This window comes from Adiantum capillus-veneris, chromosome 2 (genome assembly GCF_014529385.1).
Source record: "Adiantum capillus-veneris isolate H3 chromosome 2, ASM1452938v2, whole genome shotgun sequence".
In the NCBI taxonomy this organism is placed as follows: Eukaryota; Viridiplantae; Streptophyta; class Polypodiopsida; order Polypodiales; family Pteridaceae; genus Adiantum; species Adiantum capillus-veneris.
This window is the reverse complement of record NC_140932.1, coordinates 156037593-156181771: the sequence shown is the minus strand read 5'-3', so window position 1 is coordinate 156181771 and position 144179 is coordinate 156037593. Positions and strand designations below refer to the sequence as shown.

General features: G+C 40.5%; 2 protein-coding genes and 1 pseudogene across 2 annotated transcripts; 1 reads left to right on the top strand and 2 right to left on the bottom strand.

Moving 5' to 3' along the window:
* Positions 1-14990: 14990 nt before the first annotated feature.
* LOC147463914 (uncharacterized) lies at positions 14991-16232 on the bottom strand. Its single transcript, XM_086491914.1, has one exon. It carries the CDS (start codon positions 16156-16158, stop codon positions 15394-15396), a length of 765 nt encoding a protein of 254 aa, XP_086348040.1. The 5' UTR covers positions 16159-16232; the 3' UTR covers positions 14991-15393.
* Positions 16233-28537: 12305 nt separating this feature from the next.
* LOC147463913 (uncharacterized) lies at positions 28538-88796 on the bottom strand (annotated as a pseudogene).
* A 30426-nt stretch (positions 88797-119222) lies between these two features.
* Positions 119223-119972, top strand: LOC147463912 (small ribosomal subunit protein eS4-like). Its single transcript, XM_086529740.1, has 3 exons — positions 119223-119384; positions 119562-119844; positions 119914-119972. Exons 1-3 carry the CDS (start codon positions 119223-119225, stop codon positions 119952-119954), a joined length of 486 nt encoding a protein of 161 aa, XP_086385866.1. The 3' UTR covers positions 119955-119972.
* The last annotated feature ends 24207 nt before the right edge of the window (positions 119973-144179 follow it).

Sequence of the window (144179 nt, the reverse complement as noted above, 5' to 3'; positions counted from 1 at the left end):
GAAAAAACTGTTGGTTAAATACACTAGACGAACATGCCTGAAAAGCAGGGCCTAGGTTCTGGTTCATGAGTAGTCTGTGAGGCGGTGGGTTGGAGTACCACCATGCGTTTTCATGAGAGGTAGACGTTGGAGGGAGAAGCAGTGGTACCCCCCCCCCCCCCCCCCCCCTAGATTAGGGGAGGTGATGGGAGGGCACGACATGACAATTAGGTCAGCATGGACTCATCTTGAGTTCACTGGAGCTCTCGTTCATTTTACTTCACATTGGTTTTTATTGCACCTTTTCCCTTGCTATTACACTTTTTTGAGGTCAGTACCAAGCGAATAAGGGAAGGTAAACTTTGTTTGATGCACCTGTTCGCTTGGTATTGACCATCGTCTTTATTAATGATATTTGCTATTACAGTTTTCTGAGGTCAGTACCAAGCGAATAAGGGAAGGCAAACTTTGTTTGATGCACCTGTTTGCTTGGTACTGACCTTAGAAAATATAAATGATGTTTGCTATTACACTTTTCTGAGGTCAGTACCAAGCGAATAAGGGAAGGAAAACTTTTTTCAATGCACCTGTTTGCTTGGTACTGACCTCAGAAAATATAAATGATGTTTGCTATTACACTTTTCTGAGGTCAGTACCAAGCAAATAAGGGAAGGAAAACTCTGTTTGATGCACCTGTTTTCTTGGTACTGACCTCATAAAATATAAATGATGTTTTCTATTACACTTTTCTAAGGTTAGTACCAAGCGAATAAGGGAAGGCAAACTCTGTTCGATGCACCTGGTCACTTGGTAAACTGACCTCAGAAAATATAAATGATGTTTGCTATTACACTTTTTTGAGGTCAGTACCAAGCGAATAAGGGAAGGCAAACTTTGTTCGATGCACCTGTTCGCTTGGTACTGACCTTTTCTAAAATCTTAAGTCCATTGTGCTAACAAATGACATGTTGTTTTCTGTTTGTAGAGATGCCTCGTGAAAAGGCCATGCCTAGAAGGGCAACATGTGACTCTTTGAATGCTCAAGCAAGAAGACACCAATATGAGGCGCACAGAGGTGTACTGCAAGAGCTACGAAGGATCGAACGACACGTTCAATCGGCTATTCCATGTCTTCCTTCCCTACAAGTAGTGCGAGAGATTTGCGAGCAGTGGAGAGTTGGCATGCGATGGACCAGCATTGCACTTCTCTGCCTTCAAGAAATTGCAAAAGACTACCTCGTTGAATTCTTCAGCGATGGATATATACTGACTGCCCATGCACACCATGTAACTATCATGCCGTGGGATTTTGACACTCTTCGGAGGCTGCACTTCCGCTATGATGGGCTGCTTCAGCCAGTACCTATCCGAGATATGAGAACAATGGATATTCTGAACATCCTCCCTCTCCATCCTTGTGTACGACAGACAGATCCTTCTAGGGCTGAATTAAATAGCAGAAGGTCACAATCACGAGTCGAGAGAAATGACACAGATGGGCAAGCTGAGCCAGCCGCAGAGGGGGCATGAGCAAGCCAGGGTGGACCCGGAGACACTCATGGAAGAAAAAGAGATAGTTATGGAGGAGTGAGCTAGAGCCCAAAATGAGTAAGGCATGGAGAATCTGGAGCCAGTAAGGGAGGATCCTGTGCCTATAAGGGAGGATCCTGTGCCTGTAAGGGAGGATCCTGTGCCTGTTAGGGAGGACCCTGTGCCTGTTAGGGAGGATCCTGAGGCAACCATGGATGAAGCTCAAGAAAGTCAAGGAAAAGGATCTGCTTCACAAGGGCCATCCAACGAGGAGCCTTTATCAGATGAGTCGATTATTTTAGAGAAAATCAACGAAGAGAACGAAGAGGAGTTGCAAGTTATAATTAGTGCAGCGTCTTTGCATGCACAAATACTATTGCCTAGAAGGTTAGAGGAGGCCTGCATTTTCAACCTCAATCAACAAGACTTCCTCTGCATGCACAGTTTCATCAACTCCAATGCAATGGATGGGGTCGTCAACATTGCTTTGTGGTACTTCTCAATCTCTTTATAAGTCACACTTGGTTCATTAGATGGCTCACTACCGCTAAGACATGGGTCAATACCAAGCGAGTCAGTGGCTTATGGAATTTGATAGTTGCCCCAGTCACTCAGTATTGACTCCTGAAGTTTGTGGTAGTGACAACCTGCTGAAATATCTTAAGTCTAATCTCTGCCATTGATTCATGTTAGGCACGCTATCTCGCTTCTGACCCTTGAGGCTCAAAACAAAATATGTAATAGATTCGCAAAATATCGCCTATGCTGTAGAACAACGGAGTTTCCTTTTTGGCTCTGATGGGCTGGTCTAGCAGAGTCAATTTTGATCTAGCACGCTTTCTGGTCATTGCATACAATCAACCGTGAGTTTCTTCTTGCCTTGTAAAAACCATGTTGCATTTAGGATCTTTCTCCTCTCTTTGATGGTTTTGGCATAGTGATCATTGGAGTCTGTTGTTATTTGACATTGAAGATAAGATTGTCTACTACGCAACTCCGGGCAAAGCAGGGTGCTTCACGGTCGTGTAAAAACGTAAGGCACATCTGGGTACATTTGGAAGTAGTGTCTCTTTGTAATGTGTTACTGACTCAAGTGGTTATGTATGTAGTACCGCGAAAAAACTTGTATGCTGTGTAGAGCATGTTTTGTTAGAACATGATCTAGGGAATACCATCCGGCATGAACGGATAACCGTGCCCACGCAGGTTGATGACTATAGCCATGGCTGGCAAACTTGTTTGAATGCCTTGTTGCTCCTCAGTCAAATTTTGGATGTACCAAACATAAATAATCGTGCTGTTTCATTGTTTGTTGCAACGTTTGTATTAAAAGAAGCAACATCTTTACTTACTTTCCTATTATCACGCTTCTACAGGAACTTCAATTACATAACTACACCCCCAACGATGTGCGACATTGTTTTGTTATGACCATCCAACATATTATAATCTCGGTAAAGAGACGTACAAGAGAGGAAGGGGCGAGAGCTGAGGAGTTCAAACACGCTCGTGTTAACAAAATGACACAATGCTACAATCAGACTCAAGAAGACGTTTGAAATATGCAATAAGAAATAAATCAATATTATGCGGACGTCGCAGAAGTAGAGGAATGGGCTACACGTCGACGACAAGAGCAAGGACAGTTGGTTTGCTTGGTCAAGTGCCACAAATGCTTGTCAAAAAGCTTTTGTTACCAACCGCATAGGAGATTTTGGATTACTTTTATGTATTCTAGGTATTTACTGGACAACTGGTAGTTTCGAGATTTCCGAATTATGTGATTGATTTGCCAAATTGAAGGAAATTGGATTTTCCAATCCAATCTTGACAAATAAGAGAGAAGCTTCACAGGTGCAAGATGCATGGGAAGCCATGGAAGAGGCCCATGATTTTGAACGATGTGAAAGGATGCCCGAGACCAGCGTTCCCAGAGGCAGAAGTAGCAGCAACCGGGGGAGAGGACAGGGGAACAGTGGTAGCAACCGGGGGAGAGGGCAGGGGACTAGTGGCAGCGACCGGGGGAGAGGACAGGGGACCAGTGGCACAAACCGGGGGAGAGGACAGGGGAGAAGAGCAGGAAAAAGGAAGCAATAACTTGTTTACATCTTGACAGAAACAACACAATTTGTAAAGTTTTGAGACCATAAAAAGTGTAATTTTTTAAACATTGTTTAAGCATCACAAAATGTCTCTGTATTAGTCATTTTGAAGAGTACGTGGTTTGCATGACATCAAAGCTCATGTGTACACAAGGTATGTGACCTAGCTTCCGGTGGAAGCCATTAAGTGAAGTGTATTTGTAAGTGACTCCTTGCACAATGTTGTTTTCTCCTTATGTCTTAGAATCTGAAAAGAAGAAAAATTTAGATTCTATGTCTTAATGTATTAAAGACAATCAAAATTCATCCATTTAGTAAGCACCTTTTTGTTGTTGAGACTGAATGCATACAATTTCGGCGAAAGTGGAAGTTCTTCACATGTAAGATCTAGTGTGAGCTTTGCAAGGGTTGTGCTTGACATTGTCTCCATCACAGTAAGTAGGCTGTCTCGAAAGTAGAGCTCCATTGATAAAGGTTTGTTCTCGAGGCTAGACTCTGTATCTTGGTCGAGTGGAATAAGCTGCCCACTAAGAAGATGATATCTAAAATAGTAAAATGACACTATGAAATTTTGAGAGCTTATAATAAACTTGCAATTATGGACTTCTTTTGCAAAATATAGATTTTGCTTTGTGATTGTTTCCTATCCCAATTATCATCTAAAAGGTCCAAACAACTCTCAGACTTGCAAATGAACATTGTTGCAGTAGTTCTTATTTGCTCATCGAAGAAAAAATCTACAAACACTTCAAGAGGCATAAATAGTGCGAGCCGACCTATTTTTGTGGCAATTGAATACTTGAGGGACTTTTGTATATCATAAAGCTAGTTATTCCTAAAGCTTTCACTAGTTTGCGAAGCTAGTAAAGACCAATCCTTGTTGTCAAAGGATGGAAGTGACAAAGGAGCTACACGACCCCAACCAATGGAAGTTCTCGGTTTCACATATGACATATCATAAAGGAATATTCCATTATCTGCAAGTTCCTTGTGTTGTCTTGCTCGGTACATTTGCTCACCAATAAATGCATGGAAAGCATAAAAAATCCCAACTATGCTCTCAATTGGTTGCCAATCTGTCCTATTCAATGGATAAATATCTGAAACAGACCAAAGATGTTATCCACCACTTAACCTTCGAATATAATCATGCACTAAGTGAGATGCTCAAAATAACTTACAGCTGGATCAATGCCTTGGAAAACTTGGAGGAGATGTTTGCAACCTTAAGTCTACATGCTAGAAAGCATATTGTATGAGGACCTCTTTCACCCGCTTGCTTTGTGCACACACTTTAAACTCTTTCACTTGTCCCTTGAAAGCCTCCATGAAATCATTGCGTTGCCTCCTCTTCCTCCTCCTAGTTTGCAATAGAACCCAACTTCCGATAGTTATTCGAGATGGTATCCATGCTTGATCATCTATAGTATAACTGTTAAAAATGCTAACAGAGTCAATGGTAGTGCTAGGCCTTCAAGAAGTAGCCATGGTATGCACTAGAATACATAGAAAGGTTAGCGTAAAAAGGAAAAAGGGAAGAAGTTTTGAGAGGGAAGTAGAGCTACTCAAAGTCATATTTGGGCGAGAACATGGATACTAGATAGAGTCTTCAATGAAAGTTCTGAAATTCATCAGTACAGAGTTAGTAGAACTTATGGCATTTATGCCTTGAAAGCGTGAAATTGTGCTATTTGATGAACAAAAATAATATTTTCTCCCTTTTTTCTAAAAGAGCTTGGATCCAAAATGTCTATTTTCAACGTAAAGTTAGCCTCTTCCTCATTGTTCAAGCACCACTCTCTCCCTAGAACTGAAAGGCCCAAAAGTGAGTCCAACTTTCTCCTTATGCAAAGGGTGTTTGGAATATTGTGCAGGGCATTGATGTACGTCCTGGTTTTGAGGATGTAGGCGATGTTGCAGGTCTTGTTGCAAGGATTGCTCCCGTTAGATTTTGTTTTGCCTATGGCAGAACAAGCTCGTTGTTGGGACGTAAAAGATGCGTAGTCTCATGCATTGATTGCATTGTTTGTGAAGTGCACTATTACTCCTCACATACGTTTAGCAAAATCTGCAAAAACAGGCTTGGGATATTCTGGCTGGTCTTTATGCAAGTCGCAATGAGGCAAAAATTGCATTGCTGTGTAAAAAGCTGGAGTCAAAGATTATGCATGAGGAAGATAATATGGACATTTTCCTTGCTGGTGTCAAGGATATCAATGAGCAACTTATTTCTGCAAGTGAAGTCATTCCAGACAGTTCCCTTGTGCAAACTGTTCTTGATGTCTTGCCAGATTCTTACCAGACTTTTGCTAGTACTTGGAGACTTGTGACCCAAGGAAATCCTGAAGTTGTCAAATTTGATACATTATGCACATTGCTATTGCAAGAGTCACTTTCCAAAAAAAACAGGACTAGACAGCGTGTAGTTGAATAGGCCTTTATTTCTACTCAAAGAAAAGGTGGTAACAATAATGCAGCCACTTCTCATGATTCTTCTGTGAGTGGAAAATCATCTGTTCCTAAAGCTTCTGCTAGCAGCAATTCATATGGAAATACTGGTGATAAGGGAAAAAAGAAGATACGTTGCCAACTTTACCATTATTGAGCCATAAGAAGTCCAAAATGAGCTATTCCCTCGGCAACTTCGCTATGTTAGACTCACTCCACTACTCTCTATAATTAACAAATTCGAGCATTGGGTGTAGATACTTAAGTACCTATTTTCAAAGGCTAAGAGGAGTAGCAACTAAGGCTGTGAATTGCCAAAGCATACACTAAGTAAATACATAAATTTTATTAACATGGATGACAATAACCAAGAGAGTAGAATGAACACTGATAACTTTGATTTTGCACATGAAGATGTTAATGATGATGCCCCCATGTTTTTTAATTATCTTGTCACTAGGTTGCAACAAGCTATGGGCAACCCCGCTTTGCAAGCCGAAGTTACTCAACAACTTCGTGCTTATGGGATTTCCTTTCCTCTCCAAGAGGGGAGAGAGCTTAGGAGGCCTCTTGATGAGACCCCCAAAAGAAGACTCTCTCCCATACGAGAGGAGGAATCCAACGTCAATAAAGTAATGAATCCCTAAATTCCTCCGAAGATGTGGCTCCACAAAGAAGGTGGACTAAACGATCGCCAACTCCTCCCAAGAGGAAACGATTAACCCATAGTCCTTCTCCTCGTCACTCCAAAAGGGAAGAGAGGAAACAAAGGAAGAAAATGGCAAGAAAGAGGTCACCCTCTTCTCCTTCTTCTTCACCTTCCTCCTCTACCAATGAAAGCTATGGCTATTCTCCTAGAGAATACAAGAGGGGAGGACATCGCAAATCTTACCCTGCATGGCAAAGGTCACAAAAGCTAAAGAAGTTCAAAGAGGGAGGAAAGAATATCTCTTTTCTGACCTATGATGGCACCTTTGGTGCTACCAACAAAGTATTGGCTTTCATCCAACAATTTGATGCGGCCTTTGAAGCCGAGGGCTTCACGGAGTCCTCCAAGCTACGCCATGTAGCTATGCACTTCCAAAAAATCGACTCGTCGATGGTGGGCTAGCCTCGTGGCAACGGCAAAGCCCCAAAGACATGGAAAACTCTACGAGTTTCCATCATGAAGCAATTCCTTGCAAGTGATGCAAAGGGATAAAGTGCTTACCAAATGGTGGAGTTTGAGGCTTCTCTCTTATGAGTCTATCCACAAATATGTAGAAAATTTTTGGGCTTTATATCTCAAGGCTATTGTCTTTCAAAAGATAGACTTTGCCGAGCAAAAGCAATAATTCTGTGCCGGATTACCCAAAGAGATGGCCGAGTATGTTAACTCTCAACGGCCTGGTTCTATCACCGAAGTAATCCACCATACCATGGTTGCTTTGCGCATCAATTCCCAACAAGGGGCTAGACGGAATGTCAAGCCCATGGAAAATAAAGACAAAAGTGATGCCAAGAGGAAAACCAATGTCCAAAATTCTTACCAAGGCTGTTCCAACAACAACAACAATCGGTCCAAGGAGAAGGGAATTTACAAAGGTAAATATAAACTCTCTCCTAAAGAGCTAGAAACTTTTCGTAAGGACCACAAATGGTTTAAGTGTGGGAAGCAAGGCCATGATTATCATCCTTGCCCCAAGCGAATTGCCCACAATGAGACTCCTAGAGCCTCTATGTTTGAAGCTCCAAAAGAGGTTGCTCATTACCAAGGATTTCTCCTTTCCTATGCTTGGGGAAAGATGGAAGAGCATCATGCCTTTATTTTTTTTACCCTGGTTCAACTCACAACTTCATATCCATGGATTTGACCACTAAGCTAGGCATACAAGCCCACAAGATGGGAGATGCATTGAAAGCCAATGGAGCTATCAAGGGACAAGACGTCTCTGTTACTTCCTTAATTGGAAAATTAAGGCTTCATGTCCAAAGATATGTGGACAAAAAGGATTTATTCATCTCCCCTCTCAAACATGAGAATGTTATCATTAGGGCACCATGGTTCCAACATGAAACTCTCTAAAAGGAGAATCTACTTCACCTACAGGGAAGAGAGCATGTATATAGATGCTAATGAGTTGGGGAACACCATATCCCTGCAATAAAGGGAATCAAGAGGAATTAGAGTTGTCTAATTTCCTAAATGGACTCCAAGATGTTTTCATTGATGACATCCCTAGTGAGCTACCTCTAAAATGAGGGATGATGACCATGCAATTGAGCTCCTACCAAGAAGCTCACCGCCTAACAAGCCTCCTTATCGAGTTTCACAAGCTCAACAAGAGGAGATCATGAGGCAAGTGCATGAATTGGTGGAAAAAGGGATGGTGAGGTCTAGCTCCTCTCCATTTTGTTCACCATTACTTTTAGTGCAAAAGAAAGATGACACATATCACATGTGTGTCAACTATAGAGCACTAAATAAGATCACTATCAAAAATAGATTTCCTGTACCCGGGTAGAAGATCTATTTGATAATTTGCAAGTTTTGGCCTGACAAATTCTCTAGACGCATTCAAACTCATGATGGACAAAAATCTTCAGGCCATTCCAAATTCTCTTGAGGAGTACAAGGGACACCTCCAGGTAATCTTTCAAGTTGTGAGAGAGAATAAGCTTTTCATTAATCAAAAGAAAAGTGAATTTTTCCTACAAGAGATTCAATATTTAGGTCACATTATCTCTAAAGATGGCACCCGTATGGATCCAACAAAGTTAGAGATAAGAAAAGGATGGCCTAATCCAAGGAATCTACGGGAGGTACAAAGATTCATAGGTATGTGTGCATACTATAGATGCTTCATAGAAAAAATTCTCGCTAATAGCAGGCCCATTGCATGACTTAACAAAAAAAGAACATTAAGTATTCATGGACTGCAAAAGTGCAAGAAGCTTTTGAGAAGCTTATCTCTCAATGTGTGCTCACACTACCAGATCTCTCAAAGCCATTTGAGGTCCAATGTGATGCTTATGGTGATTGCCTTGGAGCTATTTTGCTTCAAGAAGAGCATGCCATAGCATATGAGAGTCAAAGACTCAACTTCAATAAGTGTGTATTGGGCAAATAAAAAGAAGAGCTCCTAGCTATTCTATATGCCCTAAACACGTGGAAACACTATCTCTTGGGGACTTCATTCACCCTATGAATGGATCACAAAGCCTCAAGAACTTCATGACACAAACCAAGCTCTCCGACAAACAAATGGGGTGGGCAAATTTTCTTTTTCAATTTAAATTTCATATTGCTCACATTGCTAACAAGAACAATCAAGTGGTTGATGCACTTTCACAACGACCAAGGGTAAATGTGGTGTCTATAGTAACTCACAATGATCTATCTTTTATGATAGATGAGTATGCTACTGGCTAAATCTTTAAGTACGTAATTATAGCCTTTGTAATAGGGAAGAAAAAAGAACCACTCACCTTGACGGATGGTTATCTTCCAAATGGCAATAGGCTATGTATTACTCACCCATATAATAAGAAGGTCATGTATGAATCCCATACTTCTCCTTATGCAGGGCAAGGAGGGAATCCATAATCTACTCTTCAAGGAGTAGAAATGTATTTCTGCTAGTCTACCATGAAAAGTAAACATCCAAGAGTATGTTTCAAAATGCGTGGTATACCAAAAGTTAAAATTTGATCGAGGGAAGCAACTTGAATTTTTTAACTCGACATGCTTAACAAGAAAACACTCTCTATGCCTGTCAAAAAGACTATTAAAGAACATCAAATAGAAACCCTCTTCAGATCTCAAATTTTCAAGCATCATGGCTTTCCAACACCCATAGTGTCAGACAAAGATCCTAGAATGACCAGTAAGTTCTAGAAGGGTCTCTTTGAGAATCTAGGATGTAGATTAAATTTATCTTTTGGCCTATCATCCACAAACAGATGACCAAAGTGAAATAACTAATCTAAAAAATCTTGATCTACTAAAAGCCTATGTCACGGAAGTAGATCAATGTTCTCAATGATAGAAGTACCTACCTCTTATAGAGTATGCGTACAATGATATTGTACATACTTCTATGGGAAAAGTACCTTTTGAGGTTAAATAAGGAAGATCCAAAAGTCCCTTAATACTTAAAGTACATGGGAAAATCTTCGCTGCTGATGAATATAGCCAAGACCTACAAGAATCTTTTACAAAGATTAAAGGGGTTATATCCATCTCACAGGAAAGGCAAAAAGGGTTGCTTCTAATAAGCACATAAGAGCCTTAGCCTTTAACGAAAATGATTGGGCCTTGCAGCTAAAGTTTCTCAAATCTCATCTGAGGCATACTACGGGCAAGAGTCCTACGGACCACCAAGAGTATGATGCTAAACTAGCAAAAAAATACTATGGTCCTTAAAATTCTTAAGCCAGTCAATGGGATGGCTTATCAATTGAAGTTGCCCAACCATTGGCTCATGCACAATGTTTTCCATGAGAACCTAAATAAGCCTTACAAAGGAGCGCCATCAAAAGAAGCAATAGTTGCAGACCCTCCAAAAATCGAAGATCAAGAAGAAGTACTTCAATGTAAGTCCATCCTATGACATGAAGACAAGGTATTAAGAAACGGTAAGATTATCTGACGATATCGTATTAAGTTAAAGAATTATCCTTTTAAAGATGCTAAATGGATGCAAGGAACCTAGCTTAAGGATAATATGAGCATTGTCAATGCTTACAATGCTGCACTAGAGTAAGCATATGAAATGCATTTTAAATGAAAAATATTTTTGTCTTAAAAGACTAGTTCTCTTTTTATTGTGCACAAATTCAAATAGTATGCATGCTTAGAATCATGTATGTGGTAACGACGTCTCCCAAACACCAAGTAGAACTTGTCACTCTACTTTGGAAGTATGATATGGACTAAAGAGCAGAAATGCTTGCGGCAACTACGTCTCCCAAGCACCAAATGGACTAGTCATCCATCTTGGAATGATGTTGTAGGGTAAAAAGGGATCCTCTATCCGTTAAGAAACATGGACTAATGACTAGGCTTTATCTTCTCTACCTCATAGTCGAGGACGACTATGATTTCAATAGAGAGGTAATGTCATAAAATATAATATCTAACTTTACCAAATGATTTTCTCATATTAAACTGATAATTTAATGTGGGAGAATAAACGGGAACAAGGGTTAGAATAGAGACATGTGCTTCTAGACCTATCTCAACACGGGACCAAAAGGAGAGATTATTGCATCTCAATAGGGGTCCAAAAAAAGATGGTCTATCAAAGAGCAATGTGAAATAAGTGCTTCTAGACTTACCTCAACAGGGGAGCAAGAGGAAAAGATGGTTACATCTCCATAGGGGTCCAAAAGGAAGTAGATGGTCTATCAAAGAGAAATGTGCATCTAATGGAGCTTAAAAGACCTTAGGGTTAGCTTCATTAAAGACCTTCAATGGTTAGTGTTAAAAGTCCTTTGACCTTAGGCAAGCTAGGACTGAGCTTGAGGTGGGAACCCGACCTAAGCTTGAGGTGCTTATCGTGCTTGATGACTAAGGTGCCTGCTTGATGAGACTAAGGTGCTTGAGGTGCTTCTCGTGCTTGATGACTAAGGTGCTTGTCATGCTTGATGACTAAGGTACTTGAGGTGCTTGTCATACTTAATGAGGAAGGTGCTTGAGAAGCTTCCCATGCATGGGGGGTAAGGTGCTTGAGTCAAAAAGAGACCCTACTAACTTAATGAAGAAGGTGCTTGAGAAGCTTTCCATGCATGAGAGGTAAGGTGCTTGAGTCAAAAAGAGACCCTACAAACTTAATGAGGAAGGTGTTTGAGAAGTTTCCTATGGATGGGAGGGTAAGGTGCTTGAGTCAAAAAGAGACTTTACAAACTTAATGAGGAAGGTGCTTGATAAGCTTTCTATGCATGAAAGTCTCAAAGTTAGGGGAATCTTTGACTTAACCTTCCACTCACCCAAAGGGCACCCCTTTTCTCAAAGGGCACATGGGACACATGTCAGACTCTCCCTATGCTTAACCACATGGTGTGCTTGAATGCTATTGGTTGGTCTACAGAGGGGTCCAATGAGCTTCTAGTTCTATCCAACAAATATCTAGATATTTTCAAGCCCTCTCTCTCTAAGGGGTAAGAAGGACACTTATCCAAAGACTACCCATGTACTTGAATGCATGCTGGATGTGATTGGCTAGGGGGGAGAGAGGTCCAATGAGCTTGAAACATGTGTAAAAGCTACAACTTGCCTCAAGCAAGCAAGGGGGGTGCTGGGAGATATACACTACACACACACACACACACACACACACACACACACTCATTTTGTGGATTCATTCTCACTTGGAAAATTGAGGAACTCCACCTCCTTCGCCAAGCTTGTGAGAAGTGAGAGCCTACACAAACACTCTTGGCTATGGAATGCAAATCCAACCAAGAGCCATGCTTCAATGCTTAAGCTTGCCATCTTCTCCATCTTCATTACTATGCTATTATGTATGCTAGCAAGAAGAGTAATGATAAGTGAGGAACTATTTCTTTCTCCTATGGAATGTTTCTTCTTCCTCTTCCCTATCCGCATTCCCCGCTAGCTCTCTCCACCTTCAAAGGTGTTTGAGGCCTTGGGACTGAGGCTTATGATAGTTATGATTTCTACAAAGTTTATGTTATGCTTGTGATGCATGAAGCTTTCCATCTTCATTGCATCACCTAGGTCACAAGGAACACCAAGATTGTATTGTACCAAGTCTCTCTTGATGGGAGAAACTATAATACAAATGCCTATTGGAGGGGGGACCGGCTCCATATGAATCCGGTCCTTAACTATTGTCATGTTCTCTAAACTCTCTCTCTTGCAAAAGTATTGTTCATGCCAAGTTAACTAAGTACCATGTTTATGTTGCTACCATCAATTAAGTTCACCCGCTATGCTCACAAAATAATCTCACAAAAGTGCTTCATCTAATTTCCTAATTCCGCTACTCTCAAAATTCATAGGCCATTTCCATTACATTGTTACTGCTTTCCTGAATGGTGATGTATTTGAAGAAGTTTTGTCAAGAAAAGACAAGAGGATAAGGTGTACAAATGTAACAAAGCTTTGTATGGGTTGAAGCAATCTCCTCGTGCTTGGTATGAGAAGGCTAGCACTCATTTGGTCAAATGAGGCTGGCACTCATTTGGTAACAGTCCAACAGAAAGCACATTGTATGTAAAGCGTGAGGGTGATGTACTTCTCATTGTGGTTCTTTTGTAACATTCCAACAGAAAGCACATTGTATGTAAAGCATGAGGGTGATGTACTTCTCATTGTGGTTCTTTATGTGGATGATTTGCTAATCACTGGACTAAATGTGAGACATAGTGCTGAATATAAAGCTGATTTTTCGCTACTTGAGTGGCACTTTACATCCTGGTTTGTTTTATCCCAATGAGGAATCATTGCCGTCATACTTATATGCTTTTTCGGACTTAGATTGGGCCAGTTGTTTTGACACGCGAGTGTCCACAAGTGGTTTTTGTTTCATGCTTGGGAGTTCATGTATATCATAGTCGAGCAAGAAGCAACCTACTGTGGCCACTTCTAGTTGTGAGACCGAGTACATGGCTGTCTTCACAACTACAGTTGAGTGTGTATGGCTCAGACGCCTTATGGATGAATTGGGTGTTGGACATGACACTGCCAACACTATCTACACTGATAGTCAGAGTACATTGACAGTTGCGAGGAACCCAGTTTATTTCACAAAGACATTGTCGCGTGAGAAGTTTGAAGCTTTCCACAAAGCTTTGGGCTTACTCCCCTTTGTGGACTGATCATGTCCTCAAGGCATGGCACTTCCCTTTACTCTATGTGCCAACTCTCATTCACCACATCACTCCGGGGGGATTTGTTACCATATACATGTGGTAGTGATGTGTGTGCATACACATCACTACCACATGTATGTGAACACACTTAGGACCGACGAGGCAATTGTTTCCTCACTAGGACATTTTTTGCTCCTGTACATTGTATATACGCCCATCATTCTAGGGCTACCATCTTTCCATTGCACACTAAGTAATACACTCTCTGTTGTGTGCCTTGAGTCTCCTTCATCTTCTCGAAGCTGTGTGTATTTTCCTGCAACCCTAATTCCAACAACAATGACACTTCTCCTTTAGGCGATTACAAAGGCTCGATGGGGGGTTGGTCACTAACACACATCTTGCATCAAACACAATAGCTTTGGGCTTGCCCTTAATCACAAGTCTTCGAGTGGAAGAAAATCTATCAATGCACAAAAACAATTGCACCAGAGAACGGTCAAGAATAACCTCGTCATCAACAATCAACTATTCCTTGAAATCTTTAATCTTTTCAAAGAAAGGATCCCTTTGTCCTGCATAATCTTGGGGTGTGATTGACTATCTCAAGCTTGTTTTGCTCTTTTGTTGAGTGAATTGTTGGGTATCAGGATATTAGAGCATACTCAATGTATGAGCCTCTATAGCTCCTTCATCCCAACAAGCTTGCTTAGCTATAGGCAAAACAACAAAACTATTGGAAATTGCAACATCCTAAATAGACCCTATATCCAAAGGTGGATGGCTATCAAGACCCTACATAGTTTTCAACGTCTCCTTTGCAGCTGAGGCCTTTTGCATTATGCATGCCCAGCGTAGACATTTGCCACCATCCACTATATCCTCAATGAAAGTGTGGAAAACATCATTATGGTATCCCATGGCTAATGGATATGCTAATACATAAGTTTTTGCAAGGTGTACATTATAGCACAATCCCCTGAAGACTACAAAATGCTAGTCCAAAGAAATAAAAAATGTCAAAATTTTCTCCACAAGAGGGATAAATTGCTAGCACACAATGGTACTTGCTGTGGAAACTGAGCTTGAAACGAAGCCCAAGGACATGCCGCCTTGCGAATGCTCACTAAAGATATCTTGATCAGAGAAAGAGAAGAGAAAAGATGATGGAAATACTTCTCGACATACAAAGCCAGATTTGATACCAAAGGGTGAAAATTGGGGTTGCATGAATGCATACACAAAGCTTGGAAGGGAAGACGATTAAGGGAAAAATCAAGACAAGTAGAAGCTTCAGAATCTTTCTCTATCGTGTGACTTACCTCAACATCATGAGCTTCCGTGAGGGAGGCACTGCATACCTAGCTAGGTATGCTTGGGGGCAGGGGACCGCCGGCCCGGTGGGGGGCCCCGAGTAGAAGCTCATGATGTTATGCATTGTATGAGAAACATTGAAAAAGACTCCGTTTTCCTACATGAGAATATTTCTAAATTTTCTTGTGGGGGTAGGCAAGGCCTAGGTGGACGAAAGAATGAGGGAGGCAGCAGACCAAAGTCGCAACTTGAGCATTCCCGCAACTTCTTTGAGCGGCATGGACACGACAACTGCTTCGCTGGGTTCAGTCTCTCCCTTTCTCACTGCTTGCTGGGTGTGGCCACCAACCTTCTGCTCAGCCTCCTGCAGCTTCGCGTGAATCGCCTCCAATTCCCGCTCAACCTCAGCCAGCCGTCGCTGGAGCTCCGCCACGTGGCTATCTGCACGCCGCACCACGTCGCCATCTGCGAGCGGGTTTACGTGGCATAATTCGATTGGAGCTTTGGCCCTTTCCGGCAGCGCCACCTCTCTGTACCGCCGCTCCCAGCCAGCCGCCTCCTCCCTCGCCGCCTCCAGCCACCGCTCCAGCTCTTCAATCCGCTGCCTCGCCCCCATTGGCTCCTCTCCGCTTCCCTTCCACGTCTCCTTTGCGACTTGGACAGCATCCTTTTGCACTCTGTTGCTCTGCGTTATGCTTGCATAGGCCTCTGCCTCCAGTTGAGCCATCTGAGACGCCAGCGCTTCCTCTGCCGCCTCCGCTATCTCCGCCCTTCTTCGCAGGGCATCTTCCTTGGCCCTCCCCTGTTCCACCTCTCCTAGGGCCGCCTGCAGCCGCCTCTGCAAATCCTGCAATGCGGCATCCTTCTTCTGCAAAGCCATAGCCATGGCCTGCAGCCTCGCCCTCAACCCCTCATCTTCTGATAAGCCTCCCCACGTGACGATAACTTCTTCCGACGATGCTGCCATTCTCTGCTACACACGCAACCCTCCGCCAAGGCAAAGCACGCGCTTCCTTTCCTCCCGAGAATCTTTCTTGTGTATATGAATGAGGACGAAGCTGTCGAGCCTCATTTTATATACAGACAGTTTTGCCGTCCAGATGCAATGAACCTACAAAGATCTCGACTTCGCTGGCGTGGGCCTGGACATCATCATCGAAATTCCAGGCAGCCATGACCTTTGTCCAAGGTCGACCTTTTTCCACGTAGACGAATCTTTTACAGGTATATACTCTTTAGGAATATACTCCTCATGAATTAGAGTATAGAGACCCCATCTCTCTAGGCAATAGGGAGTCCCTTGAAGCACAAGTCCCAGAGGGCTTGTGTGCACTTGAGGGCCAAAGAGACGACTACCTCGAGTCACATAATGTGTTTGTGCAATTGTGTGCATTTGACCTAAGATTTGAGAGTCAAAGTGAGAGCGGGAAAGCAACTAGAAGGCATTTGAAAAAGATAGACATTGCTTAGATGGTTTTAGGAAATCATGAGCCCCTTTAGCTGTATTTGGCTTGTATGTGTGTCCCATGCACTATTTGGCCTGATGCTAATACTCATAGTAAAAAGGTAATGACACAAGGCAAGTAAGTGAGTAGAATGACACAAAATTACCGAATAGGCAAGTAAGCGAGTAGAATGACACATATTAGGAACTATCAATAATGACTAGCGATCTTGGCTAATTGACAAGGTGCATTTAATCTACATGTACTTTAAGGATCCACCAGAGTGACTAGTGATATTGACCACATGGCAAGGTGTATTGTCATTTATGTAGACACAATGTCCAACAAAACCCTGTGGTGTTAAGCTATTTTGTCAACTTTTTCCATCTCTCTTGGTATAAGGTCTTGATACAGCCCCAAATCAAACAATGTGTTGCAAAATCTATCCACACATAAAAACATGTTACTGCAATGTCTGCATTGAAGGTTCTTCCCTCAAGCTTTTGCACCACTATGTGCTCAAAATAATCAATCCTAGCTCTAGATTGAGCATCCTCAAGAGTTCATGAGGTCTGCCAATTAGCAAGAAAAGAAATTACGAACATGGAAGGATTGGGCCTTAGGTTAATTTAGAGTGGAGTCGCTTTGCTTCCAATAGTTTTAGCTTATGCATTAAACAAGGTGAAAGTTCACGATGGCCTCCAGTAGGACAAAGGAATGGGGAGTGGCAATGTTAAGGGTGTTCACAAGGTAGCATAATGTATGTTTCACAGTGATCAGACCAATACATGAAGTTGGTCCCTGATTTGTTATTGGAGATTGTTGAGCTAGCCCAAACATGGTCTAAAGAAGATCCATGGATGTCTCATTCATTATGCATGTCTCAACACAAAGCCTACTTTTCCATATCAAAGTGAAAACTATTGCTCAATAGTAAGCACCATCCATCCCATGCAAAAAAGCGCAAAATAAAAACATACTTTTAAGTTGTGCAATCTGCAAGGCAAGAGCTTCAAGGCTTGCACAAATGCACCTAGCCTAGCTATCAAGCAAGCAAGTTGCACACACAATATGATCACCACAACAACTTGATAGCTGGCCTATAGAACACTAATGAGGACTCAAACATATCGACAAAAGGGAATGCATGCCAAATGACACCATTTATAGCAATGCAATACACAGTTTGTTGAAAGCTAATCAACACAAACATGCTTATGGACGCTTTGAGACAAATGGAAAGGAGTGGATGCACCCCATATATGATTGCATAACAATGGCCAGACAAATGGCTTGCTAAAAGCTAATGAATTAAAAAAAACCCTCAATGTACTAGAAAATATGGAGAAGAGGGCATGCACCTACAACGTTTGCCTTGGGATCACAAAATATAAGCATGTTGTGTGCATTTGTAGCCGTAAAACCTTGTGGTGATGGAGGGAAGTGAGGGGATGAAAAATGAAGTGGACGTGCTGGACAACCTTTTTATTTATACATCACATTTCTACAATGGTTTAAGAGAGAGGACACCCACTCAAATTTTGCTACTCTTCTAATAAGAGGCCTAGTGCTAGAGGATCTTTTAATAGAGCCTTCCATACTCTAGATGGTTAACCATTTGTGTCCTTAGAATGGTTGTGGGGCATACAAGTGATAGTCAAAAGAATTTGGCAATCATTCTTGATGTAAGCATGAAGAGCTTAGTAAAATTCATAGCAAAGATTGACGAGAGAGAGAGAGAGAGAGAGAGAGAGAGAGAGAGAGAGAGAGAGAGAGAGAGAGAGAGAGAGAGAGAGAGAGAGATTTTATCGTCTTCGAAAAGCCTAACTCGGCCACCAATGCCCAGATTAAGATGATGTACCACGTTTTAGCACACCTATTTGAACTCAAAATCCATACATGAACAAAATGGGAAGCGTATCTATCATAATAATCAATATCTAATTCTCCTAAATGATTTTCTCATATTAAACTGATCATTTAATGTGGGGAAGTGCCAAGGGAGAAAAAGCTAGAATATTGGTTAAGCTAGCAGACTGGCCACAGTAGGGATCCAAAGGAGGGAAAATAGGGATCCAAAGGGGGGGCCATCTGCAAAAGAGCCATGTGAAACAATGGGCCAAAAAGACCCTAAGGTTCTGCCCATTAAGACTTCCAAAATGCTAAGGTTCCAAAATTCAAAGGTTGTGTCCAAAGGTCAACCCTAGGGAAAATTGGATGCTTAGTGTGTGCCCTAAAAGTCTTTTCACATCCCTACATGGGAGGGGGCGAGCCCCAAAGGTAAGGGATGAGAGAGAAAGCCACACACACACACACACACACAGGCTCCCTTTACACAAAGGGAATGAGGGACACATGTCAGCTCCCTAGGCCAGATGCCCACAAGGTGTGCCCAATTCCTATTGGAAGACCCTTGAAGTGGACCAATGAGAATTAAGCTAGAGTAAATGTAGTTTAATTAATTTAAAAACATTTAATAAAAGAAACCAATGAGAATTAAGTCTCCTAGAAGACTATTGGGCAGTCTCCCAAAGGGTCCAATGAGCATTCAGAAGCCTCATGGCTTGCCTGATTTCTATTGGCCAGGAGACAAAGGGGTCCAATGAGAGTTTTGTTTAATTATTTAATTACCTAAAGCTCTCACAAAAGGGGAAAGGGGGACACATGTCAGAAGGCTATCACTTATGCTGCTTAATTCCTATTGGTTTGACCTGGGGAGGTCCAATGAGGCAAAAGCCAGACCTAATTAGCAGCTAGGGCTCGCCCAAGAGAGAGGGAGGGCTGATTTTTGCTTGGCATTGACACACACACACTCACACTTGACCATGTGTGAAGGAAGAATACTCTATCTCCTCCCAAGCTTTAATGGAGAGCTCATCACCTACTCCAAGCTTGTGAGATAGAAGCCTACATCAACACTCTCTTGGCATGTGGATGCAAATCCAACCAAGAGCCAAGCTTCAATGCATGCTCATCTTCTCTACCAAGCTAATTACTAAGCTAAGCTATGCTAATATGAGTGATAATGTGAGGAGATGTACATCTTTCTCGTAAGATACTCCTTCTTCCTCTCAATCTACTCTCATACCCTGCTAGCTCTCACCATCTTCGAAGGTGTGTGAGGTCTTGGGTCTGAGAACGGGGATAATTCAAGTTGTGTTTGATTTAGTGTTTTGCTTAGTGTATGAAGCTTCCATCTTCATTGCACTAGCTAGTCTTGAAGGAACACAAAGAATTGTATTGTACAATGTCTCTCTTGATGGGAGAAACCATAATACAAAGCCTTTTGGAGGGGGGACCGGCTCCATGCAAATCCGGTCCTCAACTGTTGTCAATAGCTTAATTTCTCTCTCTTTTGAAAGTATTGTCGATGCTATCTAACTAGGTGTTATGCTTTTTGTTGCTCTCTCCACCCAAGCACTCTTGTAATTCTCATTAGGAAGCTATTCTAATGAAATGCCCACTATGTTCATGCTATTTCCGCTACACAAAAGTTATTAGGCCATTAAATGTTACATTGGTATCAGAGCACAAGGTTTCTCTTTTCTTGCTCAAGAAGGGAGGTCCTCAAGCTAGCTACAAATGGTTGGTATTATTAATTGCCTGTGAGTAAGTAGAATAGGGATTTTTCAGCCTTGCAGTGCGCCTGCCTTTGTGCAGTTAACGGGGCATCACCGTCGAGAGCTATGGTCTTAATAGTGGAGTCCTACGGGGCTTGCCTACGGCTTAACCACTATTGAGCTATTAGAAGCTTGACAGGAGCCGGTGCTGTTTTGGTGTCGAAAGACCCTCTCTTCTATTCCTTGCAATTAATGGTATTCGAGCCGCGGGTACAGTAGCTTGAGTGCTTTTTCTAAAGGGGTAAAGAGGAGTAGCAACTAGGGCTTGAAGTGCCAAAGTACACCTAAAAAGTTTACACCTAAAAGTTGTTAGAATGGCTGACAATAGTAAAGAGAGTGAAATTAATGTTGATAACTTTGATTTTGCTCATGAGCAAGCTACTAATGATGCTTCAATGCTTGTTAACTATCTTGTTTCTAGGCTTCAACAAGCCATGGGCAATCCATCTCTCCAAAGTGAAGTGCAACGGCAGCTCCGTGCTCACGGGATTCTCCAAGCTCATCACCATGACGAGAGAACACCTAGGAAGCCTCCTTGTGAGACTACCAAAAGAGGTCTCTCTCCGATTTGGGAAGAAGAAGAGAATCCATATGAAGGGCTCAAGAATTTACTTCTTGATGATGCATCTCCTTCTCAAAGGAGAACTCAAGAGCCTCCATCGAAGGAACGAGAAAGAAGCGAGTCTCCCACCACCTCGGCGGAGATGGCTCCACGAAGACGGCGGGCTAAACGCTCTCCATCACCACCAAAGCGGAGAAGACCATCACACTCTTCTCCACGCCATAATTCAAAGAGGGATGATAAAAAACAAGAGAAGAAAAAGGCGAGAAAGAGGACACCCTCTTCTCCATCTTCTTCATCCTCTTCCTCTTATGAAAGCTATGGTGAAGACGACAAAGATCAAGACAAGAAAAAGGCGAGAAAGAGGTCACCCTCTTCTCCACCTTCTTCAAATTCTTCACCTTCTGAAGAAAGTGATGGTGCAACTTTTGAACCATCAAAAAGAAGAGGCCATAGGAAATCCTATGCCGCATGGAAGAGGTCGTCCAAGCTGAAGAAATTCAAAGAGGGAGGGAAGAGCATCTCTTTCCTTACCTATGATGGCACCTTCGGTGCTACAGACAAAGTTTTGGCCTTTATCCAGCAATTCGATGCGGCGTTTGGAGATGAGGGCTTCACGGAGTCCTCTAAGCTACGCCATGTAGCTATGCACTTTCAAAAGTCCGCCAGACAATGGTGGTCTAGCCTACGAGCCAACGGTGAAGCTCCACGAACATGGAAGGCTTTAAGAGCTTCCATTATGAAGCAGTTTTTGGCCACCGATGCCAAAGACAAAGTACTCACCGAATGGCGAAGCTTAAAGCTCTCTCCCAATGAATCCATCCACAAATATGTAGACAAGTTTTGGGACCTACAACTCAAAGCCACTGTCTTCAAAAAGTTGGATTTTGGAGAGCAAAAGCAACAATTTTGTGCGGGCTTAACCGAAGAAATGGCGGAGTATGTCAACTCCCAAAGGCCACGTACCATATCGGCGGTAATACACCATACTATGGTGGCCTCGCGAATCAATTTCCAAACGGGGGTAAAAGAAATAATAAGCCCCCGGAAAACAAGGGTTCCAATGAGCCTAAGGGGAAGGACAATGTCCAAAAGTCTCCTAAGGGCAATTCCAACAAAGCTAAAGAGAAGGGAGTTTACAAAGGAAAGAATAAACTCTCTCCTGAAGAGCTTGAGCGTTATCGTAAGGATAACCGGTGTTTCAAGTGCGGCGAACAAGGGCATGCGTACCTCGCTTGTCCCCAAAAGAACAACCGCCAAGATCCTCCTAGAGATTCTTTGGTTGAAATCCAAGAGGAGGAGATTCACCAAACTCACCACAAAGGATCTCCTCTATGCCATGCTTGGGGAAAGGTAAGAGAACATGATGCTTTTATTCTCTTTGACCCTGGTTCTACTCACAATTTCATATCTATGGAGTTAGCCACCAAGCTAGGCATACAATCCTACGAGATGGGAGATACCTACCCGCAGACAGTGCCTTCAAGGGGCAAGAAGCTTCAGTCACTCCCTTAATCGGGAAATTGAGGCTTCATGTCCAAGGCTATGTGGACAAAGAGGAATTCTTTATCTCTCCTCTCAAGCATGAGGATGTAATCCTAGGGGCACCATGGTTTGACCGCCTGGCTGCCGATGTTAAATTTCCTGAAAGGAGAATCTCCTTTAAGTTCAGGGAAAAGGACATGTATATAGATGCTAAGGAGATGGGTAACACCATCCCCATTGTACATACACCAGCTTTCAACAAGTCAATAAAGAGCTCTATTTCCGTGTACATGATTTTTGTTAAAGATTCTCAAAATGAACCTAATGCTTTAGCAAAAGAAAATAAAAGCAACCAAAAGGAATTAGAGTTATCCAATTTTCTCAAGGGGTTTCAAGATGTTTTTATTGACGACATCCCTTGTGAGCTACCTCCTAAACGAGGTAATGACGACCATGCAATTGAACTTCTTCCAGGAAGTTCACCGCCTAGCAAACCTCCTTATAGAGTTTCTCAAGCTCAACAAGAGGAGATTATGCGGCAAGTGCATGAGTTAGTTGAGAAGGGCATGGTTAGGCCTAGCTCATCTCCATTTTGCTCACCTGTGCTATTCGTGCAAAAGAAAGACGGCACATATCGTATGTGTGTCGACTATAGAGCACTAAATAGGATCACTATCAAGAATAGGTTTCCCGTTCCACGGGTAGAAGACCTATTTGATAAGCTACAAGGATCGACCTACTTCAGTAGGATTGACCTAAAAAGTGGCTATCATCAAATAAGGATAGTTGATCAAGACATTGTAAAGACCGCATTTCGTACTACATTTGGTCTTTATGAATACATTGTCATGCCTTTTGGCTTGACTAATGCACCAGCCACATTCAACCGCTTGATGGAGAAGCTGTTCAGGCCTCATCGAACCTTCACTGGAGTGTTCTTTGATGATATTATCATCTACTCTAATTCATTGGAGGAACACAAGCAACACCTCCAGGTAATATTTCAAGTTTTAAGAGAGAATAAACTTTATGTTAATCGAAAGAAAAGTGAATTTTTCTTGCAAGAGATTCAATATTTAGGTCACATTATCTCTCAAGATGGAATCCAAATGGATCCATCCAAGTTAGAGGTAATAAAAGGATGGCCTAAACCAAGGAATCTTCATGAACTAAGAAGCTTTATAGGTATGTGTGCATACTATAGACGCTTCATAGAAAAGTTCTCACAAATTGCGGGACCATTACATGACCTAACAAAGAAAAATGTTAGGTATACGTGGTCTGCTAAGGAGAACAATGCTTTCGAAAAGCTTAAAGAAAAGCTTATCTCTCAACCTGTGCTTACACTACCGGATCTCTCAAAACCATTTGAGGTCCAATGTGATGCTTGTGGTGATTGCCTTGGGGCTGTTTGCTCCAAGAAGGGCACGCCATAGGCTATGAGAGTCGAAGGCTCGACCCTGTTGAGCAAGCTCTAGGCATATACGAAAAAGAACTCCTTGCAGTTCTACATGCCTTAGACTCATGGAAGCACTATTTATTGGGGACTCCTTTCATTCTGCGAACGGATCACCAAAGTCTTAAGTACTTCATGACGCAGACCAAGCTTTCCGACAAACAAATGAGGTGGGCAAATTTCCTTTCGCAATTTCATTTTCATATTGCTCACATTGCTGGCAAGCATAATCAAGTAGCCGATGCACTCTCAAGACGACCGAGAGTGAATGCGGTTTCCATAGCAACTCACAATGATCTATCTTCAATGATAGATGAGTATGCTATTGATCCCGATTTTAGAGATGTGATTTCAGCCCTTGCATTAGGGAAGAAAGAAGAACCATTTACTTTACAAGATGGTTATCTTCTCTATGGCAATAGACTATGCGTTACTAACTCACTACGTGAGAAAGTAATGTATGAATCTCATGCTCCCCCATATGCGGGGCATAGAGGGATTCAGTCTACCCTAAAGGGAATTGAAACATATTTCTATTGGCCTACCATGAAAGTGAACATACACGAGTATGTTTCCAAATGTGTGGTATGTCAAAAGACAAAATTTGATAGAGGGAAGCAACTTGGATTGCTTCAACCCTTGCCAATCCCTAATTCACCTTGGGAGAGCATATCCATGGATTTTATCTTTGGATTGCCTAAGTCTATCCATGGGAATACGGGAATATGGACGATAGTAGACAGGTTCAGTAAACAAGCTCATTTTATACCTGTCAAAAAGACTATCAAAGCCCATCAAATGGCAACCCTCTTCATTTCACAAATTTTCAAGTACCATGGCTTGCCAATGTCCATAGTGTCGGATAGAGATCCTAGAATGACCAGTAATTTCTGGAAGGGTCTCTTTGAGAATTTAGGAACAAGGCTAAACTTCTCTTCGGCCTATCATCCACAAACTGATGGCCAAAGTGAAATAGCTAACCTAACCATTCTTGATCTACTGAAAGCCTATGTAACGGAAGTAGATCAAAGATCCCAATGGGAGAAGTACTTACCTTTAGTAGAGTATGCTTACAATAACACTGTACATACTTCCACAGGAAAAGCACCTTTCGAGGTAATTGAGGGAAGATCAAAAAGTCCCTTGCTACTTAAGGTACATGGGAAGATCTTCGCTGCAGATGAGTATAGCCGAGACCTACAAGAATCTTTCCAAAAGATTAAGGATGCTATCTCTATCTCACAGCAAAGGCAAAAGGCTGCTGCTGACAAGCACAGAAGAGCCCAAGCCTTTAAAGAAAATGATTGGGTCTTGTTAAAGTTTCCCAAGGCTCGATTAAGGCACACGACGGGCAAGAATCCTACGGGCCACCAAAAGTACTATGCTAAACTAGCAAAAAGGTATTATGGTCCCTTCCAGATTCTTAGGCCAATCAATGAGATGGCCTATCAACTTAAGTTGCCCAATCATTGGCTCATACACAATGCTTTTCATGTGAGCCTATTAAAGCCTTACAAAGGAGAGCCACCTCAAGAACCAACTATTGAAGACCCACCGGAGATCGAGGACCACGAGGAGGTGCTGCAGCCCGAGTCCATTCTCCGACATGAAGACAAGGTATTAAGAGGCGGTAAGACTATCTGACGATATCTTATTAAGTTTAAGAATTATCCTTTTGAAGATGCTAGATGGATGCAAGGCATACAATTAAAGGATAACCTAAACCTTGTCAATGCTTACAATGCTTCCCAAGAGTAAGCAAATGTACAAAATGTTAAAAATGAACAAAATTTTTGTCTTATAAGACTCTCTTTCTCTTTTTCTGTGCACAAAAATGAAGTAGTATGCATGCTTAGATCAAGTTTGCGGAGACAACGTCTCCCAAACACCAAGTAGAGCTTGTCACTCTACTATGGAAGATTGATAGGACTAATGTGCAGACATGCTTGCGGCAGCCTCAGGCTCTCAAGCGCCAAATGGACTAGTCATCCATTATGGAATGATGTCATAGGGTAACATAGGGATCCTCTACCCGCTAAGAAAAGGACTCATGCATATGCTTTATCTTCTCTACACCATAGTCGAGGACGACTATGATTTCAAGAGAGAGGTAATGTCATAATAATCAATATCTAATTCTCCTAAATGATTTTCTCATATTAAACTGATCATTTAATGTGGGGAAGTGCCAAGGGAGAAAAAGCTAGAATATTGGTTAAGCTAGCAGACTGGCCACAGTAGGGATCCAAAGGAGGGAAAATAGGGATCCAAAGGGGGGGCCATCTGCAAAAGAGCCATGTGAAACAATGGGCCAAAAAGACCCTAAGGTTCAGCCCATTAAGACTTCCAAAATGCTAAGGTTCCAAAATTCAAAGGTTGTGTCCAAAGGTCAACCCTAGGGAAAATTGGATGCTTAGTGTGTGCCCTAAAAGTCTTTTCACATCCCTACATGGGAGGGGGCGAGCCCCAAAGGTAGGGGATGAGAGAGAAAGCCACACACACACACACAGGCTCCCTTTACACAAAGGGAATGAGGGACACATGTCAGCTCCCTAGGCCAGATGCCCACAAGGTGTGCCCAATTCCTATTGGAAGACCCTTGAAGTGGACCAATGAGAATTAAGCTAGAGTAAATGTAGTTTAATTAATTTAAAAACATTTAATAAAAGAAACCAATGAGAATTAAGTCTCCTAGAAGACTATTGGGTAGTCTCCCAAAGGGTCCAATGAGCATTCAGAAGCCTCATGGCTTGCCTGATTTCTATTGGCCAGGAGACAAAGGGGTCCAATGAGAGTTTTGTTTAATTATTTAATTACCTAAAGCTCTCACAAAAGGGGAAAGGGGGACACATGTCAGAAGGCTATCACTTATGCTGCTTAATTCCTATTGGTTTGACCTGGGGAGGTCCAATGAGGCAAAAGCCAGACCTAATTAGCAGCTAGGGCTCGCCCAAGAGAGAGGGAGGGCTGATTTTTGCTTGGCATTGACACACACACACTCACACTTGACCATGTGTGAAGGAAGAATACTCTATCTCCTCCCAAGCTTTAATGGAGAGCTCATCACCTACTCCAAGCTTGTGAGATAGAAGCCTACATCAACACTCTCTTGGCATGTGGATGCAAATCCAACCAAGAGCCAAGCTTCAATGCATGCTCATCTTCTCTACCAAGCTAATTACTAAGCTAAGCTATGCTAATATGAGTGATAATGTGAGGAGATGTACATCTTTCTCGTAAGATACTCCTTCTTCCTCTCAATCTACTCTCATACCCTGCTAGCTCTCACCATCTTCGAAGGTGTGTGAGGTCTTGGGTCTGAGAACGGGGATAATTCAAGTTGTGTTTGATTTAGTGTTTTGCTTAGTGTATGAAGCTTCCATCTTCATTGCACTAGCTAGTCTTGAAGGAACACAAAGAATTGTATTGTACAATGTCTCTCTTGATGGGAGAAACTATAATACAAAGCCTTTTGGAGGGGGGACCGGCTCCATGCAAATCCGGTCCTCAACTGTTGTCAATAGCTTAATTTCTCTCTCTTTTGAAAGTATTGTCGATGCTATCTAATTAGGTGTTATGCTTTTTGTTGCTCTCTCCACCCAAGCACTCTTGTAATTCTCATTAGGAAGCTATTCTAATGAAATGCCCACTATGTTCATGCTGATTTCCGCTACACAAAAGTTATTAGGCCATTAAATGTTACAGTATCCCTAGATACATACGAGAAATGTGCAGCTACACATCCCCATGCACAACTCGATAATACCATCTCTCTCCATGAAATATACAAGAATACTAATAGAAACATCCATATCATCTTTTGATATAATCTAAATTTGAGGAGAAATGAGTCCCTAAAGGTAGGCATTCTTGAGCATCACCTTGTATGGCACATGAGCAAATCTGGTGAGACACTCCCACTCAATTACTAGCTTTGCGCACGTCAATTTGCAACCTATCTACCTTGTGTGGAACCATAATTCTACTAGAAATAGTCTAAACTATTGTTAGATTGTAAAGAATTAAGACATCATATTTTCGTCCTACTAGTTCTAAAACACAAATATTTCTTTTAACTTGCTGATAAGGAAAACTATGCCCACTAGATCAAGCACAAGTACTAATGATGAAGAGCCCCATTGACTGTTAAAATGAAGCTTGTACATAGCCCTTAAATTTTGTAACCTACTAGCCTCTTGGTAACCCCTTCTAAAGGAAAAATCCAATACATATTGTTATGCCAATGCTTCCATAATATACTTTGTTTTCAATGCAAGTTCTCCATGTCATGCTTTAAAGCGTCTGTCTATCAACGTGAGAGACAAAAGCAATTAGAACCACTTTGCCTGGTGAAGTTGAAACTATAGCAACGACAGGCAATCCGCCAGTTCGTCCTTCACTTTTTGCATTCATATTAGCAATTGAGTCCTAACAAGGCCTCAACGACACATTGCTGATGTAACAATTTCCCACTAATATGGTTCTCCATTCCATTTGGGAACATGTGCAAGAAAGCACGAGTACAAGCACACACAAAAAGCACTTTTGTGCAACGTGTGTGAACAGGTACCAAATCAACATTCATTGAAATAGGTGTAAGAGGGGATGTGCAATGTACAAAATGCATGGCAATGCCTCACCTTACAAAGGTAGAAGGATCACAACACCATACGTAGAAAGTAGGGAATCATAGAGCTCTTTATTCTTTCCCTGTGTCATAAGAGGTTGGCTTCTAGGACGAGCGTCAAACCTCATATATGTAGACAGTCTTCAAATGTTCATGAATCCTTGCCCTTACCACTCATTATTTGTTGGCATCTACACTCAGCACTGCAAAATGCTTGAGCTCCTTTGAAATATAAAACACAGGGTGAGAATCCCGTTTATCCTCTCATCGAAGAATATAGAAAGCTCCATGGATACTGAGTAACAGTCTTTATTAGTATCTGTTCAGTGATTGGAACATAGATTTGACTCATTTGCAAAAAACACACCCATTATTCAAGTCGTACAATCATCAATTGTGGTTGAAAAAAACCTAGAATTTGTGTAATCTACATACAAAATATGAAAGATACCGCTCAATTCAAAATCTATCGGTGAGATAACTCATAAAATTTACAAAAATTTAGGGTAAATAACGTTTAAACCTTCTTACGTGGTTAAGTTTTGTCTATAATTTCTCATGTGTAGGATTTCCTAGTGTTTAAGATAAAGTTTATTTTGAGCATTGAATCTTCGTTACATTCACACATTTGATCCGTTGTTCGACACCCCATTACAATAGTCCAAAGAAAGACAAGACTAGCCTTTTTTTTTGGTGTTGTTATGACAAGTACTGTAAACAAACCTCGCCAATACTCTCTACTTAAGGATTGGTATTAGTACGATGCAAAAATAGGCCCACAAAAATTTGAAGCACTATCTCATTTACTCAACAAGCAACACTGAAACAAATGAAAATCAAGGTATGGTATGTGTGAATCACCTGTATATGTAGATATCCATGCCCACACCTAGAAGGCACTTGCAAAGAGTGCACTCCTTCAGAAAATTGTCCACTAGGGGCGGGCAAGAAATGTTATCGACCAAGTTTGCAAATCATTGGAAGACAAAGGGTTGACATAATAGAAAATGGACTCTCTGTAGACCTTCCTCCAAGAAACTCCCTCCGTTTCCATTGTTCTCATTACTTTTGAGAGTAAGGAGATGTCAAGTCTTTGCATTTTGTGATGGTCAGTGGCTTGGCATGCTCGCCTCAAACATTGTCCCTTTGTTGTAAACATCATCTTGCTTTCTCTCTTCATCTGTGCTAGTAGTAGGCACACCTCGTTGCTCACCACATCTCATGAGCATTCTCTCTCTAGAGAAACATCTATGCATTACCAGATTCTGATGTCCCCTTTTAGCTTTTGCACTGCTCAAGTTGAGTAGAGGATCCAAGCTAGCGACCATCCTTAGACTGACAATAGGGCTTTCTGCGGTTGTTTCTCTCTCTCTCTCTCTAAGTATCATGCGAGTGAGTCTCTCTCTCAAAGGGAAACTAGCATGAATGAGGCTATGATCTAAGTTAGCTTCTTGACCACCACCCATGAGGTGTATATTTTGTTTGCAGAAATAAGTGCCAAAGACGACATGGTGCTCCATATGCAAGGACTTGTTCTTCTCCTCCTCCTCCAAGTTTATGGCTATGGCAAGGCCAGAGAGAGATCTGTGCTCCGGCACAGACCTTGGTCATATTCTCCCCAATGCTCTCTCCACGTTGACTATGAAGTGGGCTCACCATCATCATCATCCCCTTCACGATACCCATGAAGCTAATTGGATTTACAAAGCTGCTTCAATGGCGTTCATGCCTTGTGGTACACTCTTACATCAACCATCCTCAAGGCTTTCTATCGTCATGTAAAAACCCCAGCTACCCAAGAGAAAAAAACTCAACTTCTGATGAGTAGCAGTTGTCGCCATAGCCAACATATAAGATCAATTGCTAAAACCTCTTTCTAACACAATAGCCCCACACATCTTCAAGAAAAGAAATGCATGCAAAAATGCGATAAAGAGAAAGGTTCAAAGGGCCCAAGAAAGGCACTATGGTGTGGTAATCATCAGAGCGACAAAGAGCCCTATTCATAGAAGGATGCTTTGTCCTAGATCCCATATGAAAAAGTCATGAGCAACATGAATTTTCTCTTAAGGAACATGAGTTAGTTCAAAAAGGAGGGTTACAATTCTGGACAAGCTTGTCTATAACTGCATGTTTGATTGTTGTTGTGGATGATTGTACACTGCCTTCAAAAAGTTGGCCTCCTCCTTGTCAAACTTGCATGCACTTCTTTGTCCAAATGTAGAATCAAACAAAGTTTCCATCAAGTTCTGGATTTCCGTGTCCTTTTCATAGGCAAATTTCACCTTCTTTTGAGTGTTGGGGCCAAGAAATGGCTTAACAACCTCTAAAAAACTTCACCTTCTCAATTGTTGCTTTCGGACACCTTGTTGAATGTAGAATTCATCAAGCAAACATCTTTGATTGAGCACGTATAGTGACGACATTATAGAAGTAACCACAATTTTTTTTAGTAACTTTATAAATGAATGAAAAGAGAACCCCCTAAACTACCAAAAAACCAAGACAACCACAATAGAATATATACGTCTGAGCCCATCGGGCAAAATAACGGGCATAGAATGTAGACAAAGAGAGAGGTAAGACAACAAAGTCTGAGCAGACAAACCTTGGATCCATGGATAACTTGAGATTGGCAAGAGAAAGTCCATGAAAATACATTTCGAATACTTTAGGAGGATTATAAAGAATTGCATATGCAAGCCTCTCGGGGTACTGATTTTGAAGAACATGTGCTGTCTCTCGAGTTGTCCTCAATGAAATCATGGACATGTTCTATCATAAAATGTAACATCTAACCAGCCCAAATGATTTTTTCATATTAAACTGATCATTTAATGTGGGAGAATAAACGGGAACAAGGGTTAGAATATAGATATGTGCTTATGGATCTGTCTCAACACGAGGCCAAGGTTAAAGGGGTCCAAATGAGAGATGGTATGTTAAAGAGCAATGCTACCTAATGGAGCTTAAAGACCTTAGGGTTAGCTTCATTAAAGACCTCCAAAAGTTAGTGTTAAAAAGTCCTTTGACCTTAGGTAAGCTAGTGAGGTGGGAATCCTACTTAAGCATGACGTGCTTGCCGTGCTTGCTAACTAAGGTGCTTAAGATGTTTGTGGGAACCTTGCCCAAGCTTGAGGTGCTTCTCAGGCTTAAATGACTAAGGTTCTTGAAGTTTTCAATTCAAACATGATCTCTGAAGAGGCATAATCGATTTTCATGCTTAAATGACTAAGGTGCTTGAAGTGTTCAATTCAAACATGATATCTTAAGAAGCATAAAAGACACATGTCAAGATCCTTCCCATTTGGCCCTCATGATGTGATTGAATCCTATTGGATAGGCTTTAAAGGGGTCCAATGAGAATTTAGATGCATAAAAATAAATAATTAAGTTCTTTCTCTCAAAGAGGAAAAAGAGGACACATGTCCAAATGATATGATTTTAAATAATACAAAAGAGAGAGAGAGAGAGAGAGAGAGAGAGAGAGAGAGAGAGAGAGAGAGAGAGAGGGGGGGTATACTCTCCCACACCTGCGCACACACACACACACACACACACACTCATTGTGTGAAGTGCAACATGCAAGAACTCCATCTCCTTCTCCAAGCTTGTTGAAAAGTTGAGAGCCTACACCAACACTCTTGACTATGGAATGAAAATCCAACCAATAGCCATGCTTCAATGCTTAAGCTTTCCATCTTCTTGATCTTCATTATTATGCTATTATGTTATGCTAGGTAAGAAGAGTGATGATAAGTGATGAATTATTTCTTTCTCATATGAATGATTCTTCTTCCTCTTCCTTACCCTCATTCCCCGCTAGCTCTCTCCACCTTCGAAGGTGTTTGAGGCCTTGGGACCGAGGCTTGGGATAGTTAATGCTTTTTGCAAAGTGTATGTTATGCTTGTGATGCATGAAGCTTTCCATATTCATTGCATCACCTAGGTCACAAGGAGCACAAAGATTGTATTGTACCAAGTCTCTCTGGATGGGAGAATCTATAATACAAACGCCTTTTGGAGGGGAGACCAGCTGCAAGTGAATCCGGCCCTCAACTATTGTCATGTTCTCTAATACTCTCAATTGCAAAGGTATTGTTCATGTTTATGTTACTTCCACCAATTAAGTTCGCCCTCTATGTTCTTAAAGTAATCTCACAAAAATGTTGTTTAGCGGATGAAGCAACCAGCGGCCGTGGCCAGAGGATCATATTTTTCTGAGAAACCATTGTAAAGTTCTTTTGTAAAGAAGCATCTCTAAGCCGGGAAATTGTCAAAGGATGTATGATTATTCTTATGGGAGCAATTGTATATTAGAGAGCCACTTAGAGGTGGGAGCTTGTGGCCGGACAAGCCATTTTGTAAAGACCTAATCTATAAAGGTCAATTTTTGTAAGTTTTGAGGACAATCTTTTTAATGGAGAACTGAGAAGACAACGCACGTTTGACAGCTCCTTCTTGTTCAAACTTGTAATCTTCACCATTGCGGCTACGGTAATCCAAATTCAGATTTGCTTATTGCATTGTGTTCCTCTCCTCTTGCTCTTTCATTCAAGTGTAATCATTCAAGATTCGGTGTAAGTTTTCAACTACAAGTTTGAGGCCTTAAATCTCCATTTTGAGTGTCTATATGTGTGTTTTATGTTGTTTTGACCCTAGGAGAGGCTTTAGGGACCCTAAAACGACCCATTAGGATCACCTGTTCGCTGTTTTTGCTGACTTTGGGACAAAAAATCTCGATTGTTGTACCTCTTCAGAATGCTGTGACAGTGATAGGATATGTTCCTGATAACCCCCTTGTAGCTTCCCTTCAAGTTTCGTGCGATTCCGACATGATTTGCATGGTAAACGGCCGTGATGATTGAAGAACGGTGTAGGAGGACATAGGCAGATTACTTGGCGGTAATGCCAGTTTGATTTACTTGTAGAATTAGTAAGTTGCATCTCTTCGAGTTCACTTCATTAGGATTGACACCCTAGTGAGTTCCCATGCCTCATCCGAGTTGCTTCCCCTGTATTGATAAATATGTTGATGCTTGAGAGCTATGCTATGGACGTCCGTCGCGGCGACCTGCAAACATTGGCGCCGTTGCCGGGGAATGCACCTTAGGTGATGAGTGACCGAGTGCACAGTTAGACTCCTTAAAAAGGATCAATCCACAAATCCATTTTACACCTTAGTTAGGCTGCTAGACAAGGGTTTAGTGCTTAGTGGATTCTAGAGCAAGTGGACTGGCTAGATCCTCTCTTAGGAGATTTAGGGAGCTGTGAGTGAGTGTGTTAAAGCATTTTTTCTCTTCAATTTTTCTAATTCGATTGAGTACTGAAATCTCATCTGAAATCCGTCGTGCTTGTTTTGTTTGATTCATTTTCTTATGTTTTTTCATTTTTGTACTTAGGAGTAGGATAAGTAAATCACATTCCGAGAAACCAGAAAACCATAACTTTGGCCAAAAAAAGCCATAAGACTCTGAAATTCTGAAAATTTGACCAAACAGGATTGATATTGATTCAAATCACAAAGTGGTAGCACAAAACACTAGGAAACACTTGTCAAAGGGAGCAGACAAAATTTCATCAGATTTGGCCCAGGTATTACGATCACGATCGGTGTACCTCAGTGTCAGATTTGGATAAGATTTGACATGTGACTTCCTGATAAAATTCTAAACAACTTTGTCTAAAGCAACCACACTCAAAAAAATCAAAAATCAAGGAAATCAGACCACTTGGGTAAAACTAGCCTGACAAACCCAGAAACTGCAAAATCTTGACTTTTGGTGATCCAAATGCAAAATGACTTTGGGGATAGCCTTAAAACATCAGTGTCTACAAGCATGCCAAATTTGGTCTAATTTGGGCTGAGAAGTACGATCGCGATCAGTGTACCTAAGAGCAAGATTTTGACGAGATTTCATCTGTGGGATCCCCAGGTGTATACAAACATTAAAGTCTAAAGGACCTAGAGCCAGAAACCTCAAAATACCTGTCAAACCATCTGAATACACATCCAAGTCAAAAATTGCTAAACTGGCTTAGAAATTGACTTTCAGTAGACCAAGACACGTCAAAACTAGGAAGGAACCATACAGAGGGATAGCCTGTACACAGGACAACCCAGGTATCTCTCAAATCCCAAATCAAACATCAAAATCCAGTCAAACTGATAAATTTGGAAAAACAGGCACTTCCAACCAAGAAATGGTAAAAACTTGATTTTTTTGAGTCCAAATACAAAAGTGTCTGGCAGGTAGTCTTAAAATAGCCTAGTGAACAAGCTGTTGAAGTTTCATCTGATTTGGGCTTAGAACTACGATCGCGATCAGTGTACCTCTGGCCGAGATCCAGCTCATTTTTCACCTGCTCATAGACCTAGGTTATACAAGATACCAGGAGTTTTCAAAACTCAAATTGGACATACTGTCAATAATCTGCAAGCAAAATTGTGTTGAGATCATTTTGAAGTGTTGAATTTGCTGACAGTTGGAATGACACAGTGATCTCATAGCCATCCAACGTATTCATTTGCAGAGACTGGGCAAGTAACAGTTCATGCAGTCGCAAGAATTGGAAGATCTTTCCATCTCCAGGTAAGAGGTTTGAATTCAGTCCTAGTAAATCCCACTTTCTTCATGTTTTTGAGATCGGGAAAACAAATCAACACCAGACACCTAAATTTAGCGGATCAAACGAGTGTTGCATCGACGGAAGAGAGTGTAAACCAAGGGATAGTGCGACCGTTAGAGCCGATCCTTGAAGAAGTCATCTCCGACACTTCTTCAGAGAAATCTTCCGAGTATTTCATAGAACACTTGGGAAAAATAAAAATAAACGGAAGAGAAAACATGGCAGTAGGACCATTGGACCCCTCGGCCACACTAAAGCTATTGCTCATCAAGTATCAATATGACAACAAGCAAGGTGCCAAGATATACAAAGATGGTATGGACCGCTACTATGTGAAAATAGAAGATAGACCAAGTGAGTTCAGGGACTTAGTGCCTGTGATCTATAGCGGAGACAGGTACCTAGATGACGAGAGTATCATGTATTTGGTAGTCCTGAATCCTAACATTATAGACAAGTCGAGATTGATGGGCACAAAAGCCAAAATAGACGAGGAACATGAGGAAAAGGCACCAACAATGAGCTTACCTAATGCGAGATTAAGGTGAGAAAACGAAACGTTGAGAATCAACACGGATAATGTCTACTTGGGGTTATACCAGTATAATAACGGAGAGCAAGATCTCTATTATAGATGTGAGGAACCCTACGTCGGAGAGATGAGTGAGCGGATGCCAACCTCATTATTCGATGCCAAGCCCCATGGGAGCGTTACATTCTAGAGAATCAATGGCTACAAATCGAGGTAGTGCGGTTCCTATATCTACACACACGGCTGTAGGTCCGACATTTGCAGCCACCCCATCACATTTGCCTCCTAGTAGTAGATTTGGGGCGGGGGAGCCAACGAGAGCAACCTACGACCTCCCTGATGCGCGAGAACGATTAAGTCGAGACATGGGAGCAATGAGATTGACCGCAGACCTTAGACGGATCAGACCATCCCAAGTAGCAAAGTGCATGCCGAAGAAGTATAGCGGATCGGGGGATCCATATGCTCATGTATCTCTCTTTAAGAAAGTCTTAAGAGCAGAACAGATCAGTGATTTCCACGCTCAATACGAGGGATTCGGGTTGACCTTGGAAGGGACGGCCTTAACTTGGTTTCAACCTTTAAACCCTAAAACTTGTCCAAATATTGAACATGTATTGCGAGAGTTCGATGAAGAATTCTCAAAACGGGGTATAAAGCATAATACTGTATCACAGATATACGCTTTTAAACAAAGGGAGAATGAAAAAGTGAAGGAAGCAACCTTGAGATTCAAGCAATACATCGAGAGGTGCCCAAGGAGAGAATTACAGCAGGACGAGAGATTGTCTGTGCTCTTCGTTGAAGAACTTAGGAATGAAACCTTGAAAAAGTACCTTCACTTGAAAGCCTGTAGCACGTTTCAACAGGTTACAAGGGAAGCGTTATATCTTGTCGATAACTGCAAAGCATATGTGGAAGTGTCAGAGGATACTGATTCAGTAACCAGTGGCTCTTCGTCGATTAAAATCGAACCCTCTACCAAGAAGGATGTCCAGGCATCCTTGATGACGACAGCTGATCAATTGATAGAGGAGGTAACGAAGAGAATGTAGCAACATATGAGATCAAATCCAGTTATGAGACAGTCTCAGACGAGGAAGTGTGACATATGCAGGGGGGATCATCCGACGCCGTGGTGCACACAACAGCCGAAAGCACCAGCTGCGAATGGACGAGTACTGAAATGGTGCGCCATAGAACAAAAATGGACAAATCATAGCACGAAAGAGTGCTTTTATAACAAAAACTATGTGAGGGAAAGACCGTATGGACCTCCGGCAGGACCATCCCAACCACCTCCTCCAAGGTATGAAGTTGGACCAAATATGAATCTGGTAGCAGGAGCACACAGACCTCAACCTGTATTGGGTCAACAACCTCCATTACCACAGGAAAATAGGGCCATGATTAGGTATGCTCAACCTTGTGAAGCATCACCAGGAACAAATAGTACACTTCAAGTTTCGTATTACGAGGAACCAAATGAGCCTTACGCAACAGAACCCGAATCACAAATATACGCAGACGAAGCCTATCAACCGTGGGGAAATAGCGAGGGTATGGCACCACCAACGTATGTAGCACAACCTTCGAGAGATCAATATTTGGTAGACGAAAGAACGTTAATGCTCATTGCGAACTAGAATTACAAACCAAGAGGATATCCTAATAGAGCAGGACAACCAATGGGACCACCTCCTCAAAATCAAACACCAATTGGACAGTGCTATAGCTGCGGAAGTACGGATCATTGGGAGCGTAACTGTCCTTTCAAAGGCAAAAGAGTGAAAATTTTTGGGTTTTGTGACGGATGTGGTGTGAATCACATATTGCCAGATTGCCCAAAAATTCAGACAACAAGGGAAAAGCGACTATGAATATTGTGGGGGTGATACCAGGTGCAAGTAGCGGTTCAGGAACCGATTCCATGATCCAAATAAATGCGATAACCAGAGCCCAAGCCAAGGACTTAACGAAAAACGAGTCCATGGAGGAAAAGGTCGAGTTGCCGATACCCACAGAAAATGAGAGCTTATCCGTGAGAACCCAGCGAAAATCTTGGAAGGCGAAATGAGACAGGATGAAAACGAGAAGGTTGAATAGCCAAATTGCCATGCAAAACGAATTGCATGAAACGAAGGAGCAACTCAAACAAGAGAGAGAGAGAGAGTAAAACTGCTGAGGTTAACAACAAGCCGAGGAAAGCGTCCTGAGGAGGATCAGTCTTGGTTGACAAAGTGCTAGAGCCATTAGATGCTCTATTACAAGCGTACGAAGCAAGGCTAAAAACAAACCAAACTTTAGAGCAAAGATGGTTAACTTATCCTCAACCAGAAGTAGAAACGAAGCGTTTGGAAATGTGTAAACACCTCATTGAGACAGCCCAAGCGTTGATTGAACCTAAGATGGTTAGAACCCCAGAACAAGAAGTGTTGATTCACAAAGAGCGAGAAAAATTAAAAATCGATGAACCAAAACAAGTAAACGAACCCAAGCCTGAAACAATATTGTCACTGGATCATCGAGTGGTACCGAACACGACTGATGATGCTAAATCAATGACGATGATGCCAATTCCAGAAGTTGAAGAACAATGGCCCCAACACTTATGGGAAACCATTAGAAATAGAAAGAACGGAAGCGCGATGTTACAGTCTGCTCCAATTCCTGAGATTAACTTGGATAACGGATTTTATCCAGCCGATATACAATCGCTATATGGGGATGCGGGAACGGAGGTTTCGATGGAAAGCAAAGCCCAATCCTTGAAAACCCTGCCTTCATTTATAGGTGAACATGAGGCACAATCAGAGATAAGATTAGTTCCATCCCAAATGAGAACTATTCCACATATGGTTGACACAAAAAGTCTTCAAGAGATGCTGTCAACACCTATAACATGCACAATCACGCTGTCCGAACTCTTGAAAGTCAGACCACACTTATGGGAAGACATGGGGAAACATTTGGAGCATAAGGGAGTAAAGATTCCTCTTCCGATAAACCCTACGGGAGAAGAAAACAAACGGGAAAGTCAACCCAAAGCCCAACCAGTGCCCATAAACAAGGTCGGAGATTACTGTGAAGGCGAAGAGGGGAATACAACCCTACCTGTGGAATATCAGAATATAAAAATGATAGCTATCCTAGACAGTGGAGCGGGAGTGGCGATTGCTACCAAGCAAATCTGGGAGAAGTGGGGCCGACCAGCTCTCAGGAATACGAGAATGAAAATGCAACTCGTAGATGGGTATGTAGAGAGACCATTGGGAATCCTGGATCAAATAGTTGTAACTTCGTGTGGAATTAACTATGAGCACACCTTTGCTGTGGTGGATTTCGGAAAAACGAACAACTTTGACATTATTTTGGGACGACCTTTTATGCATCAACTCAAAATGATACAAGATTGGGGGTATGACCAAATCTACCTAAGGCACGAAGAGCTAATAACGAAGATCAACATGAAGGATCACAGCTATGGAGACGTTGCAAAAACACCAGTGCAAGAATTGAATTCAACCACTGTAAATGAAAAAGAAATACCTGCATGGATGCAAACGAAAGCGCATGTCTGGATGTGTGGAGCATCTGATTGTGGAGAGATAATCAAAGAGGAATGCGTTTTGGAAAGATCCGTAGATGACGAGGCTTATTTCCCAGAACCTTTTCCTAAACATTTATTTGAGCCATTCGGGTGGACTCAAATATTATCAACCTTGGACATATGTGTTAACGAATGTACACCTACGAAATTTTGTGACGAAGAAGGATACGACCTAGTAACGTTGCAAATGGCTAGCGTCATCCTTGAGTCAGGATCGGAGAGTGAGGAACAAGAAGAACCTCCACAGGAGACCGAGTGTAAAAGAATAATTGACGAGATATCTGTAGTGAACGATAGGAATCGAACGAAGGAAGAATTCATGGATTCACTCTGTTGTGACCTTCCATCACTGGACGATGAAATCCAACTGATAGAGGCTGATGATGAAAGATCAAGCGCATCAGAGACGAATAGGAAACACAGGTCAAGACAAGACAGGTTTTACGAGTTTCATAACCAAAAACCTAGTCGACATGAGCGGTATAAATCCAAGCGAACTAGAAAATCAAGGGCGAATAAGCATAATCCGATGCCTCTTGTCGATGACAGAACGCGATATCTAAAGCTTGTCAAAGCTGAGGATTGTGTCAAAGACGAAGTCACTGGCCGGTTTATCAAAACTAAACCGCGAAAAAACAACAAGAAGAACAGACACGAGAAGCAAACGACTAAGTCGCAAAAAGGGGGGAAAACAAAGTCTGGAATGACCAAAACAGAGAGGAAAACAGAGTACAATAAGCTCAAGCGAACCCTCAGAGACATATGGATGACTGACTTTGAAACGAATGAGGACACGAGTTCTGACAAGATGGATGCACCGTCCCATTATAAGAAGTATACCATACAAGATAGGAAAATCATAGTGCAACAACCTATGAGGGAATTGAAGGAACCGGGTACATCGTACGACGTTCTTGAAAAATCCAAACGAATAGATCTAACGGAGCTAGGAGAAGATCCAAAACTTGCATATATTGCCACGGATCTTACTGAAGAAGAGGAAAAGCTTTTGGTAGCTACTCTTAAACAGTATAGAGACGTGTTTGCATGGTCATACAAAGATCTTAAGGGGGTGGATCCTAATATCTATCAACACACAATACCCCTTAAGAATGACGCCAAACCCTGCAGACAACATCCCTATACTTACAATGAAACGTTTGTCAAAAAGATCAAGGAGGAGATAGATAAACTTAAGGAGGAAGAGTTTATTTACAAAACTGAGCACACCGAATGGGTTTCACCGATTGTGGTGGTCCCGAAGAAAAATGGAAAGTTAAGAGTGTGTGTCAATCTCAAGAAAGTAAACGCGGCTACAATTCGAGACAACTATCCCCTACCCATTACTGATCATGTAATAGAAAGGGTGGCAGGCAAAGAGGCTTATAGCTTCTTAGATGGCTTTTCGGGTTACAACCAACTCGCAATAAAGCCAAAGGATCAACATAAAACGGCTTTCGCAACCGAATGGGGTATTTTTGCATTTCGGGTAATGGCTTTTGGCCTAACAAATGCACCAGCCACATTTCAAAGGCTGATGGGTCATGCTTTTAAAGAATATCTAAGACAGTTCTTAGAAATTTACATGGATGACTTCTGTGTTCACTCCCTTGTAACACTGGAGCACATAGAGCACTTGACCAAGGTGTTCGAAAAATGCAGACTGTATCAGATTTTCCTGAATCCGAAGAAATGTGTCTTCATGGTAAGACAGGGCAAAATATTGGGACATATAGTGCCCAGAAACGGTATTTCGACAGACATGGAGAAGATCAGCGTCATTGTTGATCTACCACGACCAGTAAAGGTGAAGGAGGTACAGGCATTTATGGGCCATTGTGGATATTATCGTAGATTTATCTACTCATACGCTATAATTGCAAAACCACTTTACGCTCTGATAACTAAATTTGAGTGGACAGAGGGGTGCGAGGAAACTTTTCAAACGTTGAAGCAGAGATTAATTTCCGCTCCAATTTTGAAGGCTCCGAACTGGGAGAAGATATTTCACATCCACGTAGATGCATCAGCATATGCAATAGGATGCATACTTGCACAACCTGGAGAGAACAATATGGATTTTCCAATAAGTTACTCCAGTAGACAACTAAACAATGCAGAGAATAATTACACAACAACTGAGAGGGAAGGATTGGGTATGGTCTATGCGGTGAAAAAATTTAGACACTACTTACTTTCCAATAAATTTGTATTCTTCGTTGATCACCAAGCACTGCTATACTTAGTAAACAAACCTTGCAGTATGGGGAGAATTGTTCGATGGTTTATCATACTGCTTGAGTTTGACTTCACGGTAGTAGTTAAGAAAGGAACTACACACCAAAGAGCGGATCATTTATCTAGAATGATGCATGGAGAAAACCCTCTAGGAGTTGATGATGATTTGCCAGATGCATATCTTTTCAACATAGAAATGGTTCCAAGATGGAGCGAGGATGTAATTCCTTTGCTGACTATTGGGTCAATGAATGTGATAAGACAACCATCTACCATTGCAGCATCCAGATCATTGGTAATGTTGGCAGGGAGGCTATACAAACAAGGATCGAATCAAATCCTTAGGCTTTGTGTTGAATTGAGTGAACAGGAATTGTACTTAAACCGAGCTCATATACAAACAACGGGGATTCACAATGGGCATGCATAGATGTATCAATGATTGATGAGAATGGGTGTGTATTGGCCAAAAATGCGACATAGTGTTCACATGCAACAGATTATCTAACAAAATGGGTGGAAGCTAAAGCAACAGTCAGAAATGATGCAAAAAAGACAGCATAGTTTTTGTATGAGAACATTTTCACCAGTTATGGCTTACCAATTGAGCTCGTGAGCGATAGAGGCACTCACTTCATCAATGAGGTGATTGAAATCCTATTGGTGGACGAATTTATGGTAATTCACAGGAGGTCCGCCCCTATCACCCACAAGCGAACGGCCAAGCAGAAAGTACGAATAAAATTTTGGTGACAATTCTCACCAAAATTGTCGGCGACTCGAGAGCTAACTGGGATCAAAAGCTGCATTCGACTTTATGGGCATATAGAGTAGCTTACAAAACATCGATCGGAACGACTCCGTTCAACATGGTTTATGGAATTCAGGCGATATTGCCACTTGAATTCCTTATCCCCACGCTTCGAGTCGCTAAACAATTAGAATGGACGGGCCATGAATTATCCAATCAGGTAGATGTCCTGGAAAAACTGGATGAAACTAGATTGAGAGCTGTTGCATCAATCTACGTGCAAAAACGAAACATGAAATCTTTCTTTGATCAACATGTTATCAGCAAGGAATTTGCTATTAATGTATTCCCTGAAACAACATTCCCGGAAACTCAAAAAGCGACGAAATGGACCCTATGTGATTCATGACATATCATCTAGTGGTGCCATCAAACTTGCGACATTAGAGGGAGAGGAAATCCCTAACTGGATTAGTGGTTGCAGACTAAAGAAATACAACATACCACTAACCACAGAGATGCTTGCCAAAATACACGCTGCGAAGGAGCGCAAGAACAAAGCAAAGGAAACAAAAGATCAAGCGCAAGAAGAGGCCAAAGTCAGGATTTTAAAAAGAAAACAAACCTTACAACAACAAAGACTTCCTCCACCAGCAGACACGGCTCAAATTCCTTTGTCTATAATTCAAACTGATGAACAATGGGAAACAGGAATCGATGTTCGCATCAATGTCAGACTCCCGCATGGAAAATATCAGTAAGAGCATTGATTGACACAGGGGCAAGAGTCAATGCGGTCAACTTTTCCACTTATAGGGTGCTTACAGATGAACCCCTCGTGCAATCCACCTGTGATCTACAAGCAGCAAACGGTGCAACAATGCCAACATTGGGGATAGTAAACTTACCAATCAATCTTGATGGAAATAGTTGTCCACATCAATTTTTCGTAATGAAAGACGGAGATATCAGAGAATCAATATGCTTGGGAGTTCCATGGATGAGAACATACAATGCAGTCACTGAATCATCAGAACATGCGTTAAGGTACACACACGACTCTAACGCGTACATGACTCCATTCGCCAAAACAGATCACTCGTGGCCGAGTATCCCCATCGACAATAAGCAACTGGCTAATCGGCCAAAAACACCACCAAAGGTTATTCAGAAGGTCTGGATAAAGAAAACATTGCTGACCAACAAACCAAGCAAGATCTGGCTACCTAAGGACAAACTCCAGACGGAAGCAGCATCATCTCCAAGACCTACAGAAGTTACTCCAAAGTGGAAATGGCAACCAAAACTGGAGAACACTAAAGTTTCAACGACAGAGCTCGAAAGGAAACCCAAAACTCAAAACAAGAAGCTTGAATCTCCCAAATGGCACTGGAAACCGGTGAAAACTAAAGCAAAATCTGTAAAGATGCAACAAACCACATATAAATGGGTTCCAAAAATAGTTGCCGCCACAACACCAACAATCAGGGAAAGAGCAATTCAACTACAAGCTCTCCTCTTCCATAAACAGCTACCCTCGCTAGCAAAAGCCACTGAAAACAACTTTCAGTCCCCGCATCTTGCACAGCACATTGTTACCCAACGCATTGTCTCAAACATAAGAATAGGGCCACATTACACGGCCATGCATAGACACAGATTTCAAAACCCATGCACATGCACCCAACCTTCATCCGGGATGACTCAGACAAGGAAGGGGGGAGTAATTGGTGAATCTAGCAACAGTCAGGGCCATTAAGGGGTCAAACATGTATATTTGTACATAATGTGTGTGGTTTTTCATTATTTAGAGTTCAGTTTCGAACATATTCGATCAAAACCTGGCATTTTTAGCGTTTTTGTATCATCCGACCAGCATAATAATGAGCTGTAATGACAAAATCCGGAGCATTGGGATGCTTCTAGAGAAAATATATGCTTAGGGGCGAGTATAATAATTTTGGCTAACTTTTGCCAGTTAATAAGTATTTTCAATTTATTTTATTTGATTTTCGTTAATAAACATCAAAAATTAAAAAATCTCGCTCACAAGTGTCGGAATCAAATTCTGGAAGCAAACGCCGAAGTATCATGATAAGGTTATCAAGCATTAAAGATATGAAGCTAATCTGAAGATGTCAAATTTCGGCCTTAATGATCATGACTACATTTCGCCAAAATCGCATCAAATGGTCATACGACGCCGGAATGACAAACGGTTCGACCCACAAGTGGTATGCAGATTATATCGGGATCAAAGGTGAGAAAAATCAGCCGTGTCATGGAAATCTCGGGAAGATATAGGTCAGGTAGGCCAAATTCTAGCTCATTGTTCATTTTCACCTTTTGCGAGAGAAAGAGAGAGCTTTTTGACCTAGATCGAGCTGTCACATTTCTACCCCGTACGGACGGTCGGAGCCAGCATTTCACACCATATTTCACAGGTATGTTTCCTATCAAGTAAAGATCAAGTCTATTATGCATGCAAGTGCGAATCATTGCACAAACGAGCGAAGGGATCAAATCAAAGTCGGATCGGGTCAAAGAGGTCAAGGGCCCTTAGAGGCATCCAATCAAAACTTTTTTCAGCCACAGAACACATCAATGTGCTCCCCACAAGGTCAGGAACAAAGCCATGTGGTCAAATCACAATTTTGTGGTGGTACACTGATCACGATCGGTGTACCTCACTGACAAAAATTGGGACAAATACCTCAGCCTCGCCTACAATTTGCTGGTGTCAAAATCAATTTTGACCTCCATGGTACAATCGCAATCGGTGCCCCCAGATGCAGATTTTGCAACTTTTGACTTGGCCCATGCTTGGAACTCAGTTAAAAGTACACTCTCTTGAATTTTCAAGGAAAATGCACAAATTTTGCTCATGGAATGGGCCCAATTTTTCAAACACAACCAAAAGGGAAAAAATTGACCTACAACTACCAAAATCCTGTTAAAAATAATGATGGATGGTTTGAAAGGTACACTTGTCCGACTGAGAGTCAGAACAGTTGTAGAAACCCTCGAATGGATCTCAGAATCTCCTACAAGTGCAAATATAGTCGTTTCAGTTTCGAATGATCACACAAAGATAGAATTGGAGCTGAGCCAATGCCAAAGACCAAAAGGTTACTTAGGGATGCTCAAATATCACATGGATATCCAAGGAATGCTTGAAAAATGCACAAATCTGGAAAACCTCCTAAGACAGGGTATAAAGTGCTTGATAAGGTCAAAATCAGACAATGGAGTAAGCTGATGGCAGTAGAACATCATGGAAGCAGTGGGAGCTCTTAAACTAACTTCAACTAACTCAAGGATCCATCCAAAATTCATCAAGAAAACCCAATATGGTTAGACTTAGTAAAATATGGTCAAACAGTGAAAAATTGCTCTAATTTGTTCATTTTAAGTCCAAACTTGGAAATAAATCATCAGTGGGCTTGGCAGGCTTAAGGGTTCATGACCATCTAGTTTTCACCAAAAACAGACCCAGAACACCGATCGCGATCGGTGTACCTCAGCTTCAGATTTTGACAAAAACCTATCAGATCCCTTTTATACATCTTGTTCAAGTCACCAACCAAGTTTCAAGCCATTTGGATATCAAAAACTCATGAAAAGTCAGAGTCTAGTCCAAACCCCACTTGTAACCCAGAAATGGGACTTGTAAACTCAAAAGTGGTTCAAATGACACACAGAGTGGATCAAAATGACCCTCGAACTATCGGCAACACACTCATGTGATCAAATCTAAATTTGGCCTCTGTACTACGATCGCGATCGGTGTACCTCAGACCCAGAACTGGCTCAGATTTTTATCAATCATAGCTCTAGTCTTCCTAGTCCCACTAGTGAAATATGGACAAGAATGGATGAAATTTGTTCAAGTTATGATCAGTTTTAACTTTTGAACTGTTTTTTTACTAAAAGTCTAAATTTGATTGATTACGAAGGGAAAATCCTGACAGCTTGTGATTCTCCTAACACAGAATGCCTCGCCAAAAGAAAGAAAGGCAGTGGGACAACAGCACCATATGAAGTGGAGCAGCTCGCCACAAATGAAAAGGCTCACATCTCGGATGAAATACTTGCTCAAATCCCTGCCCACATATTCATCTCGAAGTTTAAGGATGCGGATGGTGACTTGGTAAAGACAACTATCACGCCACGGGAGATATGGAATCTCCACCAAAGGCCGGAGGTAATAGAGGCAGTGCGAGCTGTACACTTGGAGAAATTTTTTAGATTACAGCCATGGGGAACAGATTACATGAGGGCCCACGAGCTCATGAGCTCAATACAATATGATGGGCAGGCAATGCTCACAGACAAGGATGGATCGAAGGTGAAAGTAAAGATCACGAAGGAAATCATCAACGAAGCTTTACATTTCCTTCCAGGGAAACACGATTTGCTGGCAAAGACAAAGTCACTGGACAATGAGAAGGCATTCGTCAAAGCAAAGGGAAATAAATACAAATACAGTGACATGATTTACGGAGAGCTGGAATTGCCAATGAGATTCATATCTCAGCATTTCAAAGTACAAAAGCCTCCTCGCTACACCGAGCCAATCCTGCACATTGCCGTAGTCATGGCTCTAGCAACGGCAAAAAATAGAACCATTCGCTGCGACTACGGTTCTTACATTCTGGACAATCTGATTGAAGCGAATTTGAAAAGCTCGGCAAAAAAAAAAAGCTACATGAGTGCAGGGCCGATGCTAACCAGAATAGCATACCAGGCTTTGGGAATGATCGAAGATTTGCTAGCTGCCAGCTGCCAGCTCTCAAATGGCCCTGATCCAGAAAGCCAAGCTGGTTGCTCGTTCCGTAAGGACGACCCCTGGCGCGACATCATCGTGCTCAGCAAAGGCCACCAATAAAAGTTCGAGTGATGAAGAAAAATCGAAGACAGATGATGAAGGAAAGTCTCAAGATTCTAAAGACAAAGTGCCTTTAGAGTTTGAGGAAAGCGAGGAGGAAGACTCCACAAAGCTGCTAGAGAGAAAAAGAAGTGAGAGAAGTGCAGTACCGCAGTCGGACATGCAAAAAGCATATGCGGAAGCTCAAAAAAGAGTCGAGGAAAGATGAACCAAATTGCGGGCTGACAGACAGGCTCGAGCGGCTGAAACACAACAGGCACAAAAAAGAAGATTCGAAAGGGAAAGGCAAGAAAGGATCGAAAATGCAACTCGCCTACGGGCTACGAAGCAAAGGTTAGAAGCATAAAAAAAGGCTGCGGAAGTGGACATTTCTTCGTAGTCCACTAAAGGAACGAAGGAGAAAGACGCAGTTGATGAGACAAATCAGGCGGAACAGCTTAAAAAGATCCAAAGAGATAGGAATCTGGAAGCGCAACGGGCGGATCTCACCCGCCAAAGAATAATCAGGATTTTAAATAAAAGAAAAGCGGAAGCATCTGCTTCACAACAAGGAGAAGAGACTTCCAAGAAGAGACATGTACGAGAAGAATCAAGTCCGCCTCCTCCCTCGCCCAAATCACCTCCTCCCTTGCCTAGAAAATCACCTCCTCCAACACCAAAATCTCCTCCTCCTCCCCCTTCTCCATCGAACAAAAAACAGCCAACTCCCCCCCCCCCCCCCCCCCCCCCCAACCTCGCAAAAGGAAGTTATACCACCTACAGAATCCATCGGATACCAAGAAGCCTGCCAGGCGGTGGCTGGATTTGATTACAAGCAAACTCTACGGGAATTAGAACGGCAATTCCAATGTCAGCATGTGGTGCTGAGTGAAAAGGAAAGGCAGGTACAGGAAGCCCAACAAAAGCAAGCATCAGGGCAAGAAGAGTTAGAGAGCCTGAGGACGCAACTAGAACGCACAATGGAGGAAAGAGACCTTGAGCAATAGCAGGCTCAGTCTCTAATCAAAGACTTGGTGGACGTCAGGACAGACTTGACAGCCAAAGAGAAGGAGTGCCAAGAGCTGACGGCAAGAGTCCAGAAAGCAACATAGTAGCTTGCCTATGAGAGTGCAAGATTCCAAAGACTCAGCAGTTCCTTCAACACTGTCAAAGGCACTCTGACGACTTTAATGGCGAATCAGGAACCTGTTGGGGCATTTGTCTCCACATCTGACGATTCCACGGAAGTGAACACTATAGCAGCGCTAAAAGCAGAGCTAGAGTAAGAGAAGCTTCAAAGGCAGCTACTCATATCAGGGATGGTAGCCCAGACGGTGGTAAATGAGCTAAAGTTAAAAGAAATGGAGCAACAACTAGCTCAAGCAAGCGCTGAACTACAGATTCAGAAGCAGATCGGTGACACGCTGCTAAAGGAAAAATAAGATCTGGTTTTTCAACAACAAATCAAAGCAGATAAAGCCCATACTCAACCACAACTGCTGCCTGGACAACAAGTGCCAGATTTGCCTAGAACATCACACCAAGGGCAACAAGAGCAGGAATTTGAAGGGCCCGATCTGGATATAAGAGATGAGCTCAATGAGAGCATTTAGGACATGCCAGAGGGGCCAGCCAAGGAGTACATGCTCTACGAAAAGAAGATACTGGAGTCAGCAACCCTAGCATACCTACAACCAGAAGAGCAGGTGGAAGGATTTGTCCATGAGTACCTCCCGTTTCCTCTGCTATGCCATGAGGCAATTTTGTGGAAAGAAAAGATGCGGCCAGTCTTGCCACGAAACAAAGAAGGGGGTTATGAAGGCATTGCACTCACAGTGGAAGAAGCTCAGATGCTTGTTGATGACCACCCCAAGTGGAGGCAGAAGTAGTTGGACAAAAGGCCACAGGATCTAACAAATTACCATAACGCTCCTCAACATATACAAATAGATCGTACATTCTGCACAGTCCCTCGAAGACGCACTTGGAAAGATTTCACCACATGGAAGGGGTCAAGGCTGCACAAGTTGAATTACCCGGTTCTGAAAGTGCAGTAACCCCCTACGATGGCCTACATGGTCAGCACACTAAAATCAACAGTCACTTTGCTACGGGATATCCCCGATTTGGCATGCCAGATGTTAGTAAAGATAGCCTGGATGATCGTCACCTGCATCCAGGTGTTTAAAGACACTGAAGGCGACGATCATCCGTGGAATCTGTTCTTGGAAGGACACAGAGGCATCTGCTGGAATCTACAGGATTCACCGCCACGACACATCTTGATGGCCATGTACTCAAGGCTAATGTACCTGCCCTCACATTACTTGCAGACATTTGAAGAGGCCTTCGTCTCACAGGATTCTTCAAAATGGATTCAAGGATTTTCCATCCTATGGCGAAGGACCTCAAGGCAAGGTACGTAGCATACCAACACATGTTATCGGAAAATCCATTCTGACAGCATCAAGAAGCCCTCGAAGCCGTCCTGCAAACAAGAGGTTTTTCAGCGACACTCGCTTTCATTAGAGCCACATCAACGGCCAAAGCACTAAACATGCACGAGGGCGTGCAAGGATAAGGAAGGGGGGAGTGTTTGGCGGACGAAGCAACTAGCGGCCGTGGCCAGAGGATCATATTTTTCTAAGAAACCATTGTAAAATTCTTTTGTAAAGAAGCATCTCTAAGCCGGGAAATTGTCAAAGGATGTATGATTATTCTTATGGGAGCAATTGTATATTAGAGATCCAGTTAGAGGTGGGAGCTTGTGGCCGGACAAGCCATTTTGTAAAGACCTAATCTATAAAGGTCAATTTTTGTAAGTTTGAGGACAATCTTTTTAATGGAGAACTGAGAAGACAACGCACGTTTGACAGCTCCTTCTTGTTCAACCTTGTAATCTTCGCCATTGCGGCTACGGTAATCCAAATTCAGATTTGCTTATTGCATTGTGTTCCTCTCCTCTCGCTCTTTCATTCAAGTGTAATCATTCAAGATTCGGTGTAGGTTTTCAACTACAAGTTTGAGGTCTTAAATCACTGTTTTGAGTGTCTATATGCGTGTTTTATGTTGTTTTGACCCTAGGAGAGGCTTCAGGGACCCTAAAACGACCCATTAGGATCACCTGTTCGCTGTTTTTGCTGACTTTGGGACGAACGATCGCGATCGTTGTACCTATTCAGAATGCTGTGACAGTGATAGGATATGTTCCTGATAACCCCCTTGTAGCTTCCCTTCAAGTTTCGTGCGATTCCGACATGATTTGCATGGTAAACGGGTTTGATGTCTGAAGAACGGTGTAGGAGGACATAGGCAGATTACTTGGTAGTAATGCGTTTGATTTACTTGTAGAATTAGTAATTTGCATCTCTTCGAGTTCACTTCATTAGGATTGACACCCTAGTGAGTTCCCATGCCTCATCCGAGTCGCTTCCCCTGTATTGATAAATATGTTGATGCTTGAGAGCTATGCTATGGACGTCCATCACGGCGACCCGCAAACAAATGCTCACTCTAATTCTCTTAATTCCACTATTCTCAAAGTTCATAGGCCATTTCCATTACATTGGTATTAGAGCATTTGGTTTCTATTTTCTTGCTTAAGAAGAGAGGTCCTTAAGTAGCCTATCAATGGTTGATTTTGTTAATTATATTAGGGTAAGTGGGATTGGGATCTATTATCGGTTTTGTTGAGCCCACTATGTGGGATATGGTGCACACCTCGAGAGCTTTGGTCTTAATAATGGGGTTTTTTTAGACTTGCCTACTGCTTTGCCATTATTGAGCGATAAGAAGTCCAAAAGGAGCTAGCCCTCGACAATTCTGCAATATTAGACCCACTCCACTACTCTCTATAGTTAACCAATTTGAGTCGTGGGTGTAGATACTTAAGTGATGATTTTCAAAGGCTAAGAGGAGTAGCAACTAAGGTTTTGAATTGCCAAAGAGTACACTAAGTAAACACATGTATAATTAGCATGGCTGACAATAACTAAGAGAGTAGAATGAACATTGATAACTTTGATTTTTCACATGAAGATGCTAATGATGATGACCCCATGTTTGTCAATTATCTTGTTACTTGGTTGCAGCAAGCTATGGGAAACTTTGCTTTGCAAGCCGAAGTTACTCAACAACTTTGTGCTTATGGGATTCCCCTTCCTCTCGAAGAGGAGAGAGAGCTTAGGAGGCCTCTTGATGAGACCCCCAAAAGAAGACTCTCTCCCATACGAGAGGAGGAATCCAAAGAACAAGAAAGTAATGAATCCCTAAGTTTCTCTGAAGATGTGGCTCCATGAAGACGGCGGTCTAGACGATCGCCAACTCCTCCCAAGGAAACGATCAACACACTTTCCTTCTCCTCGTCACTCTAAAAGGGAAGAGAGAAAAAAAAGGAAGAAAAGGTCAAGAAAGAGGTCACCCTCTTCTCCTTGTTCTTCACCTTCCTCCTCTTCCAAACAAAAGCTATGGCTATTCTCCTAGAGAATACAAGAGGGGAGGACATCGCAAACCATACCCTGCATGGTGAAGGTCACAAAAACTCAAGAAGTTCAAAGAGGGAGCAAAGAGTATCTTTTTTCTCACCTATGATGGCACCTTTGGTGCCACCGACAAAGTATTGGTCTTCATCCAGCAATTTGATGCGGCCTTTGGAGACGAGGGCTTCATGGAGTCCTCCAAGCTACACCATGTAGCTATGCACTTCCAGAAATCGGCTCGTCAATGGTGGGCTAGCCTTCATGGCAATGGTGAAGCCCCAAAGACATGGAGAACTCTAAGAGTTTCCATCATGAAGCAATTTCTTGCAAGTGATGCAAAGGACGTACTTATTGAATGGTGCAGTTTGAAGCTTCTCTCCCATGAGTCTATTCACAAATATGTGGACAAGTTTTGGGATTTACATCTCAAGGCTATTGTCTTTCCAAAGATAGGATTTGCCGAGAAAAAGAAACAATTTTGTGTGGGATTACCTAAAGAAATGGCCGAGTATGTTAACTCCCAATGGCCTGGTTCTATCACCAAAGTAATCCATCACACCATGGTTGCTTCTTGCATCAATTTTCAACAAGGGGCTAGACAGAATGTCAAGCCCATGGAAAACAAAGACAAAAGTGATGCAAAGGGGAAAACCAATGCCCAAAGTTCTTCCCAAGGCAATTCCATAACAACTACAACAACAATTGGGTCAATGAGAAGGGAGTTTACAAAGGTAAAACAAACTCTCTCCTGAAGATCTTGAAGCTTTTTGCAAGGACGATGAGTGTTTTAAGTGTGGGGAGCAAGGAGATGGTTATTGTTCTTGCCCCAAGAGAAATGCCCGTAGTGAGACTCCTAGAGCTTCCACCATCGAAGCTCCAAAAGCGGATGCTCATTGTGCAAAGGATCACCTCTCTCCTATGCTTGTGGAAAGGTAAGGGAACATGATGCCTTCATCTTGTTTGACCTTGGCTCTACTCACAACTTCATATCAACGGAGTTCGCCACCAAGTTGGGCTTTTAAGCTTTTGAGATGGGAGATACTGTATCTGTTGACACATTTTTCAAGGGAAAGCAAGCCTCTTTTACTCCCTTGATTGGGAAGTTGAGGCTTCATGTCCAAAGCTATGTCGACAAAGAAGACTTTTTCATCTCTCCTCTCCAACATGAGGATGTTATCCTAGGGGCACCATGGTTTAACTGCATGGCTACCAACATGAAGTTCCATGAAAGGAGAATCTACTTCAACTACATAAGAAAGAGCATGCATATAGATGCTAATGAGTATGGTCGTACTATACCACTTGTAAATTCATCAGCTTTTGATAAGTCAATGAAAAGCTCGATTTTTGGGTACATGATTTTTGTCAAAGAATCCACTAATGACGCTAACGATTTATCAAATGAAAATGGTAGGAATCAAGAAGAGTTAGACTTGTCTACTTTTCTAAATGGATTCCAAGATGTTTTTATCGATGATATCCCTATGGAATTACCTCTAAAATGAGGGGATGCTGACCATCAAATTGAGCTCCTACCAGGAAGCCCACCACCTAACAAGCCTCCTTATCGAGTTTCCCAAGCTTAACAAGAGGAAATCATGTTGCAAGTACAAGAATTGGTAGACAAAGGGATGGTGAGGTCTAGCTCCTCTCCCTTTTGTTCTCCAGTCCTTTTAGTGCAAAAGAAAGATGGTACATACCATGTGTGTGTGGACTATCAAGCACTAAACCATATTAGTATCAAAAACAGATTTCCCGTGCCCTGGGGTAGAAGATCTGTTTGATAAGCTACAAGACTCTACCTACCTCAGTAGGATTGACCTTAAAAGTGGCTATCATCAAATAAGGATAGTGGATGAGGATATCCTAAAGACCGCGTTTCGTACAACGTTTGGTCTTTATGAATATCTAGTCATGCCTTTTGGCTTGACCAATGCACCAGTCACATTCAATTGTTTGATGGAGAAAATATTTAGACCCTACCACAAGTTCACTGGAGTGTTCTTTGATGATATCAACATCTACTCCAAGTCCTTGGAGGAACACAATCAACATCTCCAAGTGATTTTTCGAGCATTGAGGGAGAACAAGCTTTTTTTCAACCAAAAGAAAATCGAAATTTTCCTTCAAGAGATTCAATACTTAGGTCATATTATCTCTCGAGATGGTATCAATATGGATGCACGAAAGTTAGAGGTAATAAAAGCATGGCCTAATCCAAGGAATCTACATGAGATAGAAGCTTTATTGGTATGTGTGCGTACTATAGATGCTTCATAGCAAAATTTTATCAAATAGTAGGACCATCACATGACTTAACAAAGAAGAACATTAAGTATTCATGGACTGCTAAGGAGAAAAATTCTTTTGACAAGCTCAAAGAGAAGCTTACCTCTCAACTAATCCTCATGCTTCCAGATCTCTCGAAGCCATTTAAGGTCCAATGTGATGCTTCTGGTGATTTCCTTGAAGCAGTCTTGCTTCAAGAAGGGCATGCCATAGCATACAAGAGTCGAAGGCTCAATACGGATAAACGGGTCTTCGGCATTTATGAGAAAGAGCTTTTAGCTATTTTAAATACCCTAGACACATGGAAGCACTATTTATTGGGGACTCCATTCATTTTACAAACAGACCACCAAAATCTCAAGTACTTCATGACGCAAACCAAGCTTTTTGAAAACTCGTATAAAACTAATCCTCTTTTGTGCACAAATTTAAATAGTATGCATACTTAGAATCATGTTTGTGATGGCGACGTCACTCAAACACCAAGTAGAATTTGTCACTTTACTTTGGGAGTATGATATGGACTAAATAGTAGACATGTTTGTGAAAGCTACGTCTCCCAAGCACCAAATGGACTAGTTATCCATTTTGGAATGATGTCGTAGGGTGAAAAGGGATTACCCGCTAAGAAACGTAGACTAATGACTAAGACTTTATCTCTTCTACCTCATACTCAAGGACAACTATGATTTCAAGAGAGAGGTAATGTCATAAAATCTACTATCTAACCAATCCAAATGATTTTCTCATATTAAACTGATCATTTGATGTGGGAGAATAAACAGGAACAAGGGTTAGAATATAGACATGTGTCTATGGATCTGTCTCAACATGAGGCCCAAGGTTAAAGGGGTCCAAATGAGAGATGGTATGTTAAAGAGCAATACTACCTTATGGAGCTTAAAGACCTTAGGGTTAGCTTCATTAAAGACCTCCAAAAGTTAGTGTTAAAAAGTCCTTTGACCTTAGGCAGGGCTGACCTTGATGAGGTGGGAATCCTACCCAAGTATGAGGTGCTTGTCCTGCTTGCTAACTAAGGTGCTTAAGGTGTTTGTGGGAACCTTGCCCAAGCTTGAGGTGCTTTTCATGCTTAAATGACTAAGGTTCTTGAAGTGTTCAATTCAAACATGATCTCTCAGGAGGCATAATCGATTTTCATGCTTAAATGACTAAGGTGCTTAAAGTGTTCAATTCAAACATGATATCTTAAGAAGCATAAAAGACACGTGTCAAGATCCTTCCCATTTGGCCCTCATGATGTGCTGGAATCTTGTTGGATAGGCTTTAAAGGAGTCTTATGAGAATTTAGATACATAAAAATAAATAATTAAGTTTTTTCTCTCAAAGAGGAAAAAGAGGACACATGTCCAAATAATTAAATAATACAAAAGAGAGGGAGAGAGGGAGAGAGAGAGAGAGAGAGAGAGAGAGGGGGTATACTCTCCCACACCCACACACACACTCTCTCATTGTGTGAAGTGCAAAGTGCAAGAACTCCATCTCCTTCTCCAAGCTTGCTGAGAAGTTGAGAGCCTACACCAACACTCTTGGCTATGGAATGCAAATCCAACCAAGAGCCATGCTTCAATGCTTAAGCTTTCCATCTTCTTCATCTTCATTACTATGCTATTATGTTATGCTAGGTAAGACGAGTGATGATAAGTGAGGAATTATTTCTTTCTCCTATGAATGATTCTTCTTCCTCTTCGCTACCTTCATTCCCCGCTAGCTCTCTCCACCTTCGTAGGTGTTTGAGGCCTTGGGACTGAGGCTTGGAATAGTTAATTCTTTTTGCAAAGTTTACGTTATGCTCGTGCTGCATGAAGCTTTCCATATTCATTGCATCACCTAAGTCACAAGGAACACAAAAAATGTATTGTATCAAGTCTTTCTTGATGGGAGAATCTATAACACAAACGCATTTTGGAGAGGGGACCGGCTCCAAGTAAATCCGGTCCTCAACGATTGTCATGTTCTTTAAAAGTATTGTTCATGCCAAGTTAATTAAGTACTATGTTTATGTTGCTACCATCGATTAAGTTTACCCTCTATGTTCTCAAAGTAATCTCACAAAAATGCTCACTCTAATTCTCTTAATGTCGCTATTCTCAAAGTTCATAGGCCATTTCCATTACATGTTCCAACCCTCAAAATCCATGAGCCATATCATTTGCTCTTGGTCTCAAGGCGATTTAATTATGGCATTTTCCATGCAGTACACCAAATACCATATTTGCCCATCCAATTCACTGAGGCACTCACTAAATGCTGAGAACGCATACCAAGCTCATCCTAAGAAGCCCCAAGCTTGCATGTTTCTAGCTTTGAGCACCCCCCCATCACACAGTGAATGCACAACAACGCAGAGAAGACACCCGTTCCTCGCTCTAACTGCAGTCCTATGAGGCATTGAATGTGTAGCAAGCCCGAAAGAAAAATGTGTGAGAGAGAGGAGACGTGAGAATGATTCCTTGAGCAACATGCAACATAACTCCCATCACAAATGCGACATCTACCTTCACCGACCCGCTACAGAGGAAGCACATCCATGTCGATGTCACCCAAAAGGGACTTGCAATTAGAAAATCCCTAGCCTTAATGCACCTGCATCCATGTAGCACTCATCCTCGCCGTCCAAAACCAATGGCATCAGATTTGCACGCTTTCTCCACTAGGCTCCTGTGGCCTCTGCATGCCAAAAAAGTGATGGTGCCTTTTATATGGTAAGAGCCAAGTCCCACCCAACTTTAGTGAGATTATAGGTATTAAGTAAATATCACAAATGAATAGTCTTGTAGCTTTTAGAAAAAATTAAGGAGACTTAGGAGACAAGGCCCTTGAAAATCTCAATACGCTTAATATCTTTTTTTTTATTAAATTTATTAAGAAACTAACTCTTTGAATAACCAATGAAAATTCAAGTGTGAATTTACCTTCTCCTAGATTTTAGCTGCACATTCTATTTAAACATCTCTCCTTCCCTTGTTTCTAGTAGCTCAGTCTTCACATTCTATTTGTAGGAGAGACTTTCTTTTCTCCCAAACCATTGTGTGACCCCAATATTTTGAGTTTCACATTCAACCTTTTTAATATTTTAAGCACATAGGGGGGACTCGGCTCTAAGTGGACACAACAATGTGAATAGAAGTGGACACCACTATGGTTTCATTTCTAAAAGGATGTCCTACTTTTTGGATTGCATAAGGCCTTGGTAAAGGGTTGCATTTTGGAAGCAATTATGGACCATTGGATGAAGCTTCATTACCCGTGCCACATAGCAACAAACTTTCTTTTTTACTATTTCTTGTAAGCCCTTGTAATAGAGTGTTGACATTTGTGTACCTCTCTCTTTGAAGAGGAGCATTGATTTCCGGTCACACTCAATCTTTCTTATCCTCGTTCACATTTTTCTTTTCTCAGTTTGTTACAATGTCTCAAAGCGATTCCTCGGTCATTATTTTTTATGCTTTTGGAATATATCGTAATCTAAATAGTTCATTGTTACACTTGTTTTCAAAAAAGTATGTACTTTATTGTGACAATAATTTTTTTAAATCATCACTATCACTTTCTTGTTTTGAGAACAAATGTTTTAAAATATTAGTGTTACTTTCTTATTTTCTCTCACAAAGAAGCCCCTTGTTATTAAATTCCTTTCAATATCTTTACGTAGACCATAGTGTTTATTTAATCTTAGGATTTGGGTTTGAATTGATAAGATGGTGCACTATTTCATGAATGTTCACATCTTAACCCCATCAATCAATTTAAAGGCCTTATTATTCATACAGATGAAGGTTGCCTCACACTTCCATTTGTCTATGCAAGGTATTGAAACTAAATTCAAATTGCATATCTTGGTGGAGAGTGGTGGTGTTCTAGGGTTTTAGGAAAGAGTCAACAACGATGGCATAGTCCTTGTGAGCTTGAGTGAGGTGATTTTGGGGTGCCTCCTTAGGACATTAGTTGGGTTTCCAACCCTGTAGTTCACAGTTGTGCTCGGCATGAGCTTATCCAGATCGAGGTCACACTCTTATCACTAGTTCCACCCTACCATTGGTAGCTCAGATCCTACCGTTTTACTTGTTTGAGGGTTTGAAGTGGGTTTGCATGTGTAAATAGGCTCCACAAGGGGGCATCTCGCATTTGGAGTTGCTGTTGCTCGCTATGAGTGTATTGGGTGCTGCAAGTGGGCAACCTTTTACTGTGCTTAGCTTGGTGCAATCATTCCTTCCTGCGAGTCTCCTCAAGTTTGGGAGTTCTCCGCTACTTTTTTGTGGTTTTTTTGTTATCGCGTTGGCCTAGGATGGCGATCCATCAACGAGAACCATGATCTTTCACCAAGGATCACAATCCATCACTTAGATTCATGATAGTGTTTCACGTCTTGATTAAAAAAACCTCTTTTTGAGTGTGAGAGAGAGGGTGACTTGCATACAAGTGGTCTTGGAGTGCTGCTTGTTCATCAATCGCGATCCATCACCTTGAGCCCTTCTAAGGTGGTTTGTAGCCTTGGGGTGTTGAATTAGAGCAGTCCTCCTTCGGTCACATTCCTACATATAGAGCACTGCTTTACTTTGGTGTTTCAAGGTGTCGTGAGCCATCAATGGAAATGTCGATGGATGAAGAAGACGGATCGATCTTATCCCATTTTTTTGAAAAATTGCAACCTATGTATGATGTAAGTATATTGTGGTGAGTGACACTAAAGGAAAGTGAGACTCAAGGTACAATTCAGCCGGTACCTTAACTCTGAGTCCTAGCATCTCGTTTGCAAGTACATTGTAGGGACTTAACACTAAGGAGATTGGTAAAGTCACATCTATTAAGACATCAAGAGGGGAAAGTTATGGTAAAATGAAGGACAAAAAAGAGCGGTTAGAATGGGAGCTAAAAGAGGTCAATAGACAACTTAAAAAAAGATCTAGCTCAAAAGCTAAAAATGGTAGTAAGTCACATGAAGGGCTGGAGGATCGTGCCTATAGTGCTCTAAAGAAATCTCTTCCTCAATAGGTGAAGGTAATGGATGCTATCACATTTGCAATTTTACCAGCACTTATTAAGAAACAAATTGCCCTGCAAGCTAAGATTACACTAGTGTTTGATTTCAATGGGAGAATCCGGGATAGATATGAGCTGATTCAATAGATTCGAGGTCCGCAAAATCTAGGGCATGGGGGAGCAATTAAAAATTCTTCTTACCTAACCAAGGGATTTTGCTCAATTAGATTCAAGGAGGAATCTCATGTATTAAAGATCCTTGATAAAAGTCCCCTCATATTTAATAGGGCAACTATTTGTGTGGTACCATGGGAGCCAATAATTGACTCGACAGAGTCTCTCTAGGGGATCCATCCTATCTGGGTCGAGTTTGTGGGTTTATCTAGTTGGTTATGGGATAGCATCAAGATACTTGTCTATCAGCTAGGGACCCCTATATTTTTTCCTAATAAGAGGGGTCTAGGCAAGACCTCCAACAAAGTTTGTATAGGCTGGAATGTGTCTAGGATGCCTCCAAAGAGCATGGTGTTCAATGTTGGAGGGGGGTTCTTAACAATTCCTTTCAAATTTGTGGCCTACTTTGGGGCATGCTTTGAGTGCAACAAATTTGGCCACTTTGCTAAGGACTGCCCCATGAGGCTAAAGAAAGTACCAATCCCAAATCACAAGATTCCACCATTAGGTTTGACAATCAAGTCTGGGCTAGGGAGGGAGCTCATTTAGAGAGCAAGAATCAGATAGAGGAGAACAAAGAGGCAAGTCTCAGGGAGGGAACGGAGGCTATAGTCTATGATATGCGACAAAGGAGACACAAAAGTGCAGGGGAAGACCGTGGAGAAGCAAAGTGTCACACAACAAATACTTGAATGCCCAAACAATGAAAATTCTTTTGTCTTTCATTCGTCTACATCTAAGCTACTAATGGTAGCAACTACAATGGCGGTGTAGGTGCCTAGGGTAAAAAGGATTAAGAGGGTGAAGGTAGTGGAAGGGGAAACGAGGATGTGGAGGCTGTTAGTGCCTTGAAAGAGAAGGGCACCACTCCTCTCCATGCTCCATTTAAAGGGGGGACTATTGACATCCCTCTATTCAAGTGTTGTAGGAAAGGAAGTCCCTGGACGTTGAAGAGCCTCCCACATCTCATGTGTCAAGGGATGCGTAGTGTGGGCATGTTTCAGATATCGAGGAGTTTGTCCCACTCTCCTCATGAACTACACACTCCAAGTGCTATCCTGGAATGTGAAGGGCATAAGAACAAGAGAGAACCCTGAAAATCTTTAGCAATGCATGAAGAGGAGAAAAGATATAATATGTTGGTGTCTGTAGTAGGAACACCACTTGATGCCTCTGTGTTGAGGAAGCAAACACTTAGTGAATTTCTTTTCTTTTGTGGGTTTGGTCTTGATGGTTTTAGTGGAATGATGATAGGTGTCCGCATGGATCGGGAGCCAAAAATTGATTTTCAACAGCTATCTGGTACATAATAATCTGCTCACTATTGTCAACATCTATGCCCCTAATGATTCCAAAGCTAGGAATTTACTCTATAACAACCTCTCACAATTACAAATAGAGGAGGAGTTCTGCTTGGTGGGAGAGTTCAATATGGTATGTTCTAGACAAGATAGGCATGGCCCTTCAAGCATTATTCTGGTTGGAGGAAAGCAAAAGAAATGGGTTACCCTGGAGGATAAATGGGCTCTAGTTGATGCATGGAAGCTGGCCCATGGAGGGATGGTGCGGGTTTCACTTACCACAATTTTCAATCCTCATAGTCTGCTTTTAGACTTGACAAGCTTTATTTCTCCAACAGTGGGTATTGGGTGCCTTCTTCAATGTTGCTAATGCAAGTCCTCATGAATGAAAGCCTCTCAGATCATTTTCCTTTTCTTGGATCCTTGGAATTTACTTCAAAATAATTACATCAACTGTAGGGTGCCAATAAACTACTTATCACATCTCCAAATATGTTTAAAGATGCCCATTTTAAGGTTCTAGTGTCTCATGCTATGCAAGAGCTTAGCCATGACATCATCAAGGAGATGTTAGACTCATGGAAAATATTTAGTAACAAAATTCAAACTGCAATCAAGAGAGTTGGACCAACATCAAAGAAGGAAAATCAGCAAGCAATTTCAATCTTCAAATCAAGATTTGAGGAGCTAGGCCAAAAGAAAATGCAAGGCAGGGTCTTTGACCCAGAACTCATGGAATGGTTGAAGATCAATCAGACCTTGCATGAAAGGGAATTGGAGGAGACTAATCTACTCAAGCTACATGCCAAGGAGAGGAGCATTAAGAGTGAGGAGCCCAACAAAAACACAATGCTCAAACTATCAAGGTTAGAAAATGACAAGCTACCATCTCTTCCTTGATTGACAACCAAGGAGTTTAAATCACCAACCCTGATCATATGAGAAAAATGATGTGAGATCACCTCAGCCAAATTATTGGAAAGGACTCTCCCTCTCCCACAATCAAAGAGGCTAAGGATAAGATTTTTGCATCCACCCCAATAGTAGTGTGAGCAATTTACTTGGAAAGACCTTTACCTTGGATGAATCCTGTATGAATCTCAAAACGATGGGAAAAGAAAAGTCTCCAGGATGGGATGGGATCACGATCAAATTTTGTCAAGAATTCTAAGAATGTTTGGGCTTGTATCTCTTATATATGATCAACAAGGCATTTACCAAAGGTATGCTTGAACTAGGTGTAACGAAAGGGACTATCAAGCTCATCCCCAAGCAATTAGCATGGTCTCATCTCAAACACTGCTTGGAGACCTATCACAATGTTGATGGTAGTTTACAAGGTACTAGCTAAAATTATTGCTAAAAGAATGGCCCTTGTGTTAGATTATGTTATCTCTCCCCACCAACATGGACTTATTAAAGGAAGATCAATCTATGATATAACCCTTATGGCAGCCATGATAGGTATGGAATATGCGAAGTTCAAGAAACAAGAATTTATTTTACTGCAACTGGACCTTGACAATGTGTTCAATAGAATAACATGGTCACTTGTGCAAGAAGCATTACAAACCTTGGGGTTCTGTCCACAAATTTGTCAAGCAGTAAGTACTCTTGGTGAAGGTAGCTCCTCTAAACTGCTCTTTAATTCATGAATAGTTGGCTGCTTTGATTTCAAGAGATCCATTTGTCAAGGGTGCCCCTTAGCGTTGCTTTGGTCTGCAGCTTGCACCTTAAAATGTTCGCTGATGATTCTTTATTGTTTCTCCAAGCCAAAGGGAATAATGTTAGAAAGGCCTTGGAGTTAGTACACAAGTTTTCCATTGCATCTGTGTCTCAATGTAACATAAAAACGTCAAGACTTATCTCTTTTTAGAAGAATACAATTTTGATTCTTCAGGGTGGTCTGGTGAGATTATTAAGAGGTAATATCTGTCAACACTTGGGGGTGCCTATTTGGCATTATGTGCAAAAATATTTTGCACCCTAGCTAATTCAGAAGAGAGCTGTGCTTGTATGGCAAGGGAAATGGTTATGGAATCCCGCATGGAGTCTAAAGGCGGGCCTTGGTTCGGGCCTTGGTTCAAACTTATCATACAAAATATGCCTTTACCCCCATTGGTGTAAGGGCTAAATTAGGTGTATTTACTGGGAAGTTTATTGATAAATGTTGTAAAGCCATAGCTACACTCATGTGGAAGGAAGATACCAGGTACTAGAAGGGAACGACTAGGCACTGGTCTCCTTGGGGACCCATAGTGGAGGGCTTGGGCCTTAATCAAGATTGGATTGAAATAACCAAGAATATCAATAACAAGGGCTTTGGAATCGTGAATTCTTTTTGAATTATCGAAAAGGGAGTAGAAATCCCTAGAGCATCTAAAGCTGTGCAGCAAGATCTCACTCAAGGAGGAGATCCTCATTGGAATAGTTTTGGAAAAAGTCGCAAGCCTAACCCTTCCTCTCTGCTCCACACCAAAAAATCTTGGAACTGGCTTGGAGAAAGACTTTGTAGTTCACCCAAGGCTAAAAACATTTATGAAAATCTTTACAGAAGATTTGGTAGAACACCTCAATAGAATCTGGTACAAAACGTGGACAATGAGAAAATGGAACCAAGTAATTGAAAACATTTGGAAGGCCAAATGTGATGAGAGAGACAAAATTTTCCTATGGAAAGTGATTTTTGGATTCATGCCAATTGCGGGTGGCGAGCGATAAGGCAAAAGCTGCAAGCTTAGATGAAGGCACCTGTGTCATATGTAAACACCCAAACAAGACCCTCACGCGCCTGTCCTAGGGATGTTCGACAATCAAAGTCTTCATGGACATAGTTTGTAGATGGGTGTATACGCATTTGGACACTCCTTTCTTTAGATGCAGCTTGCAATTGGCTCTAAACGCATCGATAATGAGGATCTCTTGCAATTGTATAGTAAGAGGTTAGAGCTACGATATTGAGAACATTTTAGTAGTCCAAAAATGCGATACTCTTTCAGAAGAAGTGTGATCCTTTGAACACGGATCTAGTTCTGGAAACTTGCTGGTGGAAAATCCTTAGCAGAAGGAATCGGCATTGTAAGCTCTGCAAGAAAGAGTAGACGGAGTCCTTGACAAAAAGTTAGAAATGTAATACGGTGTAAGGGTATGTTTAGGGTCAATGGTCACAAATCCCTGGGGTCTTTTCGCCCATTGAATTAACCTTTTTTGTATATTCTAGAGGCCTTTGTGCAAAGGATATACCAAGGGTTTGCATGTACTATTTTGAGTTAAGTCAAATCAAGCTCGAATGATCATCTCAAAATAAAAATCATATGGGTGAAGATCTTTCAATTTTAATTGTTAGTAGACAGTTGTCCCCTAAGAGAGTTTAAAAGTTTTGAAGAGAAAGAAATCTTGTCCCTTTCAAATGCTATTTGCCAAATATGCATTCACTTTTTTTGGCATGTTGATAAAGGCTTGTATTCATAGGAGTGTGATCCCTTGATATGAAGTATTGATTCAATAATCTTTTTCTAATATTTTGATTTGTAAAGAGTCCTTTCATTTAAGGGCTTCACAAAGATTCATTTCATTAAATCGGTTTATTATTTTGTATGTTTATTAGATTATTTTTTATCAAGGTATTAAAATATAATTTGTTTTAATTTTTCAAAATATATCTTTTAATTTTATTGTTATTATTTTATTTTATTTTCAAATGAGAATGTGCAATGTGCATCTTTCGTCTTATGATTTAAGTGTGGTCTTTCTTAATATATAAACCATTTGTGATTATATATGTATAATATATAATATAATATATTTTTAATGTTATTTTATTTCCAAATGATAATGTTCAATGTGTAGCTTTCAATTTATTATTTAAGTGAGACCTTTTTGAATATATAAGCCATTTGTGATTATGTACAGATAATGGATAATATAATTTTATTTTAAAACACAACAAATATTCTATGTAATTGTAGGCACTCATTTAAACTCTCTCTCCATAAATCTCATCCCTCCCTTAGCTTACTAGGCCTTTGTCCTCACCTTGTTTTTCATTGAAAATAGGGAAAGTGTTTTAAAATCTAATAAAGCATAATATTTTAAATGACAATGCATAAGATTTTTCCACTTAGTGATATCTTTTTATCAAACCAAATAAAGAAAGATATTGAGGATTGTGAAAAGAAAAGCATCCATCCTTTCCATCACTTCCATATTCATTGCCCACTCTCTTGAGCATAATAAAAAATCTCTTTGGTGAAGCAATGTTAGAGCTTTGCTCTTAGGGAAAATAACAAAGTAAATACTTCACAATGGCCTCAAGAAGGCATCATTTTTTGTGTGTAATAAATGATTATTAAAACACAGATGACATGTTAATAATTTGTGTTCAAGAAAAATGTGTCTCAACTTAATATCTTGTCGTTTATGGCTAGAAAATTACATTTTTGATAAAGAGTCAAAATAAGAGGAAACTTGAAATTCTCTCGGTTTATAGGTCAAAATTTGAATCTTTTGCCGACAATTACACTAAAACCTGTGTAAATTTGTCAGTTTTCTTAAAGGCAAGCTTAAAATCTAGTCGGGATTTTTCAATTTTAACCGGTTAAAATACACTGGATTCTGGTTTTTTTTTAACACTGGTGCCGTTTTCAATTTCAAAAATGTCAGTTGAGAGCAAGGGGAAACGGAGAAGTTCCACCCCGAAATAGAGAAAAATAATGTAGAAACTTGAAAAATAAATCTTATTTTTAACATTTTCTCTAGGCATATTCAAGATTTTTTTTTTTGTATGTTTGTAAAAATGTTTTTTTCCGAACACTTTAACAGAGAGAGATTAGAGAGAGAAAGAGAGAGATACACTGTGCTCATGTGCGCGCGCACACACACACACACACACTCGTTCTCATAATGAAAATATTCAAATGAACATAGTAAGGCTTGGAATGACTTGAAATGTCACCTATAAAAGTTAATGTGAGGGTGACCACTTGATGGTGAGAGAATTGCACGTTTTTCTCTACCACTTCCCTATGGCCTTCTCGGCCAAAAAAGAGTGGCACATGACCTGTCTAAGATCGATGCCACACATAGGCAATCGGACATGCCAAACCTAAAAATCACTTTGTATGTCTTGCAAGAGCCCCAAGTTTGAGACTACGCTTGCGCTTCCTACACCTTTTGTTTTGCTTGTCCACTGCTTTCTTGTGATGTGTGAGGGGGTAGCCTCGGTCTGCTCCACCTACTTACGGGCATACCTTGCGGTCAATTGGTTTTTGCCAAGTCATTTTCACACACGTCCAAGTAAACTTGTGTGAAATAGGCCTAAATCAAATATCTCTTGGTACATAGAGTCTTTAGTGGGAGGTTTTACACAAGAAACAATCTAGACACAAAGTTAGTGGAGATCCACTTTGAAAGAAGATGGGTCATCTCATTAATACAAATTTGGGAGATTCCAAGGAAGCACATTACAATAGTAAGACAAACAAGGTGAAGAGGCACAAAGGCTTGCTAAGTCAAGAGGGGACAAGGGAAAGTTAGTGCGTACAATCATATGGAACGTTTATATATAAAATTGTATTATCTATTTTTAAAAGTGGCTCCTACTGGCTCACCTATAATTAAAATACATTAATGGAAAGATGCTTTCAAGATTCCCTCTACCCTCATCGCCTAGCCCTCACCTCCCGCTTGTGTCATCAAAACCTTCTCTGGAGTGCGTGTTGCCCTTCCCTACCTCTCGACAATCCCTGCAAGCCTACAAATCCATCTCCCCTACAAGCTTGCCCTTCCCTACCTCTCGACAAACCCCTACAAGCTTGCACCTAAGCTTCCCCCGCCATTCATGGACTTGCACCTACAGAGCACTCTCCCCATGTCATCTTCACTATGCATGTGTCAAGGAAGGATGCAGGAGCTAGAGAGAGAGAGAGAGAGAGAGAGAGAGAGAGAGAGAGAGAGAGAGAGGGAGGGAGGGAGGGAGGGGAGAGGGGGGGAGGGAGTTGCCTTATGAAGCATCTCTACCTCTGCTGCTCAAAGAGAGCGAGTGAGCGAGAGAGAGAGAGATTGAGATCCCAAATTGGGAGGCATGGCCTCCGCGTGGCCCGCCTCCCCTCCCCCTTCTCACTCCTCCACCTCTAAATCTGCTGAGGTATCTTCTGGTCATGTCCACTTGTAACATTTAATGGCCTAGAATCTTATTTGTAGCGGAAATTAGCATGAACATAGTGGGCATTTCATTAGAATAGATTCCTAATGATAATTACAAGAGTGCTTGGGTGGAGAGAGCAACTAAAAGCATAACACCTAGTTAGATAGCATCGACAATACTTTCAAAAGAGAGAGCAATTAAACTATTGACAACAGTTGAGGACCGGATTTGCATGGAGCCGGTCCCCCCTCCAAAAGGCTTTGTATTATGGTTTCTCCCATCAAGAGAGACATGGTACAATACAATTCTTTGTGTTCCTTCAAGACTAGCTAGTGCAATGAAGATGGAAGCTTCATACACCAAGCAAAACACTTAATCAAACACAACTTGAATTATCCCCGTTCTCAGACCCAAGACCTCACACACCTTCGAAGATGGTGAGAGCTAGCAGGGTATGAGAGTAGATTGAGAGGAAAAAGAAGTATCTTACGAGAAAGAAGTACATCTCCTCACATAATCACTCATATTAGCATAGCTTAGCTTAGTAATTAGCTTGGTAGAGAAGATGAGCATGCATTGAAGCTTGGCTCTTGGTTGGATTTGCATCCACATGCCAAGAGAGTGTTGATGTAGGCTTCTATCTCACAAGCTTGGAGTAGGTGATGAGCTCTCCATTAAAGCTTGGGAGGAGATAGAGTGTTTTTCCTTCACCCATGGTCAAGTGTGAGAGTGTGAGAGTGAATGCCCAACAAAAATCAGCCCCCCCTCTCTCTTGGGCGAGCCCTAGCTGCTAAGTTAGGCTGGCTTTTTCCTCATTGGACCTCTCCAGGTCAAGCCAATAGGAATTAAGCAGCATAAGTGATAGCCTTCTGACATGTGTCCCCCTTTCCCCTTTTGTGAGAGCTTTAGATAATTAAATAATTAAACTAAACTCTCATTGGACCCCTTTGCCTCCTGGCCAATAGGAATCAGGCAAGCCATGGGGCTTCTGAATGCTCATTGGACCCCTTGGGAGACTGCCCAATAGTCTTCTAGGTCACTTAATTCTTATTGGTTTCTTTTATTAAATGTTTTTAAATTAATTAAACTAGATTTACTCTAGCTTAATTCTCATTGGTCCACTTCAAGGGTCTTCCAATAGGAATTGGGCACACCTTGTGGGCATCTGGCCTAGGGAGCTGACATGTGTCCCTCATTCCTTTTGTGTAAAGGGAGCCTGTGTGTGTGTGTGTGGTTTTCTCTCTCATCCCCTAGCTTTGGGGCTCGCCCCCTCCCATGTAGGGATGCAGAAAGACTTTTTGGGCACACACACTAAGCATCCAATTTTCCCTAAGGTTGACCTTTGGACACAACCTTTGAATTTTGGAACCTTAGCATTTTGGAAGTCTTAATGGGCTGAACCTTAGGGTCTTTTTAGCCCGTTGTTTCACATGGCTCTTTTGCAGATGGCCCCCCCTTTGGATCCCTATTTTCCCTCCTTTGGATCCCTACTGTGGCCAGTCTGCTAACTTAACCAATATTCTAGCTTTTTCTCCCTTGGCACTTCCCCACATTAAATGATCAGTTTAATATGAGAAAATCATTTAGGAGAATTAGATATTGATTATTATGACATTACCTCTCTCTTGAAATCATAGTCGTCCTCGACTATGGTGTAGAGAAGATAAAGCATATGCATGAGTCCTTTTCTTAGCGGGTAGAGGATCCCTATGTTACCCTACGACATCATTCCATAATGGATGACTAGTCCATTTGGCGCTTGAGAGCCTGAGGCTGCCGCAAGCATGTCTGCACATTAGTCCTATCAGTCTTCCATAGTAGAGTGACAAGCTCTACTTGGTGTTTGGGAGACGTCGTCTCCACAAACTTGATCTAAGCATGCATACTACTTTATTTTTGTGCACAAATAAAGAAAAAGAGAGTCTTATAAGACAAAAATTTTTGTTCATTTTTAACATTTTGTACATTTGCTTACTCTTGGGAAGCATTGTAAGCATTGACAAGGTTTAGGTTATCCTTTAATTGTATGCCTTGCATCCATCTAGCATCTTCAAAAGGATAATTCTTAAACTTAATAAGATATCGTCTGATAGTCTTACCGCCTCTTAATACCTTGTCTTCATGTCGAAGAATGGACTCGGGCTGCAGCACCTCCTCGTGGTCCTCGATCTCCGGTGGGTCTTCAATAGTTGGTTCTTGAGGTGGCTCTCCTTTGTAAGGCTTTAAAAGGCTCACATGAAAAGCATTGTGTATGAGCCAATGATTGGGCAACTTAAGTTGATAGGCCATCTCATTGATTGGCCTAAGAATCTGGAAGGGACCATAGTACCTTTTTGCTAGTTTAGCATAGTACTTTTGGTGGCCCGTTGGATTCTTGCCCGTCATGTGCCTTAAGCGAGCCTTGGGAAACTTTAACAAGACCCAATCGTTTTCTTTAAAGGCTTGGGCTCTTCTGTGCTTGTCAGCAGCAGCCTTTTGCCTTTGCTGTGAGATAGAGATAGCATCCTTAATCTTTTGGAAAGATTCTTGTAGGTCTCGGCTATACTCATCTGCAGCGAAGATCTTCCCATGTACCTTAAGTAGCAAGGGACTTTTTGATCTTCCCTCAATTACCTCGAAAGGTGCTTTTCCTGTAGAAGTATGTACAGTGTTATTGTAAGCATACTCTACTAAGGGTAAGTACTTCTCCCATTGGGATCTTTGATCTACTTCCGTTACATAGGCTTTTAGTAGATCGAGAATAGTTAGGTTAGCTATTTCACTTTGGCCATCAGTTTGTGGATGATAGGCCGAAGAGAAGTTTAGCCTTGTTCCTAAATTCTCAAAGAGACCCTTCCAGAAATTACTGGTCATTCTAGGATCTCTATCCGACACTATGGACATTGGCAAGCCATGGTACTTAAAAATTTGTGAAATGAAGAGGGTTGCCATTTGATGGGCTTTGATAGTCTTTTTGACAGGTATAAAATGAGCTTGTTTACTAAACCTGTTTACTATCGTCCATATTCCCGTATTCCCATGGATAGACTTAGGCAATCCAAAGATAAAATCCATGGATATGCTCTCCCACGGTGAATTAGGGATTGGCAAGGGTTGAAGCAATCCAAGTTGCTTCCCTCTATCAAATTTTGTCTTTTGACATACCACACATTTGGAAACATACTCATGTATGTTCACTTTCATGGTAGGCCAATAGAAATATGTTTCAATTCCCTTTAGGGTAGACTGAATCCCTCTATGCCCCGCATATGGGGGAGCATGAGATTCATACATTACTTTCTCACGTAGTGAGTTAGTAACGCATAGTCTATTGCCATAGAGAAGATAACCATCTTGTAAAGTAAATGGTTCTTCTTTCTTCCCTAATGCAAGGGCTGAAATCACATCTCTAAAATCGGGATCAATAGCATACTCATCTATCATTGAAGATAGATCATTGTGAGTTGCTATGGAAACCGCATTCACTCTCGGTCGTCTTGAGAGTGCATCGGCTACTTGATTATGCTTGCCAGCAATGTGAGCAATATGAAAATGAAATTGCGAAAGGAAATTTGCCCACCTCATTTGTTTGTCGGAGAGCTTGGTCTGCATCATGAAGTACTTAAGACTTTGGTGATCCGTTCGCAGAATGAAAGGAGTCCCCAATAAATAGTGCTTCCATGAGTCTAAGGCATGTAGAACTGCAAGGAGTTCTTTTTCGTATATGCCTAGAGCTTGCTCAACAGGGTCGAGCCTTCGACTCTCATAGCCTATGGCGTGCCCTTCTTGGAGCAAAACAGCCCCAAGGCAATCACCACAAGCATCACATTGGACCTCAAATGGTTTTGAGAGATCCGGTAGTGTAAGCACAGGTTGAGAGATAAGCTTTTCTTTAAGCTTTTCGAAAGCATTGTTCTCCTTAGCAGACCACGTATACCTAACATTTTTCTTTGTTAGGTCATGTAATGGTCCCGCAATTTGTGAGAACTTTTCTATGAAGCGTCTATAGTATGCACACATACCTATAAAGCTTCTTAGTTCATGAAGATTCCTTGGTTTAGGCCATCCTTTTATTACCTCTAACTTGGATGGATCCATTTGGATTCCATCTTGAGAGATAATGTGACCTAAATATTGAATCTCTTGCAAGAAAAATTCACTTTTCTTTCGATTAACATAAAGTTTATTCTCTCTTAAAACTTGAAATATTACCTGGAGGTGTTGCTTGTGTTCCTCTAATGAATTAGAGTAGATGATAATATCATCAAAGAACACTCCAGTGAAGGTTCGATGAGGTCTGAACAGCTTCTCCATCAAGCGGTTAAATGTGGCTGGTGCATTAGTCAAGCCAAAAGGCATGACAATGTATTCGTAAAGACCAAATGTAGTACGAAATGCGGTCTTTACAATGTCTTGATCAACTATCCTTATTTGATGATAGCCACTTTTTAGGTCAATCCTACTGAAGTAGGTCGATCCTTGTAGCTTATCAAATAGGTCTTCTACCCGTGGAACGGGAAACCTATTCTTGATAGTGATCCTATTTAGTGCTCTATAGTCGACACACATACGATATGTGCCGTCTTTCTTTTGCACTAATAGCACAGGTGAGCAAAATGGAGATGAGCTAGGCCTAACCATGCCCTTCTCAATTAACTCATGCACTTGCCGCATAATCTCCTCTTGTTGAGCTTGAGAAACTCTATAAGGAGGTTTGTTAGGCGGTGAACTTCCTGGAAGAAGTTCAATTGCATGGTCGTCATTACCTCGTTTAGGAGGTAGCTCACAGGGGATGTCGTCAATAAAGACATTTTGAAACCCCTTGAGAAAATTGGATAACTCTAATTCCTTTTGGTTGCTTTTATTTTCTTTTGCTAAAGCATTAGGTTCATTTTGAGAATCTTTAACAAAAATCATGTACACGGAAATAGAGCTCTTTATTGACTTGTTAAAAGCTGGTGTATGTACAATGGGGATGGTGTTACCCATCTCCCTAGCATCTATATACATGTCCTTTTCCCTGAACTTAAAGGAGATTCTCCTTTCAGGAAATTTAACATGGGCAGCCAAACGGTCAAACCATGGTGCCCCTAGGATTACATCCTCATGCTTGAGAGGAGAGATAAAGAAATCCTCTTTGTCCACATAGCCTTGGACATGAAGCCTCAATTTCCCGATTAAGGGAGTGACTGAAGCTTCTTGCCCCTTGAAGGCACTGTCTGCGGGTAGGATATCTCCCATCTCGTAGGATTGTATGCCTAGCTTGGTGGCTAACTCCATAGATATGAAATTGTGAGTAGAACCAGGGTCAAAGAGAATAAAAGCATCATGTTCTCTTACCTTTCCCCAAGCATGGCATAGAGGAGATCCTTTGTGGTGAGTTTGGTGAATCTCCTCCTCTTGGATTTCAACCAAAGAAGCTCTAGGAGGATCTTGGCGGTTGTTCTTTTGGGGACAAGCGCGGTACGCATGCCCTTGTTCGCCGCACTTGAAACACCGGTTATCTTTACGATAACGCTCAAGCTCTTCAGGAGAGAGTTTATTCTTTCCTTTGTAAACTCCCTTCTCTTTAGCTTTGTTGGAATTGCCCTTAGGAGACTTTTGGACATTGTCCTTCCCCTTAGGCTCATTGGTACCTTTGTTTTCCGGGGGCTTATTATTTCTTTTACCCCCCGTTTGGAAATTGATTCGCGAGGTGATGAGCTTGGAGATGGTTCTCTCGTCATGGTGATGAGCTTGGAGAATCCCGTGAGCACGGAGCTGCCGTTGCACTTCACTTTGGAGAGATGGATTGCCCATGGCTTGTTGAAGCCTAGAAACAAGATAATTAACAAGCATTGAAGCATCATTAGTAGCTTGCTCATGAGCAAAATCAAAGTTATCAACATTAATTTCACTCTCTTTAATATTGTCAGCCATTCTAACAATTTTTAGGAGTAAACTTTTTAGGTGTACTTTGGCACTTCAAGCCCTAGTTGCTACTCCTCTTTACCCCTTTAGAAAAAGCACTCAAGCTACTGTACCCGCGGCTCGAATACCATTAATTGCAAGGAATAGAAGAGAGCGTCTTTCGACACCAAAACAGCACCGGCTCCTGTCGAGCTTCTAATAGCTCAATAGTGGTTAAGCCGTAGGCAAGCCCCGTGGGACTCCACTATTAAGACCATAGCTCTCGACGGTGATGCCCCGTTAACTGCACAAAGGCAGGCGCACTGCAAGGCTGAAAAATCCCTATTCTACTTACTCACAGGCAATTAATAATACCAACCATTTGTAGCTAGCTTGAGGACCTCCCTTCTTGAGCAAGAAAAGAGAAACCTTGAGCTCTGATACCAATGTAACATTTAATGGCCTAGAATCTTATTTGTAGCGGAAATTAGCATGAACATAGTGGGCATTTCATTAGAATAGATTCCTAATGATAATTACAAGAGTGCTTGGGTGGAGAGAGCAACTAAAAGCATAACACCTAGTTAGATAGCATCGACAATACTTTCAAAAGAGAGAGCAATTAAACTATTGACAACAGTTGAGGACCGGATTTGCATGGAGCCGGTCCCCCCTCCAAAAGGCTTTGTATTATGGTTTCTCCCATCAAGAGAGACATGGTACAATACAATTCTTTGTGTTCCTTCAAGACTAGCTAGTGCAATGAAGATGGAAGCTTCATACACCAAGCAAAACACTTAATCAAACACAACTTGAATTATCCCCGTTCTCAGACCCAAGACCTCACACACCTTCGAAGATGGTGAGAGCTAGCAGGGTATGAGAGTAGATTGAGAGGAAAAAGAAGTATCTTACGAGAAAGAAGTACATCTCCTCACATAATCACTCATATTAGCATAGCTTAGCTTAGTAATTAGATTGGTAGAGAAGATGAGCATGCATTGAAGCTTGGCTCTTGGTTGGATTTGCATCCACATGCCAAGAGAGTGTTGATGTAGGCTTCTATCTCACAAGCTTGGAGTAGGTGATGAGCTCTCCATTAAAGCTTGGGAGGAGATAGAGTGTTTTTCCTTCACCCATGGTCAAGTGTGAGAGTGTGAGAGTGAATGCCCAACAAAAATCAGCCCCCCCTCTCTCTTGGGCGAGCCCTAGCTGCTAAGTTAGGCTGGCTTTTTCCTCATTGGACCTCTCCAGGTCAAGCCAATAGGAATTAAGCAGCATAAGTGATAGCCTTCTGACATGTGTCCCCCTTTCCCCTTTTGTGAGAGCTTTAGATAATTAAATAATTAAACTAAACTCTCATTGGACCCCTTTGCCTCCTGGCCAATAGGAATCAGGCAAGCCATGGGGCTTCTGAATGCTCATTGGACCCCTTGGGAGACTGCCCAATAGTCTTCTAGGTCACTTAATTCTTATTGGTTTCTTTTATTAAATGTTTTTAAATTAATTAAACTAGATTTACTCTAGCTTAATTCTCATTGGTCCACTTCAAGGGTCTTCCAATAGGAATTGGGCACACCTTGTGGGCATCTGGCCTAGGGAGCTGACATGTGTCCCTCATTCCTTTTGTGTAAAGGGAGCCTGTGTGTGTGTGTGTGGTTTTCTCTCTCATCCCCTAGCTTTGGGGCTCGCCCCCTCCCATGTAGGGATGCAGAAAGACTTTTTGGGCACACACACTAAGCATCCAATTTTCCCTAAGGTTGACCTTTGGACACAACCTTTGAATTTTGGAACCTTAGCATTTTGGAAGTCTTAATGGGCTGAACCTTAGGGTCTTTTTAGCCCGTTGTTTCACATGGCTCTTTTGCAGATGGCCCCCCCTTTGGATCCCTATTTTCCCTCCTTTGGATCCCTACTGTGGCCAGTCTGCTAACTTAACCAATATTCTAGCTTTTTCTCCCTTGGCACTTCCCCACATTAAATGATCAGTTTAATATGAGAAAATCATTTAGGAGAATTAGATATTGATTATTATGACACCACCAGTGGGCCATTTTTTGGTTTTCTTCCAGTAGATGCCCCCTACTAAAAAATGGTTTATATTGCACATTAGCATTTTGAAAAAAAATAAAATAAAAAGAAAGTAAAATAAAAAGACACATTAAAAATTAAAATAAAAGAATAGTTTAATGCTTTCATATTATAGTAAACGAATAGTTTAATTCTTTCATATTATAATAAAAGATAGAATTAATAAGCATAAAAAATTAAAAAATAATTTATTGAAATGGTTTTTTTGAAATCCTTAATGAAAGGACCCTTTATCAATACCTCACATAGTGGTTGGGAAAATCTTTTTGCCTAAGCAGTGAGTTTTCTCCTTGAATGCAAACTGGAAATACTAGTAGAAATTTTCAAATTTGCAAGATATTTGAAATATTTTCTAGTAAAGTTTATGTTGGGGGTTCCATCATTGCATAGCTCCAATGACCAACAAAATTATTAATCCGGAGGGATGAGCTAGCCGGCTAGGACATGGAAACACTCACAGGATTAGTGAGCTAATCATGGCAACACGAATGCTTGACTCTATGAGGTGAGCTTATCGGTCTATGGAGGAGCTAAGCCACAATGAAGGGAAATCTCCACATCCACTTGTCTTCACCTCAATCAACCCAATCACACACACTAACGATTGCAAGACGCACACAACAACAATCCTATCATGCAATACACTAATCGCAAGCACACACACATAGATCTATTGAGCACCACACTCCAATCAAACCTACATGCACACACAAGCAAGAGAGGGCAATCACACAAGATTAGAGATGGATTAACCACTAATTAGTTAAGATCTAGCTAATCAAAGCGTTATAGGCAATCATAAGAAGCATGAGAGAGGCATAGTGAAAGAGAATTAAGCATTGATTAGTGTTAATCAAGTCACATGAGCAAGGACAACCTCAAGGACTCCATAGCCACACACCTCAAGAGCTCTCACCAAAGAGTGCTCTCTACAAATGAGCTTGGGAATCCTAATTTTCTTTACACACTGCCTTATATATTTTAGAGTAAAAATATGCAATGTCCGGCCAAGGCCTTTAGGGCTCCACCACTTACTGAATCTGCAACCTAGGCACACTCACTGACCTATTCTTTACAGTTTGGAACTCCCATTGAGCCCGTAACACATTAAAGTATTACAATGGCTTGAAATAAATCGGAAATTTACAATACATGACCATTTTGGGAAAATGTGTAACTCCAATCTTTACTGCTTCTTTGTATTCATCCTTGATATGCATCCGTACGTCTTTTGTCTTTAACAGCTTCTGTTAACTGAGGTTGACTCAGTTAACATTCCCTGCTTCTGATTTTAGTGCCCGTCCTCGGGCACTGTTGAAAAGTGTCCGTGGAAGCTGTGGAAGGTTTTTGATGGTCTGATTGTCTTCATTTGTCATTGAATTTGTTGATGAGGTTCAATTTGCTGCAGCATCTTCGCTGGTCTAAATATGTCTAATGTGAGAGATGATGTTGCATTTGTCCATTGTAATAGCATAATTATGAGGCTACTATTTATTGATGAAAGTGTGTACAAGGGAAGTAGAATGATGAGGTTCTAAATTAGGGTATAATACTTGGATGACCAAAGGAAAAAAACCAGCCAAAAAAAGTGCCTTTGGGATACGCGCATTATTGGAGTACTTATTAGCATGGGAAATATTAATAAAGTACTCAAGGGATTATTTGCTGATAGATATGGAATTAAACAATGTGATATCCGTGGAAGTTTACTGGTCCAACGCCAATTTTCCAAGGTCAGTACCAAGCGATGGGGAGTGTTGGGCAATCACCAAGCCTCCTATTCGCTCAGTGTTGACTCCACTGTTGCATATAATGATTTTAACCCCAAGGTCAACATTAAGCGATGGGGAGCGTTGGGCAGTCCCCAAGCTTTCTATTCACCTAGTATTGACTCAACTACATTTTTGCAATCACATCACCATGGTCTTTATTGTTGGTTATACCAAGGTCAACACCAAGCGATGGGGAGCATTGGGCAATCCCCAAGCTTCCTATTCGCTCAGTATTGACTTCACTGTATGACATGTCTTACCGTTGTCGGTTATCATGCCCCAAGGTCTTTGCTGTCAATTGTAATGGTTTTAACACCAAGGTCAACACCAAGCGATGGGGAGCATTGGGCAGTCACCAAGCTTCATATTTTCCCAGTAGTGACTCAACTGTCGTATGTAATATCTTTAACAACAAGGTCAACACCAAGCAATGGGGAGCTTTGGACAGTCCCCAAGCTTCCTATTCGCCCAGTAGTGACTCAATTGTATGACATGTCGGTTAGCATGACATTGGTTTGCCTGTTGTAGTCCACTCGAGGTGCATATGTGGTAGCAAAATGTGTGTCTAATGCATATGTCCAATGATGGGGCTTCCTATATATGCATACATAGAAATGCATGGAAAACAATATGTTGTGAAAGAAATATTTTTTGAGGGGTTCTTCAGAAAGATGGTGTAGCTATAAAAGCATATGACATGGCTTTGCAAGCTGGCACCCCTTTAAGAATGGTTTTTGTTGAGAGGAGGATATGTGCTCTCAGCTTATTGTGCACTATGCGTAAATGAATTCTACGAGACTCCACCGATTGTAAGTTAATAGAATTCGACTCTTAGGCTCATCTCATCCAGCATGAGCGACATGACTTAAAATATGCTCAACTCTTCCAGCTTGAGCGTAAGCCTAATAACTACGACTCTTAGCACATATTTTAGTATGACTTGAAGCTTTGAGACTAATGCTTTGCTCATTTTATGGCTCAGTAGCCCGGATCTGACTATGGCAAAGAGTGTTTTTTGCACCCTGGCGACTTGAATTTTTACAATCTTATGCTTACTACAAACATTTATTCAGGTAAAAATATGAATCCTCAAAAAGAGGATTAGTGAAGGACCAAGTTGGCATTGAAGGTTTCTTTTGCCATACTTATTTTATCATCTTTGAATTTGCATTCATGTTGGTTAGGTTGTCCTTCTTTGACTATGAAGACTCCATTATCTATTTGATTCTCCAATTGGGCCTGTTGAGAGGAGTCTTTGATGTTGTTGTAGGCCTTTGTTCACTGTCGGCATTTCGCTTTTGACCAGGAGCCTTGAAAGAATTAGGAATCCAAATCTCTTGATGACCTTGGTATCTCCTTTGTTGACTTTGCTTCTCTCTAGGTCTTGTTGAGCTCTTGAGATCTTTATGTAGGTCTGGTGTAGCTGCACTTGGATTGTGGTTGATTGGTAGCCACATCTTTGTATAACCTATGTAGAATCCTTGTCTAAGAGGAAGATTCTTTGAGATCCCTCTTTTTTCTGTATCCTCTTGAGAGTTGTGGTTGACTTTAGCATCTTTTAATGTTGTTCTCTTGTATACCTACTTCTTAGGTATCCTAGGATATTGTTGAGGCTGATACCTTGTGGACCTTCTTTTTTGGGAGGGTCTTGATGTCACTTCATATGATCTAACCTACAGTTTTGGTACCCATATCTGTCTGTTACCTCTATAGTACTCCTGTTCTTTTAAGCTCCATTGTGATGCTATCCATCCCATCTGTTTGTATTTATGTGTTGATTTCTCGTCCTTAATCCAAACCGGATCATTGACTTTGACTAAACTGCTCGAAACAAACACTGGCTTGACTTTTCTTTTCTTTCTTGAGTACTTTGCTTTTTTGGGTGTCTTGGTAGAGGTTTCAGTTGGGTCAGGAATTGACTTAAAGCTTTGAAAGCCTGACTTACGTGAAGAATTTGATCCATGAGGATTCTTTGATGTAGGGGCATATGATGTCACATCTTCTTTGCTAGTCGATAAAAGGTCCACTTTGGCTTTACCTTTGTATGCAAGATTTGTCTTTGATTCTTGTGACTTTTGCAACTCTAAATTTAGCATTAACAGCACCTGTAAATGCTGTTGGCTACCTCTTGGAAAAGATAGTATTAGCATTGTATCTTCTTTGTAAACCTTGTGTTGGTACAGCCCCACTGATGTCCAAGGATGACATCTGCAAGCATTTCCTTTGAAGGCTTCACCTCAAACTTTACCTGCTCTTCATGATTTTGGATGCTAAGGGTAGCAACCATTTCTTTTTTATTTGTAACCTTACCCATGATTTCTCTATTATCTGACTTGCTTTGAGTAATCTCTAGAATGCTTTGAATGTAGTCTACAACCATATTTCACTTTGCTTCTTTATCCAGTAGAGCATTGCATCTGACACTTGCTCCTTTTATATTGTTGAAAACTACAACTATTCTCATTAGAGGTTCTATTGAAGATTTCTGTCCTGCTTTTGTCATGTCTCATCTTGATCTAACTGTGTCTCTATGGAGGGTAGCTTCAGACTTTGTTTTCCAATCTGACTTACAACAGTTGATTCAACTGGAAATGAGTGATTGATCTTTGGACTTCCTATTGATTCCTAGTTGTCTGCAACCTCATTCTTCTTAACTTTTGGCTTTGGTGGCATTCTCTGCTCAATAGCTATCATGTTTGCTCTTTTCTCTGTTTGATTTGCACTTCTTGATGCCTGATTTGATTTAAGCTCTTCTGCAATTCTGTTCGATGAAGATGAATCATCTTCAATAAGATCTTCCATTTAAATTGTGCTTGAGGACTTTGTGCTGTCGTCTGCGGGTGACTAGGATTGATCTTTATTCGTGGTTGTCTTTGAAGACTACATCTTGTTTGCATTGTGTATCTCTAACATCTTCTGGGCTATTGGCATTCCCATTATGATGTTGTCTGACATATCCTTTGTTGTGATTACACGGAATTGGGCTATGATGATCTATGAACTTACTTGAATGGTGGTGGAGATGACTTCCCAGCATTCTGCTCATTTGTCTCCTGATATACTCAGAAATTCAAGAGCACCTTCCAGCTGTGGTTGGCCACATCTTTTCTAAGTGCAAATGTCATAATAATCAATATCTAATTCTCCTAAATGATTTTCTCATATTAAACTGATCATTTAATGTGGGGAAGTGCTCGGGGAGAAAAAGCTAGAATAGTGGTTAAGCTAGTAGACTGGCCACAATAGGGATCCAAAGGAGGGAAAATAGGGATCCAAAGGGGGGGCCATCTACAAAAGAGCCATGTGCAACAATGGGCTAAAAAGACCCTAAGGTTCAGCCCATTAAGACTTCCAAAGTGCTAAGGTTCCAAAATTCAAAGGTTGTGTCCAAAGGTCAACCCTAGGGAAATTGGATGCTTTGTGTGTGACCAAAAAAGTCTTTGAATATCCCTACATAGGAGGGGGCGAGCCTAGCAAGTAGGGGATGAGAGAGAAGGCCACACACACACACACACAAGCTCCCTTTACACAAAGGGAATGAGGGACACATGTGAGCTCCCTAGGCCAGATGCCCACAAGGTGTACCCAATTCCTATTGGATGACCCTTGAAGTGGACCAATGAGAATTAGGCTAGAGTAAATTTAGCCTAATTAATTTTAAAACACTTAATAAAAAGAACCAATGAAAATTAAGTCTCCTGGATGATTATTGGACAGCCTGTGAAGGGGTCCAATAGAAATTGAGCAGCCTAATGGGCTACTTAATTCCTATTGGTCAAAATGGGGAAAGGTCCAATGGGAATTTAATTCATTTAAATCAATTAAGTTTAATTGATTAAACTCTCACAAAAGGGGAAAGGGGGACACATGTGAGAAGGCTATCACCTATGCTGCTTAATAGCCATTGGCTTGACTTGGGGAGGTCCAATGGGGGTTGAGCAAGAGCAATTAGCAAGAGGGATCGCCCAAGAGAGAGAGGGGGCTGATTTTTGCAAGGCATTATCACACACACACTCACACAATCTCATGTGTGAAGAAAGAGAAGACTGTCTCTTCCCAAGCTTTAATGGAGAGCTCATCACCTACTCCAAGCTTGTGAGATAGAAGCCTACATCGACACACTCTTGGCTTGTGGATGCAAATCCAACCAAGAGCCAAGATTCAATGCATGCTCATCTCCTCTACCAAGCTAATTACTAAGATAAAGCTATGCTAATATGAATGATTATGTGAGGAGATGTACATCTTTCTCGTAAGATACTCCTTCTTCCTCTCAATCTACTCTCATACCCTGCTAGCTCTCACCATCTTCGAAGGTGTGTGAGGTCTTGGGTCTGAGAACGGGGATAATTAAAGTTGTGTTTACTAAGTGTTTTGCTTAGTGCATGAAGCTTTCATCTTCATTGCACTAGCTAGTCTTGAAGGAACACAAAGAATTGTATTGTACAATGTCTCTCTTGATGGGAGAAACCATATTACAAAGCCTTTTGGAGGGGGGACCGGCTCCATGCAAATCCGGTCCTCAACTGTTGTCAATAGCTTAATTTCTCTCTCTTTTGAAAGTATTGTTGATGCTATATAACTAGGTGTTATGCTTTTTGTTGCTCTCTTCACCCAAGCACTCTTGTAATTCTCATTAGGAATCTATTCTAATGAAATTCCCACTATGTTCATGCTAACTTCCGCTACACATAAGTTTTTAGGAAATTAAATGTTACAGCAAAAAGACATGAGATTCTTGTCTACCTAAAAATGTTGCACTTGATCTTCTCAGGATTTCTTTCTATATTGACTGCTTTTGTTGTGGCAGTGTCCTTTGGTTGAGATTTATCTACATTTTCTTTTCTTTGATCATCTGCTTCAATTGATGTTGGCTCCATTGGCTATAATATTGCACATTTTGCTTGCAATTGTTGAGCATTGTCTACCTGCATCTGAGCAATCTTTGACCTTAAAAGATCCATTGTTCTTTCTGACAGAATCTGTCTCTTTGGAGGAGATTTTGGTGGTGACCTTTGTGTCGTTTTCTAGACTTTAGCTTTCATTGATTTTGTATTTTCTATCACATAGTCTGGCAGCTTGAGGCTTGCATCATCTTTAGATAGTCTTTGACTTCAGTCGTACCATCCATAGGGGTTTTTACAAGGTCATGATCTTGATGATATTCATTACCATGTGCATCTTGATATGCATATGTGAGCTTGGTCACATGTAGCTATTTAAACACTATTGGATTTGTTGACTTTTGACTCTGACTTGTAGAGATCAGTTGAAACTTTTGTCCTTGATGATCTTCACATAAGCATTTGTCTGCAGATTCTGATGGAATCTGGGTCAATTGGGAAATTCCAACAACCATATGATCTTTCAATGGTTTTTTCTTTGAAGAGGTATGTTGGCTAGAAGCTCTAGGGCTTCTAACTGACATTGGGATTCTTTGTACAAGAGCTGAGCTTGATGGATTTACAACTCCCCCCTTCCTAGGGTGATCACTATAGCCTACTTCATTGTAAGAGTTCAAAATTTTCTGGCTCTGATTTAGTCTCACCTTTTGGGCCTATGAAGGCACACTTTGGATAGCACTGTTGATGTTGGCCATCTCTGAACATTCTGCATAGTTTCCTATATATCTCCGGGAAACATGACAAATTATTTTCCAAGTCAAGCTATAGATAGCATTATCTTTTCCCTGATATTGCCTATCCCATGGGTCTCCTATGATATGAGCTTCTATGGTTTCAGGACCCAAGGTATCATAGATGCTAGATTGTTATCTATATTTACGATTGTTTTGGTCAAAGTATATGCTCATTTCGTTACAATGTCGAAGCTTGATTTTCGATGGAGGAGAGTTTGGCTCCGAACAAATTTTTGGGTTTACTCAGGTAATATCCTTTAGCTCTAGAGAGGATTGGCTATAATAGATTCTTTCTTCTAAAATGAACCATCCTTTGTGATCTATCACTGGATGTATTTCTATGAGCTGGTGTGTGGGCCGATAAAACACTAGTTGATCCTTTTTGTACAATTTTTCTTTTTAATCTACATAGTGTGCATATGAATTATGTGTACCATACAATGCTAACAACATTCTGTTTGATGTGTCCGTTAGACTCGTGAATGATTGCACACTTGTGGCAGTGGATTCAGAATCATTTGCAAACCAAACAATCTTTTCAATCTTCGGTGGTCTCTAGACACCTTGATCAAATTCATGCAGGAATTTGTTGTTCAAAGAATCAATTTTAAGCTCTACAGGTGTCTGTGCATCTTTATGCTGATTTTGAACTTGCAGTGTTTTTGCTAGTGCTTCTAATGGTAATGCAAAATCATCTAATTGCATTAAAAGTGACGAGTTAAATGCACTTACATCGAGATTCACATTTCCAATTTTCTCTGTACCTTGCTTGGCGATTGATATGTCTTTGTTGTTGGGATTTCTTGGACAATCTTCAGAAAAATGTCCACCCTTTCGTCCACAACCTGAGCAATATGCCATGAATGGTGGTATTTCAATCGACTCTATCATGTCAAGCTCTAGCTCAGAAGTTTCTGCTTCTGTGCTTGTCAAGTTGTTGGCATCTTCTTTCAAAACACTGAGCATCAAGCTGTAGACTGCTCCATCTTGACCTTTGTACCGTCTTTGACTTGGTTCTCGAATTAGATTTGCTTCTATTGGTTGGTCTGTTGGATCTTCCATTACTGGCTCTCGACTATAGATTTAACCACTGTAATTCATGTACAATGACCCTGATTGCATATGCACCAACTGTATGTTTTGTTGTCTTGTGCAAATTTTTGGAATACCACTTGGGTTGACTTTCTAAACTTCTATCTGCACTTCATCTTTGAGCTTACAATACCTAGCTCCACTGAAGTCTGTGAACATCTAGGCGTTCTTTGAATCTGACTTTACTCTGATCAATAGGATCTTGGTTCCTATTGCTTTTGCTGCTCATCAAGTATTTATGCCCTTTTGATTCTATATATAAGACTTTATCTCCATTGTAGCCATAAAGCTGTAAAATGTGCTTTGTTGCAGTTGTGCATGTGTTGCCATTACGACTAGCTTGCTCTGTTGTACTTGGATTCTCAGCTCGATTTGAGTCCATGTCGGAGGGTTCTATAAAAACTGTCTTCTAGCAGATTTTGGTTTCAATTAGCAGAATTTCTACTACTCGTACTAGCCTAATCTGCAATCACATGTGAGTTGTGCCACTGTTCGTCCGATTAGAAGCTCAATTTGCAATACAATTGCTTGCACTTGCCAATTTCGGTTTGCACAATGACTTCTAGTCCATGGCGTTCTTTGTCTGAACAATGGGAACAATGTCCAGAAATGTGCTACAAGATGACCTCGGCTCGAATGATCACTAGAACTATTTTCACACTTCCCGATTTTTTTTGTTGTAATTTTCTGTTGTTTTTGGCTTTCTCATTGTTTGCTCGGTGTGTGACTCTTTTGGCTTTGCTTTTTTGTTTTTCTACCTCTTTCGACAACTTTCTTTTTATTTTTATTAAATTTTTTTGTGAAATTTTGAATTTTCTAAAAATTTTAGTATTTTTTTAATTTTTATGATTTTTGTGGGAAAGTTTTGATTTTTTACAATTTTTATGTGAATTTTTGAAGGTTTTATGAATTTTGTGATTTATTGGGATTTTTAAATCAATTTTTGAATTTTTATGAATTTTCTACAGTTTTTAGGGATTTATATGTGATTGTTTTATTTTTTAATGAATCTTTTAAGAGGTTTTTTTAATAATAAATCCCTTTTATTATTTTAATTGGATTTTTTATTTTTTATTGTTTTTGTGATTTAAAAGTTTTTTTTTGTGATTTTTTATTTTTGTTTTTTTAAAACTAATATACAAGTAAATGAAATAAGAAAATAAAATAAAATAAATGGAATTGAAATGAAATGAAATTAAAAAAAATAAAAACGAAATGAAATAAAATTTAAATGAAATTGAAAAGAAACAAAATGAAACGAATACAATAAAAAATCAATGACACAAAAAAAGGAAAAAGACAAAAGGCTCCATTAGGCAGCCGTTCAAAAAAGAGAGAAAGAAGACAACATAGAAAGAGAGGTCCCCCTTTTTTTTTCTTTTTTGTCTTCTTGTATGTTAATGAATTGTGTGTGTAGGGGTGCGTTCATGCATGTGTGTGTGGTGGTTGAGGGCGTTCACACGTACAGAGGAGGGAGACGAGAGAGAGAAAGTTAGAGAGAGAGATGGGGCGTCCACGTAGTTAGAGGGACAGTAAGAGAGAGAGAGGGAGAGTTAGAGAGAGAGAGAGAGAGAGTTAATTATCGCGATTTTGAGAGAGAGAAAGAGGTGATTCTCACTTATACACACCGTCGGGAGTCCCTTTTTTGCATCGGAGCCTGAAATTTTATCGCAGAGTCCGCACGACTGCCGAAAACATGCCGAAACGTATGCTCACGCTCGTGATAAACCGGTCGCTCTCGTCGAAACCAAAATTTTAAATTTTTATTTTCTTAATGCCCGAAAAGGCCACATTTTAGTAAAATTAGCCGAAACGCTAAAAATCAACCGAAAATCCAAAAAATTGCCACAAAAATCCAGAAAATTCTTGGACAATTCTAGAAATCTTTGAAAATCATTGACAATTAGAATCAAACATTGTTGACATGCATAAGCACACCAAAAATAGCAAATTTTATCGAAAATGCCTATTCCGACAAAATCATCAACCTGGCCCCCGAAAATAGTAAAATGTTCAAAATTTGGCAAACGAAAGCCCAAATGCGCTCGAAATCAAGCCAAAAACACACATTCAAAACAACTTGTAAAGATCACAAGATATCAATTTTTTATGGAATTAACCAAATATTAATACAAAAATTAGCAAAAAATTGACAAAAAAAAAAATTTATCCGAAAAATACCCAAAACAATTCTGAAAATTTTTCACACATAGGGAATTAGTGCAACCAAATAAAATCACATAAAGCACATCAATTCAATTGCCAATTAATTTGATCAATAAAATCCAAAGTAGACAATTAAATCAATAAAATTACTACACACTCAATTAGAATGCACACACACTTGATTTTAGTGCACACACACTTGCACTTGACCATTCAAGCATGCAATTAACTCAATTAAGCACACAATTAGCAATGTACAATCACCAATTAATACTTGAACTTGTCAATTTCATACGCCACCAAATCTTGAAAATTTCGGCAATACGACGGCATGAGAACGAAAATCGAAAAAATTTCATAGCATCAACATTGCATCAGCATTACATTGCATCATGGTGGAGTCTCTACACAATTCTACACATCTTTAGATTCTAAGGAGGTTGAGAATACCACCTTGATTACCTTTCCAATGAAGATCGATTGAACGGTTGAAAGCTCCAATCCTTGGTAGCAAATTAGTTAGTGTGTAAGTTAGCAAAATTAGTCAAATTAGCAACAAGGAGGTAGTGTGAAATTAGAGTGTGTAAACATACAATTGGCAAGATACGGTGACAAATTAGGGAATTATGAACACATTGCTTCATGCACACACATCCAAAATCCACAAAAAAATAAACACACAAGTGAAATTAGCGAGGAAACACATCCGATTATGCCACAATTACACAAGCGTAGGCCATCGTCCCCGGCAGTGGCGCCAAATGTCGGGGGTTCCATCGTGGCATAGCTCCAATGACCAACAAAACTATCATTCTAGAGAGATGAGCTACCCGGCTAGGGCATGGAAACACTCACAGGATTAGTGAGCTAATCATGGCAACACGAATGGTTGACTCTATGAGGCGAGCTTCTCCGTCTATGGAGGAGTTAAGCCACAATGAAGTGCAATCTCCACATCCACTTCTCTTCACCTCCAATCAACCCAATCACACACACTAACAATTGCAAGACGCACATAACACTAATCCTATCATGCAACACACTAATCACAAACACATACACATATATCTATTGAGAATCACACTCCAATCAAACATACATGCACACACAAGAAAGAGAGGGTAATCACACAAGATTAGAGAGGGATTAACCACTAATTAGTTAAGATCTAGCTAATCAAAGCATCATAGGCAATCATAAGAAGCATGAGAGAGGCATAGTGAAAGAGAATTAAGAATTGATTAGTGTTAATCAAGTCACATGAGCAAGGAGAAGCTCAAGGACTCCGTAGCCACACACCTCAGGAGCTCTTACCAAAGAGTACTCTTTACAAATGAGCTTGAGAACCCTAATTTCGTTTACACACTGCTTTATATACCTAGGGTAAAAATTTGTAATGTCCGGGTGCCCAAGGCCTTTAGAACTCCACCACTTACTGAATCTGCAACCTAGGCACACTAGCTGATCTATTCTTTACAATTTGGAACTCCCATTGAGCCCGTAACACATTAACACTAGGTTGGTAACCTAACAGGACATAAAAGTGTCCTTTCACGGTTTTGAAAAAAACCTCCAAAACCATAGTAGATCCACTCATTTTGTAAAATCCTTTCATGAGGTTATAGTTCAAGGCCTACTACAGATGGAAAAAATAAGAAACTTGTAAAATTTCTCATCTTTTGGTCACACCAAGTCTCCAAAGTTGATGGACCAGTACATTTTCATCAAAACAGTCATTTCTTACGTTTTGTTGCATAAAAATAAGATTAGGGATTTTTGTAGGACTTGAGATAAATTCCCTAGTTAACTTCAATGGGTTGGTGATCACAACATATGATTGCTTCTCACTCACTATTTTTTGTTTTGCCAAAATAAATAGGTACAAAAAAGTTGAATTTTCACCATTCTGCAAACCTATCATCAAAGTTTCTATAGCCACGCTCAATACAAATAATATATGCATGTTTTCTTAGTTCCCTATTGTCCTTTGGGTTCATAAGGAGCCATGGAGCATGTCAAAAGAATAATACATCTCTTACCAAGGGGAATCTTGGGGACAAAGATGAAGTGCTAAATACAGCAAACATGAAAAAACTGGGTTCAACATTATGAGTTGTAGAATCCCATAGAAACTATTCAATATCTAGCCAAATTTGATCCTTATGACTAGATATGGTTACTACCTACAAAATGCATGTAGTTGTCACAAGAAACTAACAATATTGAAAAAGCTATACTTGATATACTAGAATGTTTCGTTTTCTTCTATAATTGAAAAAATCAACCATCGTTGTCTACTATGCAAAATAGGGTATTAGGTGCCCCAAAACTCAAGGAATATTAGCTTTATGTTACAATATGCGACATAGAAAATCAAAAGTGCATTTGGATATCATGAAAGCCACCAAAAGAATCATAGAAGAGATAAAATTGACTAAAAAACAGGATTTGACAATTTTTGTAATTTGGTCATAACTTACAACTTTAACATTTATTTCTCCCTAGAAGCATTAGGACATGTTGAGGACTACTAAAGATAGTTCTCTAGAATTATAGACCTCACAAACATGAATTCTAGAGTGGTATAGTTGCAAAAAGTTGAAAAAAGCCAAAAACAGGACCCGTTTTTTCACACATTTTAGGTTGTGAAATGTTGTGCAAGGACAAGGTTAAAGATGGAATTGATATGCCAAAAAAATGTCGAGTTTTTTTCAGCTCATGAGACAACTTTCTAGATAGATAGCACCTCAAAATCCATTTTGAAACTCTTGATATAATTCAAGGAAAATGGTCACTTAACAGGACATAAAAGTGTCCCATTACCAACCTAGTGTTAAAGTATTATAATGGCTTGAAATAAATTGGGAATTTACAATACATTACCATTTTGGGAAAATGTGAAAAATGTGTAACTCCAATATTTACTTCTTCTTTGTATTCATCCTTGATATGCATCCGTACTTCTTCGGTCTTTAGCAGCTTCTGTTAACTGACGTTGACTTAGTTAACAATTTATTGGTGTTTTTCCCTGTACTATCCTTTGCAACCAACTAATCTTTGATTTTCAAATGGCGCAAGGCTAAGATTAGGCACACCTTTTTCAAACATCAATGTCCTCACGTCATGGGATCAAACTCCTTTGAATATAATGTTTAGTATTTTGTTTTCTAAAGTATTTTTCAAGCATGCCAAAAAAGTAAATGCAGCTTGGAGAATAAATTTCTATTTACAAGACTTTGAGGACGCTTAAAGACACTTGTTTTTCACCCTTTGGGTACTAAGGCTAGATTAGTATAAGGCTAAGTATAAGCCTAACATAGCAAAAAAATGGCTTTCATTTCATCATCAAAGTTATGCCCCTTTGATGTCAACTAAGTAAACACATTGTTAAACATGTTCAAGCATGATTTGACAATATTACCTTTTTTCATGCTGAGATGCATAAGCTTCTTCATCATAAATACTTTGTTTGATACACTCTCTCCATCCCATGTTGAGTATAAAGACTCCCACACTTTTTTAGCATTTGTCTTTTCCAAAATCATGAAGATTATAGACTCACCAAGATGCAACTTAATAGTGGCCATGGCATGAGCATCAAGCTTCTCCCACTGATCATCAATGTACAAACCCTCTTTGTGCTCTTTCAATGGTGCTGCAAGTCCTTTGTTGGTTAGTACATCAAGCATTCTCTGCTTCCATAAAGTGAAATTTGTGCCATCAAATTTCTTGATGTAGTAATCTTCTTTCTTGGAAGAGCCAGCCATACTAATAAGAGAGTAACTCTAAGATCTTATGGCAAATTTTTTGACAAAAATTTTAGTAGAGTTTCCTCTGTTCAGAGATAAAAATCTCAATCAAAAAACTCAGCAAAATCATTGCAATATCAATGCAAAAGAGTGCTGTAAGCAAACTAGAGGACTTACACAAAAAAATCAGGTAGAGTCTCCTCTGTGCAGAGATCAAATTCTCAAGAAAAACTAAGCAAAAACAATTCATAAACCAACAAAGAGTGCTGATAGGGAATCAATTCATATATATAGCACAAAGAAACTATTGATTGACAACATGGCATCAAGGCACCTATACCCGTCTATACATGTCCTATGGCAAGGCCATGAATGGGGATCTCCAATAACCCAATCCACCTTGCTCGACTAGCCATAGTCTCAGAAAGGGCTCTTTCAGGATGAGTCTCAAAAATAGTTTGAGATTTCCAAAACAAGCCAAAGTCAGCTCCACAATGAGGTACAATTGCAGTATTTGCAACATAGTGTACATTCCAAAATGTAAAACTATCAGTGCAAGATCATAGGACACTCACTCAATAAGCACCACTGAGAAGCAAGCAAAATCTGGACTAAAATGAGCTCCCTGCGTGGAGTGAAAACTTCTCTCAATAGAGCACAAGCATACACAAGGTGATAATCATGCATATCCTTTCGTATAAAACTCCCAAAAAGAAGTGGTCAATGGTAAAAAATCTCCCACCAAGCCTGAAATATATCTCACTTACAAAATCTATCAAATTGTAGCCAACTAGGCTAGGCAAAATCAAACAACAATTGCCATACATGCAATAATTTGACACTAGTCATGTGTAAGAACAACAAATCCGTAGAGTAAATGCCTACCAAGAAGCTGTAAACTTGTAGCTATGTAGACATAAGTCCAACAAACTAGTAAAGACTTGTAACCTATGAGCCGTAAATGGCTAAGCATGATAAAGCTGAACCATTGTAGGCATATATCAAAAAAAATTAGTGCAAAATGGAGCACTAAGAATCCAAGGAGTAACTGTCAATCTATTCTCTCTCATGATGCCGTGGAAAACGGTTGTATCAATGTCAACTCTATTGCTGATGTCGATGCTCAAGAAGCCGATGTTAATAAAAATTGTTGGATGTAGATGCCAATTTTCATCATAGTATGAAAATACCTCGTCAATGCCACACGTTGGGAGGGCCAATGTGCTCTATCGCTTGCTCGCTATGCCATAACCACTAATGCTATGAAAATGAAAGAAGATGGTGAGAAATCTAGATGTCAAAGAAGATCCACCAAACACTAAAAATTGGTGTGTGTGTGTGTGTGTGTGTGTGTGTGTGTGTGTGTGTGTGTGTGTGTGTGTGTGTGTGTGTGTGTGTGTGTGTGTGTGTGTGTGTGTGTGAAGCCTCCTTCTAGGCACATGATGTCTTTGTGCAGTGTTGAGAGAGGCCGGTAAAGGGATTCTTCTCCTACTTATTCTTCCTATTTCCAAATATGTGTGTGTGTGTGTGTGTGTGTGTGTGTGTGTGTGTGTGTGTGTGTGTGTGTGTGTGTGTGTGTGTGTGTGTGTGTGTGTGTGTGTGTGTGTGTGTGTGTGTGTGTGTATGCACAACCTCACACACTCTGCCTCCTCTACCTTTGTGTCTAGATGTGTGTCTGGATGTGTGTGTGTGTGTGTGTGTGTGTGTGTGAAAGCTAGGTTGCACTCTCTCTCTGCTGCTATAGGTTGTGCTACAAAGCTCAAAACTTGAGCAATACAAGTTGCTGAAATTGCCAACGCTACCTTGAAGTCTATCAATGTTGCTAATTTTCATTCGTTTCTTAATTAAAAATTTGAGCCATCTACTATCTTCTGCCTTGCACTACCTACAAGAGGTTTTTCACATACAATGTGAGCTTTAATCCAACATTTGTTGTAGAGAGAGTGTTGAATCCTCTCTCTCCCCCTAACTTGATTGAGAAATACTCCCAAGCTTGGAATCAAAAATATTTTTGTCTATTTTAAGCTCATTGAGTTCACCTTGTCTCAAAGGTTTACTCTGCATACTATTCTCATAGTGTATTCAATGTTTGATGGTTGAAATTATGCTTAGAAATTATTTATGGTCGATGGCGATAGGTAATAGATCTCTCACTTTGTGCTTATTTGGGTTCAGGCCATCTGGCTGACGGACATCCACTATTCTAAGCATACATTCTCAATGTCAAACTATAAAATTAAGAGTCCAAGAAGCAACTGCCAACCATGTATAATAATCAAAATAAACTCAAAGAAATTTAGTCATTCATGAAATATTTGGGAAAGATCAATTCAAAACATTTTAATCTTGTAAACATGAGTATCATACACCATTATATAATTATGTCATGAAAATTAATTTCATTTTCCATCTTAAATTGACCATTTAAGTTTTAAAAAAATAAAACAGAACAAGAGAAACTGATTAAACTGCTTATAGACCTATTTCACTCCAAGGCTTGGGACCAAAGAAAAGAATATTATAAAAGAGAAAGGATAATCGCTATTTAATTATTCCAAGTCAAAAATACAAGTAAAGGAAGGATAAGTCTATCCCGAGCAACCTTGATCAAAGGTACATGACAAAAGGGGCTAATTAAAGAAATTATAGGAGTTTAAAATAGAAACTAGTAGTGTCAATTTTAAGTGATCAAATTTACTTATTAGACTCCAAGTATGAAGTCTAGAAAGTCTTAGGGTAAATTTTAAATTTTCTAGAGATAGTCTTAATAGCAAGTCTAAATTTAGAAAGTTTTGGAACCAACTTCATAGAACCTCCCAAGGATTGTGCTAAGGTTTTGAACAAGAGATTAAGCTTCAAAGCCCAAGGGCAAATTTAATTTTACTAGAGCTCGTTCTAATTTTGCAGGTCCTAAATTAGTAGGTAGATTCTAGTCGACGGGACAGCTTCATAAAACCTCCAAAGGATAGTTCAAAAGTTTTGCACAAGACCTAGTTGAATTGAAGGTAAGATTATAGTTTTTAATTAATGCGAGGGGGAAAGTAAAAGTCCAAGGTCAATCCGGTCCCAACATATTTAAAAATTGACTCTAGTCCTTCTCTTCTAAGTTTGGTTAGGCCACATGTCCAAAGTAGCTTGCATTTGCCTTATGGAAAGTTGAACAAGTGTGTGTGTGTGTGTGTGTGTACACTTGCCAACAAAGGGAAGAGGGGCGAGTTGTACAAGATTAGCAAGGAAGGGGGGGGACATGTTAGCATAAGCATTGAGCTGCACTACATGTATTCAATTGTCATTGGTCCGTGCAATAGTACTCCATTTGAGAACTTTTGACAAGTGGAGGATGAGAAAAAAGAGAGGGCTCTCTCTCTCTCTCTCTCTCACACACACACACACACACACACACACACACAAGTGCCCCTTGTGGCAAAGCAAGTGCTCCCCCCCCGCCCCCCAACACACACACACATGGGAACTCTTGAGATCGTCTCTATGCTCAAGCACTTGGCTATGGATGAAAATCCAAGAACATGAGCTCATATTATTATTCTATATCTTATAGGTATGCTAAGGGCTTGCTTATCGAGTAAGCATATATGAGATACTACTTATTTGCTTAAGAAACTTCTTTTCACCCACACCTACCTCCACCCCACAATTATTTCCTATTTGTTGGGTGTTTAGGGCTTGGGAAGGAAAGTTACACCGTGGAATTATGAAGCTCATCATCTTCTTGGTTTGAGGAAATCTCCACAAGAGCACAAGCTTGTATCATCAAGAAAATGTACTCCTCAACAAGTTGTTAATCTTGATTGTGTTATTACATTCAAGTTATGTGCAAGATTTGATGTTCTATGTGTGAAGATGATGCAATGATAGTACCCTTGCACAATCTATGGTTCTCTAGAACCTCTTAGAGGAGAACTCTCCTTTATGTAATTGAACAATTCTCTAGCATTGGTATCAAAGCTAAGGTTTCTATTTTCTTTCCTAAGAAGAGAGTTCCTTTAAGAAGAGAGTTCCTTCAGTAATCTATGAAAGTTTGGGTTTGTTCATTGCAATAGGGTAAGTGAGACTTGGATTGACTATCTTGGTTGGCATGCCTCCTTACAAGGTACATGAACACCATAAGGAACTATGGTATTAATAATGAAGCATTTTTAGAATTGCACATGGATAAACCATTTGGGCTATTACCCACTCAATAGGAACCGATGTCAACTTGGCATTGTTAACCCACTCCACTACTTTTTGCAATTAAGAATATACTAAAGCACAGGTGTAGTTACTTGAGTGATTATTTTCAAAGGTTAAGCGAATTAATAACCAAAGTTTTGGAAGTGCCAAGGAAGAGCTAGCATACACATAAAAGAAACTCTAATCATTCCACAACATATCAAGAGAATATGATTAATATTGACAGCTTGGATTTAGCACATGGTGTAACCATTGATGGTGATGGAAGAGTTTTTAACTATCTTGTTGGAAAACTTCAAGAAGCTATGGGAAACCCTACTTTGCAAGCAGAGGTTTAAAGTTGAATACGAGAACTTGAAGAGAGCTCTTGTGAGGCTTCCTAGTGAGACCTTGAAAAGAGGAATCTCTTTGGGTAATGAGGAGGAAATACTTTGGGTAATGAGGAGGAAATACTGAAAAGACCTTCAAGGCAAATTGTTCAAAAAAAGCCATGCATCAAGAACTTTCAAGGAGGCGTATGAAAGTGACACCCCCATTACCTTTGAAAGTGATGCAGCCCCAAGAAGGAGACGATGGAAGGGGGCAAATGGGAAACACATACAATAATACACACACGCCTCTCTATGACTCAAGTGGAACACCCTGATGCTCTCAAGAAACAACATTGAACAACCAAAATTCCTTGCAATCACTGGCCTACGCACACCGAAGGACACAATCACACAAAAAGCTTATTGCATTCCAATTGTCATAATTGCTTCTCGATTCTCAATTGCACACACAACACCTCTCTCTCCCTCTCTCTCTTTGCACTCATAATATTTGGCTTGAGGGGATCACACACAACCTACACACGCCAACACCGTTGCACAAGAGAAGAGAAGAGAAGAAACGAAGGGATGTCGGAGACAACACTAGAGACGATGCAATCAAAGCTTGCTTCTTTTCTAGATGATTGGCTATGGTGCAGCATACACAAAAAGACTCTCTCACATCTCTCTCCTTCTCTATTTTACAATAATAGGTTAAAAAATTACAATATCTCCTACCTCGTGCCAAATTAACCTGCGTGTGTGAGATGCAAAAACAAACGAAGCGGCATTTTCTTGCTCCATGGATGCCAATTTTTACAAAAAAAATGAGTTTTGAAAAATTTTACATAATGAAAAATTTTGGCCTCCCTTATGTAGCCAAGTTAAGCCACTCACCCACTTTCCTTTTTATTACTAACTACATGGACTACACTCAAATTGCCTTGCATAGCCTAAGAGGCTTTTCACATGAAGAAACCTTTTTTAAAGCATCGAAACACTACACTTGATTTGCATAACTACATAAATCATACAGAGCCCGAACTCTTTTGTCGGCATTGGGTTTTCATGCATGCTCTAACATTATGGCACACATGTGTAAGCACCATTGACACTACTTTCAAGGGTTCAGGCATTGACCTTCCTTGGTTGCACCATCATTGACCACCTCCCTAGTTGAGCGTTCATGCTCAACCAAAAGCATGTTTATTGAACTTGAAACATGCTAAGTCTTATTTGCATTCTTGCATATCATCATCAGGTTGGTTGTATATACCCCTGCATCACAGAAAGGCTGCCACCCAGATCAAATGGCCAACCTCTTGCCACGTTACGCAATAACACATTCCCACCTCCTCGGTCAAACAAAAACCTATGGGCATCACCATCCATACGTAATACCCAAATGTAGAGAAATTACGGGCCCAATGCTCAAGTGGTGAACGAGGTGGATATTGTGGTGATGATGCCACCAATGCTTCCACACCGCCTTGCAAGCATTGAGCACCCATTCTTGCCTCCTCATTAGTGTTACCACACCTCCTACACAATTGCCATCTACTTTACAATAAGGCTTCCTAGACTTCATACTTGGAGTATAATGAGTAAATTTAGTTACTGAAAATTTAGATAGCTATTTTCTTTTTTTGGACTCTTATAATTGCTCTAATTAGCCCCCTTTGTTTTGTATCTTTGATCAAGGTTGCTCAGGATAGACTTGTCCTTTCTTAACCTGCACCTTTGACTTGGGATAACTAAATAGCTCTTTTATAGACTTCTTTCCTTTGGTCCCAAGCCTTTGACTTAAGTAAGTCTATAATCACTTTAATCAATTTCTCTTGTTCTCTTTTATTTTCCCCAAACATAAGATGGAAAATAATTTTAAAAGTTTAGAAATTAATTTTCATGACATTATATCTCCCTTGAAATCATAGTCATCCTTGACTATGGAGTGTGAAAAATAAAAGTTCCACATATGGTATACTTGAACTACCAAAACCGTGGCAATGAAGCTCACTCCTGAACAAGTGGCTCTATGGATGACTGCACCATTCCAAACAAAAAAAAAAAACCTTGTAAACCTGTGTATCTACCACTTGCAAGCTATACCTAGCTCATTCTATATTTGCATATGCATAAATAGCATAACTGCACAAAATTGTGCTAAAAAACACTCTCTAAAATGACCCACACAATCATATATGAGCACTATTTGTGTCGCATAATCTACACTAGTGGAAAGAATATGCAACCTATGAGAAAAATGCCAAGAATTTTGCACACACTACCTTGTTGGTCGAAAAAATCAACAAATAATTAGACATGCAAAACAACCAGCCACTTGTGGTTATAAATGCAATCTAGGAGCCAAACTCGCTCGTGGGAAATCCATTTTGAAAATGGTTGTCGGAGCCATATGTGTTAGATGTGTGTCGTTGAAGGAGGAAAAATGGAGAACCGTCAAGCCAAAACACTGAGGAGATAGTGGAGAGCCGAGCCGCTCTTGAAGTGGGCTAGAGGATAGCTGATGCCATTCTCTCTCAATGTGTCTCCTGCTAAGTCAAGTCCGGGATGTTGAGGAGTGATTGTCAGAGAAAAACCACTCCAGAATGGGTGTGGGAGAAAAGTTGACGGTGAGGATACACTAGAGGAGAGAAAAACCACTTTTTCTTGCTCTTGCTATGTCAAAGCTAAGAAAAACCTGGTCGATGCCATCTTTTGTCAATGGATGGAAGTTCTCAGCGATGTTGTAGCCCCGACGCTCAAGGAGATGCCGAGCGGATGCGCCAAAGTCGTAATTCGAGGCTTGACAAGAGAGGAGTAGCCAATGATACAAAGCCAATATGTGTCCTCACAATCCAAAGCCTAAAGGTGAGGTCCAAATCTTGCCAAAGATTCTTCGATGTCGAGGCTTCTATCTTTGTGGGCTGTCAAATCAGCCCTTCGGGCTCTCTCTCTTCCCATGTCGCTCTCAATGACGAGTGTGTGTACACACTCTAAGAGAAAAAAATATTGCTCAATTTTTTGTGTTTTTCCAAAGTGCTCTGCAACTTTGCCCATTTCTACCTTTCTTTGCAATATGTGTGTGTGTGTGTGTGTGTGTGTGTGTGTGTGTGTGTGTGTGTGTGTGTGTGTGTGTGTGTGTACACACAATGACACAACCTTCTAAAGTTCCAAGCTCTACCAACACTGGTCCCCTTGTTTTTTTATATTACCTGATACCTGCTTGATTTCAATTCTAGCTGCTGGACTAGTTTCTATTGTAGGTTGTGATACTAACAAATGCTTGCTTGATCGCTTTCACTTGATGCAAGCTAGTGCTACAAGTCCTAGCTTGATGCTGCCTTGCTCAATTCCCATCGTTGATGGCTACCCAAGAGCTGTAAACTCCCTTTGCCTTTTAATCCAAAGATTGCTCAATTTAATTCCCTTGATTGTTCTCAAGATAAAAATGTGCTCCTACTTTGCAATGTGTCTCCCTATTGCAAGGTCTACTCATTAACTAAAGATTTTCTTGACCTGCTCTTCCTCTACTCTGTCAAGATTCACTTATTTTTGCAGATTACCATGCCCAATTCTTTACAAAGATTTAAGATCTCCTTGCTTTTGATTATCTACTTGATCCTCTGCTTGTAATTCCAACATTGCCTTGCTTGTAGATATGATTCTCTACATATGCCCAAATTCTCCAAGCCCAAGAGATGCTCTAAGATAAAAAATCCACCGCATCTCCTCCCAATGCACCTTCTCCTTTCCGGATCTACCATTGTTGAGCACATGAAGCTCAATCACCATTTTTGAGAGCTTTGGGTGTGGCCATTTGAAGGTTTGTTTGACCGCCTGCGACTCCAACCATTTCTAGCTACCAAGTGACCACTCTCTCTTTGACCACATTTCTTTCTCCACAAGTGCATTTTGCATAGCCAATTGTATTTCTTCATCTAAACTCTCAAGGATATATAAACACTCAACTAAAGGGTTACCATCCCAACCTTCTTGTGAAGCTAACCGTAGACTAGGAATTACAAACTCCCATGGCATAATTGATTCTTGGCCATATATCATTTTGAAAGGTGTACAATAGCCACTTTGTAAGAAGTACGATAAGACCATAGAGATGATGTCAACTTCAAATCACAATCTGTGCGATGAGCTTCCACTGTTTGGTCAAGATAGAAATTAAGGTCTTGTTAGTGCTCTTAGCTTGGTCATTTGCTTGTGGATAATATGGCGTAGACCTATGGTGGGCTATCATGAAGTTTTTCGTGAGTTCCTTTATCACTCCATTTATTAAATGAGTGCCATTGTCACTCAAAATCTCAAAGGGACAACCAAATTGTGTAATAATGTTTGCAAAGAGAAACTTGGCAATTGACCTTGCATCAACCTTATGGGTCACCCTGACTTTTTCCCACTTTGTCACATAGTCAGTGGCAGCAATAATATATCGAGATTGAGTGTTATGAGCTACCAGACTAATTGGGCCTACAAAGTCTAAACCCCATCTTTCAAATGGTTGAGTCACTTTAATAGGATGCAAGGGCATCTTATCCTTTCATTGTGTGATCTTGTAACGTTGGCATTCATCACACCCTTTTGCAAAAACTGATGTATCTTTGAATACGGTAGGCCGTAATAGCCTGATTGCAACACCTTTCTAGCAGTTAGTTCCCTCGAGAAGTGTCCTCCGTCTATAGCGATGTGGGCTTCTTGCACTATGTATAAATACTCATCCTCACGAGCACAACGTCTAAGAATATCGTCCTTCCCTAGCTTGTAGAGAGTTCCTGCAATTAGAGAATAAGGTTCACATTCCTTTAACAGTTTTTGAGCTATATCCTTACAAAGCTCTTTGGGTGGAAAACCGTTAACTAAAAATTTCACAATCTTCTCACTCCATTCAGGCATGGTCTCGACTAGGAGGAATAGGGAAGTATCACCGGGCAATTCATCATCAATTCCAGAAGGGGCTTCACCATTGGATATGGGATACAAATGATCCACCATGACGTCTTTATTGGGTCTCACCAAAATGATAAAATCAAACTCAAGAAGAAGGTTTATTTATAGATACAAGAATGCTTGATGATCAACATAGAAAACAAACTTGTTGGCAAGAAGGTAGTAGCGAAATTTATTTACTGCATAATCATAGCTAAACCTTCCCGCTCCGTAGTGGTGTAGTTCCTCTGAGCATCATTTAATTGATGACTTGCAAAGCTAATGGGGTAGTCAAATTTATGTTCTCTTGGTTGAGCTAGAACATAGCCAATAGCAAAGTTGGATACATCAATATGCACATGGAAAATCACATTCCAATCAGGCACTCCTAAAATGGGAGCACTTGTTGAGGTCTTGTTTAATAACTCATAAGCATGGTCACACTCCGCAGTCTAGTGGAACTCAATAAGAAGTTTGTAATGAGCTATCTCGACAAAGTTTAAAATAAACCCGCCGGCAATAACCAACATGGCCCATAAATCTTTGAACTCCTTTATAGTTTTCAGGTGGTGGAAAATTGGAAATGGCCTTAATTTTGCTCTTATCTGCGGAAATTCCATTTTTGGACACTATATGCCCTAAAATGACTCCATGTTTAACCCAAAGTTGGCATTTGAAAGGGTTTCATGAGATGCGATACAACCTGCACTTTTCGTAAACATGATAGATGTTCTTCCCAAGAGGAATAAACACAAAGGTCATCTAAGAAAACTTTGCAAAACTCCCTCAAACATTCTCTAAAAGTAGTGTTTATTAATCTTTGGAAGGTAACAGGGGCACTCGTTAAGCCAAATGCCATAACAGGAAATGCGAACACTCCAATTTCAGTTATAAAAGTAGTTTTAGCTTGGTCCTCTAGTGTAATTGTGATTTGATTGTATCTAGAGACCCATCTAAAAAGCTATAAGCTTCCTTCCCTGCAACTCTTTCAAGCACATGTTTCGAATATGGAAAGGGGTAATTGTCTCTCTTAGTGTTGGCATTGACCTTCTTGAGATCCACACACACTCTAAGTTTCCCATTCTTTTTTGTCACAATAACTATTGGAGACACCCATTCTGAATGCTCAATAGGGTATATGAACCCGCACAAGATTTTCAATCTCTTCTTGAAAAATCTTTGCATACTTAGGATTCATTGGGTAGGGTTGTTGCTTGGCTGCTTTGGCCATGCTATTCATGAGAATTGTGTGTTGCACCACGGATATCATGATATGTCCAAGAAAATATATCCTTGAATTCCTTAAGAAGTTATTTAAGTACACACTCCTCAGTCTCTATCAGATCTTGGGCAATGAAAATAGGTTTGGCCTCCTCACCTGGGTCTGCTAACTATTGTTGGACCATCATAGACTCTATTTCCTTAACTAACACTGGACCATCATAGACTCCATTGCTTCCATCGATAGGTGTTCTTTGTGCCTTTTCCTCTGTGGTGTAGGATTTGAAATGATCAGGTACAGGGTGTAAGTTTGTGGAGTCTTGTTGCTCTGTGGACTGTGATTTCTCTTTTGCTTTCTTTTGTTGTTGAGCTAACTCTTGATTTTGTTGTCTTCTTATGGTACGGCTCAACTTTGGCTTCCTTGTAGCCTAGCTATGCGATTCAATGGATTATGGACTACACCACACAACGATTTGAAGGTATTCACCCCATTTATCTACCAACTTTCGATGAGCATCACATGCCCCCATATAATTAAGCCATTCTACGGTAGATTATTTTTCATTTATTCTAGCACGCACATTTGCTCGATATCGTCGCCTCTTATATCTCTTACTCTTCTTGTCTAATTTTTTATTATGACCTTCCTCTAGTGAAGAGTCACTAGATGAATTTATACTCGTGTCTTGTCCTCTCCCGGATAGTAAAGCACCACTACATGGTGGCCCAATGCCTACATAGTACCTACAAGAGTGTATCAATCATATGCACCTACATGTCCTTATACTCACATAGCTCCTACCCTTCCCATTGTTTCAACAACTTATGCTCCACAACCACAACATCTAAGCTCTTATTTCAATGGGACCATACCAGCTAGCATTAGCATGTCACATCCCACTTTTTCTATGCCTAGGGCCACATATATGAACTTTGGGCTACCACATGGCACAACACCGTACCAAACTTGGAACCCAAGGGCTTCTTATACGCCAAGCCCAATGCCAACCCCCATTCCACATGTAGTCCCGAGAGCACCTGTCCCCACTATACCTGCTCACTTAGGTGACTTGGCAACATTTTCTCAAGCTATTGGTCGATCCATTGATGAAAATATGCGTAACACACCTTATAGAGAACCTAGAAGTAAGATAGTACAAATAGCTAAGCTCACACAAAAATTGTGGAGACATGGATGTGAGAAAGCATATCGAAGTGTTTGAACAAATATGCGACTCCCTAGGAGAACACAATGACCTGCATAAGAGTAATGCTTTAAGCCTGATGTTAATTGGAAAGGCTGGGAATTGGTATAGAACCCTAAGAATGGAAGAGAAAACGATTTACCCTACTCTTAGGAGATTGTTCTTGAAAGAGTACGTATGAGAGGGATTACTTCGGGGTGTAGAATCTTAGCTCCAGAAAGCCCAACGAGAGGAAGGGGAGTCCATGAGAGACTTTATTAGTCGCTTGAAGCATTTGAATTCTAGTTGTAATCCAAATGAGCGCTTCAATAATAACCAATTGCTTGATAGATTCATTAGGGGACTATGACATGAGGATATCTACAATGGCCTAGTCATTAGAGGTATCACCACTTGGGAAGTAGTCACCACCAATGCGATCCAATTGGAGGATAATTTAATCATTCAAGGAGAAAGAAGTGTCAGTTGGGCCTAAATCTACTAGCTCGCAAGCATCGGGGCATGAGCCAATGACCATAAAGCCTATTGCAAAAGAGCCAAAGATATTTGAGATTACTTTAGACGAGTGTTTGTGGACACTTTCCACAACCCCATTACATTAGAACCTAGGAGTAGGGTAAGTAGAATCCGAGGTGGATTTCAAAACATTGCTCTCTCCGAAAGAATCAATTACAAGTTGTTATTTGAAGTTATAGAACTTTAGGTCTACGGATAGAAATAGCACGAAAAGACTGCCAACCACTCAATCCGACTGGAGAGTATGCTTAAAAGTTATATGAACCAATGGGTAAGCTCAAGGACACATCGAGGTAAAAACTTCAAGAGTTTGCAAAAACTCAATTTTTTTACTTTTTCTTGACATTTTAGGCCAAATTAAGTTTTGACTTGATTCATAGGCTTAAAATAGCTAATGAAAAGACTGTCCATTGAAAAAGTGTTAAAAAATGTTCATCTTAGGCCTAAAGTAAATAATTGTGATTATTTACTTTCAGCTCAAAATTGACCAAGCTTGATACCAATCACTCGTTGCATGTGTACAAACAACTTTTGTAAAGGGCCATATGATTTGGATCACCAAAGTGGCAAAAAACTAGGTAAAAACTAAAGTTTGTACTGACTTTCGGGAACTTGAGTGTAAATTGGGGAAAAATTTGTTCAAACTCAATGAAACTTGATTTATAGGCTTATATTGATGTGATAGACATGTGTACATGATCACTTGACCAAAAAGATGCAAAAAGTTGCAAGTAGTAAATAATCGCGATTATTTACATCTGCCCATTTTTCAACTTTTTTGACCAAGTTAGCATACCACTAACTTTATCACTGTCGTAGTAAGCCCACAAACCAAATTTGGTAAGATTTTGATCATTGGATTGAAAATTGTGACCAAATTTGCAAGTCAGTCTGCGGACACAAAACTGAGGACCAATTGAACAAAAAATTATCCAAACTTAGTGAAACTTGGCTAGAGAACTTAAGTTGAGGTGCTTAACAGATCTGTGTCAAGATTGGGGAAAAAAAATTACAAAAAATTAGCTGGAGTAAATAATCGCGATTATTTACATCTGCTTCAAAAATTGATAATCTTGCACATTTGAGTATACCACCAGGTCAAGCACATCAAGTAGACCACACAAATCAATTTTGGTGAAATTTGGATCACAGAAGTGAGACTTAAGCCAGATTCTTGAAACAAAAAAAACTAACAAAAGTAAATAATCATGATTATTTACTACTGCTACACAGAGACACCAATTTTGACTTTTGAACTTGTACAATGTTAGACTAACATAATACAAGACCACCAGGTAATTTTGGGTTCAATCGGATCCAAATTGGTACATGTTCACTCAGTTTCCATGTTGCAGACTAATCCTTTGATTTTTGCAAAAGGGGAATTTGAAAGTCTAAAGTGCTGACTCCCATAGCTCGATTTGAAGTGATACACATAGACCAATCACAATAGTTAGCAAAAACTATACAATTTTTGCGAAAGAATAGCTAACTTGATCAAGTTGACCCAGGAATCAGGTTGTAGACAAGGAATCGGCAGCTTGACAGAAGTTGCAATCAAGTCAAGTGGAAAAAGTTGATATAACAAGTAAATCCGACGGTAAGTACTCTATCCAGGGCTTCACAAGTCTTTATGAACCTTAGATCTGGTCGTGTACTAGGAAATCAAGGCATATTTGGAGAAACCTCCAGTAGAGTATCCACTAAAGAAAGCATGAATCAAGGCAATCCCTTGCACACTATCCTTGAAGAAGTCTTAGACACTTTTTCAGATTCAACATCTGCAATGTCTTCCTATTCGAATCACTCAAAAACCGGAACAACGGTGCGCTACAAACATATACTCTCATTTTATAAGACTAATCGCCATGGAGCTCTAGTTTACCTGGATCATAACAAAAAGTATGTTGTTCACATTGATGACCATGGTTTTGAGTTTGAAGAGGAGATCAAGGCAAACAAAGTACATGGATAGAAATGAAACTTAGTACTTACAAGTCGAAAACCCTAATGTGATAGACAATGGGGGTTAGAAGTAAACAACATAATTGTAGATATAGCAACTAAAGAAGGACCACCAGCTTAAGAATTTAAGGGATATGATCAAGTTGATTTGAAGCCTTTGAAATGGCTTAGTACGGATAATCCTAGGATCGGAATCTATTGTTGGGAGGATAGAAACGTCGAAGATCTTCTATGAACTTCGCATGCCAAATCAAGACAATTAACACCCATGAAGATCATCTATATCTTCAAGATCAAAGATAAGAGATCAACTGATCTACCAACTTACCTGTTTAGGCATTTTTATAACAATAACTTCCTTATGATGACTCATAAGGAGGTAGAACAAACCAAATATCAAGGGTACTCTATAAGGGATTGGAAATTGGGCCAAGGACCAGAAACTATTCCAAGAGATGAACACCGTGAGAGATCTTTTGAGAGTAATGTTAAGAAACCAGAAACCACTTCATCAGGAAGAAAATCGGGTGACACTAAAGCCAGTCTAGGGCTACATGAGTCACTATTTCCAATAGACGGGTTTGAAGGACTCCGAACGGGAGCAACTGCCAGGAGACTGGGAGTTGAACCAAATACACATGTCAGACCAGCTAATTTTCAAAAATGGGTAAAAAAATACAGTGGATCGGGAATCCATACGACCACTTAGCAAGCTTTAAGCAAGTGCTAAGAGCAAAATGCATATTCAATTCGAGGGGTTTGTAATGACATTAGAAGGAAAAGCATTGACATGGTTCAAAAACATTCCACCAAGGTCAGTTATGGACTTGAACACATTAGCTCAAGGATTTGTAGCTGCTTGTTCTAAAATGGGGATCAAACACAATATAGTAGCTTAAATCTATAGTTTTAAACAGAAACAAGGTGAGTCTGTTAGGGATTGTGCAACTCGAATGAAACAATACATTGCCATATGCCTAGAGCTAGAGATACCTACAGAAGAATGACTCGTATCATTGTTTTTGGAGGGACTTCTAAACAAAGAACTTCATGCTATAATGTATAGCAAGAAGCATACGACCCTAGAAGAGTGTGTGTCAGATGCTATTGACTTAGGAGACAATTGTGATATTTTCAACGAAAAAGATGTCCCTAAGGATAACCAAAGTGAGAAAACAACATTCACTAAACCAACACAAGTGGATACTGGTGTTGCACACAAGTGGATACTACTACTGCAGCACCACGTTTATCCATAAAAGACATGCTCAAAATGATGAATGACATGGTGAATAACATGCAAAAAACACCTATGAGGGGACCAGGGCAAGGGATACCTCAACAGGGGTAACCAATTAGGCCGCAGAAATGGTGTGCAATTGAGGGTAAATGGACCAACCATGAGACCATGAGCTCATCTGAGAGTGAACCGGTTGTTCTAATCAAGGTAATCACTAGAGCCCAAGCTAAGAAAAAGAAACATAACCCATCTGTCAAAAGATCAAATGAAGCAGAAACAAAAGGTATGAGACGAGGAAACAGAAACAAAGGGCTGAAATCCAGGAGAAAGCAAAGAGGCTATTCCAGGCAAAGGTGGAAGAAACTAGAATCGAAATCAAGGAGACCACCGTGAAATCTGGAGGATCAATTTTGGTTGACAAAATTTTTGAGCCTATTAATGCAGACTTGGAAGCCTACCAAGCAGGTCTTAAAGTAGCCCAAAACATGGAAAACAAATGAAAAAACTATCCTTCTCTAAACATGGAAGCAGTTAATCTTGAAGTTTATCAAAATTTGGTAAGAATCATGCAAGAGATGCTGGAAAAACAACAACCCAAGCTCGAAAGTATGACAAAACCTGAGGAGCTTGCGGAAGGAAACAATAAAGAAAAATCTGAAGTGGTGGTAGAACCCCACCTAAGAACAAAAGAGCTAGAACTTATAGTGCCGGACAACGAAGATTCCTTAGACGGAATTCCATTCGTAGAACAAGACTGGCTAGGACACTTATGGGAAAAAGTTAGAGAGATCAATGATGGGAGCCTAACTCTAAGGTCAGCTCCTATAGAGGAAGTATGGTTAGACAATCGACCTCCTGATATGGACATGGATATACCATCTTTGTATGGGGATTGTGGATCTGAAGCTTCAGGGATGTCTAAATCATTGACCTTGAAAACATTACCCTCTTACTTCAGAGAGAACGAAGATGAATCCATAGTGTGTAAGACCACTCAAGTAAAAAGAGCAGAACAAACCCTAGAAGTAGACAACATTCATTCAATGATGTCTACACCCATCAAATGCACTCTTACTTTGGGAGAACTATTGAAAATCAGACCATATCTATGGAATGATCTAAAAAAAACCCTAGAGAAGGTGGGAATAACAGGACTAATCTCAAAAAAATTGGAAAAATTGAAACACAAAATGGATAACAAAGAGATTCAATCTGTTCCAATGAACAAAGTTGGAGAATACTACGAAGGGGAAGAAGGAAACACAACCCTTCCAGTGAAATATAATGACCTATAAATCATGGCAATACTGGATAGTGTGGCATGCATAGCCATAGCCACAAAAGCAGTATGGGAATCTTGGGGACAACCAACAATTAGACAAACTCAAAGGAAATTGCAATTGGCTAATGGACACATTGAAAGACCATTAGGACTGCTTGAAAAAGTGATATTTAATTCCTGTGGGATTGAATATCAACACACTTTTGCCATAGTAGACTTTGGAAAGAAACTAAATTACGAAATCATATTGGGAAGACCTTTCATGCGACAAGTACAACTCATCCAAGACTGGGAAAACAATTATCTGTACTTCAAGAAAGTGGGATAAATAACAAGGGTTAATTTAAAAGATCAACTTATAAAGATGTCATGAAAAAACCCATACAAGAGTTCAATTCAGTCTCTTCGGCTGAAACTAAGCTTCCATCTCGGTTGAACAAAGACACTCCTATTTGGATGTGCGGAGCTTCAGGAAACGGGAGTTTAAAAAGAGAAGAATGCATCTTAGAAAGGGATTGCATGGTTGAAGCTTATGTACCTGAAACCTTTCCAGAGAATTTGTTTGAGCCATTTGAATGGACTCAAATTTTAGCAACAATGGATGTATGTATAAATACGTCTATGCCTACTCAATTTTGCAATGAGGACGGCTATGACATAATTCCCATACAAATGATTTCAACCCTTCACATTGAAGAATAAATTCACGCATCCAAGGACTTGATGAAATCTCAACAAGTCTTTTCAGACCTCTACTACAATGCAATGGATGAGTTAGAAGAACATTCAACTACCTCAAATGATTTTGGGTTGAAAAACGAACATGTGAAAGCTAAGCTACTCATGAAAGGAGGGGAGGAAAAGTTTTTTGACTTTCCTAACTAAAGACCGAGAAGACAGACATGGTATATACAAAAAAGAGACACTAGAAATTTATAAGCTAGACCTATGCCATCAGTCTGATGCACATGATTGTGTCAAGGACAAAATCATTGGCATATATCCTTCAAATGAAAATCCAAAAATCCCAAAAACATCAAGAAAAACGAGAAAGGAAATTCAAGCAAAGCCAAAAAAACAAAACAAGGGTTCAATCATGACCCAAGTTGAGCAGAAAAAGAAGTATCAAGAGTTGAAAAAGCTCTAAAGGAGATATATACGACCAAAATGCAAAGAGGATGGTAAAGATGTAATGAGTGTTCCACCCCATTACAAGAAACATACTCTCCAAGATCGAAGAATCATAGTTGAGCAACCTATTAGAGTACTATGAAAACAGGGTGAGTCCTATGAAGGACCTAAAAAAGCAAAAAAGATAGATCTGACTGAGCCAGGAGAAGAGCCTAGACTTGCCTACATTGCAAATGACCTAACGGAAGAAGAATAAGAGCTTTTGTTAAGCTTACTAAGAAGAATACCGGGATATTTTTGCCTTGTCTTACAAGGATCTCAAGGGTGTTGATCTAGAAATCTATCAACATACCATACCCATGAGAGATGATGCAAAAAAAAGTAGACAAAGGCCTTACACATGTAATGAGACATTTGCCAGAAAGATCAAAGAAGAGATTGAAAAACTAAAGGAAGCCAAATTCATTTATAAAATTAAACACACACATTGGGTGTTTCCAATTGTGGTAGTACCCAAGAAGAATGGAAAATTATGAGTGTGTGTCAACCTCAAGAAAGTGAATGCATCTACCATTAGAGACAACTTTCCTCGTCTAATCACTGAGCATGATTTAGAACAAGTTGCAAGTAAAGAATCTTACAGCTTTTAGATGGCTTTTTGGGATACAATCAACTTTTGGTTGACCCCAAGGACCATCATAAAACTACTTTTGCAACGTAATGGGGTATTTTTGCCTATCGGGTCATGCCTTTTGGGTTAACTAATGCCCCTGCCACCTTTCAAATATTGATGAGCCATGCTTTTAAAGAATATCTTAGGAATTTCTTGAAAGTATATATGGATGATCTATGCGTACATTCATCAATCCGAGCTAATCATTTTGAACACCTCAAAAAGGTATTCAAAAAATGTAGACTTTAAAAAAGTGCACATTCATGGGTAGGCAAGGAAAAATTCTTGGACATATAGTGTCTAAAAATGGCATAGCTACTGACATGGATAAAATTCATGTTATTGCTGATTTTCCTAGACCGACAACAGTCAAGTGGGTTCAAACCTTCATGGGACATTGTGGATATTACAAATGGTTCATTTACATGTACGCTATAATTGTAAAACCCACGTATAGCTTGATTACACCCTTTGAATGGACTGATGAGTGTGAAGAATCCTTCATGAAGCTTAAGCAAGCTCTCACTTTAGCTCCAATATTGAAAGCACCAGATTGGAATAAGATATTCCACATACATGTATATGCTTCCAATTTTGCCATTGTGTGTATACTAGCTTAACCATGAGACGGGAAAATTGATTTTCCTATTTCTTATGCTAGTCGACAGTTGAACATGGCAGAAAAGAATTATACCACCACAGAAAGGGAAGGATTAGGAATGATCTATGCTATAAAAAAGTATAGGCATTACCTATTAGCCAACAAAATTTGTGTTCTTTGTGGACCACCAAGCCTTATTGTACTTGGTCAACAAGCCATGCAGCATGGGAAGAATAGTGAGATGATTCATCATTCTTCTGGAAGAGAAGATCATTTGTCTAGGATTGTTTCAAGGGAACCACCTAAAGGAGTAGATGATGATCTACCAAATGCCTATTTGTTCTCCGTGGAAACGATACCTCGATGGTCGAAAAACATGGTATTATTGATGACCATAGCTCAAGTGGATTCGCAAATACCACTTCCTATTACCATCGGATTAATTGAGCAATCGGCTATGGCTATGTATCAATTACTAGCTAGTAGACAATACAAAAGAAATTGAGATGGAATATTGCTCTTATGCATTAGTCCTCAGGAGAAAACCCAATACCTAAGTCAAGCACATATTACCATAGTAGGTTTTCTCTTTGCGGAAGATCAAACTATATGACGAATCTTGAGACTTGGAGTATTTTGGCCAACTATGAGGAGTGATGTTTGCTCTTTTGTAAATGATTGTCAATGTAAAAAACAAACACCCATACCTCATATAACATTGTTCCAAATGTCGCATGTTCCTAAGTGGAGTAACTATCTAGTTACTTACTTCTCCAGCCGAATATTCTCGAAGGATATGAGTAAACGCCGTCAAAGATCAATTGAAACTGAAGCAAGAGATTATGCTCTTATAGAAAACCAATTGTATCGGAGAGGTAAGGACCAACATCTGTGTCTTTGTGCAAATGAAGATGAATATATTCCAATTATAGAACGATTACATGGTGGATTAGTTGGAGGTCCATTTTCTAGTGAGACCACTGTAAGAGCAATCTTAATGGAAGGCATACTTTTTGCAGATGCCAAGGAATATGTTCGAAGGTGTGATGCTTGTACGAGCAAAAATGCCAACACATTAGATAACATGCCCTTAAGACCAATGATGGGGGCTAGAACCTTCGCTAAATGGGATATAGATTATGTTGGGCCAATATAGCCACCTGCTTATAGAACCCAAGCTCAATATATCATTGTAGCTACGCACTCTTTGACCAAGTGGACCGAGGCTAAGGCAACTCAAAAGAATGATGCTAAAACCACCGTCGCATTCTTATATGAGTATGTGTTCACAAGATATGGACTGCCAATAGAAATTGTTAGTGATAGGGGAACTCATTTTCTCAATGAGATAATCGAGTATCTACTTAATGAATTAATGGTCATCCATAATAAATCAGCTCCCTATCACCCACAAGAAAATGGACAAGTTGAGCATACGAATAAGATTCTTAGCTCAGTATTGACTAAAGTGGTTATTTCAGGAAGGATAGACTGGGAAATGAATCTCCATGCAGCTCTATGGGCTTATCGAGTTTCATTCAAAATAGATTTAAATGCTACACCCTTTAACCTTGTTTATGGTCTTGATGCCATACTGCCAATAGAGTTTCTATTGCCGAAACTAAGGGTAGCTAAGGATCTTGAGTAGACTGGCATGAATTGTCAAAGAGACTTGAAGATTTAGAGAAGCTAGATGAGCAAAGGCTATTTGCTGTAGCTCACATCTATGCACAAAAGCGGAAACAAAAACAGTTTTTTGATTCCCATCTAATAACAAAAATCTTCAAGAAAGGGGACTTAGTTTTAGTCTATTCCCTTAAGCAAAACATTCCCAAGTTTAAGAAAAAGGAAAACAAACTGTTTATTATTGAATATGTATCTCCAAGTGGAATAGTAAAGTTGTTCACCCTAGGTGGTGAACCAATGGCTAATTGGATTAGTGGATGCCGTTTAAAGAAATACAATTTTCCGCTAACCAATGAATTGCTAGAAAGAATGCATGCAGCCAAGCAAAGGAGGATTAAACGACAACAGGTTATTGATGAAGCTCAAGAGGAAGCTAGGCGTCGCGGGTACTCAAAAGGAAAGCTTCTCTCAAGAATCAACAAATACCAATTCCCATCAACACTCTGGAAATAGATGACCGACAATGGAAATTGCAAAAAGATGCGGTTTCAACAGATGATGAATGGTTAGATGGAATGGACCTTCGCATCAAAGTACACCTCAATAATCATAGCACAAATGCATTGGTTGACACAGGAGCTCGAGTAAATGTAGTCAATTATTTCACATACAAAAAAGCAACAAGTTAGTCATTGACAGTAGGAATAGCGACTATTAAAGGATGCAACAAGAACCCAACACCAACATTGGGAGTAGTCAACTTGAATGTGATAGTACATGGATGTTCATTTCCTCATTGGTTTGTATGCTTACCAGATGAACACATGAATGAGACAATGATGCTTGGAATCCCTTGGATGTGGACATACAAGGCAATACCAAATTGCGATACCAATCAGCTCAAGCTGTCACCTAAAGGCGGACAACTCATTGCTCCAATTGCACCAAGCAAGGAGGAACGGAAAGGAAGTTACCAGCAGATCAAACCACAAAATAATAAATCTTCTCCATTCTATCGACAAGTAAATGCTACAAGTAGCATGCAAGGAGTCATGCAAATTTGGGTACCGAAAGCACAGCTTAAGGACAAGCCGATTCAAATCTGGGTGTCGAAATCATCATCTACTGTACCGAAGATGGTTCCAAGGTTCAAAACACAAAGACGAGCATCTCCGAGTAAGAAACCTAACACAAAATGGATTTGGAAGAAAAAAGAACACTCATCTTCTTCACAAACTGTAAAATTGATCAAGCAATGGAGAATTAAGACTCAGAAGACTCAACCACACCATTCTAACCAAGACAAACCAAGATATCAATGGCGGCTAAAAGCTCGACAATAGTCATTATTGATACCAACATCTCAAAAAATCAGTGTGCCAAAGCATCTTCATGGTACAATAAGGCAGAGAGCACACAAGCTACAAGATTTTCTCTTTGGAAGACAGCATCAAAAAACCTTGACATCAGAAACCCTTATGACCCAACTCTTGTACAACATAATGGTTTTAATCGCATTGATATTCATAGCATGGTAGAGCCAACCAAGGCTATGCATAGAAACGATTGTTCAACCCATGCACACAGTCGTCCTGGAGTATGCCATCTAGGAGGGGTGGAAGGGCACTAAGTAATTAAGGGCAGTGCTTGAAGAGGAAGGAAAAAGTTTGATGTTAACGTGTGATTTTTTGCAAAATTACTTAATAATGCCCTTATAATTCATCAACAGGGGAAATTTAAGTGATAAGATCTCCCCGATGAGTGTAAATAAAATCATTAAAAAAATTTATCATTTTTCTTGATATTGAGACTTAAAAATGGAGAAATCCAACAAAAAACAATGAAGCTATGTTTTTCAATGGATTTCTTAATTATTGGATTTTCACTTTGCTTTTTTAGCGTATTTTGTTATTTTCTTCGATTTTTCAATAAACATGTTAAAAATTAATAATAAATAGCAACAAAGCTCATATGGAAAAACAAAAGATACATTGATGATGATTAGAAAGACAAGATGGTCAGGTACAAGAAATTTCAATCGAATGGGCAGATGGAAGAGGGAAGCCTAAATTAGGCAACCAGACCTACTTTTGCAGAATTCTTGCAGAATGAGCTACAGGAATTCGATTGGGGAAATTTTGGAGTCTAACATAGATTTCACGGGCTAGTAGGACAGGGAAATTTGGGGAAAAATGGTTTAGGAAGTCCGAGGATAGATACCCAAGGTAGGCTGAAATCACCTCATTTCCACTTGTTGCCTTTGGAGAGAGAGCTTCTCGGCCTTCTTCGCATTTTTTGGACTCCACAGTTGCCTGTTTTCAGCGTCGTCCCACACGAGACATGAGGGGTAAGTTCTATACTTATCAATTATCCATTTTGTACAACCGGTAGTTAGTCTAAACCACTGGAAAAAACCCTAGAATCCGAGCAGTGCACGAAGACCTACGACCAAAAATCGGCCATAGCAGCCTGTCAACTCAACCAAATCAGATGAGTCTTGAACTGTAGCATGCCCCAACATAATAGAACACTTCTATATCAGCAATAAGGGGGTCCCAAGTAGAAAAGCTAGGTTTTTGGCAGATGCCTGAATTGGATTCTGACTCCACACACAACTTACATACGAGATCTATACACAATGTATATGATTGATTTCATAAAATCAATCAAGCCAAGCCCTCGAAAAGCAAGAAACGGCTCGAAGGCTACAAAGCGTCAAATTTGATATACAAGGTCAAACTGACTCCAAATGGACCAAAATTGGATGAGTTGCTTCAGGACTATGTAGCGAACAAGTTCATAGCCTCAAAAGTGACTAACCAACTCTACAGGCCATGTAGTCACAAAATAGATGATTTTAGAGTCGACAAAGCACCAAGTGATGCCGACAAGACCAAATTTTACCAAATTCAATTTAGGACTTGTTTTAGGTGTATAGAATGTGTTTAGGTCAAAATTCTCATGTTTTGCAAGAAAAAGTTGACTGCTGTAGGTAATCGCGATTATTTACTTTTGCAATATTTTGGCTTGAAAATGGTATCATCACCTCACCCATCACTTGTACACACCTATTACATGCCACATTTCAACTATGAGCCAAAATGATCAATTGTAACTTGGAAAATTACCAAAAAACGAAAAGAAGTTCTTTCAAACCAATTTCTGAGTTATGAGTGTAAGGTCCCTCCCTAAACCCTAGAGCCATTCAGAACTTTTTTTTCAGCCTAGAAAATAATTTAGAAAAAGCAAGACTGACAAAGAAGTTATGTGGACAACGAGACTTTACTCCAGAATGAAAAGACAAGGATATTTTGGATAAGAAATTTGTTAAGTATGGAGCCTGATTTACCCTTGTAATTTTCTGTGGTAAAAGCGCACATTTGTAAGGCCCCCATTATGAGGAGAAGCCATCGTGCGTGAAGGAAAATCACTCACCGGAAACCAAAAATTTCACGGACAAGAATCAGGGGCAACTTTAAAGGCCTCGGGGGCGGAGGCCCCCGAGACTTTTTTTCGGCGGAATATTCCTTTTCGCTGGAATATTATGGCCGGACGGCAGCCGGAAAGTGGTCGGAAAACAACCGGTCGGTTGGCCGGTGGCCGGTAGTCAATGGCCGAGCCGGTGGTCGGAAGTCAATGGCCGGTGGCCGGTGGCCGAATTCAAAAGCGGCCTTGTCTTCTCAAGGGCAGCCACACATGGGCGGATTGGAGGGTCCGATTTGGACTTATTCGCACAAGGGCGGCTACACATGGTTGTCTCTCATAAGAGAGGGCAGCCCTTTTGGCCTATAAAAGGAGGCCATTTCTACACACATTTCATAGTGTGAAGTTGATGCAACAAGGTGAGTGTGAGGTGGTGAGAGTGAAGCAAGGCGGGAGCTCCATTAAGGGTATAATCCCTTTGTAAACTACTTCTTGTTTTGAAGTACTAAAGCCATTGAGTGGCTGCTTTCCCGTGGACGTAGCCCACATTGGGTGAACCACGTATATCGTGTGTACTCTCTCTCTCTCTCTCTCTCTCTCTCTCTCTACTCTATAATCTCGTGTATATAAATATGTCTCTCTCCATTAAGTAATCTACTCAATTATCTATTTAGCTACGTTTTATTTCCTAACAAAATTACGTCATCCCTATATTTTTTCAAAAAGATTATTTTTATACTTCTTCGTGAAGATCCGCGTGGGAACTGATCTAGATCGGAAACTGGGAGAAAAAGGGACTAACTTGATTGAAAGATAAAGTTAAGAGATAAGAACTAAGAGGAGATAATTAAGAAGATAATTGGGGTCCAATAGCATTTGAGAAGAGAATTTGGGGTCCAATAGGAATTGAGAAGAGAATTGGGGCCCAATAGGAATTGAGAAGAGAATTCCACCCACCATTTCCTATATAAGCACCCCCTCTCCTTTGTAATTTTACACACATATTGCTAAGCTACTTGCATACTTGCGAGGAATTCCAAATTGCGAGCGAGATTTTTCGAGCGAGCTTTAAACCAAGCAGAAAAAAACAAGGTACTTCATCAAAAAAGGCAAACCCGTCAAGGTTTACCTATTGCTTTGAAACACCACTACAAGTGTAAAAGAAGAATTTTTCTCATGTCTCCTTGATTATGGCCTTGAGGGAACAACCCCCTTGGGTGTAATAGTTGGAACCATTTATGGGCATGTCACACAGATAATGGTACAACAAATGAAAGATATTGTATTTTTATTGACCTTGGCTATTGCTATTGCATGCTATGGACCATGGTTATTACGACATCGACATTAACAATTCTTGGACATAGTGGCCCCATGATTTAATGGATACCATTCTTCAATCACTACCTTTGTTCGTTGTGACCAAATGAGGGTGGTTATTTCAAATACAAAGTGAAAAATAGGGCACTCAAAGGAATGTTATGAACACGACTACAAATTCTCCATCCGCACGGAGGGGTACTGGGGTTCCCAAATAAATAGCGGAGTATTAACCATATTCCCACTAACCCCCTGGTCGCACCCAACGCCAAGTACTTGAAGATATTAAAGATCTACTGGCTGGCTGGGTTTGAGCGCAAACAATCCTGGACGAGGAGGTGGCAAGTGGAGATGTACGTGCAGTTGAAGGCGAACGGAGCAGATCTACTGGTTGCGCAAGTCAAATCCACTCAAACTTTGCTTAACCCCTACCTTTTCAATACATTGCAGTGGAAATATGAAAATCCCGACACTTGCCTTGGCGATGGAGTGCTACCGAGTATTGGTAGAAATATGCCAACCCCAGTGTCCCCACACCTCCCAGGCGCAACGCAGCTCTAAGTGTTTCAAACTTTCTCGAGACTCTTCCTCTCTTTAGCCATGCATGTTTGTGCAGATAGAAAGAGATTGGCGCTACCTTGGTTTGGGACCCTACCCTTTCCAAGAGACCATTTTAATGGGCATGTTTTTTTATAACAAACTTGTCAAAGAATCTAGACTTATGTAAACATCTAATGTATTTTCACCTTCCAATGAGGCTCGGTTCAAATGAACCCGACGGCAAAGCTCAATGGTTCTTGACTACCTCTACCAGCTGTCTATTCACACAAGCCAGAAGCACAAAACAACAATGTAATTGCGGGAATGATACTCACCCAACAGCCACACTTCAGTGGCAACATGTTGAGCACGCACAAATCATGGTTCGACTTGTGCCGCCTGCGTTTTGCACTGAAAAGTGCCTTGTAACCGAGTTTTTCCAAGGAGGGAGGGAGGTGGTCGGCCAAGCAACGGTGGGTCTGGAGAAAACCTGTGATTCCTTTGCTCAATCCGTGCGTGCCATGCAAGATGCACACACTTGTGCCTCTCTCTACCGTCGGCTCGTATAAACCTAGCCTGAGATTACAATTTGAAAGTTTTTAATTAGATTCATCAAAGAAATTTGACATTGCAGTAAACTAGGATATGTGAGAAATGGAATATTCTCTCTCTCTCTCTCTCTCTCTCTCTCTCTCTCTCTCTCTCTCTCTCTCTCTCTCTCTCTCTCTCTCTCTCTCTCTCTCTCTCTAATTTGCACTAGCTTGGATGCATATTGAAACAATGATGACCAAGTTCAAATTCTAGATGTTGCAACCTTTTAATCTTATACGTTTAAATTTTGAACACTTTAAAAACAAACTAGTCTTGCTTGGTGGGCCTTGCTATAAAACATCTGTAGAATATAATAGGACATATGAAAATTCACATTTAGCATTTAGCATTGAGCAGAACAAGAGAATGACTAATTTGGCAAGGGTGTCACTGCGTGAAAGGGATATATACTCGAAAAATGCTATGGAAGGAGACAAAGTTAAGTGCATCAATTGTTAGAGATTATAGGGATAGCTACATTTGAGATTATATCCAAGCAAGGTTGTACTACTATGTCTAAGATGAATGTTTTTTCTAGTATACATGCTAGATGTAAATTCTTCCAAACGAAAAGTATTTCAAATATATTTTTTCATTGAATGGTACGGTAGCGCAACACGTCGGCTCGCATTTTTGAAGGTCGATTGGAGTGTGTTTTGCCTTTCTTCTTTTATAGTTCTTTGTGTTTTTCCTTTCTTATTTTGTAGTTGTTCCTAATACAATGAATGAGGACAATGATACATGTAACTTCACCTTCTGTGTTCTCTGTTATGGCATCGACAATGCATGTTGCACCGTTTGCCACACCGATTGTCAAGTCAATATTTTCAGTGATCATGCAGTGCACACAAATTGTGATCAAATCTAGCTCAGTAACTTAGGGGTCTAGGAGCCACTACTAAAGGACATTTATGTTACCCACGCTCGTCTTCATTTCAAGTTTTGTAATGTCGGTTTGATTGTACAATTTATTCAAGGCAAGGTTGTTATGGTGTTGAACGTCTGACATGTGAGTACAGATTATCGTAGTAGATTGTTGATGTAGTCATGCACATGCGCTTCATCTATAATACATGCACCCAAGGTACAATTGATCTCATCTACGATTGGTTTTCTTTCATGAAAAAAATGGTGAGAAACTGAAGAGATTCAGGTTCCGTTGCATGTCTTATAGAGCATGACATCTTGTACAAAGTTGCATGTAGCCAGTGGACCGAACTTGTGATATGGCATGTGTTACAAAGCTCCCGTGCGTGACTACAAACTAGGGGTAGTTGGGCAAGATCACCGAGCAAGAGAACACATTTTTTGTTGAAGGGATCTGCCAATTTATTGCTTGTTACATTGATATTTTGTCTTACATTTAGGTCAAAAGTCGTTTGGGTTAATATGGATAGCCAACACCCTGATAGCATCAACAAAAAAATGTGTTGAACGAGCCTATGAAGGCAATGAGTTTTGGTGGTTCGACTCCAGATTAGGCCAACTGATCATCGATTGAAATATGATTATCTTTTGTTTCAGTAGCACTAGAACAGACCTCTACCATTGGTGGACCGCACGAAATATCTCATCTTTGAGAATGCTCATCACGTCGGCAAGCATCCGAAGTACCCTCTAGCTTGATGATCTACGAAATATAACCAGGGTTTGAAAGGTCTCCGGTACTCCTTTCCGGTTTGGCCCGGCTTACTGCTGCACAGGCAAACTGCGCGGAAAAGAATTGGTGTGAATCTTGAGAATTAGGCATGGGAACCTTCTCCATCGTAATATATACTTGGAGCCACATAATTCTATCCATAACTATAACTAGTTGCGCCTGCAGAAACGAGCTGAGTGAGGTAGTTGAAGCTAGACATATTGTTCAGCTAGACACTGCTTCTTGTTGCACAGAAAGCTGCTATGATTGAAGGATGGCCGAGGAGAGAAAGATGAAGCCACGAGAGGATAACTTACACTCCTCTCACAACCAGTTGCGCCTGGTGCTGCAAAATCTACTAGATAGAGTAGGATCTTTGTGGAACTGGATTTTGTGTGGATGCATGCACATTCACTCTGGTGCACAGAAAGACAAGCTCCATAGTTTATTACTCGCCTGTAGCACAGGGTTGTTGAATTTGCTTCTGAGCTTTTTGCGCGGGGTATTTTTTAGAGCTTTTCATGGCAATGATGCTTTTTAAAAATATATATATATAATGCCACGTGGTGGCTTCTACGTTCAGGAATAGAAAAAAGAGCCTACTTCTCACATGTGACCTCCATGGCAGAAATAGCGATGGCCGATCACAACCATCATCGTGAGAGATAATTTTGCTCATAGCATCGTCTAGCACGGCCATGAAATGGATTCTCCTTAGTAGCCCTGCACGCACCCAATAAGCTCCAACCCTGAGCTCACCAAGTTAAAAAAAATTGTCTCTAGCCATCCGCGTCGGTGCGGACGGCTACAGACAGTTTTTTTTCACTATAAAAGTGATGATATAATTTGAAGCCTGCGCAGGCCAGCCTCATGGACAATCGCATCAATCGATGGCATGGCCATGCATTGGCATGGTGATGGCCCACAGGCGGAGTTGTGTGTTGCGGCCTCTCCTGCAATCCAAGATGCTGCGCCAGACGGGTACTCCCAGCATCACTGTTACAATTGCTTCTTCTCTAGAGCATGCGGCAGGCCCCTCATGTTCCAACTTCCGTGTGTGAGGGTGGGGGGCTGGGGGGCACAGTAGGAGTTAGAGGACTCTAGCCTATATGATATCAGTTCTTCCCGGAGACGCTGTGTCGACTTTGCACACTGCCAGCTCTCGATTTAGGCACCCTCGCACAGAGAGAAGCTTGATAGGGCCAATAGGTGACATGTCTTATTACTACTAATTTAGGTTCGGGTAGAGATCGAGGGTACGCACGCTGCTACAGGGTTGAAAACAAAAATCTATCTCTAGCCATCCGCGCCAGCGCGAACAGCTACAGACAGTTTTTTTTTCATTCATGCTCTTCGAAGGTACGTGTTCAAAATCCCTCAGGCTTCTTTGCCTCTCTCTAGCCATCAGCGTCGAGAGAGAGAGAGAGAGAGAGAGAGAGAGAGAGAGAGAGAGAGAGAGAGAGAGAGAGAGAGAGAGAGAGTTTTTCAAGTGGCGAGAGAGTTAGCAACAACCTTTTCTCTCAGCTTCCGAAACACCTTGCGGACGCGCTACTCTGCTCCTCTGGACGACTTCATAGAGCTCTTCCTGTTTGCTATGTCCTTTCGGAGTTGGACAACCATCCTTACCAGCCTTGCCTTTCGGACAACCGTCCTTCCAACCTAGTCCTGGTCTTCTTTCTTCAGAACCCTGGGAAGGCGCCAGCCTCTCCATTCTCTTGAGTCCCTCATGATCCTTGCCCCCTTCTAGTCTCAGCTTGAAAACCCCATTAGGGGTGCATCCCCGCAAGTGGAGCTTCAACTTATATCACTCAGGCGCATCTTGATAGTATTCACTTGAGAGAGGGAGTCGAATCAACCGGATATTCCTACAATGGCTGACTCTCAGTCTTTGCCATTTCTTCTCGTTGTCCAAGCACAATAGTGCTACTGCATGTACTCCTTGGCCAACTCTACCTCTTGGACATGATGCCAACTCTAGATGAGCTATGGATATGTTGCCTCTCTGTTGAGCATCACCTCTGAGCCATGCTAGCAATTGTCGGCTCACCATGCCCCATGCAGCAAGCACATAAGACCAGGGAATGTCTGCTTATGGTTGTCTTCTTGAGGAATCGTCTGAAGTATGCCTTGACCTATCGTGAAGTGGTTGCCATTGTGATGCAGCGACTCATCTCTATGGATGGGAAAGTAAGGACGGACAAGTGTTACCGTGCTAGGTTTATGGATGTTGTGTCCATTGCAAAAATCGGAGGGAACTTCCGATTGCTTTAGGATAGCAAGGGAAGATTTACTTTGCACTCCATCGGCCTTGAAGAGTCTAAGTACAAGCTATGCAAGGTCTGAGCTGCTTACTTCGGTGAGAAGGGGATTCCCTACATCACTACATTTGATAGGTGCACCATTGGCTATCTAGATCCCCTTATCAAGGCCAATGACACCATTAAAATTGAAATTGAGACTAGAAAGGTTGTAGAGTTCATCAAGTTTGACATTGGCAACATTGTTATGGTTACTGTGGTCGCAACAGAGGTAGGATTGGGATTATCAAGCACCGTGAAAAGCATAAGGGAAGTTTTGAAATTTTGCACGTACAAGATACTGCCGATCAAGAGTTTGCCACCCAACTTGGCAATGTGTTTTACTATTGGTAAAGGAGTAAAGCCTTGGGTGACACTACCAATAGGAAAGGGTATTAAGCTATCTATTGTTGAAGAAGCCAAGAAAAAAGTAGGAGCTCTAAAGGGAACTGTGGCTTGAGTTTCTTTTTTGAGCAGGCTTCTCTTTTGCAGATTGATGTTCCCTTTTGAGGTATAGTACTAGGGTCTCTTGACACAAAGAGTCTTTTGAATCAGGCTTGGCTTATGCTCATGTGAAATTTTTGAGCTCAAGCTAATTTTGAATGCTATGATTTCTTTTACTTTTGGGACATTTTAATATGAGTGTATCCAAGCTTCTTATTAGGATTAAGGTTGTGCTTTTGATATCTCAAATGAGGAATTTTGAAGAGGTGTATCTAAGTTTTATATTGTGCTGTCATGGTGAGCAAGAGTCTTTAGAGCTGCTTTTTACTCACAGAGAGAGAGAGAGAGAGAGAGAGAGAGAGAGAGAGAGAGAACATCTATGTGGGAAAGCAGTTAGTATCATAGAGAACAAGAAGTTGATTTCAACATACAGAATCTAACTACAAATGACCATAAATGAAGAGAAGTGCATGATGAGTCAGGTTGATGCAGGCGATGGTGATCAGATGCAGCTTCCGTTGTTGCCGAAGATGATGTGGGAGATGTTGATGTTGAGGCCAAGGCAGGTGGTGAGCGATAGGTTGGGCAAGGTAAGCTTCACACATAGAGAGTCATAGCCTAGCAGGCCGGCACCAGATTCAGTAGGGACGTGCAATGTAGTGTCGGAGGAGGCGTCTATGTTGCGGCACCACTCAGTCCCGCCATCGCCACCATTAGCACCAAAAACAGTGCGACCATGCGCTTGCCAGAAGCCATCCCTCTCTCTCTCTCTCTCTCTCTCTCTCTCTCTCTCTCTCTCTCTCTCTCTCTCTCTCTCTCTCTCTCTCTCTCTCTCTCTCTCTCTCTCTCTCTCTCTCTCCCCATCATACTAGCTCTCTCATGTACTACTTTTTTAGCAAATTTGCATTGACGCTTCCTTCTCTTTTTAAAAGAGAGAGAGAGAGAGAGAGAGAGAGAGAGAGAGGAGAGTGAGGGTTTCTGTGTGTGTGTGTTGTTGCAGCCATCTCACTCGTCATCACTTTTCTCGCTCGTTGGAACGCTCTGTAAAGTTGCATTGTTATCACCTCTACCTCTCTCTTCTCTCCATCCAGTTGCTTTTCGGTACAGGCCGTCCAATGCTCGGCTATATCGTGCAACTTTGTTTCTATAGTATGAGGTATTGTATGTGCAAGTGCTAGCTTCGATCGCTCAACCCTAGCCAATCCCAATCCGTATTCTTTCCAAAAAAATTTGCTCAAACATATGAAACCCAAGCGAGAAAAATCCAAGCCAAAGAAGAGTAGAAGCAGAGGCGATTATAGTTAAATAAATAGAGATTGAGCCAGAAGATAATATTTTTAAATATTGTGTTACTTTTTTCAAAAGTAAACTTTAATCTTTTGGAATTTAGGAGGTAGTCTATCCATTAAAAACTCTTTTTGTTCTAGTGCATCAATATATAACAAACAATAAATATTTTGTTGATGATAAAATTTACTAATTGCGTACAAACACTTGCCCGGGTTTGTCTTTGCTCGGAAAAACTCGTTTGGTGCATGGTAAGATCCCATACTTGCCATGCTCAAGATTATGCTTAAGTAAATCAAGGTTTCCATTAAACCTTGCTCTTGCTCTCTCCCTCTCTTGAAGGCCAAACCCTTGAGGGTTTTGTGAAGAAGCTTCTCTCTCCTTCCTCTTCATCCTAAATCCCTTTCCTTCCTCCTTGAGCCTCATATCTCTTCAAGAAGGACTTCAACCCCACTTCCCTCTTTTTTAGAGGAGGTAATCTTCATTTCTAGTAGGATTAATTAATCCATGTGTTTTAATACTAAGAAGGTTTATGTGCATCATTTTAGGTTTAAGCTTTAATGGTAACCTTGGAACTAGGGTTAAGTATTCATGGTAGTTATGCATCATTAAGTTAAGCTTCAAAGGTAGATTTGCACTCATAAGCTAAGCTTTAATGGTAACTTTGCACTTAGATGTAAACTTTAGTGACTACCTTGCATTTTTAGATTTAAGCTTTAATGGAAACCTCGCAATTAGGGTTAAGTGATAAGAGTTTCTATGCATCATTAAGTTCAGCTTAAAAGGTAGATTTGCACTCATAAGCTAAGCTTTAATAGTAACTTTGTACTTAGATGTAAGCTTTAGTGACTACCTTGTATGTTTAGGTTTAAGCTTTAATGGAAACTTTGCAATTAGGGTCAAGTGGTAAGAGTATCTATGCATCATAAAGTTCAGCTTCAAAGGTAGATTTGCTCTCGTAAGCTAAACTTTAATGGTAACTTTGCACTTAGATGTAAGCTTTAGTGACTATCTTACATTTTTAGGTTTAAGCTTTAATGGAAACCTCGCAATTAGGATTAAGTGCTAAGAGTATCTATGCATCATTGCGTTAAGTTTCAAAAGTAGATTTGTGCTCTTAAGCTAAGCATTAATGGTAACTTTGCACTTAGGTGTAAGCTTTAGTGACTACCTTGTATTTTAGGTTTAAGCTTTAATGGAAACCTCACAATTAGGGTTAAGTGCTAACAGTATCTATGCATCATTAAGTTAAGTTTCAAAGGTAGATTTTCACTCTTAAGCTAAGCTTTAATGTTAACTTTGCACTTAGGTGTAAGCTTTAGTGTGACTACCTTGTATTTTAGGTTTAAGCTTTAATGGAAAACTCGAAAACTCATAGATTATAGGATGACCTTTTAGCTTCTTAAATGGAAAGCTAGGCTCCATAAGAAAAGAGTAGTTGTCTAAGCTCGATAGAAGTAGTTCAATTTTTTGTATTGAAGAGTATTTCTAAAGTTTTCAATTTCAAGTTTGTTTGCAAATACGAGATGGGGGAGATAGGGGATAACTTCACGGAATTGATCTCCGTGTTGTTTGAATCGAAAACTCTACAAGCTTCCATGGAGATGCCCCATGGAATGTAAAGGATTACAAAAACCTGGAAATTGTATAAAACAGGGATTGAACTTAAAAAGTTGGCATTTCCGAAGAGACATTAACCATCAAATTCCTATGGCAAAAACTCGCTTGTATTTTCTAAATAAACTTGGATGGTAGATAATTAATGAAAGTAGGAATTAAGGTTGATAAATGAATGAACCTGAAAACTACCAACTAGGAGTTAAAAAGGAATCTCGAGAGGTGATAGGGATAGCCCATTGCAAAACATAGATTTAACTAGAGTTTTGAAGATTGTCTGGAAATGACCGGAAACCAAGATGGATCTTCTTGGGGTCAATTTGATTGAAAGGCTGGCTCATTGAAAGGATTCTCTTGGGGAACTTGACGGAGATTGGTCCTTTTTTACTAGGGCAGCATAACCGGCAAGTTTTTATACCTACGTCATTCATGCCCGAGGGATAAGGGATGAATGGGTTTGTTTTATTTTTGCCCGGCCGGGTGAAGTACCCGCGGTATCTTATTGGAAATCGGCCATAATCCGGGTATGGCCTAATGCCAATAGTTGGATGAGAAGGTTATGCTCAGGGAGGCTGATGTGAATTTAATTAAGAAAATTTGTTCGACTTGGTTGCGTAAAAAGGAACTGGAAATGCTAGGAATATAGGGGCTATCCTATGCATCTTTCATCAGATGGTGCTAGTATACCTCTCGAAATAAAATGCTTAGGTAGGAATGATTAAATTACTTGATGAGCCTTTCCCAAACACTTAATTCTGGGAAATATTGTGAAGGTTCTGCCATTTTGATGGCTTGTAACCGATTATCTTGGCCTGAATGGGGAGGCAACATGAATTGGTTGAAACTAAATGTGTTGCATGATTAGTTAGGAAAGTAGTTACAAGCTAATTATAGTAGATAAAGAAAAGGAAATGAATTAAAAGTTTCTAAATAAAGATCTGGTGGGAACAACCAGATAAATTTTCCTGAACGAAGGTATGCAACAGATTGCATGCTGCTTGTTGTTTGATGATGTCTGATAGACTACTGTCTTCCTGATTTTGTAGTAGTTAAGTACTACCTTGGGAAGAGATTTTCATGAAATGGTTCGATGGGTGGGCGGATCAGAGGGTCAGATGGCCGGATGTTGATTTAAAAATTTTATGTTAAACGCTAGGACTATGTGGGATAAAAATGGGTAACCGAGGACGAGCGCGACCAGGTAGGATTGCAAGATCCCTCTTCTTAGGGGAAAGTGATAACTATTGTGCCTACTTGTCAGAAAAAAGGGGTAATCGCCATGAACCAAGGGAGAGTAAGAAAGCAAGAGCAGATCCTCAAGTTAAAGATCAAGAGAATCAAGACTAAGGACCACGATTTTGGGTGTAGAAAGCTATCAAGGATATATTGATTATGAGAAGCGGATAGAATCATTGAATGAAGGGATGTACCCCCTTGAGTTGACATTCGAGATAGACCGGAGTCCTGTCTGAGTTTCGGTCCCAAATGGGATGGATGCATGCAGATAGATCTACGTCATTCCCTGGAATGGTCTGGAGGACTGAGGGAGCTGAGTAGGGTCGAGTCTGGGTATGGCCCTCACAAGTGGTATCAGAGCCTAATTTTGAATCTTGGACCTTGGAATTTTGGATTAATGCATGAGGGAGAAACAACTCAGTCTATTCTACACCCAAATTTTAATAATATATTACAAAATTAAGTCTTTATGTTCCAATAAATTATTCCAAAATTTTCAAGATGGCTTGGGATCTGCCAGAAGAAATTCAACGGATTATCTATGAGAGGATGGAAGCAGCTACGCTAGAGTGAAAATCTAGCTATGCTGGAATATTTTAGGGAGCTCTTACTTCCAAAAACCTATACTTGTCCCTGGGATTTAAGCAAGTGGGGAGTGTGAGTAAAGTTGGAAATGAATGATATACAAATTTGTGAAAGTGTAGGTAATGCACTTGTGCAAAGACGTATGGAAGTGACATACATGAATGAAAACGCATGCACTTGTGTGAAGACACATGAAAGTGGCATGGATGAAACTTTTATTGAGCTTTACTTATCATTCTCCCTTAAGCTTAGTAATAAGGAGCAAGATTGGGTAAGGTAGCTACCACATGAAGAATTAATTTTTGTGACATTGACTAGAAGATAATTTTGAATAATAATGAAGAAATCCAAGAAGTTCTTATGATTATCCACAGATAAAGCTATAAGTATATATAGCAAGAGTTGTTTTGAAATTACTGATGGCTTGGAATATTCAAGAAGAAGAAGAAGAAGTTTATAAGATAGTCCTAAAAGAATAGGGCTAGCCGAACCAAAGAACACGTTAGTCATGTTGAGACACCTTATCGAACTTTTCTCTCCTAAGAAAAATGCCATTCCTACTAAGAAATGGAGAACATGTGGGTCGACTGGAGTTACACGGTTAATGGGAATGCGTACAACTATTGAATAATTTACGAATTGCAATGATGAGAGAAAGCTGGGATTGGGACCAAAGAGATATGGTATGGTCCAATATTATTTCTAGATTTTAAAAGTAAACTTCTACTTATAGCATCTCAAGTCAAATAGGAAAAGACAGTAAAGGAGACGTGCTTAAAAACTCACAAGGAATCAAGATGGAAAAGTGTAATAGATAAGCTCATAAATATTGCAGACATTTTCACCCTAAAGAAGAATAAGAAAACAAACTTATGAGTTAGCCAAGAACTCAAAGTTGGAATTTTTCCTCAAGACTATCATAGACAGAAGACCCTTTGTTGAAAGCACTAAATAGCGATGTCCTTAAGAATTTAATTAAAAAGGAGAGACTGACATTTCAAGACAAGAACGTACGGACAATACTCAAATTTTTCCAAAAGACAATTGGAAACTATGATTCTACTTTTGTCATAATAAATAAGCTCACTAAGGTGGCTCATCTAATTCCAGTCAAGCAGACAACCGCCACCATCGACATAGCCCAAGTATTTGTCAAAGAGGTAGTACAATTACATGAATCCCTGCAAGAATCATTAGTGATCGGGATGCCAAATTCACTTCTAAGTTTTGGCAAGCCGTGTTTCAATCTCTGGGTACCCAACTGAATCTCAGCTCAGCATATCATCCGGAGACTGATGGTCAAACTGAGCGAGTGAATCAAGTCATTGAAGATATGCTTCGAGCATACTGCAACTAACAGCCTCAGCAATGGATCAAGTTTCTTCCTCTAATTGAGTTTGCTTATCACTCTTCTCACCATCGCAGCCTCGGAATGTCACCCTTTAAAGCCTTGTATGGTCAAGAATATTTAGTCCCTCTTCGATTAGCCGACCCAGCTCTTCATGGTTCCTGCCGCTAAGTCTACCATGGAAGAGATGGATCATCAACTTATAGTCATTAGAGACAACCTGAAGAGAGCTAGTGATAGGCAGAAGAGTTACGATGATCTTCACCACTCCGCTAGAAGCTTCGGTGAAGGTGAACAAGTTTTCCTTAGAGTCAAACCCAAACGCAGATCCTTAAAGCTAGGGTAATTCCGTAAGCTTGCATTCAGATATTGTGGGACTTTTGGAATCCTTAGAAAGATAGGAGAACAAGCCTACAAGTTAGCCTTACCGCCTCACATGCGCATCATAATTCTTTTCATGTCAGCCTCCTTAAGAAATATGTTGCTGACCCTCTACATGTTTTGAATCATGATGACACCATTCTCATCAATCAAGAAGAATTTCAAATGGAACCAGAACAAGTTCTGGAAACTAAAGAGAAGCAACTCCGACACAGGAAAATTCAAGAAGTACTAATCAAGTGGAAGGGCTATCCTATTGAAGATGCATCCTGGGAGGACTGGGACCAGCTAATTATCCAATTTCCAAGTTTTGGAGGATGAGCCCATGTAATTCATCATTTGGAATCAAATCAATTTTTCTCCAAACCCTTGATCATATTTTGGTTGGTTCTTTGGAACAACTTAGAATTATTCTTCAAGATATAGATGACACTCTTTAAGTAATTTTTATGCGGATGTAATCAATCGTCATATTTATGGAACTCAAGCATCTCTAGTCAGTCAATTCTTTTGAGATTTAAATCGTCTATGGTGTTTTACAAGTCTAATTGTTATGATACATGGAATATCTGAGTACCAAGTGAAGGATGAGGCAGTAAGCTATAGACAAAAGAGAAAAAAAGGATGGACGAAATAAATTGGGTACACAAGGGAGGAGAAATTGCAAGATTAATTGAAAGATCGGTATGAAATCCTTTAACTGTCAAGAACATGGTATTAGTTGGATGATATCAATAGAGAAATGAGTCGACTCTCAAAACGGAAAAAGGTTAATTTAGGTAAGAATGGTAAGCGTATTAAGGCTAGGTAGAGAGTGAAGTGAAGAAATGATCTTCATACCTAACAAGAGAAACACAATCCGGTCACACCAAAGGAAAAATACTTAGTTGAGTAAGATCACACTCAGTAATTAAAGTAACCCCGAGTCATTAAGAATTCTTTATGATTAAGAATTTTGAGTCAGCGCTAAAAAATGGAAGAGAAGTGTATTATTCAAGGTCCATACCAACTTCACTATCCTTAATCTAAATACCCTAAAGTTACTGACCATCTTCAATCATAAGTTGACCAAATATGGAGTATGTCTACTCTCTAAAGCATGTCCCAAGCTGAGGACAACTCTTTCTTTTTGTTGGGGAGTTTATAAGGTGTCAGGACAATGGTACGACCAGTTTGGGCCAAGGGCCAGGACGTACATGCAATCAAGGGAGTCCCTATATTTAGAAGGCCAAGGGCCTATATATGGCATGGCTGGGTGGTGATGAGCATGTTTAGTTCCCCTGACCTTTCACTGGTATCAGAGCTCAGGGAGGGAGGTGAGAGCTAGGAGGAAGGGGAAGGACTCTCTCTCTCTTTGGCCTCTCTCTCTCTCTCTCTCTCTCTCTCTCTCTCTCTCTCTCTCTCTCTCTCTCTCTCTCTCTCTCTCTCTCTCTCTCTCTCTCTCTCTCTCTCTCTCTCTCTCTTTCATGAGAGTTTCCATGGTGGGCTCAAGAGGCCGATCCAGGACGTGAGCAAGATCCCTTAGCAGTTGAGGCCGGGAAAGAAGAGCATGCAGGGCCGTAGGAAGCACCGCTTGCACACACACAGTGGGCGGAATTGCCCATCGGGAAAACGGCGCTTGCTAGGCTTGATGGAGTCGCCATGGCGGCGCCAGGAAATTTCGTCACAGGCTCGCCCGCAACGAAGACCCATGGAGGACGCCATCAACGTTTTCTCACAGCTCGTCAACGGCTCTGTGTAACGCCATGGCCACGTAGAATTTATACGTTAACTTTTTTTTTTTTGGAATCCAAGGTTGGGCGCCCTATTTTGGGCACCCACTCTTGCTAAGGGCTACAGCCCATGCTATGCATGCACGACCGCACCCCATGGATGAGAAAAAGAACCATGCTTGTTGCATGGCATCATGCGGGCCAAGGGCCACCGTCTTGGGCTCTCAAATTTTCTGCAAAAAGCTGAGAAAGCATCCATGTTGGCATGCTACACTTGTTGACGGTGTCTCATCAATGGCGGTCACATTACATACAGTATGGAACATCCGAGCCAGTAGTGGACATGGTTCCGCGCTGTGATTATCCCACATATGGTAGCGGACATGGTTCTCCGCTACGGTGCTCACAGGTATCAGCAAAGGAGCCGATTAACAAAGGAATTGGCCAAGTCATGTCGAGGAAGCCATAGTGGTCGACCGACATGTTAACCAGGCCTGTTGCTCGTTTGGCTCATGGATGCAACGTTGTTCTGCATATTTGGATTGCTGATCGGCATGGTGGATTTTAGGACAACGGGCAAGAGCCTTGAGTTTGGGGTTGCGGAGAAGCATGGCTTCTATCCCTCTACATCGTTCAACCACATTATGTGGTGATTGTTACGAACAATGGAATACCAATCTCGCAGGTAAGAGATATCTCCACTCGAAGTATTTTTCTAACTTCTTAATCAAATATACATTTAGCTACAGTCATTTATATGTGCATGAGCGACAAGGTCGACTTCTCTTTGCTATGACATCTGTCATCAATAGCATTTGTTGGCATGAGAGCAGACATAATTATATCAAGCAAGGCTTGACTGTCATTACAGCATGGCTGGTATTGACTTTAGTCACTTCCATTTCTTGACATGGAGGACTGACTAACAGGATTGATCATTCATGTACAGAAGTGCCTGTATACACTTTTGGCATATGGGACATATTTATAATTGGAAAAGCATAACACGTTTGCCATGTTTCAGACTCTCAAGGAGATTGGCGCATCCTATTGCTAGATTGGATGCAAGGCGGCAGGTTGCTCGGCATGGCCGACTCCTTGTCACCATTTCTCAAAGCAGACCGAGGATGTTTGCCACATAGTACTAGTTACTTTCAGTTGAAATCACTCGACAAGGTCGATTCTTTTCTTCATGATATCTGTATCTTAACAACCGACTCTGTCGGCTAGGACCACAACATTATTTATACGAAGCAAGGCTTCAAGCCAGGCATCTGGCATTGAGACTCCCCATGTTTGGCATATGCTATGAGCATACACAATGGGGAAGGAATATTCAAGGTGTTTGCAAGTGGATTCAATTTTGCAAGTTATGGCCTTATGTACCAGACGGGTGTATAGGACATACAAGGGCGTCTGTGCAGATATGGCTATGGGCCGTTTTGGAATGGGTTTTTCTCCCAACTTTCATGACAACTGGTTGCTACAACAACGACCAGGTCAGCCAAGTTTAAGTTTTTCTTGTTTCTTCCTGTTTACACTTTACTTGGCAATTAATGTCATTGTGCAAAGCAAAGTGCTTTGGCAATTTTATAGGAAGCCCGGCTTCAGGGAACTGGCAAAATAGGGGATATTAGCTCATAGAATCCCTACCAGTCTAAATTGTGCAAGGTACTTACAGTTTTGGTTCTCACGGCGGTTGAGGCCATCACTCTGCGCAAGAGCTTACCATTCTTTATGCAAGGCATGCTAGTAACGTGAATTCAATTCTGCCGCTTCATGCATTACGCTTCCGCTAACACACTTGCAACTCTGTCAAAAGGACAGAGTACGGATGGATTGTTGGTTGCTATCGACACTCAACAATACTAAAAAGAACCTAAAATTTCAACTAGATTCACCGGCAAGGTGCCCCTTTCAAGTCATCCTCATACAGTCACGACCACCCTACACGGTAGATAGTCAAGATTTAACTTGTATTTTCTATTGCCTCTCTCGATGAGAGCGTCGTACAGACAGATTGTGGAATGCTTATAGGATAAGCTGCACTTTGGGCATAAGGTGTCTAAGAGCACACATTCTGGGCACACACTCTACAAATTTAAGGAAAGTTCCTCAGCCCAGCATGCTCTTCTTCTCTCTCTTTTTCTTATTTCTCTCAAGAATAATGAAAACTTTCTAAGAATCTTTTCATACATGTTTTGTTTGGGAGTCAGCATGAGCCAAGGTGCTCTAACACTCCACTAGAAATGGGCCAAGATGCAATTCACATTAGTTTTCATTGGTTTATCGACTGAACACTAATGGCCGTAAGAGCTAGGAGCCACACACAGGCTGGCTAAAAGCCATTGTCAGATCTTGGGTAAGGCACAACTATTGGCATTCCTTGGGTGATTGTTCTTAGGATCGAACAAATTTGCACAGTGGAGTACACATTGAACATATCGACGTTAATGGATGAGCAAGAGTCTTGTTATTACGGATGTTTAGGGTGTCATTTTTGCACTACATATTTTCAGTGTGACACTCAAGTTGAGTTTTTGCTAATCTTCAACTCATAGCAGCTGATCTCTACAAGAAAGTATAGATGCAGCAAACAGTTGTGAGAGCATGGCTATCCATAAGAGCTCGGCAGTTCACTTGTGTGGGTCTCCTGCTCTCTCTATAGCACTACGGAGTATCTATGGACATACTGTTTTGGGGTAAGACCCGGCGGGTGATTGCTACATCACCCCATAGGCATTAAGGATCACAGTTTGATCTGCATTGAGGATCACAGTTGATCTCTCCCAGTTATACTTTCAAGGAAAGACTTCCGCAATGTACCACGCAGTAGCGACCAAAAACACTTTTCAAGTTGATTCCAATCATTATGTACACGGTTGACTATGCTGGTTACCGTTATTTGCTAGTTGAGCAGTTTCTACAAAGAGTCTGACCAAGGGGTTTAACTATGTAGATTCTAAATCCAACGGCTTGGATTGCAAAGGCAACACCCAGGGTTCCCAATGCAATGCTCTTTGTTTTTTCAGGTAGGGGACGTGCTCCTCTCCACTTGAATACGGGTAAGTGAACATTACATTCAAATCTCCAGGTACGCATCTATTGATTTGGTGTTATTCCATTTTTAGTATGCTTTGCTCGGTTTTTCAAGACGTATAAGTACGCTTGAATTTTACAGAGCCATGCCAAGGGCATGTCGGCACAAAGTATTTTGGGCCAAGTGTCCAATCTATCTTTCTGCCTTATGCTGTTAGGAACCTACTTGTAGGGTTCAATTTGGCACATGTTGTCACATGGGATACAACATGGTCTAGGAACTCAAGGAGTTCGGTTTAGCAAGTTTGGAGCAAGGCTAATGAGGGTCCCTCTCACTCCCGTCGTAGAGTGTTTGCAGTTACCTCCACACACAAGTACATCTTGTACTTGAAGGATGTTCTTTTTTACACATCCTTACATGAGACATATTCCACATGTGGATAGTATGAGTCTCTGGACTGACACTAGCGCCATTATTTCAATTATGTGTCACAACAAAGTCCCTAGGTGCTGGTCACATCTATTTTCTAGACCATTTTTAGCACGATGTATCAAGAGCAATTTCGTAGCCAGAAATTGTTGGATACTTAGAATGACTTGTTAAGGTACAAGTACTGCTAAACAACATTATAGATGGTTGTTTATACATATAGCAAGGCTATAAATTGTTAATGAAAAAGTTTCATTTTCTGTATCTAGAAGTGATCAATGTTTCACCTTCTATTGTGATTCAGACGTTTCAGCAAAGCTTGCCAAAGACTGCAACAACTGAAAGTATTTATTTTCTTCTCAGAACTATTTACATTCCTTTTTTGTGTGCTAAGCACATCACATTTGCCACAAATATTGGCAAAGAAAAGATCACCATGGAAATACAGGTTCGGATTTGTTTTTTGCTAAATGCATGCACACTAGGTGTTATGGGCCCTAGTGTTTAGCAAAGGTTGATTTGGAACGGCATGCATATTCCTCAGGTTGTTGCTTATGAAGCATTTTTGCACTCTATGTGCACTAGCTATATGAGATTACTTTTGAGTCTACTAATCACCAATAGAGGTCATGGCTCGGTTTAGGTGTCTGTGGATTTTTCAAGTTAACCACGATGGTTATTCCGAACATTGTTGATTCCTCAAAAATGTTATATGCTATTGTGATTCCCCGTTTACCAGTCGTCTAGGAAGACTGTCTGTAAATCGTGGGGGAAACACACCTCAGTACTGTCAGTATCCAAGAGGATGGACAGATTACAAAGTGTAATCTTGGGCTACAGGATATGCAAAGTGCGTACATTAGCACCAAGCAATCAAATTCATCAGCATTTATTGCTCTTTTTGGAGTTTACTTACTATCAGTTAACGCATGTTGCGACTAGGTAGTCTCTTCATGTATAACTCAGGCTCTCAACCTTGAACACTCGTTAGGGTGAGGTTGTTTACTGATGATGAAAATTGGGACTAAGTCAAGGACTTAAAATTGGCTGATGAGTTATGTCAGCAACTTACTTTCATGGAAAGTGACAAGAGGTACTCTTTTTGGTACACCGTTGTTGTTATAAACTCGTTTACCATGCTCATGAACATTCTAAATGGAGTCTACACACTATGTTTGGATAGGAACAGGTACCATCAAATGGTTACAAATGGACAACAATGTAGAAAATCAAGATGTTACTCTTGGTTTCATTGAACCTCCTACTAAACCGGGTTCCGCTCAAATGAACCATTGGATCCATGTGGGATGTTATGGTAGAAAAAATTAGTACTCTTATGAAGATACTATCACTTGTGTTTTCTGGACAAAAACGCTTCTCCAAGGGGGGAGTAATGTTAGGACAATGGTAGGACCAGTCCGGGCTAAGGGCTAGGACGGACATGCAGTCAAGGGGGTCCCAATATTTAGAAGACCAAGGGCCTATATAGGGCATGGCTGGGTGGTGATGAGCATGTTCAGTTTCCCTGCCCTTTCATAAGGTCCCTCCCTAAACCCTAGAGCCATTTGGAACTTTTTTTTCAGCCTAGAAAATAATTTAGAAAAGCAAGACCGACAAAGAAGTCATGCAGACAACGAGACTTTACTCCAGAATGAAAAGACAAGGATATTTTGGATAATAAATTACGTCATCCCTATATTTTTCCAAAAAGATTAAGATTAGTTTTATACTTCTTCGTGAAGATCCGCGTAGGAACTAATCTAGATCTGGAACTGGGAGAAAAGGGGACTAACTTGATTCAAAGATAAAGTTAAGAGATAAGAACTACGAAGAAAATTGGGGGTCCAATAGGAATTAAGAAGAGAATTGGGGTCCAATAGCATTTGAGAAGAGAAATAGGGTCCAATAGCATTTGAGAAGAGAATTTGGGGTCCAATAGGAATTGAGAAGAGAATTCCACCCACCATTTCCTATATAAGCACCCCTTCTCCTTTGTAAGTTTACACACATATTCCTAAGCTACTTGCATACTTGACATGCTCAAGATTATGCTTAAGTAAATCAAGGTTTCCATTAAACCTTGCTCTTTCTCTCTCCCTCTCTTGAAGGCCAAACCCTTGAGGGTTTTGTGAAGAAGCTTCTCTCTCCTTCCTCTTCATCCTAAATCCCTTTCTTTTCTCCTTGAGCCTCACATCTCTTCAAGAAGGACTTCAACCCAACTTCCCTCTTGTTTAGAGGAGGTAATCTTCATTTCTAGTAGGATTAATTAATTCATGCATTTTAATACTAGGAAGGTTTATGTGCATCATTTTAGGTTTAAGCTTTAATGGTAAACTTGGAGTTAGGGTTAAGTATTAATGATAGTTATGTATCATTAAGTTAAGCTTCAAAGGTAGATTTGCACTCATAAGCTAAGTTTTAATGGTAACTTTGCACTTAGATGTAAGCTTTAGTGACTACCTTGCATTTTTAGGTTTAAGCTTTAATGGAAACCTAGCAAATAGGGTTAAGTGATAAAGAGTATCTATGCATCATTAAGTTAAGCTTAAAAGGTAGATTTGCTCGCATAAGCTAAGCTTTAATGGTAACTTTGCACTTAGACGTAAGCTTTAGTGACTACCTTGCATTTTTAGGTTTAAGCTTTAATGGAAACCTTGCAATTAGGGTCAAGTGATAAGAGTATCTATGCATCATAAAGTTAAGCTTCAAAGGTAGATTTTCTCTCCTAAGCTAAGCTTTAATGGTAACTTTGCGCTTAGATGTAAGCTTTAGTGACTACCTTGCATTTTTAGGTTTAAGCTTTAATGGAAACCTTGCAATTAGGGTTAAGTGCTAACAGTATCTATGCATCATTACGTTAATTTTCAAAGGTAGATTTTCCCTCTTAAGCTAAGCATTAATGGTAACTTTGCACTTAGGTGTAAGCTTTAGTGACTACTTTGTATTTTAGGTTTAAGCTTTAATGGAAACCTCGCAATTAGGGTTAAGTGCTAACAGTATCTATGCATCATTAAGTTAAGTTTCAAAGGTAGATTTTCACTCTTAAGCTAAGCTTTAATCATAACTTTTCACTTAGGTGTAAGCTTTAGTGACTACCTTGTATTTTAGGTTTAAGCTTTAATGGAAAGCTCGAAAACTCATAGATTATAGGATGACCTTTTAGCTTCTTAAATGGAAAGCTAGGCTCCGTAAGAAAAGAGTAGTTTTCTAAGATCTATAGTAGTTCAATTTTTGGTATTGAAGAGTATTTCTAAAGTTTTCAATTTCAAGTTTGTTTGTAAATACGGGATGGGGGAGATAGGGGATAACTTCACGGAGTTGATCTCCGTGTTGTTTAAACCGAAAATTCTACATGCTTCCATGGAGATTCCCCATGGATGGCAAAGGATTGCGAAAACCTGGGAATCGTACAAAACAAGGATTGAACTTAAAAAGTTGGCATTTCCGAAGAGACATTAACCATCAAATGCCTATGGCAAAAACTCGCTTGTATTTTCTAAATAAACTTGGCTGGTAGATAATTAATGAAAGTAGGAATTAAGGTTGATAAATGAATGAACCTGGAAACTACCAACTAGGAGTTAAAAAGGAATCTCGAGAGGTGATAGGGATAGCCCATTGCAAAACATAGATTTAACTTAGAGTTTTGAAGATTGTCTGGAAATGACCGAAAACCAAGATGGATCTTCTTGGAGTCAATTTGATTGAAAGGCCGGCCCATTGAGAGGATTCTCTTGGGGAACTTGACGGGGATTGGCCCTTTTTGGCTAGGGCAGCATAACAGGCAAGTTGTTATACCTATGTCATTCATGCCCGAGGGATAAGGGATGAATGCGTTTGTTTTATTTTTGCCCTGCCGGATGAAGTACCCGCGGTATCTTATTGGAAATCAGCCATAATCTGGGTATGGCCTGATGCCAATAGTTGGATGAGAAGGTCATACTCAAGGAGGATGATGTGAATTTAATTAAGGAAATTTGTTCGACTTGGTTGCTTAAAAAGGAACTGGAAAGGCTAGGAATATAGGGGCTATCCTGTGCATCTGTCACTAGATGGTGCTATACCTCTCGAAATAATATGCTTAGGAAGGAATGATTAAATTACTTGATGAGCCTTTCCCAAACACTTAATTCTGGAAAATATTGTGAAGGTGATGCCATTTTGATGGCTTGTAACCAATTATCTTGTCCTGAATGGGAAGGCAAGATGAATTGGTTGAAACTAAATGTGTTGCATGATTAGTTAGGAAACTAGTTACAAGCTAATTATAGCAAATAAAGAAAAGGAAATGAATTAAAGGTTTTTAAATAAAGATCTGGTGGGAACAACCAGATGAATTTCTATGAACGAGGGTATGCAATGGATTGCACGCTGCTTGTTGTTTGATGATGTCTGATAGACTATTGTCTTCCTGATTTTGTAGTAGTTAAGTACTACCTCGTGAAGGGATTTTCATGAAATGGTTCAGTGGGTGGGCGGATCCGAAGGGTCAGATGGCCGGATGTTGATTTAAAAATTTTATGTTAAAACGCTAGGACTAGGTGGGATAAAAATGGATAACCGAGGACGAGCGAGACCAGGTAGGATTGGAAGATCTCTCTTCTTAGGAGAAAGGTATAGCTGTTGTGTCTGCTTGTCAGGAAAAAAAGGGGTTATCACCATGAAGTAAGGGAGAACAAGAAAGCAAGAGCAGATCCTCAAGTTAAAGATCAAGAGAATCAATACTAAGGACCACGATTTTGGGTGTAGAAAGTTGTCAAGACAGATTGATTGTGAGAAGCGGATAGAATCATTGAATGAAGGGATGTAACCCCTTGGGTTGGCATTCGAGATAGGCCGGAGTCCTATCTAAGTGTGAGTCCCAAGTGGGAGGGATACCTGCAGATAGATCTACGTCATTCCCTGGAATGGTCTGGAGGATTGAGGGAGCTGAGTAGGGTCAAGTCTGGGTAGGGCCCTCACAATGAGTCACATTTTTTGATCCAAATCACCTCATATCACATACACAGGAGGGTCTACACCATGCCTAGAACCAAGTTGTGCAAAAAAATTCATTGTGATGAAAAAGTTAATAATCATCGCGATTATTTACTTTTTTCCCAAGAAGGGAAAAATTGCAACTTTGCCATCATGGGACCAAATTACATGATTTTCTAAGCCCACTAACCAAGTTTGAACAAATTTGGAGCTCAAAATCTCAAAATTCCTTTACATCTACTGTTTCAGAGACCTAAAGCCTAAATCTGGCACCTTTCTCACTCTGTGCACTCAAATGAGCCCACACTTCACTCAGAGTATCTAATTTATATATACTTTAAGCCTATGGTGCCAAATTTGCAAAAAGTTGACAAAATTACTCAGTTGTAAATAATCGCGATTATTTACTTTTGTTGTAATTTTTTTGTTTGGACTTCATGATTTTGATCTTTACATGTTTTTATGCATCTATGCATGTTTAAAAAATGATTTGAGGCAAATTGGACTCAATTTCTCAGTAATTCAGACTAAAGGACATTCCAAGGTGAAATCTGCCAAATTTTCTAACTTTCACACTCTATTCAATTAGCAGGAGCCATGCAAGCTGCACAGAAGGCCAAGAAGAGGGTCTCCCAAAAAGAGAAGCTGCAAGAGCTACCACCATACCAAGTGGACCCTAGTTCATTCAATCCAGCCAAATCAACCTATCTGTCGAAAGAACAGTTGGAGGAGAACAACACCACGGTATTCACAGGTAGATTCAAAAGTGAAGAAGGACATCAGGTAGAACTACAACTTTTGTCAAGAGAGGTCTACGATGTCGTAGCAAAGCCATAAACAAAATAAGCTAACAGAAGGCTTGGGCTTAGAGAGTTCTACGACCAAGAGCCATGTGGAGTAGATTTTTAGAAAGCTTATGAGTTCCTATCCACCATCACGGAAGATGGAACAGCCCAGATCTTTGACCAGCAAGGGAACAAGGTCGAAGTGGTAATTACGAAAGAGATAGTGGTCGAAGCTCTCAAATTGCCGACAGAAGGGATGACCATGAGAGCTAAAGATAGAAGGACGGCAGGTACCTTCACCAAGGAAACCGCTACTGCAACATTTGCCGATCTTATCCAGAAGCAAGTGGAGGAACCAGCACGGTTATACCACCAACACTTCCACTTTCTCGCGAAGAGACTGCCAAGATACACAACACCCAATCATGTAGACGCAACTACCTTTACACAAGTGTTGAAGTCAACAACCAGGCAACCCATCGACCACGCACAGTATGTTCTGTCCACACTAAAGGGTACAAAGAAAGAGGGTAAGATAACATATCTCAAATCACCTGAGGTACTCACAAGAATTGCCTACCATGCTATCGGCATGTCAGACAATTTTCCACCTGTCCCAGATCAAAACAAATGGATTATGCCTGCAAAACCATCCCCTTGAGCCACAAGGTCCACCAAAAGAACTTCCAATTTTGATGAAGATTCTGTCGAGAGTTCTCCAGAAAGGCATAGCAGTGAAAGCTCCGACAATGAGGAAAGATGAGCCCGCATCAAAGAAATGAAAAGAAAAGCAGTGGACGCACATCAAGAGGAACCTCAACAGAAGAAATCAAGGTTTGAGAGAGAGAAGCACTCTTATGAACAAAGCCGCCAAGCTCAAGTCAAGGACCCTGCAAAGTGGGTACCAATAGAAGTAAAAGTACCAAGAACAAAGCATCCTGAACGGAGAGAAGCAGAAGATCCAAAGGATCTATAGGAAAGAATGTATCAGGAGGCGGAGGCATTGAAAGTGAAAGAAGCTCAAGAAGCAAAAAGAAAAGCTAAAGATGCGGTGGAGCAACAAGGACAAGCCAAAGTGACACAACAAACTGAAACCCAACATGAACAAAAGGATATGTCTCCCCGACCATCTTCACCTACTATGGAACAGCACGACCACCCCATGCCAAGCCCTCCACCATCACCAATAGATAGAACCACACAAGGTGATCCCACTAAAGAAAAAGAGCCTGAACAGAAAAAGCAGCAAAATTTTCACAACAGGCATCAACTACTCAGGAGCAAGCCCAAGCAAAAGAACCAGAGCCGGAAAGGGCAACAAGTCCTGCACCAGAGAAGTCAACAACATTTGAGAAAACAAAGGAGCAGCAAACAAGGGAAACCCCGTCCACCACCACCCAGCAAGAAATGGCCGAGGCATCCACGAAGCTTCAAGCAGACAAAGCAGAAGAGGCCCAAGCATAGCCTCAAGGGGAGGAACAAACAGCCACCACAACCCCACCAAGAGAATCACAAGAGATTGCCAAAACATCTAGGCAGCTCACAAGAAATGAAGACTGGTAGACAAATGATGAGGTAATTCTGCAAGTCAATGAATATGCAAAGCAAATGCAAGATATGACAAAAAAACTAGGATCGACACCACTTAACCGCAGCACAAAGGCTAAAGAATTGGAGATGGTAATCGACGCTCTCCAAGGAGAGTTAGAGGACATATTAAATGTCATCACTGATCTACAAGAGCAAGTCCAAGAATTGAAAGTTGAAGCTGAACAACACTAGCTAACAAGAGACAAATAGCAAAATGAAATGGAAGAGTTAGGTGAACTTCTCATGAAGTTGGCAGATGCTTGCAAAACCAAACAAGAACAGTTGACAGAGGTTACTAACGAACTTTCAACTACAACTCTGTCAGTGCAGAAGATCCAAGTACAGCTAGACGTATCAAACGCCTCATTGCAATATTCAGAGTAGAGGATCAACGATTAGGCAACCTTTTTGTGACAAATAAGAGAAAATCCCGCAGTTGCCTCGATCAAAGGTACAGACGAAGTGTATAAAGCACTAGAGAAAAAGAATAAAGATCTTGAGCTAGAGCTAAAGCTAGAGCAATCACAACGCAGAGACCTGGCATTAATGCGGGTACAACAAGAAGAAGAGTTGCTCAAGTAAATAGCCGATGGACAGCAAGAGACACAAGAAGACGCAGGTACATCAGAGTAGCCACATATTGATATTCCCTCAGTCTCTTTCGCTGAGATAGAAACACAACCAACAGAAGGTCTAGGTGGCAAAAAGATTTCCAAGTACCATTATCAGAAGCTGATGAAGTGCCAATGGTCGAGCTCTCAAAAGCTGAGAAAGATGCACTTAAAGAAAAGGTTACCCAGGAGACAGATGAGCAGTGGAAAGCAGCGATGCATTGGGAGTTGAGATTTGTTCACTCTGTCAATGTTACTCAACTCACTTCCGATCAAACCAATGCACAATGGCATCAGCAATCACTGCCATATCCCTTGATAAAGGTAGAGCTGCTACAGGTCAAGAAAAGAATTTATAAAGACATGCAAGTAGAAGGCACAGATGAGGTTCACCCTAAGTGGAGAAAGAACTGGTTGAACAAGAATCCAAGATACTTGATTCTGTTCATAAGAGCACATGCGGCACTTCAAAAGGATTTAACTTTTTGTCATGTACCAAGAGTAAGAACGTGGCAAGCACATGAGGCAATAACAAAGAAGCGACCAACATGGCTGAATTATCCAAGACTGCCAGCTCTAGAAAAGGAATCACCGATAGAAGAATACATGGTGAAAACCCTAATGGGTGCCATGTCATTCTTCAAAAGTCTACCTGATCTTTCATGTGCTATGCTTTACAAGATTTGTCGAATGTTGCTCACCTGCATTGAAGTTTTTCATGAGCCAGAGCAAGCAGGAGCCCCGTGGATGTCTTTCCTCGAGGGCAATAAAGGTTTATGCTACGATCTAAGTGGTCAACCTTCCGAATAAGTCCTCTATGGCTTCTATGCCCGCTGCATGTTCTTACCTTCTCATAATATGTTGGCATTCGAGGAAGCGTTCTACACAAGGTTTTTCACTTGGTGAACAAAGATTTTTGGGTCAGTGATCAGCAACCTGACTTCCAGATTCGTAGGCTACTCCACAGCCGAACTAAAGAACAAAGTCACTATGCTATTTTTGCAGGTGCTAGACAAAGAGAGAAAGATCAGATACGAAGGCTCTACATGCACTTAAACCCTAACGGGCGCCATGTCATTCTTCAAAAGTCTACCTGATCTTTCATGTGCTATGCTTTACAAGATTTGTTGAATGCTGCTCACCTGCATTGAAGTTTTTTATGAGCCAGAGCAAGCAGGAGCCCCATGGATGTCTTTCCTTGAGGGAAATAAAGGTTTATGCTACGATCTAAGTGATCAACCTTCCAAATAAGTCCTCTATGGCTTCTACGTCCGCTGCATGTTCTTACCTTCTCATAATATGTTGGCATTTGAGGAAGCGTTCTACACAGGGTTTTTCACTTGGTGAACGAAGATTTTTGGGCCAGTGATCAGCAACCTGAATTCCAGATTCGTAGGCTACTCCGCAGTCAATCTAAAGAACAAAGTCACTATGCAGTTTTTGCAGGTTCCAGACAAAGAGAGAAAGATCAGATACGAAAAGGATCTACATGCACTTAAAGACCGCCTCACCAGCCGTCAACCCAAAGATTATTTCAGCCCATAAAGCTGTGTCAAGGGACGACACAGACGAGGAGGGGGGAATGTTAGCATCAAGCTAACTCAGATACCATTTTTTGGAGCTCTCATTGTAAAAACACTTGTTATTTTGATAAATCGAGAATATTGTAACTCCTATTTTATGGATAAACTTTGTAATTGATGAGCCAGGGCTACAAGGTTCCAGGTTCTATCAACCTATCTTTACCCATCTTTAGTTAGAGCTCCCAGACTATTAGTTTTCACCACCAAAAACCTTGGCTAAAGTATAAAAGCCAATTTTTGTAAGTTATTTTCAAGTTTTGGATAATGAAATACATAGAGTGAGCTAACGGTGCTCACTTCTCTCCTTCTCACGCTTCCTACTCCCTCTCCGATTGTCACATTGCAGTCGCGTCTGTTGCATTGCAATCGCATGTAAGAGCTCTACGCATTGATGTAAGCATTTCACGGTATTTTATAGCTTTTGGCATCGTTGACGCGGTCTAATTTCATCATAAGTAGGAATTTACACTTCAAAATCAAAAACTAAGTATAGGTGGGATATTGGGGCATCATTGTTAAGCATTTAGATGCATTCTGGGTCGAAAATGACTAGGTCAAAAATCCATTGCTGTTAATAATCGCGATTTTTGCACTTGACCTATAGTGGGATTTGAGACCATAAGCATGTGTGCTTAGGTCTTATAAACTTTTCCTAGAAGTTTCGTTACATTTGAATGTCATTTGATATTGTAACGGATGTGATTTGTTTGCCAATGAGCGATTGGCTTTTGGTGATTTCAGTCACTTGAGTGTAGCTTGAGTTCGATGCGAGTTGTTTTTTGTTTTTTGAGATATTGACAACCTGTTGTAGCCTCTGTGTACTAGTTGAATCAGCTTCATCCCATGGATTGACAATTTAATGGTCAATAAGATAGGAGTGAGGTTAGACACCCGTCCCACATACATGATGTAAACTAGTCTTGTCTTTGGAAATACCAAGTCCACAGACAGTATCACACCCTTGCGGATATTCTAGTGGTTTGAAGCCCCAAGTACAGAGGACTCAACCAATGATGCTATTTCTTCTTGTCACTACTGTTATCTTCTAATGGAGTCTACCCATGTTGTGTACTTTGTTGTACAACATTAGAAGATATGATTATTAATTATCTTTCTAATGTACCCTTCTTTGGTTTGTAATGGAACACTTTCATTTATATTCCCAAATAATAAATCATCTGATCACGTGTTGATAGTCAAAAGTTTTTTATCACTAGAAATGCCTCCACATACCCATATAATGGAGTTGTTGTAATTTTTATTGTCATACTTTATGATATGAATATTTTCCTAAATGCATAATAGGGATGTTAACTCATACAGATAAGGCTAACATTCTTGAGTATTGGCATCTCTTAGAGGCCGAGATTGGATGACACTTTTTACCCCTATGGGCTATAGTTGTAATAGAAATTGATATGTTGTTATTTATTGCAGCTGACAGGTGGAAAATACTAACTGAGCTATGGACTATGACTAAAGATATACATTTTTGTTATTCAAGTTCTCTTTAGGACCTATGAACATTATTGTGTTCAGTCGGGCAATTTGTACTCACTTTGAGCATTCAAGAAATCTATAAATAAATACGTGCAAGAGGAAAACGATCACTCTTGCACGGGGGGAGATTGTACCCAGTGCTTGTGTCTTTCTTCTCTCCTCTCCTCTCTTCTCCCTCGCCGGCCAGTGTAGTACTCCTGTCTAGGAGGTTTATCTGCACATGCTTTCCTACTCTACCTCGCACTCTATCTCTCTATATACGTTTATAGTTGGATTATGTGCTGGTGCGATTATCCAAGTATACGGTTCTGTTGATTTATGGCTTGCAGTATGTTGTTTTTGCTATTTTGCATGGCTACCTTGCCTTTCAATTGTAGCAGTGGTATCAGAGCTCAGATTAATGCTCCTCATTCCTTAATCACTATGTGCAACAAAGATACAATTAAGTCTTTCTTTTCTTGATCCTTCTTTTTCTTGTTTGTTTTTTTCCCCTTTTTTGTAGTGAAAGAGAGATGATGAAAGGTGAGATAAGTTTATAGTCAACCAGTGAGATCTTAATTAGAGAGACTTTGAATAGTATTGTTAGAATTTAATTAGTTCTTAGTTCAAGAAAGAGTGAGTTTAACCATAAGAAGAAGTCGAGGGGAATAAGAAGGAGAAGAAGATAGACCAAAGAGGAGGACTTTTTTTTTAAATGACACGGGAGATCCATTGAAATCTATCCAAACCCCGAAGGACCCTCATAGAAACTCTTGTCTTGGAAAGAATCTCAAGAGACCAAGAGAGGAAGGAACTTCAAGATCCAAAGGTTATATATATATATATATATATATATATATATATATATATATTATATAGCATGCAAAAACAAAGGTATAAGACCTTAGAGATTTAATGGGTATCTACACTTGCTGAGCGACACAGTAGACTGACAAATAACTGCTCCCATCCTTCAACATCCATAGCCACGTGGTGATTCCAGCAAAGAAATAATACTAGCAAAGTGGACGACAAAAGCGTAGAGAAGCGTGGAGAGCACAATAGGAAGCCACAAGAGAGCCGCAATAGCAAACAGCTGACGTCAGCAGGTTTCAATGTAGTGCAAGAGTCATCAAATTAGTCATCCGTGCATGCGATCATAAATGATGACCTAATCTATGCATCAACGACGGTGACTTCTTGTGGCTATCATCCAAAGTATTTTTAGTTAACAAGGTGAGCTTGTGACGACCATGTAGATTTAGTGTTGCTAGAGATCATCGGCTAATGTGAGGGTGAGAAACTTCACGACTTATAAAGCTCCACAAAAAGTGTTTTCCAGCTTTTTGAATGGATCATAGTGAATACTGGTAAAAGCATCGACCAGTGGTAGCAACGCCGTTCAGACACTCATGCAGATTGTAAAGCTTTGAAGCCAAGATGCAAAGTGGGACATGACTAAAATCTTTAGCAATGACTTCCCTACCTCGTTCTCCACACACACACCTACTCTCGACTACCTATCACTCAAATTTTCTTTTCTTCTCTTATTAATTTTGAGAGATCCTTGTTTTGGTTGCA

Bases quoted from the DNA above. Each gene is read 5' to 3' on its own strand.
- LOC147463914 (XM_086491914.1), bottom strand. From the start codon at position 16,158: ATGGCAGCATCGTCGGAAGAAGTTATCGTCACGTGGGGAGGCTTATCA.
- LOC147463912 (XM_086529740.1), top strand. From the start codon at position 119,223: ATGCTAGCAATTGTCGGCTCACCATGCCCCATGCAGCAAGCACATAAG. The intron at 119,385-119,561 runs GTAAGGACGGAC...TTCGGTGAGAAG, and splicing joins TCATCTCTATGGATGGGAAA to GGGATTCCCTACATCACTAC. The intron at 119,845-119,913 runs GTAAAGGAGTAA...TTGTTGAAGAAG, and splicing joins GGCAATGTGTTTTACTATTG to CCAAGAAAAAAGTAGGAGCT.